This window comes from Cibotium barometz, chromosome 10, assembly GCF_041138505.1.
Source record: "Cibotium barometz isolate CiBa-2024 chromosome 10, ASM4113850v1, whole genome shotgun sequence".
Lineage (NCBI taxonomy): Eukaryota > Viridiplantae > Streptophyta > Polypodiopsida > Cyatheales > Cibotiaceae > Cibotium > Cibotium barometz.
The window spans coordinates 37,733,868-37,878,046 of NC_141055.1; the positions used below are offsets into that span (position 1 = coordinate 37,733,868).

At 44.2% G+C, this 144,179-nt stretch overlaps 2 protein-coding genes across 4 annotated transcripts in view; one reads left to right on the plus strand and one right to left on the minus strand.

The window, feature by feature from the left end:
* LOC147634866 (uncharacterized) overlaps positions 1 to 10,998 on the minus strand; it is a 49,032-nt gene extending 38,034 nt beyond the window's left edge. For all 3 annotated transcript variants that reach the window (XM_086804069.1, XM_086804068.1, XM_086804067.1), the window contains exon 1: positions 10,788 to 10,998. In XM_086804069.1, coding sequence (XP_086660195.1) covers positions 10,788 to 10,906 — 119 coding nt within the window. In that variant the 5' untranslated portion in view covers positions 10,907 to 10,998. The remainder of the gene's footprint in view (positions 1 to 10,787) is intronic.
* A 17,311-nt stretch (positions 10,999 to 28,309) lies between these two features.
* Positions 28,310 to 115,230, plus strand: MSH7 (MUTS homolog 7). The gene is made up of 17 exons (XM_086804071.1): positions 28,310 to 28,779; positions 30,084 to 30,444; positions 30,543 to 30,638; positions 95,359 to 95,414; positions 95,512 to 95,581; positions 95,758 to 95,853; positions 96,038 to 96,193; positions 98,860 to 98,893; positions 99,671 to 99,718; positions 99,910 to 100,139; positions 110,716 to 110,845; positions 110,964 to 111,241; positions 113,080 to 113,298; positions 113,442 to 113,834; positions 113,978 to 114,074; positions 114,155 to 114,282; positions 114,392 to 115,230. Exons 1-17 carry the CDS (start codon positions 28,418 to 28,420, stop codon positions 114,929 to 114,931), a joined length of 3,294 nt encoding a protein of 1,097 aa, XP_086660197.1. The 5' UTR covers positions 28,310 to 28,417; the 3' UTR covers positions 114,932 to 115,230.
* The last annotated feature ends 28,949 nt before the right edge of the window (positions 115,231 to 144,179 follow it).

Consider the following 144,179-nt stretch of genomic DNA (forward strand, 5'->3'; position numbering starts at 1 on the left):
TCGAGACAGGTTTTATTCTAATAGACATCGTTCACCCAGAGAGTTCTCTGAAGGAACGATGGTGTATTTGCGAGTTCCGAAAGATTCCGAGACTTTAAGGACAGGTAGATCTCCGAAATTATCCCCTAGATACTGTGGACCATTTCGTGTTACACGACGGATTGGTTCAGTTGCATATGAATTGGATTTGCCATCTCATGTGAAAGTTCATCCTGTATTTCATGTCAGTAGACTTAAGAAAGTACTGGGTGGAGCAGATCAGTTAGTTACTCCTCAAGAAATTATAGATGTCCAGGACATGACATTTGTTCCTCACGAACCTGAAAAGATTCTTGGCTTTCGTGAACGAAGATTGCGTCATACGCTTATCACGGAATACAAGATCAAGTGGAAGGATCGTGTTGAGGAGGACGCTACATGGGAGACATTGACTTCTCTTCAGAGAGATTACCCTGGCTTTTTAGTGAGCTCAGGAGTGAGCTCTTAGAGGAAGGGGAGTATGTCATGTGCACAGTGGGTATCTACCGTGTGCTATACGCATGCAAGACTAGTTTCGAGGCTTGGGGAAGCTTGGAACTAGGCAGGCTGATTGACGAGCTGAGTTAGGGATATACTAACGGGCGGGCACCCAAGTATGGACGGGCGGGCGGCCAAGTGTAGACGCCCGATGACCGGCCAAGAGCCTATAAAAGGGTGGCCAAGGTTAGTTATTGGAATATAGAGAGTCTCGCGAGTTTGTGAGAGCTCTATGGTCTTGGAGCCTGGATCTAGTGCAGACGTGCACCTGCTTTATGCAGCCAAGGCCGGCAGCAGTCTCGAGGCCCGCGAGGGCAGCTTCGTGGCGGTATGGGACGTCGCGAGGAGGAGATTGGTCGGTACGTCAACCTAGTTAGCTCAGCTCGTGGCTCGGTGGGGACAGCCAAGACTGTGGGCTTGCCCACGGCTGTCATGGTTGGGAGGTGAGTCAGGCCTGCACCCCCTTGCTTGTTTGTTGTTCGTTTGTTTGCAGGATTCGAGTTTCAAACCAAGATCGATCACGAGGGAAGATCCGTGTGGATTTGACATTGGCTTACTAGCCCCACAGCATAACTCAAATCCGGGCGTGTGATAGTCATCTAAATGAGACTAACAACCATCTTTATGTACATAGATGGATCATCCAACTCCTCACCAAAATCAGCCCGCAACTTCACATTCTGCTCCAAAGGTATACTCATTGGCTTACACCCTGTCATGCCATATTTTGCCAACATATCCAATGCATATTGGCGTTGCACTAACCATGTACCTGCATGCTCTTTGATCACTTCAATTCCAAGAAAGTATCTTAGTTCACCCAAGTCTTTCATGTCAAACTACCCACTCAATGCCTTCTTCACATGCATCACATCTATAGTATGATCTCCTGTGACGATCAAGTCATCCACATACATGACAAGTAAGACAATCCCATGATCTGTTTTCTTCACATAGAGTGAAGAATCTGCTGTAGAAACCTGAAATCCAAGGGAGATAAGATATCGGCTAATCTTATCACTCCAAGCACGAGGTGCTTGCTTCAAACATATAATGCTTTCTTTAATCTACATACATGAGTGGGATATCTTGGACATATCCTTCTGGCTGTGCCATATACACTTCTTCTTGTAGATCACCATTTAGAAATGCATTTTTCACATCCATTTGATGCATTTCCCAACCATTTGTTGCAGTCATAGCAATGACTGCTCTCACTGTTCCCATCTTTGCCACTGGACTAAATGTTTCATCATACTCCAAGCCTTGGGTTTGTGCATAACCCTTAGCTACCAATCTTGCTTTATGTCGTTCAATAGAACCATTTGACTTGCATTTCACCTTGTAAACACATTTACAACCAATGACATTTTTGTCCTGTGGTAATGCAACCAAATCCCATGTTTCATTATGAACCAATGCGTCCATCTCAACATCCATTGCCTTTTCCCATACATGCTTTCCAATAGCTTCTGTATAGCATGTAAGTTCCACATGCTTCACCAAAGAGGTCATATATACGTAATGCATAGCAAAATCACAATATGTCAACCTGTAGATACCTGACCCTTTGGAATCTCCGCAATTCATGCGGATCACTCTGAACACCTGTCACTCTAGCATGTGGAGATACATATCTATCTTGCCTTGCACCAGGTGTGCGTAAAACTGGTATGCCAAGTTCCTCATCCAAACTCTCTGAACTTGACCACTCATAACCTGTAACTCCAATTCCTTCAACTTTCTTTTTCCCTTTATCCACAGCACTACTCCCAGTGCTCACACTCTCATGGACGTACAGTGCTACTCTCAGACTCTACTGGCCCCCAAACATAGAAATAGAACTAGAACTTACTTGTCGCAAGTTCACATGCACATCAGCATCAAGTGAATCAATGACACCTTCATCCTTTGCTTTGTACCAACTAGCAAGCTCATCAAACACCACATCTCGTGAGATAACCACTTGCCTAGTTTGTGGATTGTAGCATTTATATGCCTTGCGATCCTATGCATATCCAACAAACACACACTTCTCTGTCTTAGGATCCAACTTCCTCCTCCTCTCGTCAGGCACATGTACATAAGCTATGCATCCAAACACTTTGAGGTGTCCAATGTCTGGCCTCAAACCTATAAGTCGCATCTCTGGCGTACTTCCATGTATGGAAGCTGTGGGTGTCTTATTAAGTATATACACTGCGGTGGCACATGCTTCTGCCCAATAATAGTCTGGCATGCTCTTTTCATTGAGCATCGCCCTGGCCACTTCACAAATGACTCTATTCTTCCTCTCAGCAATTCCATTTCGCTGAAGTGTATACCTGCAAGTTAACTGCCTTCTTATCCCATGCTTTCTCAAGAAATGCTCAAAAGCATGTGAGGTGTATTCACCACCTCCATCTGTCCTCAAACATTTTATCCAAGAGCCATATTGCTTCTCAAAAGCTTTGAAGTCCATAAACTTTGCCAACACTTCACTTTCCTCTCTGAGAAAGTAAATCTCAAGTCATTCTGCTGAAAACATCAATGAATGTCACATAATATAAGCTGCCTTTAATGAATGGGTTTTGTGCAGGACCCCATACATCGCTATGAACTATCTGAAGTGGCCTGCTACTCATGTTGCCTTCTCTAGGAAACCGCAACCTCGCCTGCTTTCCAAACTGACAGGCATCATAAACATGCATATTCCCATCATACTTGAATCTAGGCAGCCCACTAACAATGCCTCTTGCCTGCATGTTCTTTAACCTTTGTATATTCACATGTCCAATCCTCTTATGCCACATGTCAATGTCCTGTACCACATTTTGGCTTTTAGAGAACATGGCTGATTTCAACTCAGGAATCCCAGCATCCAGCTTAAACAACCTGCCTTCTTTCTTGCCTTTGGCAATGACTCTACAACCATTTTTGAAATCCTCAACGAAACAACCATACTCGTTGAAACGAACCTGTAATCCCGGTTTCACCATTTGACCAACTGAGGCCAAACTTTTTGTAATAGAAGGCACATACAAGACATCTGCCATAGATTTTGTTTCACCATTGTGCATAACCAATGGTACACTTCCAACATGTGTAATGGCATGTTTGGTAGCATCTCCTGTCTCCACATAGCCTTTCACATCCATAGGCTTCATATGCTCAAACCATTCACCATGACAAGTCATCGAGTTTGATGCTCCAAAATCCATATACCAAGTGTCATCATTTTCGGCATTTGTCATCATAGATCCCATAACATGTTTCATGGCAAACAAGTAATTTGCGCTGCCATCATTACTGCTTGATGCATAATTTTCACCATGTTGTGCATAATGTCCACCATGTTGTGCTCTACCCTCTCTCAAATCATTTTGTTTGCGGAAGCAATCACGTGCCATATGACCAAATTTCCCACAGTAATGGCATTCCACATTTTGCATAGATGTTTGTTGGCCTTGCCAACGTCCTCTACCACGAGGATTACCTCTGCCTCTCTGAGGTGTATATCCACGACCACCTCTAGCACCATATGTAGGCTGAAAATTCTGTTGTGGTGACCTGTCCTGCTATCCACGACCATTACCACGGCCACGTGATGCAAATCTCCCCCTGTCTCTAGATCCTCTTTGTGAATAGAAAAACTGATTTCTCCTATTATCATCATGGCTAGTAGATGCATCATGAAAGGAGTCACTGAGTTTGATTTCCTCAACAAGTAAGAGTGAAACCAACTCATCTAAGTCTCGTAAACCTGTACTCTGAACCGAGATGGATGTATCAAAAGACTTATACTCCTTGCCAAGACCACGCAAGGTAATGTCTACCAAATCATCATCAAGCATGGGAGCATTGATTGTTGCCAATGCATCTGCATACTTCTTTATCTCTTGTACATAATCATGGATGCTCCTTCTACTCCGTTTCACATTATGAATCTGTTGTCGCAACTGAGACTTGCGAGCACTAGTGTCTGTATCAAACAGCTTTACCAATGTATCCCATGCATCCTTAGGATTCTCAGCATCATGTATATGTATGAGTATAGCATCCGAAATACATATAGACAGATAATGCAAAACTTTATATGCTCTTTCTGACCATTGCTTATGAGCTATAATCTGTTGTTGTGTAGGTTGTCGGGGTAGTTCCGGCTTTGGCTCCGCACCTGTAATAAGATTCCAAAAACCTTTTCCCTTCAGAAAACTTTTAATCCTGTACTTCCATGCCTAGAAGTTCTTCCTATCCAACTTTCCACCCACAATTTGTACTGGATTATCCGACATATTTGCTCAATGTAAATGCACCTTCCGCACACGTCTAAATCTGTAAACGAGCCTTCCTCAGCTCAACCAAACTCCTATAAGTATTCCAGATACTCCAAAGTACACAATGAACTTCACTTTTGATGTAGAAAATCAAACTGATTGCATCCAAAATGAGCTGGCACACGCAGTCCAAGATACCTTGTTTTTGACGCGCTTTCCAAGGCTCCAAATTACAATGTAGTGGTTCAATCAAGTGTGGATAACTTGCATTGACACCTAAACAAGCTCAATGTTGCATATCAACACCAACCAAGGTGTGTACATACCAATTTTGTCAAACCCCCTTCTCTGTTTTGAGAAAAACCAGGAAAACCAGAAAAACCAATAGTAAAATGCCTCTTATTTCCTTAATGCTTGTCCAAATTGAGAGACCAGGCATTCATTAGCTTAGCAATGATGTCCACTAACTCCATGTAAAAGGAATTAGACCAATTGTTTAAGATGGGAGAGTAATTAGTCGATTAATCACACTTTGTTTCACTAAACACAGTAGACAACCTGGTTAATCAGCTCATTTCCAGCTCCATAGATCATAATTGCTCCAACCAATCATGTAGCCTCCTTCTCAAGTGTATGTACCAACCAATTGTTAAGGCAATTTTGGAATTTATCAAACACAAGAGTTGATTGGTGGCCTCCACTTAGCAAATAGATTAAAAAATGCTCTGTTTCTGCATACCAGGCTGCGTCGCCTGATGTAGAGGAAATTTGGAGAGATTATAATGATAATTGATGTTGCATTTAGATGCCCAACACTCCTAGGCATGTGTACATCCCATCAATTGTATGATTTTTGCCAAAAACTTGGTTTAATTTCATCAAAAGTTAACCTCTTTTTCTCTGTTTTGTGAGAGCTTCAAAACCAATGATTTTCAATCACTTAAATGCATCATATTTGCTCCAAAATCAGTGTAGGGCTTGCACATGAGTTGCCAATACATTCATCCTTGTCACACACATGTTTCTTTGTCAGATTTGCATCCTTTTTCACAATACATCACCGCTTCCAAGCTTCTCAAGAGGGGGGGAACACCTCCACTCCCTTGATACTACAGACAAGCTCAGATTACATCTAGAGGTCGCTTGGTGTAGCTTTTGTCTCACCCGAAGGTACTGATGGCTGACAGTACATCTGTTTATGAGACTTCTATGATATATGTGTACTAGTCACATTGGATGTTGTTGTGTATGGTTCACAGTGGTATACAACTTGGACTACTACTACGCCATTGGTTTGCAGTGAATGTTGTTACATATGCATAGCTTAGAGAGATTGGGACACTGATCTTGCCATATTGTACATTTCACTTTGGATCTTTTGCTATATCACCAGATTGCAATCGAGGACGCTTGCCATTTTTCAAGAGGGGGGTATGTCATGACCCTGTGAAAGTGGAACAGCACAAGTGTGGGCATGGTGGTTGGTGAGCAAAATAAATATTTAATGATTCACATTTGGGTCCCTGGACTAATAGAAATATGGTGGACATCTTCAAATGTGAAGGGAGACCAAGAACATTAATATTTTTAATGTTTTAACCTTGGGTGGCCCCTGGGCATAAGAGGCCCTAAGGAACTTTAATGAATATTAAAAAAAGGAGCCTAGGATATTATTGGAAGGGGGGTAACTCCACTTTTGGGAGTTACATGCCTCTCTCATCTCTCTCTCTCTCTCTTGCTTTTTGGAAATCGTACAAGCTACGTGCGTGGAGGAGAGGAGAAACTCTGTGGACTGGCTGCTGGATTTTCTGCGTACAGAACCTGGCCGTACAGAACCAGGTGGTTGCAGGCCGTACAACGCTGGTGGAGGCTGCCCGTACAAAGCTGTTGACAGCAGGTACAGTGGTACGGCTGCTGCAGGTTCAGGCGACGCTGACAGGGACGGACAGCAAGTACAATCCGTACTATTGGTATTGCTATACGACAGCAGGTACAGGCTGTGCAATCGGCTGGTTCAGGCGACACTGGCGACCAGAGTACAGACAGCAAGCGGCTGCAGGTTCAGGCGGCTGCTGTACGACAGCTGACATAGACAGCAGTTGCACGTACAGAACTGTACGGACATGTACAGCAGAGTACTACGGAACTGTACGGACTGGCACAGGCTACTACAGTACTGTTCAGTCCTGAACAGTTGCACGCGGCGTTTTATCAGAGTCCGGGTGGAGCATCAGGGTGGAAACAGAGATTGAACAGTGGATGTGTATTTGAGCTGAGTTGAAACCATGTTCATGGAACAGCCAGATGTACGCTCAAGGCTGCCCTGCTGAATTGTCTTGGTTGATTAGAGGGAAGCACAGTGTGTTACTTTTGTGGGACACAGATCTGTGTGTGAATCCTCTGTGCTAAGAGGTCTTGAGGGCTGCCAGATTAGACATGCAGGTTTACTCTCCTGGACTGGCTTTGTTGTACTCAGTTATACATTTCATTGAATTTGAATAAAGAAATACCGAAAGAGGCGCCAAGCTTTGGGGCCAACAAGTGTCGATTTCCTTTCAGTTCTGGAGCATTCTAGCTCCTGATAATTTTGTTATTTATTTGGACTACAAGTGAAAGGGTGACTGCTAGTCTACCGCACTTTGGTTTCTACCAGAGGCCGGTTTCACCAGCTGTGCTATGTGCTGGCATGTTAGGTAGCAGCATGTGTGAGACATAAATGACCGCGTCCAGCTGGTCATAGTGTGTGGACATTAGCTAGGGTTAGCTGAGTGTGGACACAACACAATAGTGTGTGTGTGTATTATGGATTATGGCTTTATGCATTGTGTGAGAAGGAAGATGGCTTCCCTCGTTGGCTTCCGCTCAAGGATGTTTAGTAGACCTTACCCGGTAGGCCAAGCTCTCAGATCTAATAGAAATCGGTGTGCTCCAAGCTTCACAGCATCAATGGCAAGCTTCACAGCTTTTCTTCACAGCTTCTTCTCCCTCTTCTCTCACTCACTCATAAACCCTAATAGAAAGAACCTGGCTCTGATACCATGATGAAAAACATGTAGAGGGAGAGGAGACACACACACAGGAGCAAACCCTAATGTATATTGCAAACCTTAACCAACGAGGGAAGCCATCTCCCTTCTCACACAATGCATAAAGCCATAATCCATAACACACACACTATCGTGTTCACACTCACCTGACCCTAGCTAATGTCCACACACTATGACCAACTTGACGCGGTCATTTATTGCTGCTACCTAACATGCCAGCACATAGCACAGCTGGCACACACTGACATCGAGCTTGAATCTCAACAACCTATAGGCGATGAACAGCAGCAGCCAAGGATCTTACAAAGACGTCTAATACTATGTTAAAATGCACAAGCGCGGAAGCAAAACACAAACGAACACACACAGCAGCAGAACGCAAAGATCACAGCATAGACGGGAAACGAAATGTGAGAGTACAACGATCAGAGGTGATACAACCGATGTGGCACAACCACGCTCTCCTCCTCCTCAGCCCACACGTGTGCCTCCACAACCAGTGCTCAAAAAAGTATGATAGATGATAAACCCCTTTGTATAGGCCAGGGGAGAGACATAAAGTACAAGTCGGCTGGAAATAAGAAGCACACCAATGAGATGACCAACACTAAATGCACTCCAAGTGGCTCAAGTGACACATACCGACACCTAAGGCTTCGGATATGACCTACGTAGCTCGCGCGTGACATGAGGGCTCACAATGGGGTCACGACATATGACAAATAAATCCTTAAATAGGTTCTTCTAATGTACAAATGTAGCATTGATGATGAGCCAATGTGTCACATATAGCACCTCAGTGTATGGGTGCATGTGACATGTTTCACCTATGCTAGTCGGCCACCTTTATTAAAGTCGGCTTATTGTAATCGCTCACAACTAGCAATAATATCCACAACTTGCAATATATGTGCCTGCATTATGTTTAATTGTTTTACTTGGCTGCCGCCTGTCCAAGCTATCCCAAAACTGCCCTGTTTCGTCTTGCTCGACATGTGCACCCCTGAATGGTGCTCGACCAGGCCTGTGTGCTACCAGTCCTGCAGGTCAGCCATGTGTGCAGCATATGGTGAGATGTGTCACAGTATACATCCACCCAATTGACCAAGATGCCATAAGGGCCATGCTTTCTTCAATGCGACACACCCCAACAACCTGCTGAAGAGCCGAAGCTGCCCACAAGCTTGCTTAAGAGTGTTCCGGTACATCCATGAAGTAAATGTATCATGTAAAAAGATAAACCATCTCGCTAAAGAAACAAAAAGCAGCCATGCGAATGGCAATGTTGCAAAGCAGCACTGTAATGGCTGAAGCATGTGATGAATGAGAGAGAGAGAGAGAGAGAGAGAGAGAGAGAGAGAGATGTAAAGTTGTGGTTTATTTTGTTTTAAACCTTTGCAAAAGGGAAATTTTACTATCCTTACTTTGGATGATTCGTTAAAAAAACACAAAAAGGGCATGAAGAGAAAAAAATCAGAGAAATCAGGGCATAAAAAGAAACAAATACAGAGATTTCCAAGACCAAAAAGGGGAGTTACTAGATAAGTAATCTTTAATTCTCATTTTACTTTGGTGATTCTATATGACAAAATTCAAATACATCACTATACCTATCAAAGCAACCAAACACACCTTCTAGGTACTTATTCACCCCACACCCATGTCAATTTGCTACCAGCCCTAGTGTTGCCTGGTCGGCAAACACACGAGTACCTGTTGTGCTACAAGCCGTCGCCCCACCTAGTTACAAGCCCTAGACAGTTGCAACCCTACAATGTGTGCAAGTCCGCAGCCTTGGCTTCTCCCAAACTCATCAAAGGATTCGTTTAATTTTTATTCACCTATTCTAGACCCACGGCCATATCCATTTCTGGAATCAAGCTGCAGAAGCCTAAAAATTTTCTTTAGAGCGACCATAATATGGGTAAGAGAAAAACGGATGTGTCTATTCATTTTCAATGGTGTCACATACATTATTGACCACAAGCAATGCTCGTGCTGGGTAGAGCACAACCCAGAGCAAAGAAGTTTGTAACCACCTGCGCCTTGCCACCACTTAATCACCTTCCGTCTTAACTAGCACATAGACTACCATTGAACAGTAGCATGCCCCTATGCAAAGGTGCTTCCCTTAGCTACCTCATCAATCTCCACAAAGGTATTGAGAATAGCATCTACTATTGCTGATCCCCTAAGCAGGCTGGCTACTCATAGGAGACCATTAACCATGACACTAAGGGAAATGTGAACAACTAGATACCATTGCCGTTGGAGAGGAGTTTGCCATTGTGCTGCCACCCCTTGCCATGCACCCTTATCCCCAAGCTGCACTCATGCAGCTCACCTCAGATTGTTGCACATGGCATTACACCCATTAGGTGCATCATGGGGTTCTTCAAAAACACATCCCATTTAAGGGCAAGTAGCATTGCCATGAATAGTTTGTCTGCACACAAGAAAATATGAGAACTGAGGAGCAACACTTAGCCAGATGGTTTTCAACTCCTAGGGCCTGGCCTCCAGCATTAGGTAGAACCGTTCATTAACAAAAACTGGTAGTTATTGTGTGTACAATCTGGATTCTCAAAAAAAAAATCTAGGCATCGTGATGACAGCAAAGCAAGTACGCATGTCACTATGATGATAGCTCAAAAAATTACAAAATCTGCAAGCCAAAATGAATGAACAATCATATTACCGTATCAAAGAAACTGTAAATTTATATGAGCCTAACTAAATTAAAATACAAATTGTTCAGTTTTTTTACTTTAATCTTTTTGGCCTTTCATGAGTAAGGTTTTTTTTTTTTTTTGGTTGCCTCTGCATATTGAAATGTGATTGGTTTTCCAATCACAAATATCCTTGCATCCTTGTTCAAAAAACAACGCTAAGGGTCTGCCCGTGGCAGGGAAATGAAAAGGAAAAAAGAAAGAAAAAAAATATATGATAATACAGCAAAGGCGCGGACCTGTAGTAGATCGTCCTCATGTTGTTCTGAATGTTCTCTGCGTTGAAGAGGGTCATCTCATCCGCATGGCTGCTGGATTTCTTCTCGGAAACCGGCTTGCCGCGGCCCTTAGTCGCCATTGTTTTGCTGCTCCTGAAAACAATCAGAGCCAAACTTTTTTTCCAGCCTGCTTTTTTATATCAAATTAATATTTCTATAATTACATACATTTGTGTGCAAGTCCATTGTATAATGAATGCTTATAATTTTTTATTTTTTATAATGTCCATTGTATAATGAATGCTTATAGTTTTTTGTTTTTTATTTTGTATTTGGGAGAGTTGGTATTGAAATGAATTTTACCATATTGGTGTTGCATCGGTCTGAAAGGCTAGTGATAATTGAAGCTAGGGATCTCTTCATATACAAAGCCCGTTTGCTTTGGTCCTTGAGATTTGAACAAAACAAGCTTTTCTTTCTTTGACAACTTGTCTCTTTTGAAATTTTCTCATTCTATTTTAAATTACCTCTTTCTATCAATCTCTTTTCTCCGTTTCTTTTGAATTATCTTTTTGTCAATGATATTTTTCGGAATCTAGTAGAATTATTAACCTAGTAGTAGCCTTGAGCTCAAATAGTATTATTACTCTCGTAGGCTAGCCTTGAGTTATTAATAGATCGATGATCTTTTAGGAATCTAGATAGCATTACCCTCGTAGTTAGCCTTAGTTGCTAGTAGATCCATGAGCACCCAACATTAATTACATTTGGCAAGTTGTAAAGAGTTATTACCCTCATAGAAGCCTTGAGTTGCTAGGAGACCCTTGAGCACCCAACATTAGTTACATTTGGCTAGTTATCAAGAGTTGGTGCACAATGGAAAGGATGGGTTGGATACTTTTCATGGTTGGCGATAAAGGAGTCTTGATGGTATAGGATTTGATGTTGTTTGCATGTTCTTTGGGTAAAATTTTGACTAGATGTGGATTAATTATCGATGACAAGGATTCTGTTTAAAAAGAAGTAAGTTGTGGTGGCTAATAAGGAATTTCTTCACAGTTGGAGGTTATTGTAGTTGAGAGGCTAAGACTTGAGATTGATTGGGTAGTTGTGTTGTTGATGAGGTTAACGGGGCATTTTGTTCTTCAGGACACCAATCCATTGTTAATTCCTTCTTACTCATTTGGAAAGTTGTTAGTGTCTTCCTCCCAATTTAAATATGGCATTAAGTGGTGTTAATCCACTCTTGTCCGAGCATGGTTATATATTGAACAACACTGGCATCAATCATAAAAGATCACTTTTTCACATCATGAGGTATAACATATGCTCAAAACATCCTACATATGGTATCCTACCTTCTTAATCAAACTCAACATAAGATTCACAAGCATGTAAGAGTGGTTCATCACCAAGGTCTATCCATGCTCCCTTAAACATAAGATAATATTCATGTTCAGGATGGATAATGTCTTGCTTTCTTACTTATGATTTATTGTTGGAAGTTCTAACCATACCCGTGGTGCAATGGACCTCATTCTTTCTTTTGCCTTGGCAAATTGTCTTCTTCCTTACTTTCGGAGTGTCTTATTAGAAGGAGGAGTATGTGGTCCAGTTTTTCTTCGCATAGCGAAATAGTTTAACACCTTTGTCGCACTTTGATCGTGCATTGTGTCTTGATCCATCCTTATCCAATTATCACCCATAATTTCTTAAAGAGTTCCTATAGGTGCTACAAAGAACTTCCTCACCAAGTATTCATTTCTAATGTGTATATTAAGTTTTATACAACTAGAAACCAGCATATTTTGTCCATAAATACCCTTAACTAAAGCATTATAAGTGGATAGTTTGGGTTTATTCAACAATTCTCACATTTCACGAGTAAGTATATTGTGACTAGCTCTTGTGTCAATGAAAGCATAATAATGCACTAGTTTATTTTGAGTAGGCAACCCTACCCAAAGTCTAGGTGGTACTATGGCTTCATTTTCACTATCTATTTTGGTCACGGTAGCCATGTAAGCAAGAGCTCGATTTCGGCTCATGCTCACTCAGAGCTTAGCTTGTTTAGATTTTGCTTCTTACTGAGCAACTATAATTCTCTTAGCTTCTTGTTGTTATGTCGTTTTTTATGGTGAATCTAACCAAGCATGTCACTTGTCAAAGACCTATACAATTTCTTGAGTTTACTTTCATGGAAACACATCTAAGGTCTCCACGTAAGTTTAGTATGGGATTGGGAGACCATTGCTCATACTCCCACCATGGAAAGCACCAAGGTGGTGAAGGGGATGACTCCTTAAGAAGCCTAACTCTAGTAAGAAGCCTTTAATGTCATATTTTAAAACCTAGGGATGTGATTTATGTATATTCTAGACTCACTAAGGACCAAGTGGGATGCTAAAAGCAAAAAGTGTATCTACCTAGGGTACAATCAAAGGTTTATAGACTATACAACCCTAAGGCAAGGAAGGTAATAGTTAGTCATGATATGGTATTCGTGGAACACCCCATCATATGGTAGAAGGCTATGTCAACTTTATCCACATTAACAAAGATGTAACTCAACAGTCCTGTAGCCTCCCGCTTTAGTGAAGGGGGGGATACACCCATTCCTCCCCACATCAACAAAGATGTCGCCCAATAGTATTGTAATCTCCCACTTCAATGGTGAATGGTAAAGAGAATACGAGGGAGAGAGAGAGAGCTTGAGTTCCTTGCAAGCAAACACACACACACACACACACACACACACACACACACACACACGAGAGAGCGAGAGAGAGAGAGAGAGAGAGAGAGAGAGAGAGCAAGGCCCAAGAGAGAGATGGATGGTGGAATTTTCTTCTATCTTTTTATCTTCTCTACAAACATATAACTAAAAAGATAAGAGTACATACTATAAGGGAAAGTACTCTCCTACAATAATATACAATGGTTTGTCCATACTGTGAACTCAACTATAACTATGCCATAACTCTAGTACTCCAAAGTGGTTGTCACACAGCCTATCATCCACCACCACTGGCAGCATATCAAGTATAATCTTACGAACCATGCTAGTGGCATAAGTGTGGAAGCTATCACCCAGGCAAGCCATCAATGTCCACAACACTAGTTGAGCTTGATATCTCAACACTGTCCCTCGAGCTTAACTCCACACACTGCACTCCAAGTAAGATCCTAAACATGTGGAGCTTCTCTATGCCCAATGCCTTCGTGAAGATGTCAGCCACACCACCTGATCCTTTATGCTAAGATATACCAAATCTACATCACCTACTAGAGCCTTCTCCCTCACAAAGTGATAATGCACCTCAATGTGCTTTATTCTAGCATGGTATACTGGGTTACTAGCCAACTGTATACTACTTATGTTGTCATAATAAATGATAATTGTCCTATCCACGGGCTCACCCATATCACCAAGTAGCTTATGAAACCAATCTACCTCACAAGCTGCCATGGTAGCACCCCTATACTCTGCCTTTGTACTCGCGACAAAGCAAATGTTGGTTGTTTCTTACTGCTCCGACTCACAGCAGCACTCCCAAATGAAAACATAAAGCCATTAGTAGATCTCTTGTCTACGACACTACCAACCCAATTAGCATCTTTGTACCCATGTAGATGTATCTCTATACCAACCTCATAGAAAAGTGCATAATTAACTATGGACTTTATGTACTTGAGAATCTGTCGAAGAAGTGTGGCTTCCTACAAGCCTACATAAACTCACTCACAAGTCCAACACCATAGCTCAAGTTTAGCCTAGTAATGGTCATGCAGATCAAGCTACCCCACTATATACATGTACGTAATGGGATCCTCCAAAAGCTCACCTGTATATGTGGAAAGCTTTGTGTTATGCTCCAATGGCATTAACATAGGCTTACAGCCTGTCATACCATACTTGGACAACGTATCTAAGCAATACTGCCTCTGTAATAACAGAATGCCATGAGGTGATCTCATCACCTCTATGCCCAGGAAATACCACAGCTCACCCAAATCCTTCATCTCAAATTTCTACTTCAAAAGCCTCCTGACATCATGTATGTCAGCATCACTATCACCACTGATAATCAAGTCATCCACATAAATGACTAATAACATCATCCCTCTATCTATCTTTTTCACATAAAGTGAAAAATTTACATTGGATATCTGAAATCCAATGGTAACAAGATACTCCCCAATCTTGTTTGACCATGCTCTCGGTGTCTGCTTCAAGCCATACAGGACTTTGTGTAACCTGTACACAAAATTTGGGTGTGCATCACTCATAACGTGATGGTTGCATCATGTATACTTCTTCTTGCAAATCACCATGCAAGAAGGCATTCTTTGTTGGATGAGGGAGAAGATGCTCTGCACACTCACACACACACACACACACACACACACACACACACACACACACACACACACACAAAGTCGAATCGAGCTCAAAGAAGGAGAGAGAGGCCAAAGCGAAGCTGGAAAGTACTCGATGATAATAATATGAAATGAGTGGAATACAATAGTAAAAATAGAAGCCCTAGCCCTAGGGCTGATGTGGCTAACACATAAGAGTATGCTCACATGGGGAAAAATAGTGCCTGTGTGTAGGGTTGTTCACACATGGGACTTCCAAGCTAACAAACCTCCCTGAAGTGAATGGTGTGAATGTGTGCGGCGCGGAAGACTTTGAAAAGGGAAGGGACTTATTAATTCCATCTCATACCCTAGCTTGTGTAGGCACATAGGTCAAGGCAATCTCTCCTGCGTGGAGCCTTTCTTGACATAATGATAATGCACCTGATTGTGCTGTGTCTGTGCAATAAAAATCAAACTCTATGCAACTACATATAGTAGAAGATAGCTGTCTAATACCAAGATCTATTAATTGACGGCGTAGCCATACATGTTCCTCAATAGCTGTGAATGCTACGTCGTACTCAGCTTCACAACCTGAAGTGGGTACTGTCAGAAATAGTTACCATTTTTTGACATCATAGTGTCATAAATTCACCTAATAGCTGTCAATGTAGGTTGATAAACATAAAGAAAACATTCTACTTCACTGCTTGCCAATGCCGAAGCTAGGGCAATGTAGAAATCTGCTCAACTGCGACACTACATACTAAATTTCAAGACAGGTACTACATATGTAATGAGGCATCCGACAATTTGCTGACAAGGGAAAGTATCAAAAGCTTCATTGGAGGTAGCAAGACGCCCCCCCCCCCTCTCGATGTCTATGAACTAGATATTTGGATATTTAAACAGTGTAAAAGCCCAATGTCTAAACATCAAATGCATGCTGTAACGTCATGAGCAAATCATTAAGGCCATTTTTTGCTAAATCTTTTGAATGTCAACAGTAGTAGCAGAAGGCTAAATGCATGATCGTAACCTAATGATCATCTTCCAATGCATAAAAAAGAGGTGGCTCCTCATGTAATGCGGAAGTAACGAGGGAGGAATCATTAAAATAAGATGCATGACCAAAGGCAACGCGTGTCCAACTGCTGTTAGAGAGAGATCACAATGGCTACGTCCTCATCAATTAATGCATCACCCATGGCATTAGAGCAATATGAGTAACACTGTCAACAAAACTGATTCAGAGCCAAAACAGGCTTAGCTGAGTCAACAATAAACAAAGAATGTGAGCACTATGAACAACAACAACAACAATGTATAAATTGTCAAGGTCCACTGAATACCAATACATTTTAAGAATTAATGTGTCAATGGACAAGTTGACAAGGTAGGAATGAGTTCATCAATATTGATCAGCTGCTCTCTCAACAGATCCTTAACACAAGTTAAAAATGCATCCATAGATTCACCCCCAGTCAAATGCTCCAAGTCAAGCTTTTCTCAAATTTGACATTAACTCATCTATGACTTAAACTTTTATTTTGATTCTTAAAAAGAGAGTTACAGTGAATAGTTAAATTCATGCTTTCATTTTATCAATCAAGGTTGTTATAATTGATACTATTCATTATATTCATGTTTATATTATGCTTAAATTTTGGATGTATTAAAAGTCAATCAGTATATTACTTATTTACAATCTAACATCCAATCAAAGAGCTCCCAAATGAGACCAAAAATAGTTGTAAGAGACTACACCAACAAAAAGTGAAGATCGTCATGGATTCTTTATTCTAAAAATTGGGAAGTTCTAACTGCCAAATTTCTTTTGCTTGTAGCATTATGACCCAAACATCTCCACATGACTCTTATCCACCTTCAAAACTCTTACGAGTCATGTCAGAGTGTAGTCGACTAGCCTATTTATCTAAATGGAATGGTGCTTTATTTTAGCAATCACTGCATATCTTGAATAATAAGCAAGACAATGAATGGTCGAAGATTTGGACACGTGACCACGAAGAATGTTTCGTCATGATACCCATCAAAACACCATAGTTTTTTCTTCGAATATGCATTTTTTCCAGATCATGGACACATAAATATAATTCAAGGACATAGCATAGAGAACGACTCAGTAATATCTGATGAGGAATTTCTTATTGAGCTTCATTACCTTGTTACCACTCGAGAAAGTAATTGTACATACCTTGTTATCTTTCTCTTTTCTTCAATATTTGATTTAAAAAGTTTATACTTTGTATGCATAGAAAGTATATAAAATCACATTTTCTTGGGGTGTTTAATGGTTTTTGCCAGATAATTTCAACCACACTACAACAATGAGATATGTATTCTCGAACATTCTTCTTATAAAAAATATTTATTATTTCTTAAGTTACAGCTATGGTAGATTTACCATAACTTTTGAAACGACTAAGCAAGAAAAGCTAACAAAATCAAGAAAACAGACAATTATAGATTCATTAATAATAAAAAGTATAATAAATCTATCTTTACTTGTTAGATGTCGTCGAAAAGGACATTATGCTATAGACTATCTAATGAAAAAGAAGAACAAGTTCTTATCTAATCTCACAACTAATGACAAAAATCTCAAGCAAGAGGGTATCATCAATACACTACAAACAATGGAGGAATGTGTTTTCATTTTGCAAATAGTTCACATTTGTTTTTGCATTTATTTTATCATTTCTACTATCTAAAGACCTAAACAGTAAATCGTAGCAAACCATACATTCAACATTAAGACTAGATCAAACAATGGAGGTATGTGTTCATTTTACAAACGGTTCACATTTGTTTTGCATTTATTTTATCATTTCTACTATCTAAATACCTAAACAATAAACCCTAGCAAACCATACATTCAACATTAAGATTAGATCAAATCGAAAAAGTTGAAGAACTATTTAGATTCCATATTAATGCTTCTACTTAGACATTCAGGAAAATAAATTAAATTTTCCTGAAGAACTATTTAGATTCCATATTAATGCTTCTACTTAGACATTCAGGAAAATAAAATAAATTTTCTTTAAGAACCATCTTTACTTTTGCAATAAGATTTCGAAAAGAGATTCATTAGCTTATCATTCATTTCTTAAGTAAGAATAAATTTTAGCATGCACACTTAAATATTATTCACACTATAGGTATTAATTATTAACATTTCAATTAAGAATTTAAATATAATTAATCAAATTTAAGATAAAGAAAATTGTGTCGAAATTTAAGTTTCAGAGGGAACTAACCACTCCGTCTCAAACTTATATTCTGAAGGAGTGATATATGGAATTAATCTGATAGTATGGGATATCAAATTCATTTCAATACTTACACTAGGCACATTTATGTCTTCTATCTTTTACTATCTTATGATTGTATGCAGAATTCGGCTTTGGGGTATGGCACTTAGACTCGTTTCACATATGTTGATTTGACCTTTAAAAATTATCCTGAGAGAGTGCTCGATGGATGCTCAAGCAGTTTTTTCGCACCTATCCCAACCTCATCTAATCTTACTTTGAAAAACACAGGCTAGTTGTTGATATGACGCAACTGAGGACAGTTGCTATCCCAAGCAAGAGGGATGTTACGATTTGTCCATCCGTCTATAGTTAATGGAGGGATGCCTAATTACCACTGTTTGTAGCATGGCACTTGGGTGATTCCAAATATTCCATGTGTGTATGACATATGAATTTAGGGATGGATGGAACTAAGTGTTAGATTTAATGCTTATGTGTTGTGTAATTTTAACATGCGTTGGTAATGTATAACGTGTTTGAATGGACAACTTACAGGTTGGTGAGATTGACGAGTTTTGTGCTCGTAAGTCAATATAGCTGGGACATTATGGCAATGATTTGGTGTGAGCAATTACCGGGAAGGTTTTCCTTTTAGTATTTTGGCATTAGCGGGATAGCCAATAATTTTGGTATTTTGGCCGTGGTATTTGCTATGAGATATTTTTGTATTTTGTTAGCCACCCATTTTTGTTATACATAGGCGTGGACCTATTAATTTGGTTACACGTGAAATAGCCCTTGGGGGTTTATATGCGTTTTTCCTTAGTGATTTGGATAGGAAGAATTTATTTAAGATTTTAATAAAAGTAACTCCTTTTTTTGTAAAGGGCAAGCCCATGCTAGAGCGTGCAACTATTTTTGGCATGTGGGCTATTTTTGTTAATAAAGACATAAATACCCAAGAAGTGGGAGTATGTCAACGCTTCTTGGGGAGGGGGGTGGGGGAGGATAGATTGCACCCGATAGTGTGTTGAAGGTGATGTCTACTCTATCTTATGTTTTTAATTTATGCTCAATCTTGTCAATTTGATTCAAGTCCATGGTTTATTCCTTAATGTATTGTGAGTTTGATTGTTTTCTTCAAGAAGTACATGAGGTCCCATGTCAAGTTCTAAGAGATAATTGATTAATAAATCATTGTATTAAGGGAGTTGGTGAAAAAGGAAGAGTCTCTTCATTTTATCTATAGATTCTTCATTATTAATAGCTCTCCACAATTTCAACCAATCACTTGCTTTCATTGTACAAGGTGGTCGACTAAGATTTCCATCCCATAATGGATGACATAATGGAAGATATCTTATGTGCTTTTGATATATCATCTTCTTAAGAGTTGGAGAATGATGTACATCCATTCGAGGTGCACAAATAGGACATGCATAGTAACCACTGGTACCAAGGCATACATAACATAACACCATTTAGTTATATTATGATTATGTCAAAATCTATCTTACTATTGTGGAAATTTGGATTTGCTAACCTAAACATTCGGCTAAACTCGGATAGTTGTACATAGTCCACAATAGTATTCTCTTTATACTTGTTGGTTGATCTATTTTGAGGACGTTTAGACATGTCATGAATATAGATGCCTGCCCATAAGGTTTATAGTTTTTCTACTTAGGGTGCCATGTATACATTCATGTTTTTAACTTTGTACTTTCCATGTAATAATAAACCAAGAAAGAGATGACCCTTTTTAATGGTCAACCATGGAGGGATATAAAAATTTCCTAATACCACCGGCAAGGTGCTCCATGTTGTAGAACACAAGAGAAATGGGTTAACGCCATCCATTGCCAAAAAGAAACATGTGTATCGAGGCTCTTCCTTAAAGTCAGGCTATGTCTCCTCCATGTTTCTTCAAGTAGCGCATATGTGGATCAGTTTTTAGCATGCTAAGTCGTTAGCTGTGTTATGAACTTGCTAAGTCGTTAGCTGTGTTATGAACTTGCACAACATATGTTGGATTCTTAGGATGATTAGAAAATGCCTTAGAGTTTTATAAGGAATGATTTCACCTTGTAAATCTTGTCTATACCATTGAGCTCCACATTTTAGACATATGGATAGTTCACTAAGATCTCCACACGGAAGAGGACACAATCATTTGGGCATGCATGTATACAATTGCAATCCATACCAATGCAACTTGGACATGTGGTCACAAAGCAAATGCAACATGAGTTGTACAAGGCTTATACATTGGTCATAAATGATAAAATGATTTCACTTCTTAAGCCAACTATCTATGTAAAGCTCCTCACACTCTTTTCACTCTTCTCAGAAAGAACTCAAGTGGAAAGACACTTGTAGCTTAGGGAGCTTGGGAGCATATCTCTTGTAATTATTTCTACAAATCAAGAATGGTGTAATACAATATGTACAAGAGAGAGATAAAAGGTTGCATAAAGCTCAAATATTACTGATTATTAAAGAAAAGTGAGGAAAAGGTTAGCTTCGTTATCCTAGTACCGTCACATAAATGGAATGTCCCATAAGCTGAGATTAAGCTTGCGTATTTAGAGCTTAATCCGTGGATCCACTCCTTGCACTTGATACAATGCGAGTTGTGAGTGACTTGAGATTCACCCAAAGTCTATTGCTCGTGGAGTTAAATCTATTATTCATTACGAGTGTCCATGGCCACAACCACCCCACTAGGATGATTAGCCATATAGTTGCAATCCCAACGTAGCCTTGAGAAGAGATCGGTTGTGCAAGATTGAGAAGGTGAAGAGCACAAGCGAGAAGAAAGACGACCAAGCCCCTTGCTTTAGTAGCTTCGAGTTTCATGGTCAACTAAAGCCCACGTATCACATGAAGGTGGCTTAGATAGGTGCTCAAGAAAAAGTTAACTCAACAAACTTACTCCTTTTTTGGTAATTTAAGAATATAAAATGTATTGCTTTCAATTTTACCCATAAATTATACCCACGCCTCTTTTACCACATGCCTTTGTTCAGGGGAGAAAAGCGTGTCTTTACTAGTTTCCACCATCTAGGGTCTTGCCATAGATGCATAAGGAATGCCCACCCATGTATAGGTAAGACACCATGAAAAGACTTGGCATAGCCAATACATGGAGGGGTCCCTCTAGATTGCCTGTGGAACCATGAGTACCGATCATCCATCCCTTCCATAGAGAATGCACACAATACTTAGCCAACACAAAAGACATTTCGTGGCCCTTATGTGCACAACATGTGCATACCTCACATGCATGCAACCTAAACTCTATAGAAGTCCCACAATTATGCGCATCTGTGGATGTGAAAAGCACCAACATAAATGCAACAAGTAAACATCAATAGTACCATATCGTACATAATTCCACTACATCTCCATGGGTATGGATAGACACTACTCCCCACGTATATCCAACCAACACCACCTTCTCCTTTTAAACCAATAGGCCTCTCACCACCCTCTATCCTTGTGTTCCATACCACCTCAAACATTGGAAGACCTAGAAAAGACCCTTATCTTGAACTTGAAAGATCTTGGTGATGGATTTTATCCTCTCCTTCATACAAAGTTCCATATGCTTCATACTAATAGGTCTAGCTTTGATACCAACATAAGACCCATGTCTTGCTGTTAAGCAAAACAAAGAAACATATAAACACTATCATCTAGCTCATTGCCCAACCATAAATCAAGCTCACTCTTGAGCTTGACTAGATCTAGCTCATTGCCCAACCATAGATTCAATCAAGCTCACTCTATGAGCATGGAGGTTAGAAGTATCAAATACATGGCTCCACATGCAAAGCCCTAGTGTCCCAGCCTACTTGTATGAAAGAGTGGTCATACCCTCTATGGTTGAGAGAGAGAGAGAGAGAGAGAGAGAGAGAGAGAGAGAGTTATATTAAAGTCTACAAAAGGCTAAAGGGTCCAGGACTAAGGAGACCAAAAGTGTTCCAGTACATCTAGGAAGTAAATGTATCATGTAAAAAGATAAACCATCTTGATAAAGAAACAAAAAGCAACCATGCAAATGGCAATGTTGTAAAGCAGCACTGTAATAGTTGAAGCATGTGATGAATGCGAGAGAGAGAGAGAGAGAGAGAGAGAGAGAGAGAGAGAGAGAGAGAAATTTGCTTGGTTGTATAGAGGCGCTCCTTCCCCTAGGTACGCCTATCGGCCTCAAAGAGGAGAGAAGTCTTAAAGAAGATCCTCTCATCAATGAGGCATGCACAAGTTCATCATGCCCAGTGGTTGTCTTCTCACTAGTTGGGACGTGTAGTAGAGGAACTGCGAGTGAGAAAAACACGTAGATCGATGATGTTGCTCATGCACCAAGCACCACGATCATTTAGTTGCACATTAACAAGCCTTATTTGCAAAGACAAAGAGAGGTGCCTTATAGCTTGCTCAACCCTATTCACAAAGAGAGGCATCCTAATCCCCTCCTTCTATGTGACACTCTGTACGAGCAAAGCAAAATCACGTAAAATCAATCATTTCTAAATTGGGTGCAAGAAACATTACGTCCTAATTTTGTATGTTAAAACATAACTAATGCTTAATTAAACCTTATATATGCACCTTTGATATACATAAAACAAGTTACAAATCCCCTTGCAAATGGTGCCCTAATAAATGTATAAACTTAATGATGTATTGGCATATGAATCACAACCGTGTCACTACAACTTAAATTAGTATGCATTGGTGACGACTTAAGGTATCTTATGCATTGCTAGCTATTGATAATGAGGAGTATATACAGAGTAAAGACCAAAAGGTGTAAAATAGAAAATTAGAGAAGACTCATTTGGATTTTTATTATAATGTAGAATGCCAAGGAGAACTACATCTACTTGTTTAACTATATCGTCAAGAGCACAATATAGTGTAGAAAGTTCAAACTTCCTTGTAGCATCCACAACAATAAAAAACTTAGAAGAGTCCACACATTCAGTTTCTTCCCTCTTATCCTTGCTTGCTTGCTTTGAAGTTGAAGATAGGCCACTAACCAGCCTTGGAAAAAATCAAGGGAATAGAATGATAGTCATTTGAACCTTAACCTAAATATAATCATAGCAAGGAATACCTAGGGTTTCTTGCCAAGGTATCCATCATTGATAAACTTGTATATCAAAATATCAAGAAGTCGATATTGGGCACTAGCCTAGCAACCGTGCTATTATGTTGCATGATTTGAGTGCCTAGAAATTAAGATGAAATTCCACTTTCATGATGAAAAACTCCACCTTCTTCTCTTGAAGGATACGCTTCATTGCATAAACAAGCTTTACCATTGGGAGATCACCAAGGCATATGGTTTTCGCATTGGCTTATGTAGGAAACCCAGAGTAGTCGGCACATGCACCACAACAACCCCAACACATGAGAGACCACCACAAATCCAATAGCACTCTCACGAAAGGGCATGGTAGGCAAGCTCCCATCTGTTACACCACCACCCCCTCCCCAAAACAATTGGCCCAAGAAGCTGACTATGACAAGGTGCCACTCTAGTTTATATATAACTCTTTTAACTTCCCATGTTTTAGCATGTGGGGGATAATCATAACACACCTTCTAGCTATGCATTAACCTGAGATTAACTGCTTGATTTACCACTTTAGCACCCCCTTTAATCATGCCATGAAGCTAACAAGAGAGGAAGTGGCCAATGGGTCCATCTCGCTGTAATACGATCATGTAGGAAACATATAACAGTCGATACATGCACCTAGGCTGCGAATGTCAGCACACATGAGACTGTACCCTCTCACGAGAGGGCACGGTGGCCACTCGATATCCTCCCTACCCCACCACCATTCCCCAATATAATGGGCATGGGGGATGACTATGACAAGGTGCGACTCTAGCACATATATGGCCCTTTGACTTCCCATGTTTTTACATATGGGATACTAGTCCCTCGTTAAAGTTATTTGTTGCGGCCTTCTTAGTGAGCTCCTTCAAGTGAAAGATATAGAAGGCTTTGGTTGGAAGAAGTACATACATCTCTCACTTGACTTAAATATGGAAAGTAAAGCACCTGTACGTGCTACAAAAGACTTACCAAAGACATATATAAGGTTGTGAAACACAAAAGACTTACCAAAGACATATATAAGGTTGTGAAACACAAAAGACTTATCTAAGGTTTGGAAACACAAGGGATTCCCTGCCATTATTAAAAGAAAAACAATACTCATCCCACTCAGTTGGAAAAACCATTTGGAAAATTGTATTCCAAATCTATTGGCCATCCTCGCTCAAAGTCTCAACACAAGATGCATGTCTTGCATTGGCAGGCTTAATTATCTCTCATAGCCATTAGCCTCCTACTCTACTTGATGATTTGTAGGGAAAAAAGTGTGCACAATAGGACTAGTGGTTTAAAAGAATCACCGGTATTCTCTCCAAGGCATGCAAAACAACTCACATCTCTAACACCAATAATAACATGCTACAACACTAGAAGGCCACATGCTTGTATACCCACCAATTGCATGAAACTAAGAAGCGTACTTGCCATTAGATAGATCCAAAATTTACACTTAAATCTTGCTAACACCACACTATGCCACCAGTGTACCCAAAAAAAACCGACAAGTCACACAATAGGCCACCAAAATCGTTTTTTGGGCTGCATTTATTAAAAGGCTGCTAATTTTTGTTTTTTCTTTTGAAGGTATTCAAAGTCTTTTTCGGGATTTGTTGAGGCGACACGTGGCCACGTCCATGCATAGTTCATTTTGGTCTTTCTTTTTTGGCTGGCAGCTCCGCATGTGTGGTGCCAATCGTGCTCTACAGCGGGGTGGCATCCGAAGAGTGAAACTAGCGATGGCTTCATTCTCTAGTGGCCGCTCTCCATGCGCCGTGCAAGTATTGGCCTGCAAGTATTGGCCTCTATAGTGTGGTGGCATGCAAAGAGCGTAACTAGTGATGGCGTCACTCTTTAGTGGCTTCCAGCGTTTGTCTTCTCATGGAGAGAGTGCGTGGAGGGATATGTTGCTTCGACTATGCGCTCCAATCAAGGTCAATTACAATCTTCTGGTCGTCTGGATTGTTTCTTTCTTGTGTTGTGCTTGCGCATCGCTTTTGTTTGTAGTTCTAATGGATTCCAGCTGGATTGAAAGGTTCCCTACTCGCATGAGGACCTTATTTCTTTTTTGGTTTTCGGTTCTACATGGTTTTGCCTTGCACTCCACGTGGATTGCAACTTCGTTAAGGTTTGTGGTTTGCATGAGGGCCTTCTTTCTTTTCTAGTTTCTGGCTGTGCATGGTTTGGGCTTGCACTGCACGTGCAGTGCAATTTTGTTGGAATTCGCTAGACTCGAACCTTCTCGTCATCTATCGAGTTGTCAGTCACACATCGAATCCACGCATGTATTTGTGTGTATTTAATTGAGTCTTGCAAACCTGTGTTGTCTGTGGTGTTTTCTTGTATTTGATATTTGATGGCTCCAAAGAGGAGACTCATGGTTGCTTCAGCGTACGTCCTTGTTGACATTTCCAATGCCCAATGACTTCAAGAGATGATGCTGGTTTGGCTTGCCAAAACGCAGCTTTCGTGTCATGACTCCTCTTGAGGGATCTGTGGTGGCGGCAGTCCACAATCTAGGTGCAATGAAGAAGTTAGCTCGTCCGATATATATTTTATGTGGACATTTCCAGTTGTTGCACTTGGCTATGCTCTTTTAGAAAGGGTCATGTGTTTTTTTTTTTTTTTGTAGGGTCGTCAAGGAATGATGGTAAATTTTCAAAGCGGACAGTACAAGGTTATACTGTTTCGATGCCTATATGTCCAAGACTGTCTGCTGAGAAGAGAGCAAAGATGCAAAATTTTTTTGTGACTGTGGGAGTTAGAAGTGGTGATATAGACCTGCCTTTTTAGGAGCCACTCGAAGAATTTGTCTGTGATGAATGCATGAAAGGTTTATTTTCTCTTGAAAAAGGCGACCCATTGAATCATTTGCATTTCCAAATGGTAGTGAGGCTCATGGCTCCTTCTCTTATATCGGTTGGCAAAATGATAAAGCAATATATGGGTTGGCATATCGAGAAACCTCCTGGCGGTTTGGTTATGTGTCGTGGTTTGAAACAAGTTCGTATGCACACTTTCTAAGGTATGTTAGGGTATTTCATGAAAGATTTGCATAAGCCCCATTTAGATTCTTCATGCATAATATCACAATTGAGGAGCTTACCGAGGGTCGTCAAGTTTATGCTTTGTATGGACAAACAGATTTCAAAAACAAGGTGTGCTTGACAGCGTTGAACCTTTTTGATCGATGTTATGTGTATATGGACAACTACATTGTCAATAAGTTGGGTGTAGATCTTGATTCTACTTTACTAAAGATGTTACAAATAGGAAAATATTATCTCGCTATTTCATGGGTCATTCCAAAAGTTGGATAGGGCATGAACATAAAGCATGCAAATGCGATTTGGGAAGTGATGAGAATGCCAGAGTTGATAGAGGCTTCTGACTTGGATGATGTTTTCTTCTCTGATGTTCCAGCACTTAGGTATTATTCACACTTTCATGGGGACACAGAGGGGTGCCGGACCCAAGACCGACATCACCATGCTTCTACTCTCTCGATTGTGGAAGACCTGGCTGTTCGGCAATTCCCATAGTCCATGTAGAGTGGCTCCCAAAGATATTAGCTTTTGTTAAGTTTTAAATAGTGAACTCTGGAATTTGTTCTTCTCGTATAGGTGTAAAGGTTAGGAAGCTTTACAAAGTGTTTATGTGACTTTTCTTGTGTATGGAACAGACGAGGAAGATGTTATGTGATGTATGGTTTGGTTTGCTAAATAGAACATGCAGTTTGTCCTCATCTTGTAATGTACAGTCTGCTTTCTTCAATGCAGTATACACTTTGTGGTTGGGGTTTTTAAAAACTGATCTTGTGTATATGGTGACCGATTGATGATATTTTAGTCTAATTTTTTTTGGTTCGTCTTGCATATTTCGGTGCTATTTACGCATTCAGACATTGAGGTGGTTGTGGAGGGTGCTTGCTCTAAGGTGAATTAATAAAATAAATTCACGTATGATGAAGTTTTTCGATATGGCACCAAAATGTTTTTTGCATTTCCATTAAATATATCATGTGAGGTTTTCAAGAATAAAAATGTTTTTCTAAGGTTTCATTTTAGTATGTAATGATTAGTGCTTGAAAAAGTAAATAAAATGATGACCCCATATCCTCTCAATAATAAAATATAGTTTGAAAAAATAAATAAAATGATGACCCCATATCCTCTCAATAAATAAAATGATGACTCCCCATATAGTGTCTATTTGCATACATTCACCCATATGCTTTCTATTTGCAATCCTATCTATTTAAGGTAATAAAATAATGACCCCCATATAGTTTCTATTTGCATGCATTCACCCATATCCTTTTTATTTTAGGTCCACAATTCCCTATAAAAAGCCTCAAAGGGCTCCCTTAACTAGTAGAGAGAGAGAGAGAGAGAGAGAGAGAGAGAGAGAGAGAGAGGGGTTAGGGATAACTCATCTTCTAAGGTTGTATTAATTAATACCACATCAGTTACATTTAATTAATACATATCAAACAATTTATCTTAATATACATATCAGTGATATTTAATTAATACATATCAAATAATTTGTCAAATATACACATCGAATAATTTGTGAATAGTAATAGATACGCATGATGATGAAGTTTTTCTGTATTTGTGTGAATAGAATAGATACGCAAAATTAGAGTTCCACATACACTCAAAATTATTATCAATGAAAACAAAACTCTTTATTGAAATAGTAACTTTCTAAAAAATATTGAAAATTAAGTATATCTAAAAAACTAGCCAAAATTGTGGCTATTTAACGATTAAAATGACATAGGTTCCCGCCACTTGCAGTCTGTGCATTTTCTGCGTCGTGTATATCTGGCACATGGTAGAGCCTGAAGTTTAGTTCTCCTGGCCCGAAACATGCAGCAACGGCAGCAGTCCCTCCTCTCCTTCTTCCAAAACGGCGCAAAAACTTCAAATTCAAAGCACAAGGATCTTCCTGGACATGGCGAAGAGGAGGTCCTGCACGCTCAGATGATGTCGCAGCGCAAGGAGAATTTCCGGAACAACTTTGAAGCGTTGAAAAGCAAGCTTTTGCGGCCACAGCAGGAACCCCCGTCAGAAAACAGCCACCTTTCTATCGGCAGACGAGCACCGTGGAAGAATGGAAATAGTAATGGCGTCACATTTCTCAATGTGGCTCCGCCTGACATCGAAGCCGCTAAGAAATCCATGCAAGAATCCATGGATGCAGCTGAAATGCTGGTCGATGGGGATGAAAGGTACAAGCTTTGAGGACCTTATGAAAGGAATGTATGTATTTTGTCTGCAAACCTTGTCAGTACAATCTTTAAAAAAGTAGTGGACCTTGACAGTATGGCCTTTGAACAGTATTGCACCTATGACAGTATGCACTTAGCATATTGGACCTCGACAGTATGGCCTTTAAAGAGTATTGCACCATAGCAGTATTGGACCTCGACAGTATGGCCTTTAAACAGTATGGCACCTATGACAGTATGACCTTAGCAGTATTGGACCTCGACGGTATGGCCTTCGAACAGTATTGCACCTTTGACAGTATGGCCTTACTATGGCTTTTGAACATTATTGGACCTTGACACAAGAAGGCATTTCCCTCTGCTTTTGGAGACCCTCCATAGCAAGCCTATAAATTCTCGACTTGGCTGGTGGGTCCTGGAACAACATTGGACCTTGACACTTGGAACGATATTAGATCTTGGCAGTATGCCCTTTGAACAGTATTAGATCATGGCAGTATGGCCTCTCAATAGTAATATACCTTGAGATGTCTTAGACCTTAATAGTGTGACCTTTGAACTGTATTTTGAGTTTACAATGAAAGCGTTATTGAGCTTTCACTCCTAAGCATTGACATTATGTTCCTTAGCATATGATAATTACAACGGCTTTCCTGTTAACGGGAGCTCTTATTCTCTCCAATGATAGCATAGCCTTATGATGAGAACTTTACTGAACAGGATCCTTAGCATTGACAGAATGTTCTTTGAGTATGTTTTTACCATGGAGGCATTGTTGTGAATAGGGTGCTCTAATCATATACCTTGATAGTATGGCCTTTTGAGCATGAATGATTCTTGAACAGTATGTGTCATTCCTAGATCTTGACATTTGGCTTTTGAGTTCATCATGAAAGCTTTATTGAACAGGAACCTTTATCCCTAAATCTTTACAAACAGCTTTTGAGTGAAAGTTTACTTAACAGGGAATTATGCTGTTTGAGTATGTTTATCATGAAAGTTCTCTTGAACAGTATGCTTCATTGCTCTATTTTAAAAGTGTGGACGTTTGACTTAAGTTCTAGCACTTAAATTCGTTCTATTAGTTTGATTTAAACATGAAAGCTCTGCTAAAGACTGTGCTTCAGGCATTAGCCCCATCTCTTTTTGGGCAGAGCACTTAAAACCCCTAAATGTTGCCACCATGGCCTTATACATGCCTTCCATGAAATTTTGTTTTTTTGGAACAGGGTGCCTGAGCCCTAACATTGTGTCTTCACACGTATGTTATTGTACCATAATTTTTGATAGTTTGGCTTTTACAGGATGTGTTCCTTCGTTCCATCACATCCACTTGATTCATCGATACCTGGTATCAAACGGATTCGGGAGGATCATGATAGCTACTTGACAGATGAGTCTCGCCTTCTCAAGCGCAAAAAACTTATGGAAGCTCTTGGAGAAGGAGAAGAACAGAAGGGCTTGTGGGAACAAGCAAAAGCAAAGTTTGAATGGCTGAGTCCTTCCAAAGTCCGAGACAGCAAGGGAAGGAAACCAGGGGATCCATTCTACGACAAGAGAACCTTGCAGATGCCATTGGATGTGCTGAACAAGATGTCAGCATCTCAAAAACAGTACTGGGGGACAAAATGCCAATATATGGACACCGTTCTCTTTTTCAAAGTGGTAAGAAGCTTTCCATGAACTGCTCCATTAAGCCTTGCTGAAGGAGCCTAATCTTCTAAGGTATTGAAGACATCTCCTGCTTCATCATACACTTGCAGGGGAAATTTTATGAGCTTTATGAGCTTGATGCTGAAGTAGGACATAAGGAGCTTAACTGGAAAATGACTGTTAGTGGTGTTGGCAAATGTAGACAGGTATTTTTTTTCTGTGCATGCCTCAATCTTTTGGCTGGATGTAGGACTGGAAAATGAAAAGGAACACAGAAAAGAGTACTAAATTTGAGATTACTTATGACCAAGTTTCCCTCTTGGTTTTGGTGTGAGAAAGATTGTACTCAGTGGAATTGTGGCACCTGTACTTTCTTTTCTCGGTATCTTTCAGCATGCAATACTGTTTTTTTTCCCATTTGTGAATAAGGACTGTTTAAGAAACTGAAATGCTAGGGAATTCAGTCCACATGGTTTGGTTTATGAGGAATCAATTTAGAGTTGCAGCTTGTTGAAAGGCCTTGCTCACATCCTTTTAATTTTTTTTTTTTGGTTTCGTTTTTGTTTTGCTTAAAGCTCACTGTATCACATGGGCATTGGTTAGGTATCTTAAACCGTCCAGGATTGTTGTGTGCAATTGCTCATTTCAATGTGATTGGGAGTCAACTTCTTCATCTTTTGAGTGCAATGGTTATTGTGGGCATCTGCATGCACTGTCTGCTAAAGAGATCAATTATATCCGGAAATGAGAGGTTTGTTTAAGCAAGAAGCATTGCTAAGTTTGATATAGGTAAGGAAGGAATACAGTTCACTCGAAGAATTGGGCATGTGGGAGGTTTATTACCTGTAGAAGATGTGAGGGCAAAAGGACGAAAGGACCAAATGTACGAGAGATCAGAGCAAAACAACAGAGCATGAAATATGTGAGTGAGTCTATATATAATGGTGAATGAACATATGTACAAGAGCCCTCTGATGTGCGGTAACTCTGAGTAGAAAGACCAGTATAGAAGCAGAGATGACGTCGGAGCTGAAGCACGGTTGATGACGAAGGCTCGCGTCGATGTGAGGCAAAGGCATCACGTGAGGTGGTTGGTGTCGAAGGCTCGCGTCGGTGGAAGTAGAGGCACCCCGAGGTGTTAGTGGCAGCGGAAGATGAGGTGATGCAGGCTTTGGTGACAAGGGTGCTGTTGTACCTGAGGCGGTAGATGAAGAGCAGAGAGGGCTGCTATCCCGAGTGGTGGTGGTGGTGGTGCAAGCTCTGATGACGAGGGTGCTGCAAGAGCTGAAGGGTGCAGGCTTTGGTGACAAGGGTGTTGCGTACCTGAATGGTGCAAGCTCTGGTGACAAGGGTGCTATGTACATGAGGGGTGGTGAGGAGCAGAGAGGGTTGCCATCCTGAGTGGTGCAAGCTATGGTGACATGGGTGCTGCGTACCTGAGATGGTAAGGAGCAGAGAGGGCTGCCGTCCCAAGTGGTGCAAGCTCTGGTGACACGGGTGTTGCGTACCTGAGATGGTAAGGAGCAGAGACGGCTGTCGTCCTGAGTGGTGCAAGCTCTGGTGACATGGGTGGTGCGTACCTGAATTGGCAAGGAGCAGAGAGGGCTGCCGTCCTGAGTGGTGCAAGCTCTAGTGACATGGGTGCTGCGTACCTGAAGTGGTAAGAGGAGTAGAGAGGGCTGCCGTCCCAAGTGGTGCAAGCTCTGGTGACATGGGTGCTGCGTACCTGAAGTGGTTAGAGGAGTAGAGAGGGCTGCCATCCGGAGTGGTGCAAGCTTTGGTGACACGGGTGCTGCATACCTGAAGTGATGTCGATGGTGAAGATAAGCAATGAGTGGGCTGCCGTCCCGATGGTGTGATGTAGCAGAGAGTGGGCTGCTGTCCCGATGGTGAGAGCTGAGGCAAAAACGCTGAAGTGTTGTATGTATAGCAGAGGAGGCTGCTGTCCCATGAGCCGTGATAAAACGCTGATATGCTGATGTAAGCGCTGATGTAAATGCTGATGATGTGCTGGTGTATGCTGATGTAAAACGCTGATAATGCGCTGATGTAAGCTGATGTAACACGCTTATGAATGCTGAAGTAAAACACTGATTAAGCTGATGTAAAACGCTGATGAATGCTGAAGTAAAACGCTGATGTATGCTGATGTAAAATGCTGATATGTAAGTAGAGAGGGCTGCTGTCCCACTGTGTGGCCTGTAGCAAAGAGTGGGCTGCTGTCCCATGATGTGGCCATAAGAGAAAACGCTGATGTGCTGTCCTGACTGGCGAGGGTGATGAAGCTTTGTGACGTAGAGCCCGCAACAGCAGGAGCAGCAACAGATGGTGTGGTACCGGATATGATCAATGATGTGGTACCTTGAGTGAAGTGATGAGGCAAGGCTATATATACCAAGGGGGAGTGCTGGTTGGTCAGCCTAAAGGTTGTAGGTCAGCAGCCAAGACAAAAAACCCCAAAAAAGACCAAAAATACCCAGAAAATTCCCCTTTTTAGGGCTGGAAAAATACTGTTTTCACACAGAAGAGGCTTTATTGTGTGGCACTAGGCTGGGTATTTATACCCCTTATACATGCTGGTCGGCTTGTTCATGATTTCCTCCACGACCTGGTCCAGCAAAAAAGTACTATTTTAATCATCGTTCACACTGCTAACATGCTGGCCACCTTGTGCATGTGCTGGGCAGCCCTGCGCAGTCTGTATGGGCAGCCTCCATACATGGCCGCCTGGCTGGGGCAAGGCCCTTGGGCTGGCCGATAGCCTGCCCAACCCATTCTAGGGCTGGTGGGCAAAGCTTGGGGCCCTCCTCGCCCCTTGGGGTGGCTCAAAAGCCTGGCCCAGGCCCATTGCAAGAGATGACTCTCTTTTCTAGGGTAGCCCTAAGGGCTAGCCCCTTTCTACATGCAACCTACATGCTTCTAGACGGATGCATGATATCTGGTTACAAACCAAATACAGAGGACACCTGACATCATTCCAGAGAGAGACTCACACTATGGAGTGGCATTGTTTCATGTGCAGGACAATGCACACCTGACCTCGGATGGGTAGAGTGGAACGTTGGCTGACTCGTCCTGGACTGGGCTCACGTGGGACCAATTTCCACTCCGGATCTTGCATCTTCTTGTTCAGATATGTCTATGTGGCATCCAAGTGTGGGATGCATGTAACATTTGCACATGGATCCCATAGCTTGTCACCCATCCTACCTCTGTCGGAATATGCAGCGGAGAGATGAAGACAAAATCTGAAAACTCAAGAGCAAGTGCACTGCAAAAAAACACAGTAATAGAGAAGGAGAGAGAGAGGCGTATGACTCTACTATATACACAAGAAAACCCGGAATACCCAATACAAAGTGTGGGGGGTGATGGGGCCATTTTATATGGCCCCATCAGCCAGTCAGCCTGCTCAAAAGACAGCCGACAGGACCATAAATGTCCACGACCTGCTCAGTCCTCTAGTCGGTCAGCTACTCAAAGTCGGTCAGCACTCGGGACAAGTCGGGGACCAGTAGAATCAGTCGGCCAGTGTCTGGACCAGCCAAGAGCTATAGGACAGCCTCCCACACGTGGTAAAAATAGGGAAAAATATGGAGAGTGGGGAAAAATGAGAAAACACCTAAATCGGGCGGGCACACCCACAACAGAGGCCCTGGTGTAAATATACAGATAGGAGATGACTGCTAACACCCCCTCTCAGCTCCTGGATGTGGAACAAACCCCAGGGAGATGGAGTGCCGCCGAAGCAATACCTGAGATAGAGACTTCGTGAAGAGGTCCACCGCACTGTCCTGTGTCGAACAGAACTCTAGCAAGATGTCATCAGCAAAACGATCTTTTTACGAACAAAATGCCTCTGGATGACTGTGGGTTCCACCAGTGGAAACCCAATCCTGCCAAGTAACCTCTGCAACCTCACCACCTCGAAAGCAGCACCACAAGCAGTCCGATACTTTGCCTTTGTCCACGACAAGGCTGAAACCGGCCTCTGGTAGAAACCAAAGTGCGGTAGACTAGCAGTCACCCTTCCACTTGTAGTCCAAATATAAAAACAAATTTAATTGGAGCTAGAGTGCCCCAAATCTGAAATGAAACCGACACCTGTTGGCCCCAAAGCTTGGCGTCCCTTTCGGTATTTCTTTATTCAAATTCAAAAAGATGTAAAGCTGAGTACAACAAAAGGAGCCAGGAGAATACACCTGTATGCCCAATCTGGCAGCCCACAAGACCTCTTAGCACAGAGGATTCACACACAGATCTGTGTCCCACAAAAGCAACACTCTGTGTTTCCCTCTGATCAGCCAAGACCATTCAGCAGGGCAGCCTTGAGCACACATCTGGCATATCCCATGTACATGGTTTCACAATTCAGCACAAACATACATCCACTGTCCAATCTCTGTTTCCACCCTTTCAATCTGCCATACCCCTCCTCTCACAAGGGGCCAGATAACACAACTCTGCAGCAGACATAAGCCAATGGAAAGAAAGAAAGATGGACAAGTTCAAAGCTTACCAAATCAGCACGTGGTTCTACACTCGTGAGGCCAATCGTACCAGTTTGTACTTGCAAGAAACTGTCTGTACTTGCCTCCCTGCAACCACTTGACTGATGCACCAACTAAACTCTGGTAAAGCACTGCCTGCAACTGCTACAGCAAGAGATGCACCACCTGCAGTCTGTTCAAGACTGAACAGACTGCAACTGCTACAGCAGGAGATGCACCACTTGCAGTCTGTTCAGGAATGAACAGACTGAACAGTATGGAAGGCCGGTACCTGTCCGTACTGTTCAGGACAGCACGGAAGGCCGGCACCTGTTCGTACAGGTCAGCGTACTGTACCTGTCCGTACTATCTTTGCGCCTCCAGCTGATTCCACCTGTACCTGCTGGACAGAACAGTACTTGACAGCCTGCACCTGTTCGTACAGGTCTGCGCTGTCTGTGTTAGCTTGTACATGTCCGTACAGGTGTCTGTGCTGTCCTGTCAGCTGCGCTTGTACCAGCAGCACAACTTGCAGCATGTACTGTACCCGCCTTCAGCTTCTGTCAGCGCCGCTTGAACTTGCAGCAGTCCGTACACATGTACTTGCTGTCGTACAGCTCTGTACGGCCTATCTAAACAGCTTGCTCTTCTCACACACAGCAGCAAAACAGTCGACAGTCTTCTTCTCTTCTCTACGCACGAAGCTTGCTTGCAGGTAATTTGCATGCCTCCCAAAAAGCAAGAGAGAGAGAGAGAGAGAGAGAGAGAGAGAGAGAGAGAGAGAGAGAGAGAGAGAGAGAGAGAGAGAGAGAGAGAGAGAGAGAGAGAGAGAGAGAGAGAGAGAGAGAGAGAGAGAGAGAGAGAGACGTGTAACTCCAAAAGTGGAGTTCTCTCTCTCCAAAAATATCCAAAGGCTCAAACTTTAATGTTTATTAAAGTTTCTAGGGACCACTTGGGCCTAGGGGCCACCCATGAATAAAACATTAAATTTCATTAATGTTCTGGTCCCCCTTCACACCTGAAGATGTCCACACATCATTTCCTTTGTCCGGGCACCCCAAATGTGAATCATTTAGTATTTATTTTGCTCTGCAACCACCATGCCCACACTTGTGCTGTTCCATTTTCACAGGGTCATGACATACCCCCCTCTTGAAAAATGGCAAGCGTCCTCGATTGCATTTTGGTGATACAGCAAAATATCTAAAGTGAAATATACAATATGGCAAGATCAGCGTCCCAATCTCTCTAAGCCATGCACATGTAACATCATTCACTGCAAACCAATGGCGTAGTAGTAGTCCAAGTTGTATACCACTGTGAACCATACACAACCACAACATCCAATGTGACTAGTACACATATATCATAGAAGTCCCATAAACAGATGTACTGTCAGCCATCAGTATCTTCGGGTGAGACAAAAACTGCACCAAGCGACCTCTAGATGTCATCTGAGCCTGTCTGTATCAAGGGAGTGGAGATGCTACCCCCCTCTTGAGCATCAGGCAATGCTCCAGACCCATGCTCTGTTGAACCTGAATGAGCCAAAACAAGAGTCGGCTCCAACTCAAAGGCATCGAGATAAAGCTGCAAGGTGAATATGTTAAGTCACCTTCCTCCATCCACTTCGCATCCATCGGTGAATAGTTCTTGAACTTCACAAGATAGCGACGGGAAACTTTACCTCGTACCGTTCTTTCCTTATGTGCCAGTATCTGCTCTGGAATAAGAACCTCATCAAGTTCCTCAACTTCCAGCTGAGCCTCATCTGATACATCCTCAGGCACATCCCCACGGAAAGGTCTAAGGAGACTCACGTGAAATGCATTGTGAATCCTCCAGTGATCTGGTAGCTTCAAACGATAGGCCACCTCACCAATCTTTTCTAATACCTGAAAAGGTCCATATTAACGCATGCTCAACTTAGGGAATAAGCGCTCTTTACCCTTCATCTTCTTGAGTCTAGCCTTTTCAAATCGCAAAAGAACCCAATCACCCAATGCAAACTCTAATGCACGTCTGTGACGGTCTGCTGCTTTCTTTTGCTTTTGCTGAGTTTTCTGGAGTGCCAACTTAACTCTCCGATAAGCTTCATCCATGGTTTCCACATACTGATCAGCCTCAAAGATCTTATCCTTTGTGTGCAAAATGGGTGGTACCTTCTTCCCTCCTTCCACAATCTCAAAAGGCGCCTTGCTCGTCGAGGTATGGACATGCAAACTCCACCAAAGGAAGATACTTTTCCCATTGTTGCTTGTGCTATGACACATAACACTTAAGAAGATCCAACACTGTAGAGTTAGCCTCTTCCGATTGACCATCTGTTTGTGGATGAAATGAAGATGAAAACTTGAGAGTTGTACCCATGTTGTCAAACAACCCTCTCCAGAACAAACTCGTCATCCGTGGATCACGGTCACTAATGATAGATGTAGGCAAGCCATGATACTTGAAGATGTTTGCCATGAACAACTTCACCATATGATCAACTTTGATCGTCTTACGCACGGGAATAAAATGAGCCTGCTTACTGAACTTGCATATGATAGTCCAAATGCCATCATTGCCCGTTTGTGTCCGTGGAAGATCAAATATAAAATCCATGGCAATGCTCTCCCAAGGTCTATCTGGAATAGGTAAAGGCTGTAGTAACCCTGGTGTCTTTTGACGGTCAAATTTTACCTTCTGACATACGATGCATTGCTTGACAAAGGCATCAACATCTCTTCTCAAGGTTGGCCAATAAAAGAAAGTCTCCATTGCTTTTACCGTGGCGTCAATACCTCTATGACCTGCATACGGTGGAGCATGACTTTCAATCGTAACCTTGAGTCGCAATGGCCTGGAAACACACAGTCTGCCATGCATCAATAAAAACCCATCTCTGAGAGTATAGTGCTCATGCCGCTGACCCTCAGATATCTGATCATACAACCTTTCAAAGTCCTCATCATGGGCATACTGCTCTTTCATTTCATCAAGCTCATGATGATAAGCAAGTGAAACTGCTGAGACCTGTGGCTTGCGTGACAAAGCATCTGCCACAACATTCTTTTTGTCTTCCACATGCACAATCTGGAAGTGAAACATAGACAAAAAGTTTGCCCATCGCATATGCTTTTCTGAAAGCTTAGTTTGCGTGAGGAAATAACGCAAGGTCTGATGATCTGTCTGCACAGTGAAATCAGCCCCAAGCAAATAGTGTTTCCATGTAGAAAGAGCATGAATTACAGCCAACATCTCTTTCTCATAAACCTGTAAATGCTTCTCGGCATCTTGCAATATTCTACTCTCATAGGCTATCACATGTCCTTCCTGCATGAGAACTGCCCCAATGCTACTTCCACATGCATCACATTGGACAACAAAAGCCTTTCGGAGGACCGGTAATACCAATACTGGATCCGAAGTAAGCTTTTCTTTAAGCTTTTTGAAGGCTGTAATTTTCTGATCAGCCCATCTAAACGGAGTTTCCTTCTTTGTCAAGGCATGAAGGGGCGAAGCAATTTTAGCAAAATACCGTATGTACCGCCTGTAGGAACACAATCCCAAAAAGCTGCGTACATCATGCACAGTCCTCAAATCTGGCCAATTAAGAATTGCTTCCACCTTCGATGGATCCATACGGACTCCATGCTTAGACACAATATGTCCCAAGAAATGTATCTCTTGCAAGAAAAACTCACTCTTCTTGCCATTAAATAACCAGCCTATGGTTCCTGAGTTCTGCAAATACAATGGCCAAATGCCTTCTATGCTCCTCCTCAGTGTGTGAATACACAATCATATCATCAAAGAATGTGCCCACAAACGCTCTATGAGGCCGGAAAATCCTGTCCATCATTCTGTTAAATGTGGCAGGTGCATTTGTCAAACCAAAGGGCATAACCAAAAACTCATACAACCCAAACGTGGTTCGAAATGCTGTCTTATGCACATCCTCGGGTCTAATACGTATCTGATGATACCCGCTTTTCAAGTCAATACGACTAAAGACTGTGGAGCCCTGTAAGCGGTCCAAAATGTCATCAATCCTCGGAATGGGGAATCGATTCTTGATGGTATGCTTGTTCAGCGCCGTGTAGTCAATACACATGCGCCAAGAACCATCCTTCTTTTGCACTAAGAATACAGGTGAGCAAAAGGGTGATGAGCTAGGCTGTATCAACCCTTTATTCAACAGCTCCTGTACCTGACTCATAATTTCTTCTTGTTGGGCTGCACTAACACGGTACGGCGGTCTATTTGGTGGAGTACTACTAGGAATTAGATCAATGGCATGATCTTCTGGCCTCTCCGGAGGAAGTTCCCCTGGCAATGACTCGGAAAAATAATCTTGGAACCCACATAAGAAATCAGTCCTGTCCTTATCTAACATAGACAAATTAGACTTAGACTTATCATCTTGTGCATCCTTTACATAAATCAAGTATGCGAAAAGATGCTTTTTCATTACTGATGAAATTGCCGAAGCTTATACAATAGGAACAGATTCCCCTTTAAGTTTTACATCCAAAACATGTTCTTTTCCTCTATGAGTCAAAGTGATCTTCCTATTGTATGTATCCACCACCGCATGTACTCTGTGGCACCATGGCATTCCCAACAAAACATCACATCCATCAAGTGGCATGATGAAAAACTCTTCGCTGTCCACATAACCCTGCAAATGAAGCCTGAGCTTCCCAATGATAGGAGTAACGGGTTCTGCATACCCTGGACAAGCCATGTTAGCCTCATATAACGGCCCCATCTCCTCTGCACGAATCCCCAATCGGCCAGTCAAATTTGGTGAAATGAAGTTGGCTCTAGCACCTGTATCAAAGAATATCAAGGCATTTTGATCTCTCACTTTGTCCCATGCCCTGCACAACTCAGACTCTTCACCACCCGGCTGTTCCCCAACAAGATCAGGAACTAACCCTGCAGAAGGTTTTGGTTTCTTTGACTTGGGCTCCCCTTTATTGTCAGAGTCCTTTTCGGACTTTCTCTTGGGACAATTAAAAGACATATGTCCCTCTTCTGTACAATAAAAACATTTCCGAGCATCCCTCAAAGCATGTCTCTCCTCAGAAGTTCTCTTGGGCATTGGCAACTTCTTATACCGCGTCTCTGTAGACCCTTTTGCATCACGCGAATCATGCCCAGACTTCAGATTTCTTGCTCGAGTTCTTACTGCCTTTAAATCCAGATGAGACTCCAGTGAGTAACGCATTAGCTGTCATAGCATTCTCTATCATCAGTGACATGTTTGTTACTCGAGTCTTGATGCAATAGTCACGCACTTCCTTGGGCAGCCCACAACAATACTTCTCCACCTGCTCAGACAAAGGCACCGCACGGTAAGAAGTAACTGGGAGTAAAGCTTCCCAAAACTTCTTGTTATAATCTTCCAGATTTTCACATTTTGATGCATCCAACTTGTGCCATGCTGTCATTACATCCACCTCAAAAGTAGATGCGAGCCATACGGAAGAGAACACTTGTTTAAATTACACCCAAGTAGTTGGTGCTATGCCCTGCAGAAGAAGAGTAGACCATCACTGCAATGCATTGCCTTTGAGAAAAGTCGCAGCTTTTCTCACCTTTGAGGACTCCGTGTAATTACCACCAGAAAAAGCAGCAGCAAACTGCTGTAAAAAGGTAAGTGCCTCTAACTTATCTTTGGCCCCACTGAATGTATCAAATTTCACAGCACCTCCCCCTTCCTTATAATCCTTCGCCTTACCCATAGGCGTTAGATTATCGTAAGGAAGTGGCTTCACAAGATTGCTACCCCCAGCATTCATGCCCATCATAGGGTCAGCATTACCAATTCCCACACCTGGCATGCCATACATTCCAGCCATGTTTCCAAACATACCATTATGCATACCGGGCTGCATGCCCCCATACATATTTGCTTGCATTCCGGGTTGCATGCCCCCAAACATGTTTCCTTGCATTCCGGACTGCATACCACCATACATATTCCCCTGCATACCAGGCTGAAAATTAGCTCCAAAAGTCCTTGGCATACCCATGCCTCCCTGAGGATAACCCCCAGTCATGGATTGGAACATAGAGCCACCACCAAAATAACCTGGATGCATAGTCTGCTGAGGAATAGATGGCTGTCCAAAGAAGGAACTCTGAGAGTTAGCACCAAAAGCATGTTGCATGTTCGGAAACTGTCCAAAAGATGGATCTTGTGGGAAGGCAGCACTATGACCCTGAGGAAGGTTCTTAGAACGCACCTTCTTCTTCTTCTTTTCAGGCTGTGTACGGGGTCTCATAAATTCAGCAAACTTCTCACTTTGTGTGAGCTGCATAAACACATCCATAACACCAGCCAAACGATTTTTAAACTGAGCATCATCTTCCTCTTTACTAGGCATATCTTCTGGCTGTGTTACATCCTCATATTGCTCATCATCTGCAGCCTGTTCTCCTGCAAGAATATCCTCAGATTCATTTCTTTCAGTTGAGGTCTCTTGCTCTTCCTCTTCATGATAAAAATATTCGTCTTCTGTATCAGACGTGCTGCTGAATTTTTCAGCGATGACTTTCCTCGAGTCAACCACGAGCTCACCCCCTTAAGAAAGTTGATGATGGGTCCCGGCGACGGAACCTTGAAACCGGCCTCTGGTAGAAACCAAAGTGCGGTAGACTAGCAGTCACCCTTCCACTTGTAGTCCAAATATAAAAACAAATTTAATTGGAGCTAGAGTGCCCCAAATCTGAAATGAAACCGACACCTGTTGGCCCCAAAGCTTTGCGCCCCTTTAGGTATTTCTTTATTCAAATTCAAAAAGATGTAAAGCTGAGTACAACAAAACCAGCTAGGAGAATACACCTGTATGTCCAATCTGGCAGCGCACAAGACCTCTTAGCACAGGATTCACACACAGATCTGTGTCCCACAAAAGCAACACTCTGTGTTTCCCTCTGATCAGTCAAGACCATTCAGCAGGGCAGCCTTGAGCACACATCTGGCATATCCCATGTACATGGTTTCACAATTCAGCACAAACATACATCCACTGTCCAATCTCTGTTTCCACCCTTTCAATCTGCCATACCCCTCCTCTCACAAGGGGCCAGATAAGACAACTCTGCAGCAGACATAAGCCAATGGAAAGAAAGAAAGATGGACAAGTTCAAAGCTTACCAAATCAGCACGTGGTTCTGCACTCGTGAGGCCAATCGTACCAGTTTGTACTTGCAAGAAACTGTTTGTACTTGCCTCCCTGCAACCACTTGACTGATGCACCAACTAAACTCTGGTAAAGCACTGCCTGCAACTGCTACAGCAAGAGATGCACCACCTGCAGTCTGTTCAAGAGTGAACAGACTGTAGTCTGTTCAGGACAGTACGGAAGCCGGTACCTATCCGTACAGGTCAGCGTACTGTACCTGTCCGTACTCTCTCTGCGCTTGCAGTTGATTCCACTTGTACCTGTTGGACAGCCTGCACCTGTTCGTACAGGTCTGCGATGTCTGTGTTAGCCTGTACCTGTCCGTACAGGTGTCTGTGCTGTCCTGTCAGCTGCGCCTGTACCAGCAGCACAACTTGCAGCAGGTATTGTACCCGCCTTCAGCTTTTGTCAGCGCCGCCTGAACCTGCAGCAGTTCGTACACCTGTACTTGATGTCGTACAGCTCTGTACGGCCTGTCTAAACAGCTTGCTCTTCTCACACACAGCAGCAAAACAGTCGACAATCTTCTTCTCTTCTCTACGCATGAAGCTTGCTTGCACGTAATTTGCACGCCTCCCAAAAAGCAAGAGAGAGAAAGAGAGAGAAACGTGTAACTCCAAAAGTGGAGTTCTCTCTCTCCAAAAATATCCAAAGGCCCAAACTTTAATGTTTATTAAAGTTTCTAGGGACCACTTGGGCCTAGGGGCCACCCATGAATAAAACATTAAATTTCATTAATGTTCTGGTCCCCCTTGACACTTGAAGATGTCCACACATCATTCCCTTTGTCCGGGCACCCCAAATGTGAATCATTTAATATTTATTTTGCTCAACAACCACCATGCCCACACTTGTGCTGTTCCATTTTCACAGGGTCATGACAAGGCAATAGATGGCTGCCTTTTACTGCTCCATAAAATTGCTCCTGAGCCAAGGGAAAAACTGTAGCCTGATGTTGTCAAGGTCCTCGTGTCTGGCTCTCCTCCCCAATCTGAGTCACTCCATCCGTGGAGTCAGACTCCATCCATCAATTCCCCTCCAGTTCAAAAGAGTCCAAGATCCTTCGCAGTTGCAGAAACCACAAGATACGCAATCGTGCCTCCCAAAGAGTCCTCTGCAAACATGAGCTCAACAGCCTCATCGGGAAGCTCCTGTCCAATCTAGTGTGCATCAACCAAATCAATGAACCATTTTGCTTTCGAGTCAAAGAGGCATCATACTGCTCACAAGGATCAACACCTATTACGGTGGGATGCCAAGTCCTGGAAACTTGTTGAAGACCACTCAAGGCCTTCGGAAACCTGTAACCAACCCCCTCTGACTCCGGAACCACAAAGCCTGGAGAATGTGCAACATCCATCTCCTTTTGCAAGTAATCAATTGTCACTTGCCTGGCCTTCCAATAGGTCCCCGTGGAAAGAGGTTCCTCAACTACATGAATTTCTTTGTCGCGAATGCTACGAGACATCAGAGCATTAGTTACTTGTAAAGTTTCCTCTGACTGACAAACACAAGAACTACCAACATCTGTACTGGAAAGTTCTTGCCAACTGCCGCCATCATTTGGCAAGCCATCCACCATCTGGTCCTGGAAAGCTTGCATCTGCAGCGTATCCACACTTAAGTGGCCATTACCAGAGTGCCACTCATCACAAAACTAAGGACCTAGGAGAGAGAGTGGTGAAAGTTTGTAAACTCCATTCTCCACTCCGCCTTCCCAAACTACTTGGCTTGTTGCCTTATTCCGGAGAGCAACAAAATGCTCATCAAAGTCCACCCGTACGCCAGTCTTGTAAACCTGATGCACTGACAACAGGTGATGAAAACCAAGTGATGGAACATACAACACCTGGGAGGAAGGCTTCCCTCCTTTTCCATCGGGAACTATCTCGAGCCTGCCCTCACTGTGAACTGGGATAGTGGATGTATCCCCAGTAAGAATGTGACCAGAATACCTGCAGAGATCCTGTAGATCTGAACGGGAAGGAGTCATGTGCCTGGAAGCACCACTGTCTAGAATTTATTCCTGAGTATCCGTAGCGGAGAGTCCTCCAACCTCCTCCCTGCACGAAGAAAATGAAACACCGGTGTCCATAACCTCCATGTGCACAAAAGCTGGAGTCTTCACGGTTGCTGCTGAGGATTCGGCACCCTTCTCGGTGCTCCGCTTGGGACCCGGCCTCCAATAGTGGCCTTTCTCGCCACAATCATTACAGGTCCTTTGTGCCTTGAGTTTATCGCGGTCTGAGTCGGACATCTTCTCAGAAGACTTCTCTGATGAAGCTTTCCCTTTGCCCTTGTTGGTACGGCCTTTCGACCGTTGGCCAGTTAAGGCCTCCGAACCTCCGCCCTGTGGAGGGTTCAAGAATCTTTCCTCTTGGTCCAAGACCATGGGCACAAGCTCCTCCCATGTGATGGTGCTGAGCCTGCCACTGGTAATCAAAGAAGAGTAAAATGTTGAGTACTGAGAGGGCAAATGCGACAGCAACGTGATGGCCATATCCTCCGATGATATCTCTTTCCTAGCCTGGAGAACTTCCTGCTAAAGAGCCTGCAGCTTATGTGCTCCCGCATCGTTGACGACTTTGCAGGATTCATCACCCGCATCTCTGTCATATGCTTGATATGATTGATTACCTTCGGTGTGTAGTTGAGGAAAATGAAAGAACGGACCTTGGCGTTGACACAATCCCACAACTGTGCCTTTGCCTCACGTTCCTTCTGAATCGAGGGTAACTCCCCTTCCTCTAACTCCGGCCGTGGAACCCCAACAACAATGAAATCAACAAGGTCGTAAGACTCCAACACAGATTCCATCATTACCTTCCATATGCCGTAGTTGTTCCCGTCCAACTGACGGTCCACTGGCAACATGGGGAGTGTCGGGATCTTCACGTGCCTCTCAGCCATCTCAAGTAAATCTGCCATTGCGGGGGTGTAATTGAAAAGGGTGGGTGGGTGGGAAAAAAGAACAACTTAAACCTGCAAGTGGCTGTCTAGCAAATCAGCCCGCCTTCCTCTTGCTTCTCCTCTTCCCGAACGGTCCAAAACAGTCCACCAATCAGCAACAAAACAGCCCCCCTCTTGCTCACACAGTTCCCAAGATTTATCAAGAGCCTAGAGCTTTGATACCATGTCAGAATATGCAGCGGAGATGAAGAAAAAATCTGAAAACTCAAGAGCAAGTGCACTGCAAAAAAACACAGCAATAGAGAAGGTGAGAGAGAGGCGTATAAGTCTACTATATACACAAGAAAACCCGGAATACCCAATACAAAGTGTGGGGGGCCATGGGGCCATTTTATATGGCCCCATCAGCCAGTCAGCCTGCTCAAAAGACAACCGACAGGACCATAAATGTCCACGACCTGCTCAGTCCTCCAGTCGGCCAGCTACTCAGAGTCGGCCAGCACGCAAGACACGGCCAACAGAATCAGTCGGCTAGTGTCTGGACCAGCCAAGAGCCACAGGACAACTTCCCACACCTGGTAAAAATAGGGAAAAATATGGAGAGTGGGAAAAAATGAGAAAACACCTAAATCGGGGGCACACCCACAATAGAGGCCCTGTTGTCAATATACAGACAGGAGATGACTGCTGACAACCTCATCTTCAAAAAGTCTTTGTTTGAAAGCTTTCCTCCTTCTTGGACCAATAACAACATTGTCTGTGTTCATAAAGCAAGAGATTCCATGGACCCCAATAACGACGAACTCTCATGATTGACAATTCCTTACCCAATATTTAGATTCGCCCTTCTAGGCAAGTGATTAATCACATCATCCGTGTGGACCTGGCTTGCCTTCACATGAGCCAAACATGGGTGTTGCCGCCCGAGCTTCCCACAAAGCTAGTTTTACAGAGAGCACTTCTTCACAGAGGATGGTTTTATAGTCTTTTGAAGACGTTAATATAACTCTCTCTCTCTCTCTCTCTCTCTCTCTCTCTCTCTCTCTCTTTATGATGAGATTCCATGGACACATTGTACACCTATTGTCTCATAGACCCCTTGGGTCTTTTGCAAGACGTTGATATAATATCTTCTCCTCCTCCTCCTCCTCCTCCTTCTCCGGAAAAGAGACTTCTATTAAGTATGAAAAAAATATAAAAGAGGGAGATTATTTCAAAGCAAACAAGGTGGAAATCTCAACCAATCCGGTTCCTCGCGTTGCCAACAAATTTTTTTTTTTCCATAGTTTAGTATTCATCATGGATATATTGTGCCACCTTTTTGTTCTAATATGACATAGATCTTTGGGTCTTTTGAAGGGTGCGAGTGGAGATTGTGCCAAGAAAAGTATACCTTGGAGTCGCATTTACAAGCTTGGTGTCCAATAGTATGACTATTGTTGCCAGTAAAACAGATTATCAGAGCATGCCTTTTTCACCCATTTGGAGAGAGTGCTTCCAAGCACATTTTAAAGAACCCTGCACTAAGTGTTGGCTCTTGACACCTTCGTGTACCCAACAGCTATGTATGGAGCAACCGTTTGGGGACCACAATTTAGGGAGGATGTGGAGTATTGAGAGGCTTCACGTGCTGATGTTGTCATGCATGATCAGGAGTAAGTCATCTGTGCCCCATGACATAATACGTGTACGGAGTTTGGGGTAGCCCCATTGGTCACAGATGCTCTCTTCCAAACCATTACTTACACTGAACATGTTTACTTCCTAGATAGAGACTGTCTCCCTCGGTTAGCACTAGTCTTCTATGCAACTGATTATGAGAGGGAAAGGGAGCGGGAGAGACAAGCCAAACCGCACTCCATCTCGCAGAGAGGACAACCACCACCCTATATTGAGAGGCTTCACGTGTTGATGTTGTCATGCATGATCAAGAGTAATTCGTCGGTGCTCCATGACATAATACCAGTGGAGTTTGGGATAGTTCCACTGGTCACACAGATGGGCTCTTCCAAACCATTACTTACATTCGGCATGTAAACTTCCCAGATAGAGACCGTTTTCCTCGGCTAGCACTCCAGTCTTCTATGCAGCTGTATCAGCAGAGAGAGTGGCATGTTGAGATATCGAGCTCATCTAGTGAGGCGGTGGACACTGATGACCCGCCTGGGGGATAGGCCCCACACTTACACCACTGGCATGGTTGGTGAGATCATGGGTGATATGCGGCCAGTGGGATGACAGGCTGTGTGACAGCCATTCTAGAGACTGGCGTAGTTATAGCGCCAGCTCATTTAGTTGGGTTCACACTATAGAGAACCCTAGTATGTATTTGGTTGAGTACCTTTTCATATGTGTGCTCTTAAATTCAACTACTCTTCCCTATTTGTGTTGGCGACTACATCCTTGTCGAGAGCTCTACGGGAGGCACCGGCAAACGATCTCTGATTGAGGAGCTTTCTTCGCGGGAGTAAAGCTATAGGGCAACTATTCTGTCCTATCAGACACAGAATTTCTCGGGCCGAAAACGCGTTTCGGACGCGTTACGACCTCCGTTTTTCAGAAAGCAGGCAATTTCGAGCACTGCGGGTAAGTCATCAATTCTCTGCAGAACTCTGTTTTAAGAACTGCAGGAAGATAGATTGGTTGTGCAGACACTGTGTGTGCTACAAGGAGGCCAACAGTTGCCATTGGGTGTATGTATGCACATTGAGGTCACTGGTTGTGACATTTGAGTGTACTACAGTACCGCTGCAGAAAATACAGCAGTTTGTGCATGACAAACCAGAGTGCTGTTTCTGGTAAATTTGTGTCTGGCAAGATGTCAAATGATGGCATAAACCAGATTGTCGCTGAGAAGCTTGATAAGAACAACTTCCATGCTTGGAGGTTCAGGTTGATAAATTTCCTGATGGGAAAGTATTATTGGGACTATATAGAAGGTGAGCATGAAGAGGCACCGGAGATACCGGACATCAATCCGACTGCTGCAGATGTGAAAGAGTTCAAGGATTGGAACCAAGGAGCCAGAAAAGTTATGTATTGGCTCTCTATCAGTATACAGAACACCATGATTGGGCACATTCAGGATGCCAAGTCTCCCAAGGAGGCGTGCGACACCTTGGTAAAACTCTATGAAACGAATAGCAAGGCACGAACGATACAGTTGAAGAATGAACTTCATACTGTGGAGAAAAAGAGTATGTCTGTGAATGACTATGCATTGAAGATAAAGGGTATTGTGGAATCCCTTGCATCTATTGGCGTTTCAGTAGATGATGATGATAAGGTGGAAGTCTATCTACGTGGTCTCGGGCCACAATACAAGGCGTTCAAGACGTCTATTCAGACTCGGAAAAACATTCCCAATTTCACAGATTTGGTGTCTATGTTGATTATAGACGAGAAGAGCTTGGGTGAAGATCAACAGTCTTCACAAAACAAAAACAATTCAGAGCAACAGGCCTTCTACACAAGTTCAGGAAGAGGACGCGGTCAAGGAGGTTGTGAACGCGGTCAAGGAGGTGGCCGAACAGGTAATCAGAATTATGGCCAGTAGTAGCAGCAGCAGCAGCAACAGTCCCAGAATTCACAACAACAACAACAACACGCAGGTGGAAGAGGCCAATTCAGAGGCAGGGGGAGTCAAAGAGGTCGTGGAAATTGACAAAGGCGTATAATGATACACGTGGATGCTTTTATTGTGGTAAGCCTGGACATATGCAGGCAGATTGTTATAAGAAGCAGGCTGACATGCTGTCGTTAATGCCATGTATGAAAATGTTGAAGCAGCACATAAAGATGATATAAGGTACGTTGATTCAGGTGCTTCGAACCACATGACAAGTCATGGGGAGTGGTTCAAGGAGATGAAAAACCTTGAAAGACCAAGTTTTGTGGAAACAGGGGATGACACTGCTCATCCAATTGCCCATGTTGGAGATGTGCCATTGTCTATGCAGGATGGCAAAGTGAAGTATCTTGCAGATGTACTTCATGTTCCGAACATAACAAAGAATCTGGTTTCAGTTAGCCAGATGATTGAGCAGGGTTTGCAGGTTCGGTTTAAGCCTGATGGTTGTTATTTTGAAGACTTTAAAGACAAGTGCAGGTTGGTTGCAAAAGGCAACAGAGTGGGCAGAATGTTTACGTTGAATGTAAACATGCCTGAAGTGAGTGCTGCGATGTTTGCAAATGGTTCAGGAATTGTTGCAGACACAGACATTTGGCATAAGAGAATTGGACATGTGAATGTGCAGAGAATGAAGTCTATGCAGACTAAAGGAATTGTGACAGGACTGCCAAAGTTTAAAGTTGAAGGTATGCAGAAAATATGTGAAGCATGCCAATTTGGAAAGCAAACAAAGCATGTATTTCCACGTAGCAGAAATGTGAGCAGAAATGCACTAGATGTTGTGCATTCAGATGTATGGGGTCCTACGAAGACCATGTCTATGGGAGGTTGCAGGTATTATGTGACATTTATTGATGACCACACAAGGAAAGTGTGGATATACTTCATGAAGGAGAAGGGTGAGGTGTTCACTCACTTTCAGAATTTCAGAGTTATGGTTGAAAAGCAAATAGGGAAATATGTAAAGTGCCTAAGGTCAGATAGAGGAGGAGAGTACTTCTTCAATGAGTTCTCTGAACTTTTGAAGAAGAATGGTATTCGGAGACAGTTTACATGCAGATACACTCCGCAGCAAAATGGAGTTGCTGAGCGGAAAAACAGGCACATTGTTGAGATTGCGCGAGCATCGATGGAAGAGAAGAATATGCCGCATAGCTATTGGACTGAGGCTGTTTCTACAGCAGTTTACATCATGAACAGGACTCCAACTGCAGCCATACATGATGTAACTCCAGAGGAGAGGTTTACTGGCAGAAAACCTGATTTGTCTCATCTGAAAGTCTTTGGATGCATTGCATAAGTGCATGTGCCAGATGAGCTGAGAACTAAGCTGGATCCAAAAGTTGAAAAATGTGTGTTTATTGGATATTCCCTTGAGCAAAAGGGATACAGGTGTTATAACCCTACTACACGTGAGTTGAGGGTAAGCAGGGATGTTGTCTTTGATGAGATGAGCAGTTGGTATGTCGCTGAAAAAGAAGCTATTGGGGCTGATGTGAGTGGAAATGTGGTTGCACAGAATGCAAGTCAGCAATCACAGTCTTTGAGTGGACCAGGAGAGTCCTCATCTAGTCGTTCAGTTGATAGACCATGGAGTGGCAGGCTGCGTCATAATACCAGTCCTGCAAATGTGATTAGTACATCACATAAATGCAAAGAGAAAGTGGTTGAGCCCCTTAGTATGCCTGACATTTCTGCGGGGCATTCTCATGTTGATAGAGAGTTTAGTGGCTTAGAGATGAGCCTTGATGAGGAACTTGGGATACCAGCTATGAGAACACCTGGTGTAAAGGAAGCCATGAATGCAAAGTTGCGAAGATCTGGGAGAGTGAAGAATCCTGTGCAAAGGTTTACCTATGATGGTTGTGTGGCACATCACTATGCATACATGGCAAAAGTTGTGCAGGTTGTAGAGCCCACATGCATTGATGAGGCTGTTGGAAATGTGTGTTGGGAGAAAGCTATGGATAAGGAGATGGATGCACAATATGGAAATGAGACTTGGGATTTAGTGCAATTGCCTTAAGGCAAGAAAGCCATTGGATGCAAGTGGGTGTGCAAAGTAAAACATAACAGTGATGGAAGCATAAGCAGGTACAAGGCTAGATTGGTAGCCAAAGGATATGTGCAGACATATGGCATTGATTATGAGGAAACTTTCAACCCAGTTGCCAAGATGGCAACAGTGAGAGTTGTGATAGCAGTGGCTGCGTCAAAGCAATGGTCTTTACATCAGATGGATGTAAAGAATGCATTCTTGCATGGGGATTTGCAGGAAGAGGTGTCTATGGTGCAGCCACCTGGTTATGAGGATGTGAGTCACCCCGAGCATGTTTGCAGGTTGAAGAAAGCCTTGTATGGCTTAAAACGAGCACCAAGAGCATGGTCTGACAAGATTTTTGAATCTTGTCACTAGTGGCTTTCATGTAGCCAATGCAGATTTATCGCTGTATGTGAGACACAATGATAGAGGGGTTGTGCTTGTTGTCATCTATGTAGATGACCTGATCATTACGGGGGACCATGATGCAGAGATCTTTGATGTAAAGATCTTGCTTAGACAGAAGTTTGAGATGAAGGATCTGGGGAGCTCAGATATTTGTTGGGCATTGAGGTGATTAGGTCACTACATAGTATTGGACTACTGCAGAGACAGTATGGCTTGGACATGTTGTCCAAGTATGGTATGACAGGCTGTAAGCCTATCTCAGTGCCATTGGATCAGAATGGCAAGTTGAGTGTAGATTCAGGAGAGATTTTGGAGGATTCTACTATGTATAGGCGCATAGTAGGAAGCTTGATCTACATGACGATCACCAGGCCAGATTTGAGCTATGCTGTTGGGTTGGTAAGTCAGTTTATGCAGGTTCCTCGGAAGCCGCATTTGGATGCCTTGAGACACATACTGAGGTATGTGAGGTCTACTTTGCATTGTGGACTATTTTATGAAACTGGGATAGAGATATGTGTACATGGGTACACAGATGCTGATTGGGCTGGTAGTATCTCAGATAGAAGATCTACTAGTGGCTTCATGTTTTCTTTGGAGAGTGCTACTGTGACTTGGAGCAGCAAGAAGCAGCCTACGGTTGCTCTATCCAGTACAGAGGCCGAGTACAGAGGTGCTGCTATGGCAGCATGTGAGGTAGCTTGGTTGAGGAAGCCTCTTGCAGATTTGGGTCTATCAGTGGATAGACAAGTTGTCATTTTCTGTGAGAACATTAGCCAGGAATCCAGTTTTTCATGCTCGCACGAAGCATATAGAGGTCCACTACCATTTTGTCAGAGAGAAGGTCTTGGCAGGAGACGTTGACCTTGTTTATGTCAGCACGTAGGATCAGGTAGCTGACATCTTCACCAAAGCATTGGGTATAGAGAAGCTCTGCAGATTCAGGGCTTCGCTTGGTGTACATGAGATGGAGTTGAGCTCGAGGGGGAGTGTTGAGATACCGAGCTCATCTAGTGAGGCGGTGGACACTGATGACCCGCCTAGGGGATAGGCCCCAGACTTACACCACTGGCATGGTTGGTGAGATCATGGGTGATATGCGGCCAGTGGGATGACAGGCTGTGTGACAGCCATTCTAGAGACTGGCATAGTTATAGCGCCATCTCATTTAGTTGGGTTCACACTATAGAGAACCCTAGTATGTATTTGGTTGAGTACCTTTTCATATGTGTGTACTCTTATCTTTGTATATGGTGTGTTGAGTGTTGAGTGAAGAAGAAGAAGATTTTCAGCCTCTCACCTCGTGTGTTCTCTTTTAGGGTTTTGTGAGGGTGTGTGCGCTTGCAAGAGCTCAAGCTCTCTTCTCCCCTGCATCTTTTCATGGCAGAGACAAGCCAGACCGTCTCCCTCGGCTAGCACTCCAGTCTTCTATGCAGCTGTATCAGAAGAGGGAGAGGGAGAAGGAGAGGGAGCGGCAGAGACAAGCCAGACTTCCCTCCATCTCGCAGAGAGAACGGGCACCACCCTTACACAGCAGTTATGGTAGTCAGGTATTTCATGCACATGATTGCAGATGCTCTCTTCCAAACCATTACTTACATTCGGCATGTAAACTCCCCAGATAGAGACCGTCTCCCTCGGCTAGTACTCGAGTCTTCTATGCAGCTGTATCAGCAGAGGGAGAGGGAGAAGGAGAAGGAGAGGGAGTGGCAGAGACAAGCCAGACTTCCCTCCATCTTGCAGAGAGAACGGCCACCACCCTTACACAGCAGTTATGGTAGTCAGGTATTTCATGCACATGATTACAGAGGGATTATCTCCCCCAATTTCAGTATAGCCTAGAGATCAACCGAATCATCCGGTTGGATCTACTCGGCCTACACATACGCCAAACTTGAGTGTCATGAGATTGCGACGAAACGTGAGTTCTAGATAAAGCATTTTTTGAGACTCACCGGGGATGGATTCTTTGAGATCCCGAGGTACATGCAAATCCACATGTCACGTGCTATGCGCATGCGGTGTCATCACATACTCTACGTTGAGAAGTGCTGAGAAGCCCAGAGCTGTGAATATGCACAGTAGGTGATATGCGTGACGTCAAGATTGAGGAGCATGCCATCCTTCAATGCCAAGCATGCTATGAAATTAGAGATCACTTTCACTGCCTTTTTAGAGTGGAATTTGGCCCTCTTCATCAGTTCAGAGGGTATGAAGACCAAAGTTGTGTAGCACTCTTTCTGCATGCAGCATGAGATACAGATATACACGATGATTGACTCATGAGGGGAGAGAGAAAGGCGAGAAGAGAACAGCCCATAGCAGGCACTCCTCACATCTTTCAAGAATTGTACAGTGCCAACATTGACAACCAGATGGCCATGAAGAAACGCAAGTGCTATGCACTGTCATGTGCAAGACATTTGCATGCTCAGTCCAGGAGCTAATCTCTGATAGGCGGCAGGACAAGACAGAGGTTTTGGGCATGAGCCAGGCTCAGTTGGGTGCAGGACTCAGGAGAACCCCGGAATGGAACAGAAGCCTGTCGGCTGCAGCTACAGTTCTGGCTAACACAGTGTTCAGGTCGGGTAGAGTACTCTGCTGGCCGACAGCAGGTCGGCCAGGTCTCTTGCACTAGAAGAGTCTATAAAAGGCTATGCCAAGTTAATTGTTGAGTCATTCAGTCCTTCAGGGGCTGAGTCAGTATGATAGGACTTCATGGAGTTAGATAACCTTTTGAGGGGCAGCCAAAGGCTTGCCAAGACATGTACACCTATAAAAGGCTATGCCAAGTTAATTGTTGAGTCATTCAATCCTGCAGGGGCTGAGTCAGTAGCATGGGACTTCATGGAGTTAGATAACCTTTTGAGGGGCAGCCAAAGGCTTGCCAAGACATGTACACCTTTTTGTAATATATGAATATAATGAAACTCAGGTCTCTCTCTCTCTCTCTCTCTTCTCTCCATCTCTCTTGCTTGGGTTTTGCATCAAGTTGTTCCAGGATGGTGTTTAGGGCTTAAAGAAGACTCCCAGAGCTATACTGAAACTCAGCTCTCTCTCTCTTCTCTCCATCTCTCTTGTTTGCGTTTTACATCAAGATGTTCCAGGATGGTGTTTAGGGCTGAAAGAAGACTCCCAGAGCTTTTGCATGTGACACAAATTGCACCAAAGCGTAGGTTTGGAAACGAATGAGATCTTGTGGCATCAAGGTCTGGATACCAATGAGATCTTGTGAGGTTTGGACAGCTTTTACTGAGTTCACAATCAAGAAGCGACAAGCAGCAGTTGATGGTGATCGGAGCTTCTATCACCTGAAGGTCATCATGCACATGCTACAAAAATTTAAAACCGAGTTGCTTTCAGACATACTTGGCTCACAGGTTTCTAAATTCAAAACTGTGTTCGCATCCTACCTGATTATCTTAGACTCGATTTTTTTTGCGTTCCACTTGGATTTCACCTACTCACTCGTGTTAAAACTAAGCATCTGTCACTTCAGTTCCTCCATCTCATTATTCACAAGTGTTGATGCGTTCCAAGGGCCAGGACAGCCGAAGGGAAGGTGCTCAACCATGGTGAAGAAGTGCAGGTCAAGAACCAGTCTATATTTCAGATTTACATCATTCTAATAAAGCGAATACACCATTCGTGGTGGGGGCCCTACAAAGGGTATTCGGGACCCAATATTCTGTCCTCTCCCTCCCTCCCTCCCTCTCCCTCTCTCTCTCTCTCGAGAAGACGTCCTACACTCAAGAAGACGGGAATATTTCTTGGAGATGACCTCACACTCTCTCAGCTTGCCCACATGAAAGAAGTTATGCCAGAGATAAGGGCAGCCCGAGAGAAAGGGAAAGTGGCCTTCTATAGAGATGGTAGAGTGGTGATTATGGAGAGGCGCTCTTCATGACGGCGCGAGACCTATGGGACTACACTCAAAGTTGCTACTTGGAATTGTAATGGATCTCTATGTCTTGATGTAGGGACTTTTGAGGATAGTTTCACTGGGAGGGACATCATCTTCTACTGTGAGACGCATCAGGCTCCTGGACAGTCCATGCCACATGTTAGTGGATACCGATGGGAGACAGCTTGTAGACAGGAGACTCGTTTCAGAGCATAGAGGACGGGGCTCAGGAGGAGTGGCAATATTTTTTAGAGAGGAGCTACAGCCACTGATACATATAGTCCGCAGAGATGAGCAGGCTAGGTACATGTGGGTTAGACTGAGGGCAGAGACGGGCAGATATCTCTACATTGCTATATGCTATTTTGCTCCTAGTACATCAGTGTATGCATCACCTAGCGGGCAGTCTCCCTTTTCTATTTTGGATGATGACATTTGGGAGTTCTCCAGGGATGGTGACATCATTCTCCTGGGGGACTTCAATGCCAGGACCGCCCATAACCAGACAGTATTTTATGATACCTCAGAGGAGATGTTGAAGGAGCTTGATGTTAGGGATATGGGCCTATCTAGACTCTCACAGGATGAGGAACATACAGTGTATGGGCGGTATTTGATAGACATGGGGACTGCACATGGATTGGCCATCCTGAATGGCCTACAGAGATTCCCGACATCGGGCGGTTTCACTTGCTTTCCACATAGGCATGGTGCTAGTACAGTGGACTATGTTATGGCTCAGCCCAGTCTCATTCCCTCTCTTCAGGATTTTATGGTAGGCACTAGGCTGGTTGGAATAGCAGTGGATCATGCTATCTTGTCCTTCACTCTTACATTTCAGTTCAGCACCGCTCCATTGGGACAAGTCTCCACACACACTCGTTATACCTTTACGAGGGAGACTGACACCGTGTACACGGATGAGATATACAGACGCTTATGTGCCAAGGAGCCAGGACGGCCATTAGTGATATGCTTGCAGAGCTTATTGCTATGATGTTTAACCGAGCCATGTGTGAGGGTTTTCGTGAGACTTGGAATATGTCCACGATTGTGCCTATCTTCAAGTCAGGGGATCCCATGCTTCTTGGGAATTATCGTACCATCATGATTGGTCACACATTGGCTAGATTATATGCATCTATTCTTGAGCAGGAGTTGAGTAGATGGGCAGAGAGAGAGGGCATACGTGCATCAGGGCAGGCAGGGTTCAGGAGAGGTTTCTCCACTCTTGACCATATCTTGACACTCAGAGCTATTATTGAGGAGGGCAGATTATATGGCAGGAGGATTTATTGTTGCTTTGTGGATTTCCGCAAAGCTTTTGACACAGTACCGAGAGCCAGACTGATGCGCAGACTACAGGAGATGGGAATGCCCACAGAGCTGATTTGGTGAATCATGGCTTTATACAGGACAATTGTGGGGCAGGTACGTACTACTCAGGGTATATCTGAGATGGTTCACTCCACTATTGGGGTGAAACAAGGCTGCCCCCTTTCTCCCACCTTATTTGGGATATACGTGGATGAGGTTTCAGACTATGTAGAGCGGGAGGGTGACAGAGGAGCACAGCTAGCAGGGACATGGATTCCGCTGTTATTGTATGCTGATGATATTGTGCTGATCTCAGATTCTCCAGAGGGGATGCAACATCATTTGGATGCATTGCACACATTTGCACAGGACAGTGGATTGTCTGTTAACCTTGGTAAAACCAAGGTGATGGTGTTTAACACCACAGCACAATGGGTTAGGAGGTCAGTACCCACCTTTACATATGGTCAGGAGACAGTGGAGTATACAGATGCATATACTTACCTTGGTGTGGTTTTCAGTGGCCTACTATTTTCCTCGAGGAGAGCAGCGGAGACCAGATTGACCAGAGCTTATGCAGCATTGGGGAGACTAGAGAGGATGTGTTCGCAGGTTCAGTTTCAGGAACCTCGAACAAAGCTCTGGCTCTTTGACACTTTGGTCACTTCAGCCATGTTGTATGGAGTGGAGATATGGGGACCCTCAGTAGATCACCACAGCCGAGCTGGTAGCACTGATGGATGGAGACATATGGAGAGGCCCTTGGTTTATATGATTTCCCGGATGATTAGGGCCAAGGCCTCCGTACCACATGATATTATCCGTGCAGAGATGGCTGCCCCCCCATTGGTAGTAGAGGCACTCACTCGATCAGTCTCCTTTATACATAGCACTTGGGCTCTCCCTAGAGACAGATATGCTTGCTTAGCCCTGGAGTCTTCACGACAGTTGGCATCACAGGGAGACGGATCATGTTGGTATGCACAGATGACAGCTTGGTTCCAGTTGCATGGCTTTAGTATGGAAAGGCTACCTCCATTTCAGTACTCCCTGGATGCACCCTCCCTCTCTCTCACGCGGGCAGAGATTACCAGACTTATCAGGTAGGACTTGATTCAGCTGGACACTAGGAGGACATGGATACAGCCGACACAGGAGCTTGGTACGAAGATGGCTTTCTATAGAGATCATCTTCTCCAGCTCACGCAGGATGGGTTTGTGATTAGTCCCAGCTACATGGATACTCATCTTTCTCATGGGGTACGGTGTGCTATTGGTCAGATGCGCACATTCTCACACTAGCTAGAGATTGAGACTGGCAGATTCAGAGGAGTACCAGCTGAGGCCAGGATTTGTCAGCTATGCCAGATGGAGCCAGAGATAGAGTTACATTACATATGTCACTGTCCAGTATATTATGAGATACGAGGCCGTTTTCACTGCCTGTTTAGAGAGGGTTTCGGACCACTTTCTAGAGTCATGAGATACCAGGATCAGAGATGCCTCGGATTATACTTGCTGGAGCTTCGTAGACATAGAGAGGGTCTCTTGAGAGGGAGGGGATCAGAGAGGGAGAGACACCTTTAGAGGCAGATTATTGACTTCTTTCGACCAGAGATTGAGCAGTCAGGCCAGCAAGCATTGCAGCTAGCCCCAGAGTATAGCCGCACTAGGGGTACACCGATTGATCGGGCTATAGAGCTGGGGCGGTCCAGGCGCCCCAAGATGAGAGGCCTATCTCGACACCGGCAGAGACTACAACAGAGGATCAGGACCATACTAGCACGGCATGGGAGACGTCCAGTCAGAGTACTCACCATGGAGGACATTGAGGATATCTGCCACCATCGACCGATGAGAGACTTCTTTGGATAGTGATGTGTATGATGCTTACCTTTGTTGCTGGAGTTTTCCTCCCAGATGTTATCCATTAGGAGCTCCTAGTACCGTACTTTTCCTCATAGTTATTTCAGTTTCAGTTAGTTGTTTTTAGCTTTTCTTACACAGACATTGTATCAGATCCACCAATTGTTGTAACCTTTTTGGTCTCATAGGTCATTTTGGCCTTCTGAAGACGTTAATATATCATTTCATTTCATTTCATTTCATTTCTCTCTCTCTCTCTCTCTCTCTCTCTCTCTCTCTCTCTCTCTTGTGACATAGCTGAGGGAGACCTCGGCCATACTCGTTGTGACCGTTCCCTACAGGAGGCCTACATATCGGAAGACAATATACACATATTTAGAACACTTAATTTAACCATTATTAAACAATGGAAACAACATCAACAACACAAATACTGGAAATACTGAAAATACAAATGACACCAGCACTGGTGCCGGCCCCCCCTCAATACTTTTTGTATTTCTTGGAGTATTTATATTTGTACGAGTGTCACGGGCCTGACAAGCCAGATTTCTCCACAAGGGAGTGAAAAACAACCAAATAAAACTGGTTCAAGTCGGAATAGCCCCAAATCACAGGCTCATTCCCACCTTCACTGGGTGGACACCTGCCTTTCATTCGTCTTTCGGGACCGTGCACCAACAGGCACGCCCGTACTAACGCAGGCCAAGGGGTACACCACGGAGGGAATGTAGCTTGGTTCTCCCCAATGAGCTTTGCTCCCAAGTTCCCTGGTGAGTCTAACCTTCACTGGCTCTCAGAAGCTCTGAGAGCGCAGTTAACAACACCGCACAGGGAAATATACTAGCCACACCAGGAAGAATTTTTTGAACATGGTCAGCATATACATGCCATGCTCCTGTACTACACAACTTAAAGCATTCTCTGAATTTAAATTTGCAAATTTCAGATTTATACAAATGAGAAAAATATGAGAGCACTTGGTACAATGAGTACAATTTCGGTACAATAGGTACAATTTGCAGCAGGTACAATCAAGATATCAAGTGCTTCACACGTGTGCAGGTACAACCAGTCAAGTACTATGCAGGTATTGTACTTGCAGTAGGTACATCAGGTACATCTAGTGCTTCACACGTGTGCAGGTACAGCCAACCAGGTGGTATTCAGGTTTTGTACTTGCAACAGGGTACAATCAGCCATGTATAGGGCAAGTACAATACTTGCAGCAGGGTACAGTCAGCCAGGTATAGTTTAGTTATGGTACTTGCAGTAGGGTACAATCAGCCAGGTACAACAGGCGTGGGCAGCTTCAGGCGGGTACAGTAGGTGTGGGCAGCTTCAGGCAAGTACAACAGGTGTGGGCAGCAGTCGGGTACAACAGCCATGTAGAGACGTGGGCAGCAGTCGGGTACAGCAGCCAGGTACAAGCATGGGCAGCAGTCGGGTAGAGCAGGCGTTGGAGAGAAGAGACTGCAGGCGATGGAGAGAGAAAACCCACCAACCCACCACACATGCGAAAATTTTCAAAAATGTTTCATGCAAAAGCCTTTATTAAAGGTTATAAAAACCATAATGTATAATTAACACTTATGGGCACCATCAAAAGAAAATGTCCAGTCCTTCTTTTAAATGTGTGTGAACACATTAGCTTATAAACATTAAAGTTATGCTGACTTGGTGGTAAGTATTGTCATTTTGCTCCTTTTAAAATGTAAAATCCATAAGCTATGGTAACAGCATTCCACGGTACACTGGGGGCGTTCCCGTCCAGTGTAATGGCACGACATAACAGGCAGACACATGCAAACAAGTCATGCAAAAATAAATTTATTCATGCAGGCATAAATGCACGTGCACAAATAATGGTCGAAATCTTCCTTTCATAAAACTTGTACAAGAGGTTCTTGTCGGGCACAAAACTGGCGCGACAAATATAAATAAATGTCCTGGTATTCCTATGGAGTGACAGTCCCATAGGTAAGACACCATCCTGGCCATACAAGGGTCGCACCAACAGGCTCCCGTCCATATAGCACGAAGCAAATCACACACGGGTGACACGAAACTAGTTCCCGTCCATGTGACGCAGCACTGGTCACACACAGGTGGCACTGATCTGGCTCCCGTCCATGTGACACCATAAAACTAGTTCTTTCACATGGGACACTCGCCTAGCTCCATGTGAACATGGCACAAATCTAGCCGCTCTATGGAGTGACAGTCCCATAGAAGTGGCTCTAGAAATGGAGATGGACCAAATGGTGACATCCTCCGAGCTTCTAAACAGTTGTCCTCAACTGAAAAGCCTCAAGATATGCCTGTAGAAGCTGAGGGTAGTCAGCAAATAATCCTCATCTACCCACTTTGCATCAATTGGTAAATAATTTTTAAATTTCACAAGGTATCTCCTGGAAAGCTTCCCATGTGGTAACTCTCTCTTTGTGAAATACAATCTGGTCTGGTTGAAGGATCTCCTCAAGCTCATCAACTTTTGGCGGATCTTCTCTGACAGGCTCCTCCGGATCTGGCCCCACATACTTCTCCAAAAGACTCACATGAAAAGCATTGTGAATCTTCCAATGGCTGGGTAAAGCAAGCCTGAAGGACACTTCATTGATCTTGTCAATCACTTGGAAGGGTCCATAATATCAAGTAGAAAGTTTTGGATATGATCCCTCTCGTCCTGGCCTCTTTCGAAGCCTAGCTTTCTCAAATTTCAGCAATACCTAATCACCTTGCTTGACTTGCATGTCTCTTCTATGCTTGTTAACAGTCCTTTTATGCTTATCTTGTGACCTTGCAATGGCTGTCCACACCTGAGCAAAGGCTACATCCAAGCACGCACATACTCATCAGTTGTAAAAATCTCATCCTTTGTACGAAGGATGGGTGGCAAGACCACTCTACCATAAATAATCTCAAATGGGGCCTTTTCCGTGGAGGCATGAACTATATTGTTGTAGGCAAACTCTACAAGTGGAAGATACTTTTCCCATGCAGTCTTTTGATCTGCCACATAACACTTCAATAAATCCAACACGGCTGAATTTGCAGCTTCACTTTGGCCATCCGTTTGGGGATGATAAGCTGATAAAAACTCAAGTTTAGTGTCCAAATTATCAAATAAAGCCCTCCAGGAGAGGCTCGTAGTCCTGGGATCTCTATCCCCAACAATGGACTTAGGCATACCATGATGCTTGAAGATGTTAGCAAGAAAAATATTCACCATATGATCAACTTTAATGGTTTTCTTGACGGGCAAGAAGTGAGCTTGCTTGCTAAACCTGTCCACAATGGTCCAAATAGCATCATTCCCATGCTGGGATCTAGGCAAGTCCATAGTAATACTTTCCATGGCTTCGAGGGAATAGGCAATGGCTGAAGCAAACCTGGAGGCTTTTGCCTGTCAAATTTCACCTTTTGGTAAGTAAGACATGCACGTACATATGCCTCAATGTCTTTATGCATGCTTGGGCAAAAGAAATATCTCTCAATCATGCGTGTAGTAGGTATAATACCTCTATGACCAAGTATAAGGTGGAGCGTGACATTCCTCCATAACCTTTGGACGCATATCCTTCACCACACATAAGCAATTATCCTTCATAAGATAACCCTCTTTGATCACATAAGAGGCATGTGAGTGACCAGCCATCAAATCAATCCATATATGGCAAAAATCAGCATCCAAATGATACAAATCTCGCATGGCAGATAAGTCTCCATGAGAGGCCACTGAAACTGCAGCCACATAAGGTCTCCTGGATAATGTGTCTGCCACCACATTTTTCTTTCCCGGAGTATGTACAATCTGAAAACGAAACATGGAAAGAAAGTTTGCCATTCTCATTTGCTTCTCCGAAAGCTTTGTTTGAGATAGAAAGTATCTCAAGCTTTGATGATCTGTCTTGACTACAAATTCAGCCCCAAGAAGATGATGTTTCCATATCTTTAAGGCATGAATTACAGCCAAGAGCTCTTTCTCATAGATATCCATATGAAGCTCGGCATCATGCAATCGACGGATCTCATAAGCACGTGCATGATCTTCTTGATTTAGGATAGCCCCTATACAATTGCCACAAGCATCACATTCCACTATGAATGACCTTTGCAAGTCGGGAACAATCAATACGGGTCCACCTGATAACATTCTTGAGTTGCAAGAAGGCATCCTGCTCCTTTGGAGTCCATTTAAAAGTGGCTTTCTTCTTCGTGAGATCATGTAGAGGGGTGGCAATCATAGCAAAATGCCTTATGAAGCGCCTGTAATATGAACATAACCCCAGAAAACTACGTACTTGATGTACATTTTGCAACTCTGGCCAATTCCGAATGGTTTCAATCTTGGCAGGATCCGTTCTTACACCATCCTTAGATACAATGTGACCCAAATAGTGTATCTCTGAAAGAAAGCACTCATTTTTCTTGGCATTAATGAAGAGTTTATGCTTCTGCAACTCTTCAAACACTGTGGCCAAATGAGTCCTATAATGCTGCACATTCTTGGAGAAAACCAAGATGTCATCAAAGAATACACATGTGAATTTTCAATGGGGTCGGAATATTCTATCCATCATACGATTGAATGTGGCTGGGGCATTGGTGAGACCAAAAGGCATCACCAAAAAATTCATACAATCCAAAAGCTGTTTTGAATGCAGTTTTGTGGACACCCTGTGTGGCACCACTCGTATCTGGTGATAATCGCTCTTCAAATCAATACGGCTGAAACAAGCCAAGCCATCAAGCTTATCCAAAATGTCATCAATACGTGGGATTGGAAATCTATTCTTGATGGTGAGCTTATTTAGAGCTCGATAATCCACACACATGCGGAATGACCTATCTTTCTTTTGAACAAGAAGCACGGGAGAGCAATAAGGTGAGGAACTTGGCTGAATCAAACCTTTCTCCAAAAGCTCATTAACTTGCTTCATGATCTCTTCTTGTTGTGCGGCACTCACACGATATGCAGGTTTGTTAGGTGGAGAACTACCTGGCACAAGATCTATGCTATGATCTTTGGGTCTTTGAGGAGGTAATGTTCTTGGCAATGCATCAGTAAAATAATCTTTGTATGCATGAAGAAAATTAAGCCTATTCTGAGTCAAAACATTCACATTTTGATGACTTGGTTCAATGCTATCACGAACAAAAACCAAGTACGCAGAAAGACTCTTTTTCATTCCTTTATTAATCTGGATGTGAGATACAAGTGGGATAGAATCCCCTTCCTTGCCAGCATCAATAACATGCATGCGGACTCTATGCATAAAGGAAATCCTGTTTGTCTTGTACTCTTTTCGGGGCTCAAGCCTATGATGCCATGGCTTGCAAAGTAATACATCACATCCATTAAGTGGTGCAACCAAGAAATGCTCATGATCAAGGTAACCCTGGATATGTATGCGCAACTTCCCAATAAGTGGGGTAACTTGCACCTCTTTACCAACAAAGGCAGCTTCTGCTTCAATTTGAGGCCTCATGTCCTCAACCTCAATACCCAAGGCGGTTGCCATTTGAATAGAGATGAAGTTATCTGTTGCACAATCATCAAACATAAATAGAGCGGGCTGATCCTTGATTTGATCCCATGCTTTGCATACCATCCTTTCTTTTCCATTATGCTTTGTGTTTCCCTGCACATTGGGAACTGCATGCACATTTGCCTTGGGTTGCTTGTTCTCATGCTTTGGTTTGCGGTTGGGGCATTGTCTAAACATATGCTCTTTGCTGCCACAAGAAAAGCATTTCCCCTCCTTTGCATATTTCTCCCTTTGCTCGGGGGTGAGGCCAAATTTGTTCTTCTTTGACCCATGATCCTTGGATGAGGTATTTTCAGCTTTACCTCCCTTCTGGACATCCCGGAAGCTCTTTTTAGGTGGCTGTCCACCTTTTTGCAGGTTTGGGACAGCCTTCTCTTTGCCCTTAGAACCCCCTTGATCTTGCTTAATTTTGAGCACCAATTGCTCCGTAGCACGAGCAGAGGCTATAAGTTGTTACAGAGTGTGTTTCGGGTGCAATTCAATGCCCGAACGATAAGCTGGTTGCAATCCGGAGCGAAACTTCCTCTTTCTTTCATCCTCAGAGAGTTGCATAAAGGGAGTTACCTCAAGCAACACTTTTCAAAACTTATTGACATACTGCTGCACACTTTCATTATCTTTTTGCTCAAGTCTATCCCACTTTTGGGTGAGAGTTTGCTCCGCGTTAGGAGGCAGGGATTGGGCATTAAATCTGTCCTTAAACTCTTTCCAAGTGCAAATGGGGTATTTGGTGGTCTTTTCAGTGATCGGTGAATGGGCAGCTATCCCCTTCAAGAACATGCTTGCATGACGAATTTTGGACTTCTCTGTGACGTCCTCATTACTAAAAGCAATATCAAACTGGGCCACAAAAGCTAGCACCTTAGAGGCATCATACTCTCCATGAAAGGCATCAAATTTCACGAACTTGTCCCCTGCCTTGAACTCCTTGAGCTTCTTGGGATGTGGTACATGTTCTTCTCTTTTTCTCTTCCCCTTATCCAATGTGGCAGCTTTCTGCATGAGCTTCATGGGTAATGATAGGTGTTTCACTAGCCAAAGTGACATGGGTCTTTGATTCTTGTGGCCCCATTGCATGTGACCTCGCTGAAAGATGCCTTGTCTCGCCATGAGACAACTCAATAGGCAAGGTCTTTTGGCTTGCATGCCGACCACTGTCCCCATGATGTACATACCTAGAATCCAAATGGCCTTGAGCATGCATAAATCTGTTTTCTCCTGTGCCCTGAGGAGTGGATGCATGGCGGGAGGTGACCGAAACTTCTTCTTTATGCAAGTATGATCTCAACCTTTGAGAGGTTGGGTCTCCATGCTGCAAACGGGGTGGATTCTTGAACATAAGCTGTCCATCCTCTGCCTCTTTAAGGTCACCCTTGCGGAAAAGATAAAAGAGTGCTAGCTCCCTTGGCTTCTTACCCACTTCTCAAGCCATAGTGTCACGTAGGCTGTAATGCCTGTGAGACCGACGGCAGACCGGATGGCCATATCCGGGGTTCAGTGGGAGAGGACGCCCATGCGGAGTCATGGGCGGCCAGGCTAGTGTGGACGGCAGGCCACACACTATATAGCCTGGGAGATGAGGGGCAATCCTCATTCTTCCTCTATGGTTGGGTGGTGAGCCAAAGGCCGTCCCCTCTTGTGGTAATGCCCGTAGCGGCGTTACGGGAATGTAACACTGGTATCAGAGCGTGGTTCGATGGGATTGTCAGAGCCCGTGCGTGACCGGGGGACCGTAGCCCACTCGATGGTTTTCGACCATTCGTCTCCTTATCCTTATCTCGAATGGAGGGTGTGGAGGGAGGCAGCCATGGAAGAATGGAGGGGAAGAACTCTATCTCTCTCTCTCCCCGTCACACACAGCAAGGAAAATCAAGTAAGCGATTTGAGTTTTGTTTTTTTTTTCTATGCGATTGAAATTGTCTGCAACTATGGAGCGGCCGAAGACAGTGAAGGTGGAAGTTGCGAGCGAGGACGAGTGGAAGGCGGCGAAGCTGTTCATGGCCAAGGGACCCTTGGCTACTCTGCAGTATCTCAAAGAGGATCCCAAGGCCATTCTGTACTCGCTCGATGCCCAGGCCATGGACGGCCCCCTCTCACACCAGGCAACGCCCGCCGCCTCCAGCACGCTCATGGACCCGGCCCTCGCCAGGAAGCAGGAAAAAGGAAGCCTGAGGCTGCACACGTGTCTCAGCCATGGCTCCTTTACCCGTGAGGAAAGGACGCTCCGAAGTGGTGGTCGTCGTCTGTGGTGGCGGGCGGGCGGAATTGAACGCCCTGCTGAGGCCCAGCCCGGCGGCCAGCCCAGCGGGCGGCCAGGCGGCCACCAACGAGCCGACCAGCGCACGAGCACAAAAAAAAAAATAAAATAAAAAAAAAATAATATATATATATATATATATATATATATATATATATATATATATATATATATATATATATATATATATATATATATATATAATAATAATAATAATAATAATAATAATAATAATAATAATAATAATTGTTCATTTTTTTAAATTAAAAATGAAACGGCCGGCCAGCCAACAGCGGCGGCCAGGCAGCCACAACACCGGCCAGCCAGGGGCGGCGGCGGCCAGCCGACCAGCCTAGAAAACGCCACGAGCAGAAAAAAAAAACATTTTTAATTGTTCATTTTTTTTAAAATTAAAAAATGAAGCGAACGGCCCTAAGGACGCTCCCCACGGGCGGGCGGTCGCGCCCGAAGCGGCAAGGGCCGACCGGCCCGTTATTTTTTTTATTTATTAAAAAAAAAGAAAACATAACACACAAAACAATGGTACACCCCACGAAACAAACCCAACTCGGCCGTCGTGCCGTGTGGCCGTAGGTGCCCGTTTTCCACGAAAGGGACCCACCGCACACGGCCGTAGCGCCGCGTGCTAAGAGAGAGACAAATCCCACGGCCGTAGTGCCGAGTTCTTCGAGAGAGAGCCGTTCTAAGGCCGTTGTGCCTAGTGAACACGTCTATGGCCGTAGCGCCTCGAGAATAACACGTGTCGTGATCACACATTTGGTTCGGAGAGACTAAATGAAAGCGGAGCATACACTTAGTATTGACCATCAAAGTCACGTAGTTTAGCTATAGTGTAAATCTGAAACCGCGGTGTGTTTTACTTGGGCTAAGACCGGCATGGCGTCAGTTGTGCCCAAATTAGACGAAGTGCTTATCACTAGAAATCAAGGTAAGCCTAATTGAGCCGTAGTGCTCATAACCCTTCACAATCTTTTAACAGATGCTAGAAGATTGTGATAAACTTTGGCAAATGAGAACCATGTACAAGCGTAGTCTTGATGTGGTTATGCCTCGTGTCCAAACAAGTTGCTTACTGTTTGTAGCAACAAAAGGCCTTGGCCCGTAGAGGCAAGCTGGCCCTTGTTGGTAGTAACAAAATAGTGTCACTACTTGGGCCTAGAGAGTAGTGACTAGTTTGATTTAGTCACGTACATTGCCTGGTAAAAGTAATCCCTAAGATGTGTATTACTTGGGATAAAGGGGCTAGCAGTGCTGCTAGCAGTACTCAATTGAATGGTTTATCTAGGAGTACTAATAATAATAGCAGATTTAGGATTGATTTGTAGAAATCAAAGATAAATCTGAAAGGGTATAGTCTTGAGATGTAATGCTCAATGTCCTTATAAAATTTGATCGAAGAGAACTATTCTTAAACTCACTAGCATGGTTTTCTCTTCTTTTTATTGCCATGCGTCGACATCCCACTGCTCGAGAGTTTGTGGTGATCTTTCGAGAGGGGAAAGAGCCTTTTTATATGTCACATCAATTGGTTTGGCGGTAATTTGATGGTATGGGACATCAAATTCTCACGGAATCGATTGTAGTCTTGGTGGAATGGGACGCCAAGGCTTGTGCATGTAACTTGACTCTTTGGCAGGTTGTACTGTAGTGATAAAGTGTGCAAGATAAAATTTGAACTTTGAAAATTACCAAATATAGCCATAAGTTGGGATAAAACCCAGTTACAGAGTTCGGAGAAGCTCTAGGTAGCAAGACCATGATGGTGTGCTAGTGCTAACAGAGTGATTTAGTTCCGGAGTGATCTAAATCTAGAGGTTAGCAGTAAGACTAGTTAGGTTGGACAGTTTCATGCATGGGGGACGCCCTATAGCATTTTGCAAGCGTAGTCTTGCCTATGTTCAACATAAGTGTGCAATTGTGAGCACATTTTAGTTGCTACCATATGAATTTGGAAAATATATTACTTTCCTACATAAGCAATTGTAATATTGCATGACAGGCTATGTTGCTTACAAAGTTCATGTGCGTGTAAACCCTATGAGTCGTATGACCCCTGGGAATGAGTGGAGCATTTCTAGGATTTAATAAGGTTTTACATGGCAATAGTGAGTAGTATCTCACTCCAGACGAGCCTGGTTGTTGTTAGTATCGGATCCGACATATGAGGTGTACATAAACTCGGGCTAAGTTAGGATAGAAGGCTAAGCCGGAGAGCTTAGTGGTAAATCCTACTGTATCTGGTGAGTTTTGACTTAACCGGAGTGTTAAGAAGTAAACTCAAAGTCTGGGGCTGAACCGGAGTGTTCGGAGGCAGACATATCTTTTGTTAAATCGGCGAATTTAGCAAAAGATGAGCTTGGGGTGAACCATTGTACCCAGGAAAAAAGCTCTTCACACTAAAATAGTGCACAATGATTTTAGGGTGATAAATATCCATCGCAGGAATGTTTTACAACTTTCCATAGATGATAGATGAAGACCATGTACTTTACGGAGTTAAAGTACATAGGTGGTGACTTCGGCGCCACATTTTTTGTAGGAAGTCACCAGTGGTGTGGTTAGGTCAGCCGAGACTCCACAAGACCTATGCACTAGTTTTTAAGTTGACCTCTATGATAAGGACGTCCAAAATTTCGTGTTGTAATACTAGAAATTGTACTGCAATGTGCAATGGAGGGGTCAATTTGTGTAGTCACTTTTTAGCAGCAAGTGACTTAATCATCTTGTTATAGATGGTTGTATATGGTACTCCCACTCGGGGGAGGTACACCATTGGGTACGGAGTTACTCACAAACTAGTATGGAGCTACTAGTGTGATGATAGTGGGTACGTAGTTACTCACTACTATACATAGCTGCTAATAACATTAAGATCCTTGAGTGAAAGATACTCTAGATCAACATTTTAAATTACCGAACCACAATCCATGAGTATCAAGGTACTCATAAATATGTTGACGTTGCTCAAATCGAGGGACCGATTTGTTCGATGGTATGGAATAAGCAAGGAGAGTGGAGTAACTTAAAAGTTACACATCACTAGTCCTAGTGAATTGTCAAGGTCATCCGTAGTTTGATGATCCCCTCTACCTATCATACAACATTCAATTTTGCAAGCCCTGGCATTTAATCCGTAGTGATTATGAGTTTGGTATGAGATATGGTAATGAAGTTCTTACAAGAGTACTCGTTTATTTGCTTGTCATTGGTTATAGCTTGGTAGAGATTGCCACCTGTGATGGGTAGGTAGCTTTGCCGCTATAATGAGGAGGCAGCAAATAATGTTCTCATAGTTATACTTCATACCAACACCAAACAGGGATAGGATGAAATTCCTAAGTTCATCATCACGAAGTACTGTGATGTTTGCATTTATATTGAATGTATGATGTAATGAGACATTGGGCTTGTGTAATTACCATCAATTATCTAGCAACCTATGGCTTCGCAGCAAGCTCAGTCATTATCTGTGGATTGATAATGTGGTTATTAGTAGTTTGGAATTTTTCTTGATAGATGGTACGACCCACCCAAATGATTCATAAGTGTGTAACCGCTTATGAAGGGTAATAATATGCAACAATGAAGCACTTTGTTACAAGTGTGAAACCACTGATCTGTTGCAAAGCAGTTTATCAATAGTACCACCATATGTGCGAGACACTATACCACATCTTCATTGCAAGATGTTTAAAAGTTTCTTGGAAGGACTCAAGAACATAACATATGATATTAAACACGGTCTAGATTTGTTCTTGGACCTATGACACTAGCGCGTAGTCCGCTTGAGAGTAGAGTTTTTGAGGACAAAAACCTTTCTTGAGGGAAAGGAGGGATATCCTCAAATATTACATAAACTCGAATAGTTGTGTGAGTCCAGACAATACTTGAAGGGATATGTCTGGTAATAGCAACAAAGAGTTGTAAGTGAATGGATGTAATTCCAGACACCCGTAGTGGTGCAAGAATCTTTATCAAACATCTCCACATACTATATGATCTGCCTCCGCAGATATAGTATGGCATAAGAGATAGGAAGTTTGATTGTTATATTTGAAAGAAAATTTTCAAAAGTTACATTTACTCTGAGTTAGAGTGGAGTTTAACCATCCGTAGATTGATGGTAGTTAGAAACTCAACAAGATTCTAGAGCATATGCTTGTGCAAAGATGTTACTCTAAGAGAGAAAGTATCTCTCAGCTTTGGAACTAATCCTTGTGATGCATGATTAGATTGACTCTAGTTTATTTCTCTTATGGCCGTAGAGCTTTCCAAGGAGAAGTTTTAACAAGTTGGTGAAGCAACATGGTAGCATAGTCTACAAATATCTAGTAGCATAGTCTAAGAACTTGCGATACTAGAGTGCTCTCTAGTACATTAGCTTCTGTGCTAATGACATGATGCAAAATCAACACATGAAATTTGCCTTGGGGTTTTGGTTGAAATACCAAATCATGGCTTGTGTGAGCATGATCCTGTCTTTACAGAGGTCTGGCGTGCTGTACGCGTACGCACTGTCACAGCCGCGCCCACCTTCCTCGCCGGCACGTAATGCTAGTCGGGAGAGACTGGCCCTAGGTGCGACGGGTAGCGAGGCGAGAGTTAGTCCGGAGAGGCTAGCCGAGTCTTCGGAATATAGTTTTGATAGTCCAAGTGCGGGTCATCCTGGGATTCAGAAAACCTATGCACTAGTAAAAAGATAGTTTTATTGGCCTAGTTTGTTTAAGGACATCCAGACTTACGTGCTGAAATGCAGTAAGTGCCAGGTCAATAAACATAATGTCTTAAGTTGGAGGACTACTCCATCCACTGGAGATTCCTCAAGGGAAATGGGAAAGCATTTCCATGGATTTCGTTACCGGTTTACCCAAGACGAGTCGAGGGAATGACTCAATGTGGGTAGTAGTGGACAACTAAACTGGCAAAGTTTATTACCACGAAGAAAACTGTAAAAACGCCAGAGTTGGCAAAACTCTTTATTGAACATCTCTACAAGCTATATGGCCTGCCCGCAGATATAGTGTCAGATAGAGATAGAAAGTTCAACAGTCATTTTTGGAGGGAAATCTTCAAAAAGTTGGATACTACTCTGAGTATGAGTACGGTAGATCATCCGGAGTCTGATGGTCAAACAGAAAGGGTTAACCAAATATTCGAGGATATGTTGCGTTCTTATGTCAGTAAGAAGCAATCTAATTGGAAAGAGTACTTGCCCTTATTGGAGTTTGCCTATAACAGCTCCAAACACTCAGCGACCGACTGGATTTACACCATTCATGTTAATGTATGGATTCCAGCCGAGATCTCCGATGGCTGTAGGCCTAGAAGAGGAGAAGATTCAATCTGTCAAGGATTCCCTTGAAGATATGAATGATATGCTCAAAGCTGCACGCGAGAGCATTCGTAGCGCCAGGATCGCGCTAAAACATTTGCCGATAAAGGACGCAGACAAGTGACCTTTGCAGAAGGTGACTTTGTATTTTTAAAAGGTTCCTGCGCAGTCAGCAACCATGAAAACGGGAAAGTGTGATAAACTTTCTCCTAGATATTGCGGTCCTTTCAAGGTCCTTAAGAAATTGGGGACGTAGCCTACAAACTTGAGTTACCGGAGAGTTCTCAAGTTCATCCTGTCTTCCATGTTAGTAAACTGAAGAAATCAGTTCACGCGTTAGAGAACGTAGTTTCTCTAGATATTTTGGTGGAATTGATCACTCCACCAAAGATACCACATGGACCAGAAAGGATTCTTGGGTATCGAGACAGACAAACCCGACATAGAGTGTACCAGGAGGTACTTGTTAAATGGACAGATAGGGATGAGGAAGTGGCAACCTGGGAACGCCGTAGTGCAATTTCCAAAAGGTTTCCCCAGTTTGTTTTCGAGGACGAAAACTCTTCTTAAGGGGGGGGGGTAATGTCACGTAGGCTGTAATGCCTGTGACACCGACGGTAGACCGGATGGCCATATCCGGGGTTCAGTGGGAGAGGACGCCCATGCGGAGTCATGGGCGGCCAGGCTAGTGTGGACGGCAGGCCACACACTATATAGCCTGGGGGATGAGGGGCAATCCTCATTCTTCCTCTATGGCTGGGTGGTGAGCCAGAGGCCGTCCCCTCTTGTGGTAATGCCCGTAGCGGCGTTACGGGAATGTAACACATAGACTCAAAAGTCATGTCCACCATAGCATCAGCTTTCTTGGCTTCTATGACACTTTGTACATGAGGGTCTTCATGCAAGAATTTTAGCTCTTGCTCTTTTGCCTGCAAAAGCCTCTTCATGTGCTCCAACTCAGCCCTCAATGCATTGGGCTCTTCCTCGTGCATGGGTTCTTTACCTCGTGATGGTTGTCCCATGTATGCACTGTCATAGACTCTCTCAAGAGGCTTATGTCTTCCATGCAATGCATCGGAATCCCGTGAAGCACTTGATTAGCCCCTCGAATTCGGCACTTCCAATGGGTTGCCCTGGCTGTCCATTGTGAATTAAGTGTTCGTGCTTGCTTCTGATCTCAAAACTCCGTGTCTCCTCTTGAGAAAGAGAGACGATCGGGCTCTGATACCAATGTGACCGCTCCCTACAGGAGGCCTACAGATCGGAAGACAATATACACATATTTAGAACACTTAATTTAACTGTTATTAAACAATGGAAACAACATCAGCAACACAAATATTGGAAATACTAAAAATACAAATGACACCAGCACTGGGGCCGGAAAGGGCCGGCCCCCCCCCCCCTCAATACTTTTTGTATTTCTTGGAGTATTTATATTTGTACAAGTGTCACGGGCCTGACAGGCCAGATTTCTCCACAAGGGAGTGAAAAACAACCAAATAAAACTGGTTCAAGTCGATGAAGAGGTGTTGGTCGGAATAGCCCCAAATCACAGGCTCATTTCCACCTTCACTGGGTGGACACCTGCCTTTCATTGGTCTTCCGGGACTGTGCACCAACAGGCACGCCCGTACTAACGCAGGCCAAGGGGTACACCGCGGAGGGAATGTAGCTTGGTTCTCCCCAATGAGCTTTGCTCCCAAGTTCCGTGATGAGTCTAACCTTCATTGGCTCTCAGAAGCTCTGAGAGCGCGGTTAACAACACCACACAGGGAAATATACTAGCCACACCAGGAAGAACTTCGTGAACATGGTTAGCATATACGTGCCATGCTCCTGCACTACACAACTTAAAGCATTCTCTGAATTTAAATTTGCAAATTTCAGATTTATACAATATGAGAAAAATATGAGAGCACTTGGTACAATGAGTACAGTTCCGGTACAACAGGTACAATTTGCAGCAGGTACAATCAGGATATCAAGTGCTTCACATGTGTGCAGGTACAATTAGTCAAGTACTACGGAGGTCTTGTACTTGCATTAGGTACAACAGGTACATCAAGTGCTTCACACGTGTGCAGGTATAGCCAGCCAGGAGGTATTCAGGTTCTCTACTTGTAGCAGGGTACAATCAGCCAGGTATAGGGCAGGTACAGTACTTGCAGCAGGGTACAATCAGCCAGGTACAGGGCAGGTACAATACTTGCAGCAGGGTATAATCAGCCAGGTACAGCAGGCGTGGGCAGCTTCAGGCGGGTACAACAGCCAGGTACAGGCGTGGGCAGCAGTCGGGTACAGCAACCAGGTAGAAGCGTGGGCAGCAGTCGGGTACAGCAGGTCGTTGGAGAGAAGAGACTGCAGGCGATGGAGAGAGAGAACCCACCAACCCACCACACTTGGGAAAATTTCCAAAAATTTTCCATGCAAAAGCCTTTATCAAAGGTTATAAAACCTTAATGATTAACACTTATGGGCACCATCAAAAGAAAATGTCCAGCCCTTCTTTTAAATGTCTGTGAACACATTAGCTTATAAACATAAAGTTAACCATAGCTTATGGATTTTACATTTTAAAAGGGGCAAAATGACAATACTTACCACCTGTTCACACACCACACCACCAAGTCAGCAAGGGGCAAAATGACAATACTTACCACTTGTTCACACACCACACCACCAAGTCAGCAAACAACGTTCCACGGTACACTGGGGGCGTCCCCGTCCAGTGTACTGGCACGACATAACAGGCAGACACATGCAAATAAGTCATGCAAAAACAAATTTATGCATGCAGGCATAAATGCATGTGCACAAATAATGGACGAAATCTCCCTTTCATGAAACTTGTACAAGAGGTTCCTGTCGGGCACAAAACTGGCGCGACAAATATAAATAAATATGTCATGGTATTTCTATGGAGTGACAGTCCCATAGGTAAGACACCATCCTGGCCATACACGGGTGGCACCAACAGGCTCCCGTCCATATAGCACGAAGCAAATCACACGGGTGACACGAAACTGGTTCCCGTCCATGTGACGCAGAACGGGTCGCACACGGGTGGCACTGATCTGGCTCCCGTCCATGTGACACCATAAAACTGGTCCTTTCACATGGGACACTGGCCTGGCTCCATGTGAACATGGCACAAATCTAGCTGCTCTATGGAGTGACAATCCCATAGAAATGGCTCCAGAAATGGAGATGGACCAAATGGTGAAACTACAGAAGTTTCCCACATGCATAGTGGATGGTTCAGATTGCGCTTCGGAAAGGAAGTGCATTTTCTTGCTATGGCGAGCTTCGACGAAGAGAGTGGACGACGAACTTCGGAACAAAGTGCACCAGGCAGTCCTTTGAGGGCGGCAAACATGAGTGTGTAGGATATGTTCCAGCATATAATGTGAGCACTCGTAGAACAGAGCACCAAATTGGAAGAATAGAAGGCGCAAATCTTGGCCTTGGAAGAGCGTACCTGTTTTCCAGTCCCTTTTTCTCAATCTCCTTCTCTCTCCTTCTCTATTCTAGATGTGGACAACAGATCCTATGCCGAATGACCCTTGTGAATAGTTACAACCGCAGCCGAGAGTTCGACGCATTGAACACGAAAGATACCTTGCGGGTTTAGATGCAAGAATGACACCAGCGGCTTTCTCTAGTTATTTTCTCGAGAAAATGAACTTCAATAGGTATAATGGTAAACTCGATCCCACAACTCTTTATTCTTGGTTGCATCAATTTGAAGCTTATTTTGTTGCAATTAGAAAGAATGATACTGATAGAGTGATCTTGGCTAATTGGTACTTGGAAGGTGAGGCCATTTCTTGGTGGACCCAGTGGACTCATGCCCACACCAAATTAGCTATGGCGGCTTATGTTTGGGACGAGATTGTTCTTGATCTTAAGCGGCAGTTTCTACCGCCCATTACCTTGAGCGACTCGAAGACGAGTGTAGGGGGATGCGTTCAAAGCGCAACCAGTCCTACAGTTTGCCAATAAGATTTCGAGCTTATGTTTGCAATTGGGCATATCTAACAAGGACAAGAAAGGGCAGTTTCTTTATGGCCTTGATACACAAATTCAATGGGAGGTGCATATGCTTAGGCTAGCCACCTTTGAGGACGCACTCTCGCTTGCGCAGGGTGTTGAAATGAAGCACAATGGTGGAAAGCCCAAGGCTTCCCAGCGTGCCACTTCCAAGGCAACCGCCTCGGGAGGAAAAGGCCAAAACCAGACGGGATCTTCCCTAGGACAGATCACGGGAGCCTCTGGCTCCACGAACTCGACTAATGCGCCCAAGCGTACTCTAGATTAGAAAGGCAAGACCAGTGGGAAATTGAGTGGTGAGAAGATAGCTCAGTACAAGGAGGAGGGTAGGTGTTTCCTTTATTACAAAAGGACACACTTCTAAGGATTGTCCAAAGAAGACTATCACTTCACAAACAACCACCCGAGCCTCCACAACTTCCGTGGTGAGCTCAGCTCCCACACAGATCCCAACGGCTGTCCCTGGTTCTTCAAATCCTAGTGCTTCCGTTGGTTTGATCGTTAGTTGGGAGCTTGAAGATAAGCAGAAGGGCGTCCAAGACCAATAGTATATCGCAACGAATTGCTCAAGACCTTTGGCTACATAGGTGGCCAAAGAGCCGTCGTCTTGTTTGACAGCGGCGGCAGTACAGAGGATGTGGGCACGGAGCAGGCTGCTCGGCGAGCCCGTTTTGTCTTGACTTCGATAGACAAGAAAGTTGAGGGATTTAGCACAGGAATGACGACGAGCATTGAGTTTGAAGCTCAAGGTGCTAAGTTAGTGATTCATGGTGTAGACTTTGTGCGAGATTTTATGGTTGCTCCTCTTGTAAGAGCAGACATAATTTTGCATGGTGTAGACTTTGTGCGAGATTTTATGGTTGCTCCTCTTGTAAGAGCAGACATAATTTTGGGAATTCAATGGTTTCACAAGTTTCAACCAGATATCGATTGGGACATGCACACTTTACGGATTATCTGGAATGTGTCCAAAGTCCTAGTGACCATTGAGTGTGAGCTAGGAATCCTGAACTTTCCTCTCATAAGCCACTTGCAGGCTAAAGGAGAAATCAAGAAAGGCGCACAATACGCGATGATAGACATCCAGATTGCCCAGACGGTGGCCAGTGCTTTAGAGAAGTTTTGGGCTCTCCATGAAAAGTTTCAGAAGATTTTTCTTCAGGATAGTCTCTCTTCCCAGCTTCCCTTGTCTAGATTGGAGGACCACGAGATAGACCTCCTCCCACCTGGATTCCCCGAGCAAGTTTCCTTACCGCCTGTCTAAGGCAATGGAATCGGAGTTGGACCGCCAACTCCAAGAACTGTTGCAATTTGGCTTCATATGTCCCAGTGTGTTGCCATTTGCAACACTGATCCTGTTCGTCAGGAAGAAGGACGGTTCTTCTCAGAGTAAGAGTTCCAGATGTCTTGAATAGATTATATTCTCGAGAGGTTGAATGGAGCGAAGGTGTTCTCGAAACTCGATTTGAAGAGTGGGTACCACTAATTGAGGATTGTTGAGGGAGACATCCCCAAGACAGCCTTCTGTACGGAACGGGCTCACTATGAATTTCTGGTCATGTCTTTTGGCTTGACTAACGCCCTTGCCACATTCAATCGCATGATGATGTGTGTTTTCAGGGACTTGATCGGACCGAGGGACTCAAGAAGCGGTATGCCTTGACAAAGAATTCTTTGAATATTATCTTGCTTTATTGACGGTCTATTTGGAGGCTATGCAGCTTGTGTCAAGTTAAGCAGAAGGGGATGTCACGTACATCCCGCACTTGGATGCCACGTAGACATATTTGAACAAGAAGGTGGAGGACTTGGAGTGGAAATTGGTCCCATGTTAGCCCAGTCTGGGACGAGTCAGCCAGCATTCCACTCTACGCAACCGAGGTCATGTGTGCATTGTCCTGCACATAAAGCAGTGCCAATTCGTACTTTGGAATGATGTCAGGTGTCGTGTGTATTTGGTTTGCAACCAGATGCTAGGCTTATGTCTAGAAGCATGTAGAAAAAGGCCAGCCCTTAGGGCTACCCGAGAAAAGAGAGTCATCTCTTATAGTGGGCATGGGGAAGGCTTTTGAACCACCCCAAGGGGCCAGGAGGGCCCTAGGCTTTGCCCACCAGCCCTAGAATGGGCTGGACAGGCTATCGGCCAGCCCATGGGGGCATGGCCAGGCAGCGGACAAGCTCTAGGGCCTTGCCCAGCTAGGCGCCCATGTATGGGGGCTGCCCATACAGACTGCGCAGGGCTGCCCAGCAGACCAGCACATGGGCAAGGTGGCCAGCCTGTTAGCAATGTGAATGATGATTAAAATAGCACTTTTTTGCTGGACTAGGTCGTGGAGGAAATCATCAACAGGCCGAACAGCATAGATAAGGGGTGTAAATACTCAGCCTAGAATTCAGTCCCTTCATCTCATTATTCACAAGTGTTGATGCATTCCAAGGGCCAGGACAGCCAAAGAGAAGGTGCTCAACTACGGTGAAGAAGTGCAGGTCAAGAACTGGTCTTTATTTCGGATTTACATCATTCTAATAAAGTAAGTACACCATTTGTGGTGGGGGCCCTACTGAGGGTATTAGGGACCCAATACTATGTCCTCGTCTGCCTCTCTCTCTCTTAGACCCTTGTCACACCGACCCTCCTGTACGGAGCTCCAATTTGGGGGCCTAGCATACATCACAGATCTCAGAGGGACGGATGAGGGATGGAGGCATATGGAGAGACCACTAATTATGATGATTGCCCACATGATTCGAAGCAAATCATCGGTACCACATGAGATTGTTTGGGCTGAGTTAGGTTCCGCACCAGTAGTGACCGAGGCCCTATTCTAGGCGGTTATCTTTTTATAGCGGCTATGGGAGCTCCCTCAATAGAGGTACTCCCGATTGGCGTTGACCTCATCCATACAGTTGGCAGAGGATGGAGATACTCATGCTGGCATGCTCTGATGAGATCATGGTTTGACCTACATGGTTTGCGGATAGAGGCACTCCCACCCTTTCAGTACAGCTTGGATTGTCCATTTTTGGATCTCACCCGTTGAGAGCAGAACTGCGCGATTAGGATGGATATCGTCAGAGTGGACACAGAGAGGACATGGACTAGTCCCATTGAGCCCTTACGCATGAAAATGGCTCATTACAAGTGCCATTTTTTGCACTTCTCACCAGATGGTTTTATCACCCGCCCAACGTACATGGATGTACACCTATTACATGGGATACGTTGTGCCATTGGACAGATCCGGACCTCATCATACCAGCTGCGGATTGAGACAGGGTGATATGTGCATCGAATCTCGGATGACTACATTTGTCAGCTATGCTACCAGGAGGCAGAGACAGAGGAGCACTACATTTGCCGATGTGCAGCCTATTATGAGATCCGAGGGAGATATCGCTGCCTCCTCTTTCGAGAGGGTTTTGGGTCGTTACATAGGGTCATGGAGTTTGAGGATCACAGATGCCTGGGATTGTTTCTACTTGAGCTCAGGAGACATAGAGAGACCCTCTTGGTAGACAGGAGACCGAGCCATGATGTACCTAGACAGAGGATCCTAATAGATTTCTTCAGCACCAGCAGCCTAGCCCACACCCCTCCTGATACCTTCTCCATTGAGCCATCAGGACACCAGCCACGCTCCTAGGGAGTCACCATTGATAGAGCAGTGGTCTTATGTCGTGCTCGTCGGCCTCGCCTACCAGGATCCCGACCACGACATCCTCACCATCGCTAGATCAGAGCCATTATTGCTCGGCATCGGAGGCGCCTACCTCGCTTTTATGACCTCTCCATTCTAGACAGCCCCATGGCGGAGATATTTGATCTGAGGAGAGGGTAGCACTTCAATTGATCAGCATACATGGATCTACTTGATATACATTTTCCGATATTTTCTACTCAATATCATCTAGGAGTCTTACTTACAATTCTTAGAACTGTAAGATAGTCAGTTTATTCTATGTTTCAGTTTCATTTGGTTGTTCTCTTTGATGAGACACCAACTTCATATGTACTCTCAGTTTTGGTCTCATAGGCCATCATGGCCTCTTAGAGACGTTAATACATCATTTCATTTCATTTCGTTGCAGATAGAACACAGGAAAACATGCATGCCGAGAGTCCTACAGGCCCAGAAAGAGGGCAAGAGAGCATTCTATCGTGATGGTCGTGTCATCATCGATGGCAAGGCCACTGATTAGCGTCAGGCGGCCTATGGGACATTGGTTATGGAGGATCCGGATTCACAGATACACAGAGCAGTTTGGAACTGCAATGGAGCACTTTGGACACATCCTGGGAGGATGGAGGAGGTCATGGAGGGACGGGACATCATACTACTTACAAAGACACACCAGAGCCCAGAGAGGGGGCTACCCAAAGTAGAGGGTTATCAGTGGGAGTCTACACACAGGGGGACCACACGGCAGAGCACATCGAGAGGATCTGGAGGTATAGCGGTACTCTTCAGGTGAGAGCTACATGGGCGCCTACGGGTGGTAGCACGTGACCAGGAGGCTAGATACATGTGGATCAGTTTGGAACTGCAATGGAGCACTTTGGACACATCCTGGGAGGATGGAGGAGGTCATGGAGGGACGGGACATCATACTACTTACAGAGACACACCAGAGCCCAGAGAGGGGGCTACCCAAAGTAGAGGGTTATCAGTGGGAGTCTACACACAGGGGGACCACACTGCAGAGCACATCGAGAGGATCTGGAGGTATAGCGGTTCTCTTCAAGCGAGAGCTACATGAGCGCCTACAGGTGGTAGCACGTGACTAGGAGGCTAGATACATGTGGATCAGCAGCAGCAGACTGCAGCTCTCGGCAGACAGGGTGTTATACATTGCTCTATCGAGATATGCCATGACAGCAAAGGAGGAGAGTAGAGAGGAGGAGGAGGACACAGGGCCATTGGGAGAGTCACCATATGCAGCCCTTTCAGATGAGATCATACACTACTCCAACCTGGGGGAAGTCCTCCTTATGGGGGACTTAAATGCACGGACACAGAGCCGATAGTGCGACATTTATGGTTTCGAGCACCCCGAGGTGATGCACACGCTAGAGGTGGAGGACACGGGAGCTTGCAGGGTGTCAGAGGACATGGGGCCGGATAACACGAGATATGGTCATCACTTACTTGAGTTGGGAGCCCGACACCATCTCGTTATTTATAACGGGATGAGACAGTGGCAAGATTCAGGAGCATTGACATGCTTTCCACGGTCAGGGGGAGGTAGCATAGTGGACTACATCATGGGGTCCATGGAGACCACACAGGCAGTGACATCTTCCACCATCCCCTCTTGTCCTATCGGCGCGGATCACATGTACCTCTTGCTGTCACTGGCGAGCTCCACACAAACACCCACATAGCCCATACAGGCATCGCATACCACTTTCTACTTCACTTGTGACTTGGCAGACATATATGAGCATCATGTATATGAGGGGTTACTCCAGATGGATCCCCTGTCACCTCTAGACACACTCACCACTTAGATGTCATCTCTACTACATACGGCCGCCACCTCCAGCTTCCCCCATCAGACACACATTGCACACATACATAGATCTGGGAGCATGTCCCAGAATCGGTGGTATGATGATGAGTGCAGAGAGCCATATAGACACCTCCGTGCCCAGAGAGCACTGGGGACCATTACACAGAGACAGGCGAGCCGACAGATACAGACCCTCACACGCCATAAGAGGCGTGCATATGAGGAGGCAGAGTACTGGGATATATACCACAGAGATACAGCCAGTGCATGGCGCAGGATGAGAGAGCCTCGCCCTCGTACCCCAATTGAGGATCCACACATGGCACACACATGCAAAGAGCCTCTACCATATCCCTCAGCAACAACCACCCATACCACAACCACAGGAGCCCCGCCCTACCACCAACTCTACTTTCTTTATCGCCTCGATGGTAGAGAGAGCTATCCGCCGCCGGTTACAACATGGGAGATCGGCTGACCACGCAGGTATACAGAGTGACCATCTTATTTATGCAGCTGACACACTGGCACCCTTTGTTGCTCACCTCTTTAATAGGGCACTAGTGGAGGGCCTACCAGTTGAGTGGACTATGCACACCATCGTGCCTCTCCACAAAGCGGGAGACATGCTAGACCCCAACAACTACAGGACTATCATGATTGGCCATACATTGGCCAAACTTTATGGCGCAGTGCTTGAGGCAGAGTTGAGCTCATATGTAGAGAAGGAGGGACTGCGAGCACCAGGGCAGGCTGGATTCTGACGAGCTTTCTCCACTATTGACCATATATTCACTGTGAGATGTTTGATTGATCAGGCTAGGGCGCGGGAGAGGAGATTATACTGTTGCTTTGTGGATTTCCGCAAAGCATTTGACACAGTGCCACGGGAGAGACTCCTCCAGCGCCTCCAGTCATTGGGGATCCCATCAGAGATGGTTTTGGGCATCTATGCTATGAGCATGTCCTCGGGCACATACAATGCCCCGGGGGGCTATCTGATGTTATTGCTAGCACCATAGGTGTGAAGCAAGGATGCCCACTCTCTCCTACACTATTTGGGCTATACATTGATGAGGTGGCTGACTTCATTGTTCACGGTGGTGGGGACGGGGTAGACATCTCAGGTACCACAGTCCACATTATGCTATATGCAGATGATATTATTTTGGTCTCTGAGTCGCGGATGGGACTACAGCATCATCTCCATGCACTCCATGACTTCTGCACACAGAGGGGGCTTACAGTGAACCTTGGGAAAACCAAGGTCATGATTTTCCACACCTGAGGCCCGTTTCGACGACAGGCCATCTTCACACTAGCAGGAGGACAGGTAGAGGTGGTAGACTCATGTGTACTTGGGGATTACATTTGCGACTCTTCCAGGAAGATTTACTATGGCACAGGCAGCCAGGGATAGAGTCACACGAGGGTATGGAGCTTTGACCATGCTAGAGAGACAATGTCACCAGGCACACTTCCAGGAGCCCTGCACGAAGGGGTGGTTGTTTGACACACTAGTCACCCCTACTTTGATGTATGTTGCAGCAGTATGGGCACTTGGGCTCGCCACTTCCACATGGTCTCAGATAGAGAGGCCTCAGATTCTCATGCTCTCACGGATGATCCGTAGCAAACCCTCCATCCCACATGACATTGTCCGAGCGGAGTTTGCCGCACCTCCTATGTTAGTAGAGGCCCTCTTCCAGACGATCCTCTTCATACAGAGGATCAGAGATGCCATCAGATCGACTCTCACATAGAGCTTTTGAGGCGTCCAGGCAGCTCACAGAGAGTGGAGATAGGAGATCATGGTATTCACAGATGATACAGTGGCTCACTTAGCATGGTCTCGACATAGATCACCTGCCACCTTTCCAGTACGATATACATGCACCACACATCCAGCTCTCACAATGAGAGGAACAGAGTCCTTCGGCAGGATTTATGGCAGCGATACACTCAGGAGACTTGGGTTACACCCAGTCAGCCTCTATTGCCGAAGATGCTATACTACAGAGATCAGTTTATGCGTATCTCAGCGGATGGATTCATTCAGCGACTTGGATATATGGATGTGTACATGCCTCACAGTGCCCGAGTGGCGATTGGTCACCTCAGAGTGTCATCACACCAGCTTGAGATTGAGGCAAGTAGGGCAGCATGGATCCCCAGAGCAGAGAGGATATGCAGACTATGCCAGGAGGAGGTTGAGAGTGAGGAGCATTATGTATGCAGATGCAAAGCATATAGTGACATTAGAGAGAGATACACCACCATCTTCAGTGGACATCCCTCGCTCCGCCAGATCATGGAATTTGCAGACCAGTGCAGATTTGGCTAGTTCTTGCTAGAGACACCGCGCCACGGAGAGGCATTGATACGGACTCATACCACAGGGAGAGGTGGGCGACAACTCCAGCTCACTGATTTCTTCCAAAGATCTATCCCAGTGCCTATCCTGACACATGAGGGGGTTACACTTCAGCGCGCTGCAGACGTCCGAGCCAGACGGAGAGCACTAGGCTACGAGACTCCCCAGACTACATCAGAGGGAGATCACAGAGATACGGGCTCGACATCAGCACCATATCCAGGAGCGGCTAGCTCACTTACACTCACACCCAGAGAACATGCTCCGAGGGATTTTTGCCTCGCCATCGCCTATGTATCACATATTACACCCCCATTATGGTACTGGTTGGAGCTAGACAGATCTGCATTGCATTCTTGTATACCCTACGCATATAGGTTGCATATTGAGCCTCTAGCAGTAGTGCTCCATCCATCACCCCCCCCCCCCCCCCCACTAGCTCAGTACTTTCATAGTTTATTTCATGTTCATTTTGTCCTTTTTTTTTTCTGGACACCCAGAGGGCATTGACAGTTGTACATTGATTTGTCTCATAGGTCGAGTTCGGCCTCTAGTAGACGTTAATACAGCTTTCTTTCTTTCTTTCTTTCTCTCTCTATTTTCTGCACATCTTCTCCTATGTTGTGCGTTGTATTTGTCGTGAATGATTGCTGAATTCTAAGCATTGAAGTTACCTATTCTTCCACCAAGCTTCTGCATGTTACAGCAAAGTGCTATGTGCAGAGGTTTTCATGATCCTTGGCTTTACCTTTGTGTAGATTTAATAGGGCTTTGGTAACGTTGGCTATTGTGAAGTGGGGTGAGGAGAATGTAGGTTTGGAGAGAGCTGGTTGGGGATAACGTGTAGTTGACGAGCATAAGTTTCCCATATGAGATGGTTGGGCAATGTCTTATCCTCAACGATACACTAAGCACACTCAAGCAGAGATGGTAATATTCTTTTTTGCTTTTAGGTACAAATGCTCGCTTCTTCTTATGGGGGTAAGGTGGTAGAAGAGGATCTTTATTTCGTGTGCAAAGATCTGTGTGCAAGACTTTTCCTATAAGAGGTGAAGTTGTGTGGTTTTGCACTCATCATCATACCATCGGTTTTCAGGCCTTGAACTTGAAGGACCAGGCCTAGGGTTAGGGTAGCACAATGCAGAGCTAAGGAGGTCCAAAGATAGCCATGGTGTTGGGGTTAAAAGATACGGTTCTAAACCTAGAAAAGCATGTACTTGATTTGAAGTAGTACATCACATCATTTTGAGTTGTGCAATATCATCTCTCCAGGGCATTGTTACTCTCTCTCTCTCTCTCTCTCTCTCTCTCTCTCTCTCTCTCCAATAGAGGAGTACTACCCTCCATAGTTGTTCTTGCGAAACCCCAACCCTGGGCTTGATCTTCAGTTTGGCATTAGAGCTGTGTCAAGCTAAATAGTTGCTGCCAATCAAATTCAAGGCCGTCTGCCGCCTTTTATGTCAAAGCTGTTGTGAACTTCACGCCGACTCCACCTCTCTGCTATTCGTGCAGTGCATCACCATGCCAGTCGCCTCCGCCCGATTGCGTTGCCCATACTGGCGGACCCCATTATAGGGTGTTGGCGGAGCTGAACTGAGCTGGTGGCTCAGCCGACCGGGTGGGCCAGGGGGACAAGTACTCTGGCTGAGCCACCCAGCTGCTGGCTGCTGGGTGGCGTTGGTTGCATGTGCTCGTTGTTGGGCCATTTTCATTTTTTACTGAGCTGCGCTCCTTTTTTTGCTTGCTCTCCTCCACGCCATTCTTGCTCGCCTGCGCCTTCTCTTGTGTAGTCATTGTCGCCTGCTTGCACCTTCCCTCACGAAGTCATTCTCCCCTGCTTACATCTTCCCTCGTGCTGTGTGCTCTTCTGCTTGTTGTCTTTCTGCTTTGTGCCCTCTCGCTCACAGCTCTTGCTCTCACAGCTCTTGCTCTTTGTAGCCGTGTCGCCTGCGTTGTTCTTGCCTTCTGCCGCTTGCACCGTCATCTGGAGGCAAGCATGCAGCAGAAGGCAAGAACGACACAGGTGAGCAGGCGACATCACCGGCATCAAGGGGGGATTTCACCTTGATTTTCTCGGAATTTGTAATTCTAGTTTATGTGGGTGAGGTAGGGTTCTCTAAAATCTGAAAAAATAATCTTGTGTGTGTGTGTGTTAGTTTTCTTGCCTAAGTGATTGTACCACCTTGTGTTATAAAAGGCTCCGTTTTCTATGCAATTTATCCTAGATAGGAACCAAGGGGGTGACTAAGTGCTGGCCTTGCTACCTCGGTTGTAGTATGTGATTTGAGGGCTATCATGACATGAGAGGTGTGCATGATGAGTCGGCTTCAACACAGCCTCCGATGGGGTTAGAAGGTAGCATTTTTATTTCGGGTTGGGTCTCACCACCTTTGCTCTGAAGGGGGCATTGTTGGGGTTTTTGGAGCTCGTGTGTGTATTCACCGTGTGTATAACCTCATCCATGTATATGTGTGAACACGTGCTAGGGTGTGAACACCCCTTATATCTAGATAAGATAAGTGTATGCCATGTGTCATATTCCTATATTCTATATGTGAGTGTGATTTGTAAGGGTTAAAAGATAAGGTTCTAAACATACAAAACCATGTACTTGATTTGAAGTAATACATCACATCATTTTGAGTTGTGCAATATCATCTCTCTAGAGCATTGTTACATTCTCTCTCTCTCTCTCTCTCTCTCTACTCGGAGCTGATGTTGCTCTCATGTTCCTATGTTCTTAGTATTCCATGATGAGTTTCCATGGATAGTTTTGTATCACCCCAGTGAGATAGCTATGTTTATGTTTTCTTTTTGTTTTATTTTCCATTCCATGATGAGATATGCCATGGACATTATTGTATCACTTTGGTCTCATAGGCCCATTGGGTCTTTAGTAGACGCTTAATATATCTTTCTTTCTTTCTTTCTCTTGCCCGCCATGGCCTAGCGTCGGTGCCAAGCCCAACTGTGTAGCTTTCTTGCCCGCCATGGCCTAGTGCTGCTGCCCAGCCCCTGCTGTGCGCTGCCGAGGCCTCGCTTCCCATTCCCCGACTATGGGCAGCCCCTCCCGCTCTCCACTGCCCTGCCCTGCCCTCCCCTCCTGCCCGACTGTGCGCAAGTGGTGGTTTCCGCCTCCCCTCCATCTTTGTTGTGAAGTTCTTTGTCTTCTTATTGTCGTTGCGTAGCTCGCCCATAGCCGTCGCCTCAGGCGTAGCCCTAGCACAACTTCCGTGTTTTGGACTGCTCAATTGGTGGCAGACACTCAGACTGAAAACATGTCTCAATCCCGGGAGGGAGAACAGGATGGTGAAACCATCTTTCACACCCCCACGAAGGCACCAAATGCCTACCGTAGAAGACTGAGGGAAGGGATTATGTCCCTTGGCTCACGAAGGCTTGCAAAGATGGCCCGATGAGATGAGGCCCTTTATGAGGAGATACAGCTGCACATAAGGATAGAGATGAGCACCATGCGATAGGAGCTTGAAAAGAAATGGATTGAGCAGATGCATGCCCAAAAGAAAGTGATATACAAAACGTTGCAGGAAGAAATATATGCCCAATTGAAGGGAGAAATGCAAGCCCAAGTACGGGTTGAGACAGAATTAGCCCAAGCTTTGATGCACACGGAAATGAAAAAAGAGATGCAGAAATGGAAGGATGACATGCTCCGGGAGATTGGCACAACGAAATGTATTCATGGGCTGAAATTGCGAGTGCCACAAAGAAATAAATTGAGAAAGTAAGCCCATGGATTGAAGTAGTAAAGAAGCAGAAGGATACACCAGTTAATGAAGTAGAGGTTATAAATGCTACATTGGAAGAGGAAGCCAAGAGACGGGCACGTGCCTTACATGTACGCGTAGTTCATGCAGCCTTGGGGGTACTTGAGAGTAAGTGTGCACACATACGGTTTCAGGAGCCGTGCACCAAATTGTGGCTCTTCGATACACTTGTCACACCGACCCTCTTGTACGGAGCTCCAATTTGGGGGCCCAACATACATCACAGATCTCAGAGCGACGGATGAGGGATGGAGACATATGGAGAGACCACTGATTATGATGATTGCCCACATGATTCGAAGCAAATCATCGGTACCACATGAGATTGTTTGGGCTGAGTTGGGTGCCGCACCAGGCCCTATTCCAGGTAGTTATCTTTTTACAGCGGCTATGGGAGCTCCCTCAACAGAGGTACTCCCGACTGGCATTAACCTCATCCATACAGTTGGCAGAGGATGGAGATACTCATTGCTGGTATGCGGATAGAGGCACTCCCACCCTTCCAGTACAGCTTGGATTGTCCATTTTTGGATTTCACCCCGCTCAGAGCAGAACCGCGTGATTAGGATGGATATCGTTAGAGTGGACATGGACTAGTCTCCTTGAGCCCTTAGGCACGAAAATGGCTCATTACAAGAGCCATTTTTTGCACTTCTCACCAGATGGTTTTATCACCCGTCCAACGTACATGGATGTACACCTATCACATGGGATACGTTGTGCCATTGGACAGATCCCGACCTCATCATACTAGCTGCGGATTGAAACAGGGCGATATGTGCATCAGATCGCGGATGATCGCATTTGTCAGCTATGCTACCAGGAGGCAGAGACAGAGGAGCACTACATTTGCTGATGTGCAGTCTATTATGAGACAGAGGAGCACTACATTTGCTGATGTGCAGTCTATTATGAGATCCGAGGGAGATATCACTCCCTCTTCAGAGAGGGTTTTGGGCCGTTACGCAGGGTCATGGAGTTTGAGGATCAGAGTTGCCTGGGATTGTTCCTACTTGAGCTCAGGAGACACAGAGAGACCCTCTTGGCAGACAGGAGACCGTGCCATGTTGTACCTAGACAGAGGATCCTGACAGATTTCTTGAGCACCAGCACACCTGCACCAGCAACCTAGCTCACACACCTCTTGATACCTCCTCCATCGGGCCATCGAGACACCAGCCATGCTCCCAGGGTGTCACCATTGATATAGCAGTTGTCTTATGTCGTGCTCGTCGGCCACGCCCACTAGGATCCCGACCACGACATCCTCACTATCGCCAGATTAGAGCCATTATTGCTCGGCATCGGAGGCGCCTACCTCGCTTTTACGATCTCTCCATTCTAGACAGTCCCATGGTAGAGATATTTGATATGAGGAGAGGGCAACACTTCAATTGATCAGCATACATGGATCTACTTGATATACATTTTCTAGTATTTTCTACTCAGTATCATCTAGGAGTCTTACTTACAGTTCTTATAACTGTAAGATAGTCAGTTTATTGTTCTTTTCAGTTTCATTTGGTTGTTCTCTTTGATGAGACACGAACTTCAGATGTACTCTCTGTTTTGGTCTCATAGGTCATCATGGCCTCTTAGAGACGCTAGTATATCATTTCATTTCTCCCTAGGCTTGGTCTTCAGTAGGTAACACATATAAGGGCATCATCCAGAATTAAACATGCACATAATGCTTTCGTATAAGCATGATCAAAGGCTCGAAGTCTAAGCATGGATGCACAGAAACTCAGCGGTCTAGAGGACCAAGGCACCAACATCTTGGAAATGCCCTTCCAAGCCAATCTGTGGGAGCTCCATCTCTAGCAACATACATCTGTTTATCCAAGGAACTGATAGAATGTGCAGCAGAAGAAGGAAAGTGGAAACACAGGAGAGAGAATGAGAGAGAGAGAGATGGAGAGGAAACACAGGTGAGAACCTGCTCTCAATATCATCACCAAAAGGAATACATGTCCCGAGCAAGAGGGGAGAACCTCTTCTGTGAGAGGGATTGCAACTAGGCAAGCAGTGAGATATGAGGGAGGCTTGCCGGCTATATATATGCTTACATGAAGGCAGCCGACTGGAGATAAAGTGCCTCCACGACTGGGAAAATACCCAGGACCATAAAATGGGGAATAAATATGGGTAAAATATATGTGAGGGGTGACCAGCCCCTCAAGCTAACATGGTCAGCCCTAGAGGCTAAAATAGGGCACCAAATAGGAAGCTAGCAAGTAGGGGATGATGTCTAACACCCCACTCAGCACTGGATGCTAAGTGAACTCCAAGAAGCCAGAGACGCTGTCCTCGATCAAACATGAAAGACTGCAAAAACAGGTACCAAGAAAGCTCCACAAGCAATGTCCTCAGCAACTTAGCTACAAAAGCAACAGAACAAGCTGCCAGGTACACCGCTCCTCTGGAAGAAAACAACCATGTAGGCTGCGACGTGCTGCTCCAAATAATGGTTCCAAACCCAAGTGTAAGAACACTCCTCGAAGTCGAATGTTGTGTATCCAGCCTGGAGAAGGTATGAAAAACCTCATAACCAACCAAGATCAGATCCTGTACATAATCAATCCTGGGAGAAGCAAACTGCTCCTCACTGGAACCCTCAAAAGAAAGAGAGTTAATGTGCTCCAACTCTGTATCAAGAGTAGCCAAATGCTGTACAAAAGCATCCTCTGAAAAGGTCGGCATCGCAAGATGTAAAGACTGTGTAGAAAAGATGGGGTCCATCTGCTCAAACTCCGTACCATGAGTTGCCCAATTTTGTACATAAGTACACACCACTGAGGTGGGCATTGCAAGATAAAAGGACTCCACATCCCCGTCTGAAAAAAGATATCGTCGGACTGATATAAGCCCAACCTGATTATGATCCAAATCCAAAAAACTCTGGAAGAACCACTGTGTCCCAGGCACGGTTAGCAACCACAGATCCAAAGCATCCCACTGGGTCCAAAAAACCATCCTCCAAAACAAGAAGCCTGTAGAACTAGTAGGGGGAGGGGCATCCTCAGAAGCATCACAAAGAGAGGCAGAGGTAGACTCCTCATAATGAGGAAGGGAAGCAGGAATATAAACTGCAGTGGTAACAAAGTCCTCAAAAGCATCACAGATAGCAGAAGACTGTTCCAGAAGTAGAACCAGATCCCAAGAATCAGCAACAAATAAATGATCCATGTGAAAGGATCACACCGCAAGGGCAAAACACCCACCTTGTTCTGCAAATACTGCAAAGAACACAAGCTCGGACAAAATAAACTCTGCTCAGGATCTCTGAAAAGATCACTGCTCTACTCCAAAATCTGTAAACTCCTGTCACAGAAGAAAGTCTCCACAAATACAAAACAGCTCTCTAAAATGATCCTCAAGTGAAGTAGTTGGAGATAGCCCCCTCTGAGTGTAGAAAACTCCTGTGGGAAGCAAAACACAGTCAAAACACTGCTATGCAGCAAAAAATAGCACTCCACCACCAACAGAAGGTAAGGAACATGTAGAAACCGGGAAACCGTGTAGGCCAGGAACAAAACACAGGTATCGATGCTCCAAAACCAGCAAAACGCTGACTGAAATCTGAAATTCAGAATCTTCCTCAAGTACACTGCCTCCAAAGCCACAATCCAAACAAGAAACCCACTTTGCAAGTGATCTATGTCCATTGGAGAAGAAAACGCAGCCAAACAAGGGGCTACAAACCTGAAAATTCAGGTCAACCAGTGTCCACACCTCCTATGAGGAAAAACGCTGGAGAGAAGGTACCTTCGGGTCCAACAGATGAAGCCCAGGTGAAGGTAGAGCTACTAGCAAGATCGGTTCAGAAAAATGCAGCAACCATGGCTGCAAATCTGAAAACGCAGAGGTAAAAGGGGCTGTAGAATAGGCCGAATATGGAAACGCTGAAGCCTCAGATGAGGAATTGCTCCAGAGAACAAGTACAATCGGGGGGGAGGGGGGGGGGATGGCACAAGATAACTAGAAGGGACAGGCAAAAGAGGAGCCCAGAGTGTCATGACCCTGTGTTTTTCTCTGGATAGTATGCAGGTGTGCATGGGGACATGGTGGACAGTGTGAATGGCATCGGTTTGGGAGTTAAAAAGGACTTAAGGTTTTAACAAGGTTCTTTTTATTTAACCCATGTGGAAAAGGGGTTTAAAACCTTTAAAAATAAAACAATACCCTTTATGGAGGGATCGTGGCCCATAAGCTATTTTTTGGGGACACTTTTTATGGAGAGAGAGTCGGGCTGCAACTTAAGTGTGTGTGCTTACTCTCTCTTGGAAGGGCCAACTGCAATACACACATGAGCTTTTGCTTGTGGGAAGACTGATGCGCTTCAATCTTGGGGGAAAGTTGGGCAGCTGTAGAGGAGCTCCTAGGATGATTACCACTCCAGCCATATACTGTTGTACTCACTGTCACTTTTGTACTCCCCCATATTCATGTATCCATGTACTCATGTACCCCATTTTGACTAGTAGCATTAGCTTCCCACTCTCCCTAGTTGCTGCTTCTGGATGCTCCCTACTACTGATGTATTGTAGGGCTAGATACTTACCTTCAGTCCTTTCTTTTCTTTTCCAGATAGTGTATCAGATGTCATATGGTTGTAACTTTGGTCTCATAGGTCACTTTGGCCTTTTGAAGACGTTAATATAACATTTCATTTCATTTCATTTCTCTCTCTCTCTCCTTGGAAGGCTAGCGGTTTGGGCTGCAGGAAACGCAGGGCTGTCCATGCCTTTGGGAAGGAGGTCGGGTTGCAGCACGTGTACTTTCCTCTCTTGGCTATTGGCGAGCTACAGACGGTTGTAGGAGGGGAGGCGCAGGACTGCACCTTCTCTCTCTCTCTTGTGGAAGGCTGCGCAGGACTACAAGTCGCTCTCTCCATCTCTCTTCGCGGGCAGCTGCAGCCAGGAAGAGGCGTTTTTCTCTCCTTTTGAGGACTATCAGGGTTGAACTGTGTTTTCTCTCTTTTTTGGAAGGAGGGTGGCTAGACTACAGGCAGTGCACAGAGATGAATAGGCTTCTCTCTCTCTCTCTCTCGTTTGGAAGAGGGGCGGGCAGAATCAGGAGGAGCAGAGGACTGTTTCGAGACAGTTAATGGGCTGTTTTTGGTTGGCAGCAAACTCAGCTATGTGCTTGGGTTTCTGGCTGCAAGTACAGGTCACTTGAATGTGTTTCTTGGCATGGGAGTGATGCAAGCTCGTATGGCTGCATGCTCATGGAGCAGATTGTTTTCTTCCTGCTGGAAAGGAACAGAGGGACCTACAATTATGGGCATCTCTATGTTTCCAGATGTTTCATGAGGGAACAGGTAACTAGATGTATGCCGTTGTTGGCACTGTTGTTGAATGGTGCTGTGAATGGTTTTGTATGGAAACAGGCCTAAGGGTTTCATGTGGAAACAGGTCGTAGGATTCTCGAGGAAACATGTTTATGGTTCTCCAAGAGATAGGTCACATGCAGGCAGAAGGTACAGGAATGGACACATGTTTGTACAGCCTTGCTACTGATTGGACAGGGGACAGGGAATCCATGACAGAGATGGATAGTACCCTTGGAAGGTAGAGAGGGTTGGTATAGGTGTGTCGACTGTATGGTTTGTTGTGCTGTGATGCGAGTTCTCTTTTGGGAGACGGTTTGGGAGTCTTTGTTGTGATGCAGAAGCACTAGATGTGTCAGGGTGTGATGCTGTTCATAGGGTGAGAGGCTATGGATGGTTGTGGCAGCCCTGATTATGTGAGAAAGCTTCTGTATGCAGACTCAATGTGTGAGAGTCTTTTGATGTGAACAATGGCTGGACTTATTTGTGGATGCCAAGTGGACAAGAAGCCATGATGCAGGGTCTTTGTAGGCTTTTGGAGTTCTATTGTGACGGCTGAGTTTCTAGCCTTAGTGTAATCAAAGCTCTCTTATAATCAATTAAAGAAATACCGCAAGCGCCATTGCGTTTTGGGGCCAATTGGTGTCCGTGTATTGTTTGCAGGAGCACTCCCTGTTTGTTTTCCTTTTCTAGATCCTCGATGGTGTTGAAGTAGTTTGTGTGCAAGTTTGTTTTTGCACCGCCCTTTGGTTTTTGTCTAAAGACCAAGGCCGGTTTACAAGAGAGCTCCAAGAACAGGGCGTGGGAAAGCAAGCCCAAACACGCCAGAAATGCAGCCTGTTGGGACAGCAATGTTGTTGCCCAGACCTGGAAAAAAAAGAGTCACATGAGAACCTTGGAAGGTGCCGCCAGAAGGGCAGGTATGCTGTCCTGAAAAAAAAGCCCCTGTCAGGGTGCCTAGAGGCTGCCAACTGACGCCCTGATGAAGAGGGACTGTAGCTCACTGAATTGGGGATGAATCAGCCCTTGAAGAACTGAAACGCAAGCTTCAACGCATGAAAAAAACGCAGATCTGTCCATAGGCAGAGAAACACATAAATCAGTAGGTAGAGGAGGGAGCATCCAACGCTGACAATCACCGGCGCTCTGATACCATGATAGAATGTGCAGCGGAAGAAGGGAAAGTGGAAACACAGGAGAGAGAGTGAGAGAGAGAGAGATGGAGAGGAAACACAGGTGAGAACCTGCTCTCAATATCATCACCAAAAGGAATACATGTCCCGAGCAAGAGGGGAGAACCTCGTATGGGCAACTAGGCAAGCAGTGAGATATGAGGGAGGCTTGCCGGCTATATATATGCCTACATGAAGGCAGCGGACTGGAGATAAACTGCCTCCACGACTGGGAAAATACCAGGACCATAAAATGGGGAATAAATATGGGTAAAATATATGTGAGGGGTGACCAACCCCTCAAGCTAACATGGTCAGCCCTAGAGGCTAAAATAGGACACCAAATAGGAAGCCAGCAAGTAGGGGATGATGTCTAACAGGAACAACCCCCCTCGCTCTAGGCAGGGTATGACAGAAACAACGAGCCTTTTATAACATTAAGATGGAAAAACACACACATAGATTATTACATCTCGTTTTGGGGGACATTTGTAGAGAACCCATGATGCACAAATAAATAGAAAATAATAAAGGCGGAAACACACGCGGGAAAGCATAACACATAAAACTACAATAGACATCCGGATGTGTGTCGAAGAAATGGGGTCACAGGTACAGGCATATAGGGCTGATGTCAGGTTTTGCTGCTGCTGTGAGACGTCTGATGAGCAGCAGTTGTGGGCCACAGCTAGTGGGCGAAGCAGAAGCGGGAAGCTTGTGAATCTGCAGATGCTGACTGGCATGTTGGGCTGCGGCTCTGAGGGCCCTGGCATGTAGATGTGGAAGTTCATCGAGCAGGCCGTGTGGTCGAGGCGCACACAGAGGCAGGACAGCACAACAGCATATAGGCCGAGTGGTAGTGAACAGTTGGCGGACGAGAGTTCGAACAATTTGAAGAAAGCGAACAGTTCGAAGAAGGCCAACTGGGCTAAGGTGGCTGAATAGCCTTGTGTTTGAGAAAGGCTTTATTTGTGACAATTGAGATAGCTCATTTGGATGACCTTATCTGGAGGTAGCTTATTCATGACGTCGTGTATGCTAAACACACAGTCAAACACATAATGGAACAAGCAAATCGGCACATTTTAATTGTTCCATTTTTTTGCAATTTACGTATGATTATTCCAGGCACATACCAATCTCACATGCACACTTGCCTTCAAAGTTGATGTATAGTTCCTTTTATTGATGTTCTTTATCATTTAGTGTGCATTAGCATTGTCCAGATCCTCGGTTCTTTGAGATGTTTTTTTGATTAAAAAATTAGGATCATCTTGTAGGTAGGATGCTCACCAACTTATTTAGGATGGAGTTAGGGTCACTACAGCAGATAGTTTAGGGGAATGGAGTTTTGATGCAGGTGGCAGCATTGCCTTATGCATTAGGGTTCTGTCCACATCCTCGGTTCTTTGAGATGATTAAAAAACTATGATCATCTCGTAGGTAGGATGCTCACCAACTTATTTAGGATGGAGTTAGGGTCACTACAGCAGATAGTTTAGGGGAATGGAGTCGTGATGCCGGTCGCAACATTGCCCTATGCATTAGGGTTCTGTGCTCTGAATCGGCCAAGGATTTGCAAACTGCAACTATCAGTTTTTTTATATTGGCTATTTTAGCAGATTGAATGCATTTTTCACATGACTCAGCAAAAGGGTCATGCCTGAGTGCACTTTTTTAATCCTTTTTGTATGACTCAGCAAAAGGCTCATGCCAAAAAAGCATGTTGCATAATGCATTTTTATTTTTTTGAAGTCCGTACTTCTGTGACCTGGCAACTTTGTAGGTTGGAGTTCCAGAGAGTGGGATAGAAGACGCAGTTAAAAAGCTATTAGTGCGTGGGTAAGCAAGGTCTTTTTTAAGACAGGGTAATGCAGCATGTTTAGTGCAGCGTGTTACCTTTGATTACTAATGGAGCAAGATGAACATATGGCTGCAGCTACAAGGTTGGAAGAATGGAGCAGATTGAGACTGCAGAGCAAGCGAAAGCAAAGAGGGGGCCTGGTGCAGTAAGTTTCTTAACTTGAGACTTTGACAGACTTGAAAAGAAATTCAATATTTCCTCTAATGCCAGCTTAAGAGAAATACAACTGAATCTTTTGCCAAGTCTGAACTGTCAAAGCCCGGTTTTTGTAGCGAAATTTTTAGGTGATTTGACTTGCCTTGTGTTTTATGGTTTGCATAGATGGTACAACGAAAGCTCACACAGGTGTCAACCCCTTCGACTGCAATGGGTGAAAACATGAAGCCTGAAGCTGTCCACCTTTTAGCATTACAAGAGGTGCAGTGCATCTTTACACCCTAAGCTTTACTGAATCATTTGAATTAATCGCACGATTGATATTTTCAGGGGGATCTGCTATCCCTGTACTCATTACCCGCTTCACATACTCTGCTGATTCCAGAAAAGCTTCAAACTTTTTTAAAAACTTTATTTTTCACTTTCGTTGTTCCTCTTTGCACAGGAAAAAGATTTTAGTATGCATAGCATCAATGTAGATTCAAGTGCCGAGAAGACTACTTTCGGGTTCGCATTTGTTGATGCTGCTGCAGGCCGGTTTTATGTCGGTTCCCTTCGTGATGATAGTGCCCGCTCAGCATTAGGAGCATTGCTCACACAGGTATTATAACTACACAGTTTTTTTTCTTCAGGTGAATGTAAACCAATATTGTGTCGTCTTTCCAAAATATAAATAAGAAATTACAGTAAGGAGACTGCCTCTTACTGGGGGGGAAATATTCTACACCCCTTAAGCAAGATAGAATTTTTCCTTGCAAGACTTTTCATGGATGCCTGAGGGCCTTGCCCCTGAGTTAACGAAGGACTCGGAGACCGTGTACAGCTCTGCCAGATCTTTATGTTGTGAAATGAGTTTTGGAATGTGGATTTGCTCTTAGATGCCCTCCAATGTAGGCAGGAGGTCTCTATATATACGATATGGGTAGCATCAGCATGTGGCGCCATATTGTAACCTGGTTGAGAGTTTAAGGCTGACCTGAGGCTGTCATAAAACGTTAGTCAGGTATAGGTCGGCTTGGCAGTGACTGGACATGATATGAGATTTATGTGGGATAGTAGCCATGTGAGCAATACTGTATGCATAGGCATAAGCAACTGTACTGGTTCTTTAACCAATCAAGTAATAACAGATTGCTATAGTCCCTCTAATGTTCCAGGAGATTCTTATTCAACAATTGAGTCCTTTTGGCAGTTTTCTTGGCTTCTGCTATTTGCGTGTGGATGTGCTTTTTCCTGAACATTTTGTGCCCTCTATTTCGACAAAGACCTGGTTAGCCACTCATGATTTATGGCCACAAGAATGGTCTTGATATTTGCTGTTGCTTGGTTGCTTAATTAAGTTAATAGTTAAGTGTTCCGAAATCTGCCTTCCCCGGTTACAAAGGAAAAGATTGCAATGTCCAAATTGGAGAAGGTGATAAAGGCACCAGAAGAGTGATGGCACACTTAGGACCGTCGGGACACTTTTTCCCTCACTAGGAGGTTTTTTCTGCCATGCATATGCACACCCTCTTATCTCCTCATTTTGGGGGGTGTACTTATCTTTTGTATCTGGCACACATTTGTTCATTCTAATCTAGTGAGTTTGTGTGTTTTCAAGCTTCTCTATCTTGTGTATCTGCATTGTTGCAACCCTAACCCTAATTCCAACAATTGGTATCAGAGCTAGCTTCCTTGACACTTGATCTAGTAGTCTGCCTTCCTCCTCATGACCTTGTTTTTTTGTCTTCGATTGAGATACCCTTTTAGGAGAAGAAGGTATATGCTGTAGTGTGTTGTATACGAAGTATACAAGTTTACAAAGTATACAGAGTTTTCGGGGTCCGCGACGTGATTTGGGCACCGCAAGGTTTTTGCAGACGTTCCGGAGAGGCGTCATTTTGGATTGATTCTGCTCAATTTTGGATGTTTGGGTTGTGTAGCGGCAAAGATTTGGTGTGCAACAACATCTAGAGTGTCTTCAATAACATCGACTGTCATAATTTCTCCAGTAATACTATCTCTACTCTGTGTTATTTTTCATACACTTTGCAAGTGATTTAGTCAGTTGGCAGCCATCCGGGGTTGCATTCAGTGAATACTGAGTACTTGTGTGTTTGATGGAGGGCAGCCATGTGTAGAGCAATTGAATGCTCAACCAAGTGCTAAAATTTAGCCTTTTGCAAGTGCAAAATCAGCCTGCAAATCAGTCTTTTTTGATGAGACAATTATTGAGGATGTAGTGGATGAGAAGAGAGCAACCATAGAAGAATCTAGGCGTATGCCAAAATGGCTTGTACAGACATTGAGGGATAGCAAGTTGGCAGCTCCTTTACCTATTAGAACTCTTGCAGGTTCTCATCAAGCAGATTATTCTTATGTGGATCATGTTCTCATTTCTACTTTAGGTGCGCAATGAAGCACGTGTTGCATGTCTGTGCAAACAGTTAGAGTATGAGCACATGAATGAGGGAGACTCAATGGACAGCTTCTTGACCAAGATCAAAAGATTTTAAGAAGCAGCTTGCTAGTGTGGATGAGATATATCCTGATAGTATATTGGTTTCCACAGTTCTCAATGCATTGTTGGATTCTTATTAGAGTTTTGCCTCTATCCTTAGACTCATGATGAAGGGAAATCCAAATGCCCTTACTTTTGATGAGCAACCCTAACCCTAATTCCAACATAATTTACTCTCTTTTTCTCTTACGCTCCTTATTTGCTTCTTCCTCATGTTACCTTCTTCTCCCAATCTCCTCCTCCTCCTCCTCCCTCCCTCCCTCCCTCCCTCAGTCCCTCTATGTTAAAATTTCCTGAAAAATAAAAACCCTCAAATTTCAGCCAAAGTCTACCCAAAAAATTTCAACGATATGTTTAGAAGTGCATGGATGATGATGCACAGGCCGACAACAATTGGACATGATGGATTTCACGCTTTGCTACATAAATGGTTTCACTTATCAAGAAATCTGCTCTTAGTGATTGAGATGATTTTGAAGGGAACCAGATCCTCATGGAATTGGTTAGCTTTATATCCCTCATGGTTCTCGTTTGGAAGGAAGCTGATTACAGTCTTGGTTGCATGACAAGCTATTAACATGCCTTTTTATTTGAAAAAACCAGTCAAAATTTTTCATCTTATGAATTATGGAACTGATTATCAACTATTTTGGATTTGTGCTTTTTATTGCTAAATAGTCAGCTTCATTTGCAAGTTATGTTTCAGTGTTAGAGAGCAAGGATGCAATAGAAGTTTCTCACTCAAGTTTCATTGCTGGTTGGTGCAGGTGGCACCTCAAGAATTGCTCTATGAGTTGGGAGGTATTGGGCTCCTACTCTTACATCAAATTATTAAATTTATTTTTTTCAGGTAAAAATTGAATTTGTACTTTTTGGTGAAGAGGGAATTCTGATTAAGAGTAAATAAAAATTTAGGGTTGTCCTGTCTGGTCCAAAACTCATTGATTTTACCTCCATCAGAAAGATCTACAGCACTTATCTTGACATGGCAAAACACACAAATTTGGGTTGCTTCCGTGCTGTTTCAACTGCACATCAAATCTGTCCTTGGATGAAGTCCTTGCTAAGGCCAGCACCATCTCACTAAACCATGTTGGAACTGCACTTACTTTCTTTGCTTGCTCCTTGTTTTCAAGCACATCACCACACTGCTTTGACAAAAGCTTTCTAAGGCCCGTTATTGTCCTGCTTAACTATGTTCAATTGGCATTGCTTATGAAAAATTTCAATCCTGATCTTCTGGCTTATGTGACATAGAAGGTGCATTTGCAGGAAAAGGTATGTTTGAAAAAAGATTTGTGTAATTGAAACATGTTCCTAAGCATGCAGCTACCTTTGCCCAAGTATATATCAAGCACATAAATTTCATCCCCTCCCCTCTCCCTCGCATGCCTTCTCAAACACACTTTCTGTTCTCATATGTATTCTTTTTTCTCTGTATTTGTCATCTCTTGGGCATTTCTAATGCATTATGTGTGAATCTTTTGAACTTTATAATGGTATATGCTTTAGTCTCCTATTGAAGCATTTAAGGAATTTATAATGCTGTTGTAACCTTTGCAAGGCTCAAACTTTCAGGACTGTCAGGTGAAACAATGAAAGCATTGAGGCGTTACTCTTCTCAAGGTCAGGAGACATTTTGTAGTATCTTTCTGTATTCACTCCAACCGATCTATTTCCATTGATCCTGTTAAACCAATGTGTTTATAAATTGTGGGGGACTCAGGGTTTGTGCCCTTGGAAATCACTCCTCTTCAACCGATCTATTTTCATTGATCCTGTTAAACCAATGTGTTTATATATTGTGGGGGATTCAGGGTTTGTGCCCTTGGAACTCACTCCTCTTCAACCCAATGTGGAATATATGGAGGCATCTGCTGCAGTAAACATGATTGAGTCTCGTGGCTACTTCAGTGAAAGCATTGATAATGACAGCAGTCACAGTTCTCGAATAAGCAAATGGTTACAGGTTCTCAAGACAGTCAATGATTTCCAGCCTGCTGCAATTGCTTTGGGAGCACTTGCCCTACATTTAATCCGATTAAAGGTACTTGTGAACATGCTGTTTTCTTGATATAAAAGTAGAACAATTTGAGCTGGTTGGTGATGGAGCAAAATGTCTCTGACTGGCCTAATTCAGTGCACCTACACCAAATAATAGCGTGGATATATTTTAATTCAAAAATGTTACTTGGAAGGATTCAGTAGCTATGCTTATATAATTAGTATATATGTGACATTCCAAACATGGAGTGATGCCTCTTCTAACAGTTTGGTCCATTGCTCATGAGAGTGTCAGAGAGATTATTGGCATACACCAGGATCTGCTCATCTCTGATCTCTTAATTGCAGGTTTGACTTATTGAAACTTGAGCAATGAGGCACTCCTTACCGGGGTACGAGAAGATATCATCCTTTAACGGCCACCTAAGTTGCAAGCTGTAGACATGTAACAACTCTTCTACAGCTTGTCTCTTGCACGGCTGCTGTAATGTAGTGTTTTGGTGGAGTGTTGTGCTCTCAGGTGTCAAAGCTACACTAAGAGTCACATGTACTGTACATAACAAGTTCCTATTGGGGGTTGGTTTCTGCTCCATAACTGGTTAAGGCTGAGATGCAGAATAAATGAAGGAGGGGGGCAGGGGCCCCTGGGGGGTATCAATAGCATTTCCCTCTCGTCCTCCACCTGGTCTAGGAGTTGTAGGACGATTGAAGGGTCCAAAGGCCCTTGTCACACTGTCCTGGCCAGGCTGCCTATGGGACGTTACAAGGCAGTCCACTGGCCCTAAAAGGTCCTTTTATTTTTTGCTACAAGGATTTTATGGAAATCATATCTTTCTTACTAGCTTCAACATCAGTAATTGTACTCTTCTGGAGGGATTCTTGTATGTTCTGGTACACTTATAAAGTCTTCCCAGTGTAAAACAGATTTACCTGTGCTTGTTTTGCTGCATTTTATGGTTAAAAAGGAAGGTTTTACCATGTAAAGGTATTCCCTAAATTTTTATCTGTAGGAGACCATGCAGCTGGCAATTGCCAGCCAAGTGCCCAGTGTGAGGCCCTTGTGGGTTACCAACCTAAGGAAGAGAGTGATCTTCCTCGACTGGAAGCTTTCCCAGGGCTTCCTCCTGAAGTCATGGAGGAAAAGAGGAGAGTGTCCTTGAGAGGGGAGGAATCAATGTGCCATCGATGATCATAGAAGCCAACTATCCGCACTTGTTGTTTAGGGACCTCGTAAATCATATATGGGAGGACTGCAGATGGTCGTGGTTACTCACCACAAAGGCAGAGGCACCTTCCTTGATGCCAAAGATTGCCAAGGGGACATCATGCCAAGAAAAGACTGCCACCCAGTTTTTTTTTTTTTTTTTGGGGGGGGGGGGTTTGTTTGCAGTCTGAAGGAATTGCTAGGTTGATGTCAAGCCTAATGCTCCTCCTGCCCAGGATACCTAAAAGTCTCTTTGCTACATGGGAGCCCGGAGCAGGTAGTTTCCTGAAGAGGATCCATTAGCCCACCCTGCCTGGGGGTGACCAGATGGGAGGGAGTTCAGGACCAAAGGTGGACAGCTAATCACAAATGCTAAGCTATGTTTTGATTCAATGCAACAAAATCAAAGCCTTGTGGGCTTTAAAATCATGCAAATCAGGGTTTTCGCCTTCCAAGGATGAAACTAGAATGACCCAGTGCAAACAAGCTTTAAAACAAAATAAATGTTGGTGTGTGAACACCCTCTTATTAAGAGAACGCAAGATAGGGCCTTGGTGCCTATATAAAGCATTGTACATGGTGGAAGTATTATTATAATACAATCATTGTTGTGCTGTGCAACAACTCTCTCTCTCTCTCTCTCTCTCTCTCTCTCTCTCTCTTCCACCCATCCATGTCTATGTGCCAAGTCACCATGGCTTGTTCTCTCCTTACTCTCTCTCTCTCTCTCTCTCTCTCTCTCTCTCTCTCTCACGGCTGGAACCATGTTCATGTACATGGTATCAGAGCCTTGATCCATGATTACTACCATTAATCACTTTTGTTGTACCTCTTTGCTTAAACATTCCATGTCAAGGTTTTTCTTTGTTCTCCCTCTTCAAAGCATCATTCTTTGAGATGTTTGGTGCGTTTTGAAGCTAACATAGAGCTCTATCATCATCTCAAGGTGAACAGTCCAACTCAAAGTGGAGGTGGCGAAATACGTATCGCAAACCAATGCAAAACACAGCCCAAAAAAGCAAAAACTGAAAACCCCATGCAAAACACAGCCCAAAAATGCAAAAACTGAAAGCCCCCCTTCATTTGATGCTTCAATTGCTTCCTCCAAACTACACTACATTTCTGCCTATGCGTTAGGGGGGAGCATTGCATAATCATCAAACCAGAGGCATTGCCTTGGCGAAAATTTGGGCCTTTTTCTACATATGGGAAAAATCAACAAATTGAAGCTCTTAGAGCTACAAGAAATTGGAGCTTTTAAAAAATTAGGGCAAAGTTGGTCCAGTTACAGCTTCTACCCCATCGAGAATTTGGGGCTTTTCTCAAATGTTGAGAAAATCAAAGACCCTATAGTATTGACAAATTTTTGATGCTTTTTCACAAGAAAGCCTTCTGTATCAAATTGAGCATGTGGGGATTCTTCATTACAGATTCCAAATCGAGCATCAATGGGTGCTTTGCCTTGGCCCCTGAACCTAAAATGATGGCCCACATGTCAACCGCTTGGCAATGGCGTCGCCAAAAGATCTTCATTGACATTGCTCTAGCTTTGGGAGTTTTCAAGCCTCCAAAATCATCTTCTAATTATGTATGAGTCTGAAGTCAAGGGTTGTTAGCTTGGGATGTCCCCTAAAATATGAATATTTTGACATCCAAAATATTCTAATTTTGGGAGACAGAGAACCCATGACTATAAAATATTCGTATTTTTTTTTTCATACTTAATAGAAGTCAAAATTAAGCAAGATCAAGGGGGTTCTAAGGGCAAAGAGAAGGCTGTCCCAAACCTGCAAAAAGGTGGACAGCCACCTAAAAAGAGCTTCCGGGATGTCTAGAAGGGAGGTTAAGCTGAAAATACCTCATCCAAGGATCATGGGCCAAAGAATTGGGAAGTTGCGCATACATATCCAGGGTTACCTTGATCATGAGCGTTTCTTGGTTCCACCACTTAATGGATGTAATGTATTGCTTGGCAAGCCATGGCATCATAGACTTGAGCCTCGCAAAGAGTACAAGACAAACAGGATTTCCTTTATGCATAGAGGTCGCATGCATGTTATTGATGCTGGCAAGGAAGGGGATTCTATCCCACTTGTATCTCACATCTAGATTAATAAAGCAATGAAAAGGGTCTTTCTGGGTACTTGGTTTTTGTTCATGATAGCATTGAACCAAGTCATAAAAATGTGGATGTTTTGACTCGGAATAGGCTGAATTTTCTTCATCCATACAAAGATTGTTTTTGCATTGCGTGGTGAACTACCTCCTCAAAGGTCCGAGGATGATCGCATAGATCTTATGCCAGGTAGTTCTCCACCTAACAAGCCTGCATATCGTGTGAGTGCCACACAACAAGAAGAGATCATGAAGCAGGTAAATGAGCTTTTGGAGAAAGGTTTGGTTCAGCCAAGTTCCTCACCTTATTGCTCTCCCGTGCTTCTTGTTCAAAAGAAAGATGGGTCATTCTGCATGTGTGTGGATTATCGAGCTCTAAATAAGCTCACCATCAAGAATAGATTTCCAATCCTGCGTCTTGATGACATTCTGGATAAGCTTGATGGCTCGGCTTGTTTCAGCCGTATTGATTTGAAGAGTGGTTATCACCAGATACGAGTGGTGCCACAGAATGTCCACAAAACTGCATTCAGGACAGCTTTTGGATTGTATGAATTTTTGGTGATGCCTTTTGGTCTCACCAATGCCCCAGCCACATTCAATCGTATGATGGATAGGATATTCCGATCCCATCGAAAATTCACAGGTGCATTCTTTGATGACATCTTGGTTTTCTCCAAGAATGAGGAGGAACATAGGACTCATTTGGCCACAGTGTTTAAAGAGTTGCGGAAACATAATCTCCTCATTAATGCCAAGAAAAGTGAGTTCTTTCTTTCAGAGATACACTATAAGGATGGTGTAAGAATGGATCCTGCCAAGATTGAAACCATTCGGAATTGGCCAGAGTTGCAAAATGTACATCAAGTACGTAGTTTTCTGGGTTTTGTTCATATTATAGGCGCTTCATAAGACATTTTGCCATGATTGCCACGCCTCTACATGACCTCACGAAGAATAAACCCAGTTTTATATGGACCCCAAAGGAGCAAGATGCCTTCTTGCAACTCAAGAATGCTATCATATGTGGACCCGTATTGATTGTTCCCGACTTGCAAAGGTCATTCATAGTGGAATGTGATGCTTGTGCTGATTGTATAAGGGCTGTCCTAAATCAAGAAGGTCATGCAGTTGCATATGAGAGCCGTCGATTGTATGATACCAAGCTTCATATGGATATCTATGAGAAAGAACTCTTGGCTGTAATTCATGCCTTAAAGATATGAAAACATTATCTTCTTGGGACTGAATTTGTAGTCAAGACAGATGATCAAAGCTTCAAATACTTTCTATCTCAAACAAAGCTTTCGAAGAAGCAGATGAGAATGGCAAACTTTCTTTCCATGTTTCATTTTCAGATTGTACATACTCCGGGAAAGAAAAGAATGTAGTGGCAGATGCATTGTGAGGGAGGCCTTATGTGGTTGCAGTTTCAGTGGCCTCTCATGGGGACTTATCTGCCATGCGAGATTTGTATCATTTGGATGCTGATTTTTGCCATATATGGACTGATTTGATGGCTGGTCACTCACATGCCTCTTATGTGACCAAAGAGGGTTATCTTATGAAGGATAACTGCTTAGTGCGGATGCCTCCGGGGTTCGCTACTTGGTGGTTCGCATAGTGGCAGACCTAGCACGCGACCCTGGATATGTATGTATACACGAGGTTGCTCTCTCTGAGCGGGAGGCCGTCGCCATGGGACACAGCCACCACTAGCGCGCCTGATCCGAGATTCTTGCAACACACCGGGCAGATTCGTAGCCGCTCGGATGGGGATTATTCTCCATCCAAGCCGCTTGCGAAGGCCCGCCATATGGCTGAGACAGCCTCCACCTCAGCAGGTCATCCACGAGGATCATCTCATGGAACGTACAGGGCCTTGGCGGCGCACACTATGTACGCTATCGTGGATGCTTGAGGCAGGAGCTTCAGAGATGCCTGGTTGGGGGCAGTATTGATATTCTGATGATGCAGGAGCACCACTTGAGTGAGAGCAGGATTCGGAGATATGGTTCCGTGATGCCTGGCAGATGGGACACATTTTGGTCTGCAGGGTTTGGCCCCTTGGGTGGGTAGGGAGGAGTATGTATGGTCATTGCAGATGCATGGCGGCAGGCCATTGTGGATCGCGGGGTCATTGTGCCTGGGAGAGCACAATATGTTATTTTGAGGATGCATGATGAGCTCTTTGGCGTGCTCAATGTCTATGCGCCTAACCATGCTAGTGCCAGAGCAGAGTTTTGGACCCTTGTTACAGATGCATTGCCCGAGACCGCACATTAGTGTGTCGGAGGAGACTTCAACATGCTTGAGGACCCGGCCGACAGGGTGGGAGGCAGTCATGTTATAGTGCACGGCACGGAGCTTGCTGCTTGGGAGCGATTTTGCATGACACTGCGGATCACTGATGCATGGCAGCATGAGGCCTTCTCCCGCTCTCAGGACAGTCTTAGTTTTTCTCGGTCGGATCGCCGGCAGGGAGGGACTAATCTATCACGGATTGATCGCTTCTATGTGGGCGACAGGTTCGGGGAGCGTGGGGGCTCCGTTGGCATTCTCGCTGGCACTTCTTTTTCAGACCATGCGCCAGTTATTTTGACACTTGAGGAGGGGACACGAGAGACCAGCTTGCAGTTGAGGATCCCAGAGAGGATACTTACAGATTCCAGTCTTTCTGAGGACATTGAGAGGATATGGCATGATAGCCAGAGCTCTGACTAGGATGCAGCAGGCCAGTGTGCCCAGGGACTCATCGAGCTCAGCTCTTTTTTACACGCTGTAGCCTTGACACGGCTGGGAGAGACACGAGAGCGGGAGCGCCGCTTGAGACGTAGCCTTGCTTCGCTCCAGCGCCTTCAGGAGCAGCAGCCTACATGTGAGTGGGTGGCGTCGAACAATCCTAAATTCACATCGGAGTATTCTGATAATCGTGGATTCTATAGAAAGCAAAAAAAATAGACATGTGCCGTCAAAGAATGAGGAAGGAAAGTAAGATATCATTTTTAAAAAAAGGAGCATGCCTACATTTTCTGCGGGCAATGAGAGAACTAAGTGTAGCAGCGTTGAGCCTTGTGTCACAAGAATGACTAGGCTCTGTCACTTCTGTGATTTTAACTTTTTTCGTCAAAGGAGGGATTTCCGAAATTCCTTTCATTCTTTTGTCACTAAGTAGGACGGGCTCCGGCGTACTATAGCTGAGCCAGGCACGCCAGGAGGTTAGAGAGGCAGAGGAGCAGAGACATGAGTTCTACTATCATCGCCAAGCCTCACAGTGGACGCAGCTTGGTGATAGAGTGACTGGGGAGTTCTTTGAGATTACCGAACCCCGCCATGCTCGAGCAGGTGTACGCCAGCTCAGGAGACAGGACGGCTCGTTAGCGACTGAGTCCGGGGAGATTAGAGCCATTGCCACTGAGTTCTATAGAGACCTTCTCTCAGCGGAGCCAGCCACGGAGGCACATGATGCTTGCAGACAGACTGTGTGGGCCCATGTACAGAGGAGGGTCACAGATCGTATGCGCACAGTTCTGGGTGAGCCTCTTTCAGAGGATGAGCTTGTTGAGGCTTTGAGGGTCCTTCCACGCCATAGTTGCCCTGGGGAGGACGGATTGACGCCTGCCTTTTTTATGCGCTATTGGGACATTTTGGGGCCAGGCCTCCGCAGGGGCTTTCAGTATGTTTCGACACTGGGGTGATGCCACAGAGCTTTTCAGAGGGCTTGATCTTTCTTATCCCCAAGGGGGAGGGAGTGTCTGATGATATTCGGCAGTGGAGACCTATTACGATCCTCAATACTGTTTACAAGGTCCTGGCCAAGGCCTTGAGTTTGAGGATCCAGCCCTTCCTTGGGGAGTTGATTCATGCTACCCAGATAGGATTCGTCAAGGAGCGTAGTATCTTTGACAACATTTTCACCTTCTGGGAGGCGACGGCCCGAGCTAGATTTCTCGGTGAGGACTTGGTCGTTATGCTTCTCGATTTTGAGAAGGCATACGATAGAGTCGATTGGGGTTTCCTAGAGGGCACTATGCTTCGCCTGGGTTTTGAGCCAGTCTGGATTCGAGGGGTGGCGGCTCTATATTCCATAGCTCCCAGCCAGGTGCTGATGGCAAGAGGACGGGGGCCGAGTTTTGAGTTGACCAGATCAGCCCGTCAGGGGTGCCTTCTCGCCCCGTTTCTTTTTCTCTTCTTTGCTGAGGCTATGAGCATGTATCTGACAGCAGAGAAGGTTGGTTTGAGAGGACTCCAGCTCCCAGTCTAGGGAGAGGATCTGCTCGATTCTGAGTTTGCTGATGACACGGGATTATTTTTGCATGGCCAGGAGGCCAATCTTCAGAGGGCAGAGCAGTCACTATAGGTTTTTGGTGCAGCTTCGGGAGCATTGATCAATTGGCGCAAGACAGTGGCCTTTTGGATCAGTAGCGCTCCCACCCCGGCATGGAGCCCAGACCCGGGTTTTAGATGGATTCCTCCTGGCACAGCAGTGCGGTATTTGGGATGGCAGATTGGACTTGATTTGTCACCTGAGCAGTAGATCACCCCGCTTCTTCTGAGCATTCGGAAGAAGCTTTTGTATTGGAGTACCGCTCGGCTATCCTTGGCTGGGAGGGTGGTGGTGACAAATCAGGTGCTTTTAGCGACCATGTGGTACATCACGTCTTGCTGGATCTTCTCAAGCTCTTGCATCAGCCAGGTACAGAGGCTGATCAGGAACTTTCTTTGGTCTGGGGGATGGTCAGCCAGCCCGGGCTAAGGTTGCTTGGGAAGTATTACTCTTCCGCTGGCCCAGGGGGGCTTGGGCATTATAGATCTAGTTGATTAGAGTAGAGTCTTATTGGGGAAGCTTATTGTTCGGGGGCTGCTTCCAGGCGCTGAGCCTTGGAAGGAGCTTCTTTTTTAGCGACTGTAGGCTAGGGCTCCTCCAGCAAGGGGGCACTTGGGCACCAGAGATACGATGGATCTTCACAAAGATGAGGAGGACAGGCCTCAGTAGAGGATGGGAGGACAGATTTGCCTTGAGCATCCTGCAAGCTTGGGAGCTTCTGAGACCGGGGCTTTCTCAGAGACCACCTACTTGCGATGAGGAGCGGGCCAGACAGTCGCTCATCTAGAGCCCCGCGGTACGCACTGAGCAGGGTCATGCTGGGTTCTCGGCCTCGTCTAGCCTCGTCTAGCCTGGGGACCATTGGCGGCAGGCCCAGCACACAATTTTGGAGACTGGTAGGCCTTCTGCAGTCTCCCAGAGGAGGTCCAGGTGGAGAGGCTGAGTCACTTCAGAGGGGGGTTGATTATGAGGGATGACATTCAGGAGGCGCTCACTGAGGAGTGGTTCACGCCTTTCGAGCCAGCGGCCCCACGGTGGATGGGAGCCTTTACACAGATGGAGATCCTGATTGCTGTCAGAGCTTGCACTGAGGATGGTAGATGCCTCTACTATGAGATCCAGGATGAGGGATATTGATCCAAACCCTGCAGATGTGGACTCTGATTGGCGCATTTGGGCATATGCTGCGCGCCCCTTGGCCCGGCTCCAGTGGGACCCTGGTGAGTACGAGTGGCATGATCCTTTTGCGTCCCCCGAGGCCACAGAGATTACCTTTTTCCAATACACTGTTCGGTTGAGGAGGCATATTTTGACTGCGAGGAGGATGGCCTCTCCAGCTGCAGCGGAGCATTAGAGGCTACAAGGACTCTCACAGGAGTTCCTGGAGGATTTCTGGGCCAGGCTCTGGGCTAGTCGACACGCACGCAGGATCTCGACTTTTCAGTGGGGCTGGTTGCCCGCAGGGGCTCTGCAGTTGGCACCTGGCTTATCTACGGTGGTCTTCCGGCGGCTTGTGTCCGATGCGGCCACCCTTTGGAGACACAGAGACACTGCCTATGGGACTCTCCACAGGCGCAACAGATTTGGCTGAGGATGCTGCGCATTTTGGCCCCCCTCTCTCCAGAGGGCATGTATACGTGGGGGGCCGCTGCTTGGTCGACATCGTCAGGGCCTCCTCTGGGATACGAGACGGAGCAGGACAGCCAGGCCATCAGATTCATTAGGAACCAGCCTCGCTTGTTCCTTCACCGGATTTCTCGTCCGCCGTCTGGACACAGGAGAGGGATTTACGATGGGAGCTCCTCAGCAGCCTCACCATCTGGTTCACCTGGAGAGCCTGGTGTTTCAGGGCCTTTGAGGGGAGACTGGAGCCACCAGCAGAGTCTGTTTGGGGGATTTGGCAGGAGCTGATCCACACCCTGCGCGGACAGTATGACCGCATCCGGGGCGACTCGGATGCGGTGATCTTGCGGCGCCAGGCCTTCCACACCACTTGGCGCAGCGGCCCCTTCTATACGCTACACGCTGGAACCCCCCGCTGCCACCTGTTTGGCTTTTCCCCCCTCCTATTGTATGATATAGCTCTCAGTTATTTGTACTGATCTTTGTACCTTTTTGCACCTAGGGAGAGTCTCCCTAGCTGCCTTGATTGGATCTCTGCTATGCTTTCTTATAAGCGGGAGAGTTTTTTGTAGCCCAGTGGGCGTTTTTTTAAAACTAATGAAAGGATCTTTTCTCAGAAAGAAAAAACATGAAGGAATAAGAGGCAAAATTCTCTTCTCAAGCATCACAGCAAATAGCTTGCCATAAGCAACATCTAAACCATTGTCATTTTTGTTGTTATTAGTGTCCATATCATTTAGTTTTTTCACTTCTTCATTGCTTGCTGAGGTGCTTAGCCTTTAGACATGTATCAACACTTTGGGACCTTGAAAGAACCAGATGAAACTGATAAGTTGGAAATTTATGTATGTTCTTAGCCACGATAGAAGCAAAAGGCAGACCGGCCGCAATACTGTAGAACAGAAGGAATACAAGAAGCAAGCATTCAGTTCAATTGCAAATCGTGCATGCATGAAAGTCTGGTTTAAGCTGTGATTTTTTAAACCTTGGTAGCCCCTTCTCTTGAATGGCTTGTCTTGATTTGATGTAGACCCACAGGGTGGCGATAAGAAAGCGATAAGAAATAATTTGACTGCTTGGATGTAGATGGAAAGAGGTGATAAGTGGCATTTCCAGACAAAGCATTCCTAGTTTTATGCATCATCTGGTGAATTGTCCAGAGTGCACACACATACACGATTCCTGTCATACATGGTAGATTCAGGTTTAATGAGCTAAAGAGGGTTGCAGCTATGACTGTATAGAACCATGGATTGTTTTTGCCTTCATTTTCCACTAATGGTATCAGCAAAGCTTTTAGAGGATGACTACTAGTTGGGCATTTTTAAGCTGGATGTGTTGTTTTGACAGTTGGATGAGGCTCTACTGGAAAAGGGTCTTCTAGCTTCTTATGAGGTGTACAAAGGATCATTACGCTTGGATGGTCAGACTCTATCGAATCTTGAAATATTCCATAACAACGCAGATGGAGGCAAAACAGGTCAATATCTTAAAATAGTATTGAAGCATGTAAGAAAGGTTGTGCTTAAGTTACTGCAGTGGACTTCCAACTTCTAAAGCTAGATATGGCTGACATTTCTCAAACCCCATTATGACAGGAACTCTTTTTTCTTTTCTGGATAATTGTTCAACTCCATTTGGCAAGCGTCTATTGCGCAGATGGATGTGCCATCCTCTCCAAAGAGTTGCAGAAATAAATGAAAGGCTAGATGCTGTAGAAGAATTTAGGTGTCATCCAGACCTTGTTGGAGTGCTCCGTTCAGGCCTAAGGAAATTACCAGACCTTGAACGGCTTGTTTCTCAGATACGCAGCTTTTCTTGTTCTTCGGATGCAGCAACCATACCGCTACTTTCAAATCGAGTCCAGAGACAAAAGGTGTGCCATGTTTGTTGAATATGGTGCTCTGGCTGTGTATTAAAATGCGTTTTCCTGTGGTTTGATTTTGAAGTGTACAAAACTGTGCTGCTCTTTTCTTGCTGCAACTTGATGTGGAGTTTTATTGGGCATGACATTGCCCTTAAAGTATGTACTTACAACAAACTTATTTTCATGGAGGGATCAAACAAGTCATGACTTTAACGTCACCCCTCAGTTCTTTTCAACCAGGTGATGGCTTTCTTTTGTCTTCATTTTCCCCCTTGAGCTAGCAATAGCAGAATATGTATGCTTGATCTTTCGATCTCACAGAACACTCTGCTTGCTGAGTGGCTTTTCTTAAATGTTAGGCTTCAAACCATCTGTGAAGTCCTCATAAAAGCCATGGGGCCAGACCTTTTCTTCTATTCTTTGGATTCCACATAATATCCATTCTGGTTAGCCCCCTTGTAAATATCCGCAAAGGATCCAGTAATATACAAGCCATGTAAATTTTTGCTTCTTGGATTTTTGATGCCTTCAAAAACCTTCTCTTTGATTCGAAATCCTGATGTCCTAGAACTTAAAATTCTCTTGCCCAAACTTCTTACCTTATTTTAAGCCGAACTTTCTTGAGGTCCTGATATCCAAAACTCTCTTTGCTTCTAGTGAAAGTCCAGTTGGTGCTGATATCCAAAACTCTCTTTGCTTCTAGTGAAAGTCCAGTTGGTGCTGAAAATTCAACAAGAGTGTCTTATCCGCTAGGTCATCCTCGTCATCCAGTTTTATTTCATACTTCACATGAAAAATTGGGTGTAATTGTACATTCTCATAGAAACTTTAATATGTAAGCTAATTCACCTCCCTTTCTCAGCACTATGAAAGATCCACTATATCTAGGTGATAGCTTTGGGCATCCTGCAAACTTATGGTTTGAGAAGAAGCAGTGGTTTATCTCAAGAAGAGCTTCTCATCCTTAGTTAATATCATCTTCTATGGTGTGTGTTCATTGAAGTTTTTGCTTTATCTTGAGATTTCCTCATGCTGTCATGAGCTAGCTTATCCATTTGATTTTTATCCTCAAGAAAGTCTTTAGCTGCTCTCACTCTTTTCCACTCTTACTTTATTGCAACTGTTTTGTGTTTGGAATTCATACCTAATCAGGATTCCAAAATGGACTAAAGCCCCTAGATGAACTTCTGACACTGCTATAGGCAAACTTGTATGTTGGTAGATACTCTTTGCAATCAGTCTGTCACGTATCTATGTTTGCACACAGGATATCCTCAACGATTTGAATGACAGTTGTAATCTGGCATGATGTTAATTATGCTGGTCATGCAAACCTTGTGAGTAGTGAATGTCTTGATTGAAGTGACGTATTTAAATATGCTACCTTATGCACAAATAGATAAACTAAGACGATAAGAGGTTTATTTGGGTAATTTAGAAAGTGAAGAAAGAGTAGAGAGGAAAAGGAAGATAAAGAAAGCTCTTACATAAGGAGCAAGACGCACAGTAGGAAGCAACAGGTGAAATCCTGAACACATTGACCTTTTTGTTACACCTACTGGATGGTGTACTTCACGTAGTGTATGCATCATGGGGGTTACCTTTGAATTACAGCCTAAGGTCTACACAAACAGATCTGACTGCAATTATTGATTGAGAGTTCAAACTTCACTTGACGATTGCGTTCTTCATGTGCACCATAGTCTCTAGATGATTACAAAGTTGAGTAATGCACATATTCAAAGGTCTGCTCTTCTTGTTGTGAAAGTGGCATGTTATGCATTCATAAATCCAATTTATGGCATTATATCCACATCCCTATGATACATTTGGAAATTTTTTTGCAGGTCCAAGCATTTTCTGCTGTGGTGAAAGGGTTAGTTTGCGGGTGTGCTATATTAAGATCCATTCGCAACAAAGGAGGTCATGAAGGCACAATAAAGAGTCATCTCTTGCTGGCAGTTTCAGATTTGGAAGGGATGAATGAAGCTAATGAATCACTGGTCTCCATGGCCTCGCACGTAGATAAAAAATTTTCAAGTCCTAAAAACCAGCTATTAAAGCAGGCATGGTCTTAATCCCATCATACGACCCTCTTATTTGAAGGAATGTTAATATTTGTAAAGGTTTTTACAATGGTTTGAAGATAGTTGATTATTTATTGTATATGCCATTTTTTAAAATAAAATGTGATGCAATCTTCTGGCAGGACTGCATTCTGGATGACAAGGATACTCAACTCTTGAATCATCTATTGTTGGAGTTCAACCAACATAATGGATGCTGGCTACTGGTCATTGAAAATCTTAGCCAAATAGATGTACTTCTTTCTTTTACTTTGAGTACTGATGGGGCAAATGGCCCAACTTGTCGGCCTACATTTGTTGCAAGTTCTGGCAGTGCTAAAGGAGGTGCAGTTTTGAAAGTCCAAGAACTTTGGCATCCCTTTGCCACTAGCAGTCAGTGTAGTGTTTTTGTACGAAACAATGTTGAGCTTGGCAGTAACACCAGTTCCTGTCGGGCAATGCTTCTAACTGGACCAAACATGGGCGGCAAATCAACACTTCTGCGAGCCTCATGCATAGTAATCATCTTGGCTCAGGTACCCAGCTCATTGCCTCATATGCACAAATCCTGTGCAATGCCAAGAAATGGGAGTTACGTGAAGCTTAGGATTGCTGTCAGTTGTATTCTGTATTTAAAACTGCCATGAAAATAGTTCTAATTTTGCATTCGAATACACAGATGGGATGCTATGTGCCTGCAGAGTCGTGTATTCTATCGCCTGTGGATATCATCTTCACGCGCCTCAGTGCAAGTGATCGAATTATGTCAGGGGAAAGTGAGTGACTTGTCTAAATTCAGTAGGATGCCTACTCAAAGCTTGGCTCCTTACACAGTGGAGGAACTTATGCTTTTCAGGCACTTTTATGGTGGAGTGTATGGAGGCCTCTTCTGTGTTACGGTATGCTAGCCCAAATTCATTGGTCATTCTGGATGAGCTCGGGCGAGGGACTTCGACATTTGATGGCTATGCTATTGCATATGCTGTGAGTCACTCTAATACTTTCTGTCATCATTACACTCCCATTTTAATCTTGAATTTTCCATGCCAAGGTTCCTTGCACAGTGACAGAGGTTCATTTATCTGCCTTGTAGGTTTTTCGCCATCTGGTGGACACAATAGACTGCCGGTTGCTCTTTGCAACACATTACCATCCACTCACCAAGGAATTTGCAGCTCACCCTTCTGTAAGTCTTCAACATATGGCTTGTGCTTTTCAAGACACCAGGAGCACCAAAAGTTTGGACAGAGAATCTCTCTTTTCAGGAGAACCCTCCAAATCTTCTGCGTATGAAAAACGCCTCATATTTCTCTACAAGCTATCTCAAGGTGCCTCTCCTGACAGCTATGGTCTACATGTAGCATCACTGGCAGGTCTACCAAAAACAGTCATCAAACAAGCAGAAAATGCTCGTAGCATTATCCACTCTAGGTTATCATCAACATTTCAATCTAATGCCCATAGAGTGCATTTTTCTCATGTACATGATCAGTGGCTGAGGACAATTCTTGCTGCTCCAAGCCTGAATGGATCTAACTGGAGCACAATTGACATGGAGGATGCATATGACACCTTACTGTGTGTATGGCATGAGCTACAGAGCTGCATGAGCAAGGGGAAAAGTATTCCGTGACTTGATGCAATCATGGTTTTTACAAAAGAGCTTGGGGCTACAGGAGCCACCAAAACGTTTAGATTCCAAGCCTTCTTGGAGGATTGAATCAGGGGTAACTACTAGAAGGGTTGGAAAAGAAAGTGCTGCACTAAATGCCATTGCAAAATAGTGTAATGGCATAAGAAATTTTTGAATTCAAAGGTGACATGGACTAGATGTGAATGCTTGGAAACTACAAAATCTTGTTTTGTAAATGAAGTCTAGTTCAGAAGCTCTTAACAAAGAAACTAGCTGTATGGGCTTGAAGATTATCTAGCATTCCAGCCCCTCACTTCTGCTTGGCTGTGTGATAGTATCAACATGTGTAGAATCTTGCAATTTTTGTTTGGTCCACAGCAGCAGCTATCACTGACTTAAATATGAAATCTCTTCTCATTGCAGAGACGAAATCAGAGCAAATAATGTAAGGCGACTTGTTTGTTTGTTTTGCATGTCAGGTTCAGGTGCTTAGGAAGTCCTCGATTGGCCACCTCACCCCTATGATTGGAGCTCCCTTGCCAACACGGTCATGTATGGATAGCCTAGTCTTTACCTTGATCACACCATTTGAAGATGGTAGATATCTGAAATGCTTATCCATTTAGCTAGTCACCGTTGCAAAGCCACATACTTGTTTGACATTGTGGTATATCTAAAAGTGGACATGTGTTAAGGGTGTGCATAACCATGTGGTAGGTCTCTTCTTTCATCTTTGATAGACCAAGCTTGAAGCTTTGTTAGATTGTTTATTGCCTCTTGCCTCTTATAATTGAGTCAACTTTGAAGTTTATCAGAGACAAGTCTCTCTGGTAAACAGATACACACGAATGTTTAGATAGATCGTTTTCAACCTGGATTTCTTCTGATACATAGCTGTCCATTCTTTTGTGAAATGTTTTTTCTTGTGTCTCCGTTAATACGGGTGGCTTTGATAAATTCACACAATTTTCTTGTTTTGATCTTGCTGCTTTCAGTAGCTCATTACTGGTTGTAAAGTTGGAAATGTATATTCTGCTTTCAACACTATTATTGGTGTTCATCTTTACTAGAAAAACCTTTCATTGCGTGGACTCATAGCTTCTTTTTTTTTTCTTTTTTCTTTTTTTTTTTGAGATGAAGTATGTTTGTATTAGTATCACATCAACTCTTGTACATTACATTGGAGCATGTTAAATGCTCTAAGAAAGAGTTTATTACAAATCAATTTCTTTATGAGGGCAAGCTAAGATATCCTGTCGGATTTTCTGCGTGGAAGGCTCCCACCAAAGCTCTCTATTCTATGCTGATGTGGATGTATAGCCACTGGACCGTTCGGTCTCATGTGGAGGATGACCTCTTCCTCTTGGTAACAGGCACATGACTAATGGTCTTTCTATTGGCTTTGCTTGCAAGCGAAAAGGGTTGAAATATGCAAAGCGTGCTCTCCAGTGCGTCGTTCTTTGAGTACATGAACAAGCACATGGTATTATCTTTTTTGAACACCAGAGTTTTACGCCCGCTTATCAGCACATCATTATGCCGTTTTTAAGTTGATTATAACTTGTTATTTGTAGATTTTAATATTAACTTGTGAACGCCTTTTTGGCGGGTGGCAGGTAAAACCGCGTTTCAAGTGTTGTCTCGAGATTTGGCATGGCCTTTCCAAGTCCCATTTTAAATCTTTTGTCGCAAGGACTTTCACAGAATTTTCATACGTGATTTTAAAAATCACTTTTTCAATATTCAACCGTACCTCAATTTCTATGCACTCCTACGTTTCTATCAGTGCGTATTCTTAATTAATTCAATACATAAAGGGCTACGAGGGCTTAAACCACAAATGTAGACACTTACCTACCTCTAAATTGAAGTAGAACCAAAATAGAATACCGAAAAACTATAAAGCCACACTTGAAAGCAAGCTCAGTCAAGGGTGAAGAACCCTCAGTACTATATCCCACGGGGCCTTCAAGAGGCCCCTCAGGTGGGATCAATTGACACGGAGGGCTGGCCATCAAATCGGGCGATCGATGTTGTTGGATTGGGCAGGAGGGTGGCTGGGCCGACAGGCGGTGGGATGCGGGCGGGACAAATTTTGGCACCACGTGGCCAGTATAAAAAGTAAAGTAGGACTTAAAGTAAACTAGGAAAAAAAGTTGTGCTCGACGGTTGGGTGGTGGGATAATAGATTTCCCTAAATTCTCTTTTTCAAAAGTGAGTTGTTCTTTCCTACCCTCATAGACAGCAAGTAACCAAGATCCATTGAAGGGAGGTTGGTGGGCTCTACTAGTATCCTTTCTCCTTTCACACATGGCAACCATTGAAGGCAATGAGGGCATTGAAACCAAGATAAGTTGAAGATTCATTGAAAACGAGTGAGATTTTTGAAATATTTTATTATCTAATTTTTGTAAAAAGAAAGCTTATAGAGCAAGGTTGGACTAAAATACCATGTAATCTATTTTTGATGGAATAAAAATACTCAAGTGGGGATGCTTTTGGGCACACTTGGGGGAGGGGGGCAGTTGGGACCCAATGTGGTTCTTTTTGCGTTTTCACGTTTCAGTGGTATCAGAGCTGGCGCACGCTTTGTCGAAAGGTGTGTTTGGGGGACACTCAGACGGCCTTGGAAGACCTGTTGGTCTCTCACACAGAGCAGCACGCGAATGAAGATCGAGGACCCGTGGGCACACATTTCGACGAGAGACGGCACGATGATGGACCAAGCGAGAGCGGATCTCTTGAAGAGACAAATGCAAAGGTCACCCTTTTCTCCTTGTTATACTCGTTTTGTGGGATTTCAAAAACTCTATATAGGATTATACAGTAGTTGTGTGGCAACGAGAAGAGAAGGAAAAAGAAGAAAAAGAGGAGAGAAGAAAGAGAAAAGGAAGAAGAAAAGAGAGAAGGAGAAAAAGAAGAGGAGGAGGAGAGAGAAGGAAGAAGAGAAGAAGAAGAGGAGAGAGAAGGAGAAGAGGAGAGAGAAGAAGTGGAAGAGAAAAAGAAGAAAAAGAGGAGAGAGAAAAAGAAGAAGGAGAATAAGAAGAGAAAGAAGAAGCGATTATCATCACCGTCGATTACGTACGCTGGTCTGAGATTGATCCGAGCGTTATTCTCATTGTTTAAACGTTGGATGTAATGACTTTAGATGTGCTAATAGCTATCCGTGGGTTTGTGACAAGTAAAATTTCAGATTAAGGCCAACGTTATTCTAGGCTGTGATTATTTCTTGAGCAGTTTATGTCGTATAATCATAGTCTTCAGTTTGTGCATGAGGGTAGGCATGTTGTTATGTGTGGTGTAAGCATGATGTGCACAGGTTATACCAATGATCTCTACCATAGATCCATGTTGAGTTTTCAACAATTATCATCTCGACTTACATACAATAAGTCTTCTAAGTCTTCATCTTTATCCAATAGTTACGTTTTCAGTTATTTATAAATTATTTTAAATTCTCTATTTCTCTTAACTTTTTCAGTTTGTAGTCAACAATACATGAAGGTAAGATTCTCTTACTTTTGGATTTTATTTTATGTCATCAAGTTTTGTTTAATATTTTATGTCATCAAGTTTTATTTTATGTCATCAAGTTTTATTTAATATTTGTTATTTTACTTGGATTCGATGATGATGAAGAAACAAGAAACCATTCTCTCCTATTAAAGTTATGATTGTTTTCAATCTTTATATGTGTTTAAATACTACAGGAAAAACATGTATCCTTACATGTCGTATATAAATAATTATTTTAGTTGAAAATTAAATTTAACTTTTAATGGTTTAATAATTTTATATTAACATGTTAAAAAATGTACATGTATTGTCTTGTAGAAACTTGTATCCTTTCAAGTATATGTGTCTATTCAATTGTGCCAGCTCAACTCTAATGTTTTTTGATCTTGAATTCATAAACCACACGTGAAAAACCTTTGGGACTAATGTTTAAGCATCTGGCAAAAATTTTATTATTTTATGATAACCTTAATTTTGAATGCTTTGTATCGTGAGTGATTTTGTGCGAAATACAATTTGCATTCAAGCTTCTTGCGATAGTCATCACACTTTGTGTGTGTCACAACTGTGTGCGTCACCTAAGGGTGAGTGACTATAGTGGGTAGTACGTCGAGGCTTTGTGCGCCACACCTATGCGGTGTGAGACTTTACTATAGCCTAGTGCGCCACTTCTTTCTCTTTTGTGGGTACTTAGATCACGGCTTTGTGCGCAACACTTGTATGGTGTGTGACTGAACTACACCGAAGTGCGCCACATATGAACTAGAATTACTTATGCAAAGCTACTGATCTGTGATCTTCTATGCAACTGAGGTTAGTTTCTCTTCAAACGGGAGGACTATCACACAGGAGTGAGATTTTTGAAATATTTTATTATCTAATTTTTGTAAAAAGAAACCTTGTAGAGCAAGCTTGGGCTAAAATAGTCATGTAATCTATTTTTGATGGAATAAAAATACTATAAAATACTCAAGCGGGGATGCTTTTGGGCACACGCTTAGGGGGGCAGCTGGGACCCAATTTGGTGTTCTTTTTGCGTTTTCACGTTTCATTCTCTCTCTATATACATAATGTATTTCTATTGTCTCTTCTCTCTTATGTTGAGATTGTTAAGTATATTATAGTATTTTTTAAATGTGGTCTTGTTTGTGTATGAGAGAGAGAGAGAGAGAGAGAGAGAGAGAGAGAGAGAGAGAGAGAGAGCGAGCGAGTGTGTGTGTGTGTGTGTGTGTGTGTGTGTTGCTATATATTTGTATTGCAAGCAAACCATTGATATACTTATTATTTATGTAGTCTTGTTTCTCTACAATGCAAAATGGATTGGCTTAAAGATGACTTTAGTTATGTTGAGTTTGAAGAGTGCTCGGATCATGATACAAGCTATTGCACGACAAGTGACGATCTTGATATGGAAGAGCTCTTTCGAGACACCTTTGAAGCATGGAAACAAAAGGCAACTCGAGTACCATTGTCCCGCTCAATCCTTTTCTTTATGTGTCTGTATTTCTCTTTTGATAGGAAAAGCTATGACTTGATGACACATTCAATTCAAGAGGATGTCTCAATGACATTAGAGACTCTGAAAGCTTGTGACACGAGAGGGATGCTTGATTTGAAGAAGTGGAGGAGAATGAAAGACAACCTTTGGATTTGAAGAAGTGGAGGAGAATGAAAGACAACCTTTGCTTGGGAGAGAATGAGGACAATACTCTTTGCCTTTGCTTGAAGTCCATGCCAAAGCTGAGAATCTCATGCATAGAGGAGAGGGTAAGCATTGTTAAGAAATGTCATAATGAAGCGGACATTGGATATCACTAGGGGGTAAATGATACCCTTGATACAATCAGGTCTAGATGGTGTATAAACATTAGAAAGCATGGCGTCCCCATTCTGTACATAAAAGATTTCGTCAAGGCTTGTGGTTGTGGGAGATCTAACCTTGCTTCTTTTTCTTTTTTGCTTCACAAGAATGATCGAAAGAAGCTTCCCAAAAATATCATAAGTATAGACAAGGGTAATGTGGAGATACATTTGATGTAGATAATAAGCACAAAGTGAGGCTAGTAAAGGTTCGTTCTACCAAAAACCATGGCCCATCCAAGGTGATTGTTGATTATATGTGCCATAGAGGTGGAAGACCTTGCCAAAAGGGAAAAATCAAGAGATTGAGAAGCTCGAAGAAATGTGGTTGTCCATTCAGGGTACAAGTGGAGTATTTGGATGGCACAAATAAAGCTTCAAGGACATGTACTTGACACACACAATGATTTGTATCAATTGCCTGTCCATCCAAAAGTCATCGAGTGCTACATGGAGGACTTGTTTGATGTGGGTACCTCTCGTCGACATGTAGCAAAGATGCCCATTTTAAAAGAGAGATTGCATATGGAACAATATTCTCTTCTTGATTGTCCACTTTATAGGTTCTTTATGATCTCGAAGGAAATATCCATGATGTCATACCAAATACGCAATCAAGGTAACATGATTAAGCACAATATTAATTCATCTCAAAAGTTACGTGCATTCTTAAATGGGTAGAAGAGATTGATATTCGTTATCTTTGCCGGCAAACTTTCAAATGATGATTGGACTGCAATGTACATGGAGTGTTTAATTTTGAGGACAAAATAAGGTATATTCTTGTGCTTTAAAATCTTGTTGATAATGCAACTATACTTACGTGATCCATTGATTCAATGTAGGTGTTGTATTGTCAACCTTACAATCCTCATGCAAAGGATGACAAAGATGTGCCATTCATCCTTATCATTCAAGATGATTGGATTTTACAAATGTCATTACGTTTTTGTCAAAATAATTCATGGGCCATAGATAAACCTTTCAAGACAAATATCTTTGGACTTGTATGCTGCTGTCCTACCAAACCAACATGGAATGGGTATACTTGTGGTTCATGATGTGCACTAACAGTCCAGGCTCCAACCAAGAAAGCATTACCTTAGAGTTAACATTGAAGTCTTCTCCATTAAGCTATGCATAATGCATAATACATTAAGCTTATCTACATGTATAATGCATAAGCTTATGTATTATGCATTATACATAAGTTTTATGGTTCAAGGGTTTAGGGCATACACATGCATGCTCTATATGAGCATATAGAGTATGCAGAGCATATACATGCTCTATGTACGTTCTATGTGAGCTATGTATGAATATGTTTATGCATAAAGCATGCATCACTTACATAGAGCATGCTTAAGGCTTCACGTAATGTTTTTATGCATAAAGCTTTTTCTATGTGGAGTGCTATGCATGGATGGAGAATATAAGATTTTTGAATATTTTTACTCTCTTGTGCGTATAGCATATATTGCTTATGCTCTCTTTTTTCTATGCATAAAGTATACTCTCTATTCATAGAGTTTACATGTGTATAGACATAGTCATCATCACAATGCTTTTCTGACCTCCTTATGTTAGAGTTTAGTGGGAAGTGACATTGCATGCTAATGCAAGGAGGTATGGCAAGTATTGTGAAGTAAGATTCTCTCACAAATCAGAGCATACATAGGCTCTATGCATGTATGCATTTAGATTAAAGCTTAATGCATTATTATTAGTACATTAAGCTTAATACTAATGATATTATTTTTTATAGATGTGGTCACATCATGGGATCACCAACGGATCAAGATATGATATATGGATGTGTATCCTCTAGTATACCTCCCATACTCATAGATGAACCTGATTTACGTAGTGTTTTTGAGGCACATGATGCTGCAATCGCTTGAACTCTAAGTACGGGGAGGAGAAATTGAGTCGCTTGGGCTTATCCCCTGCCTTCTATGTGCCAAACCCTCCAGCTATCTTGCAATCACCCGTTTCCATGCGTCCCACTATCTTTCGTACCCCTATCACTTCTACTTTGCGTACCCCTCGCTCTTCCACTTTCCCTATTCCTTGTTCTTCAGCTCTTCCTAGTGCTCAGTGCACCCCGCTCACATATGCAGTTCCATCTCCCCAGTATTCAACATCCTCATGACATTACTTAGGTGGTGATAGCTCGAGGGCTTCTCAGAGCCGTCTCAGTGATCTAGTAGTGGGGAAGGTGGTTGCAAAACCGGGATGCTTTGGAAGAGGTACACGGATATCTTCACCAATAGCAACACACCACGTGCCTAGGGAGGGTGGTATGCTTTACTATATCCTTGATGAGGAGGGTGGGTCTTTTATGGACAACACTGGACAGAGGATTTAGTATACCTTCCATTAATTAGTCAGCAACCCTATAAAGATGCCTTCAAACCATGGGGAGAGAAGAAGGATAGAGATTTCATGTATGTGATGCAGTGCATGCATGAGCGATTCTTTTTAAACCCACCACACAAGCGTTTTTTGAGACGAGTGGGCGAGGAATCACATAATAAAGATCCCGATAATAATGGGTCTTGCACAAGGAGGTGCATGAAAGATGTTTCACAAATGCCCTCCATTGCACAATTAAGGATTCGAAGAAGGCAAAGAAAGAAGCCATGTAGGGTACTCAACATCCTCAACAAAAGGTGGCACATGCAAGTTAGCTACGGAAGTACGGTGCGATAAAGTATAGATCTAGAGGAAAGGCATCTTGGCTTGCACGATTTGTAATTTTTTTCTTTGGAATGCATCACTAAGTTTAGTTCATTTGTCCTTTGAATTTCATATCTCATGCATATTGTAATTAATTGTAGGAAAGGGTAGTTGGTCGCCCCCCAATGGCTCGAGAGAATAGGTACTGTAAGCATCACAATGAAGCCGGGACTTGGGAGTGGCTCAAACGCGAGGGAGTGGTCATTGATGCAGATATCCAACGAGCTTAGTAAGGAAACTTTGTGAGTAGTTAAACTTGAATTTTAATTATCACACCCAAGAGTCTCAATTCTTATATTGTTTTGTATGTGGCTAACTTTTTTGCATTGTTTCACTATTTAACACAGGAAGACAATGTTGGAAGTGGTAGTGAGAATGAAGAAAACCTTGATGAAGATGAAGATGAAGATGATTCATTAATCTAATTATTTTTCTTAGTCATCTTCATCTTTTGTAATTTGCAATATAACCCACAACATTGTCTTGCAATTATTTTTTTATGTATGTCTGTTTTAAGTGATTAAGTGTTTAAAAAAATGTGATTAAGTTGTGTTTGAATAATATGATAATAAAAACCAAGAACCGAATGGGGAAGAGATGTGGGGATACGTTGTTTTTTTAGACACTTTGCGGCTATGGCCGCACGCGGCTATACATGCTGGCTATATGCACGGTTATATGTGTGGCTCTAGCTGCACGGCCCTAGCCATATGTATAGCCATGTGAGCCACGTGAAGTTTTTTTTCCATAAATGGATTCTTTTAATTTGTGCACCTCTGAATGCGGCTGTGATCTTCATGTGTTGTAGTGCAGGGTGGTCCATTAGCTATGACTGCACTCGTTGCGCTCCAATGAAGGATCCTAGGGCAAGCATACATTTTACGGATTCGCATCCTAGTGACCACTACCAAAGGATGTGATAAATCATAAAACCTCACAAGTTGTTATCATGAGTTTGGACTTTTTTCAAAACTCAAATAAAAGCAAGCCTTCGAATTTTGAAGGCTTTTTACAAATGTAAGCCTTTATTTAAAAACAAAAAATACATCCTAGACTTCCAGGCAAACCAGAAGGCCAAAAATATCCTTTGGGTTTTATTTGTAGACTCTATTCTTAATGGCTTTTCTTGTGAAATTTTAAAGGGCAATAATGCCCATACTGAAGGCAGAAAATTTCCAACACTGAGGCTACAAGTGCTTATCGTACTTTTGTTAAAAGAAACCTGATGATGAAAATTGAGAAAGATGTATATTGGGATACTGTTTGAGAAGCTATAGAAGCATGTAAAGTTTGCTCATTTTAGAGCTTAGCTATCAATTTAAAAAATCTTATTATTGTGAGCCGATTTTTATTGGGATACTGTTTGAGAAGCTATAAAAGCATGTAAAGTTTGCTCATTTTAGAGCTTAGCTATCAATTTAAAAAATCTTATTATTGTGAGCCGATTTTTAATCAAATAGGTGTCTATGCTTTGAGTATAATCTTGTTTATCAAGTTTTCTCATTAGTGTGACAAAATGTTAATCACCTCAACTAGCAATGGTATGGTCCTCCTTAGAGAGCACTCACCATCAAGAGCAAAGAAGCAAGCAAGCTATCACCACAAGGGCATTAAACTAGATTCTTTTGTGATAATGAGATTATGTATATTCTCATTAGTCCAAAATGACTTATATACGATCCTCTTATGTACTATGCCCAGCCCCTTAAGGAATCGTGATAATAGATTATATGTATTCTCATTAGTCCAAATTATATATAAGCCTCTTATGAACAATGATCCGCTCCCTAAGGAATTGTGATAATAGATTATGTGTATTCTCATTAGTCCAAATGACTCATATGCAAGCCTCTTATGTATAATGCCCAGCAACTTCTAAGGAATGTCTGGGAGCCCAAAAGCTAAAATAAGCTAACTTTCTAGGCTATGTGTAAGCCACCGACATTACACATATCGTAAGCTCGGTAATTACACTAGGTCATAAGCTTGATGATATTCCAAAATTAGTACATGAAGCACCTTGTGCAGATACAAAAGATGTGACAAAGGTGTTGCTAATAATCACCAATGTAGTTAACAATGTCAATGAGCTCGCAAGTAGTAGCCCCAAAACTCATCCCCATAACTTTCACCCACATGTGCAAGAGCATCAACTATCCAAAGAGGACATAGTCACAAGTGGCCTTGCAATAAGAAAGTAATGAAGTGTTGCTAGATATTAAGTCCAAACTCTGGAGTTGGATCCAAACCCTAATAGGCTTGGTGATCTAACTAACTCACAAGTGGCCTCACAATTAGAAAGTAATGAAGTGTAGATATTAAGTCCAAACTCTTGCGTTGGGTCCAAACCCTAACAGGCTTGGTGATCTAAGTAACTCACATCACAAAGGCAAGCATGTACGATTAGAAGTTGTGATCTTAGTGGTGATGGGAATAATAAGGAAAATGTGACCACAATCAATCGAGTATGGGGATCAAATCACTCTAAAAGCGGCATAAAATGGTTGACAAAGAAAATGTTAGCAAGTTATACAAGCAACTCAATGATCAATGGATGGAGATGTTGTAATGATAGTTTAGTCACATGGAGCACCATGACAAACAAAATAAAGCATTTTCCCCTTCACTGGAGCTGTTTCACATGCCCATCCGGGGCTGCTTTGGGCCACCAATGCCTGTCTTAAGTGGCTACCCAGTGGAGCTCATTGCTGCGCATATTTTGTGAAGGAGAGTCATCCCTGACACTACCTAGATATGGATCCTCTTTTGCAATTTGCCATATTTTGGGTTTTGAATAAGTACATTGGTTCCTCTTCCTGAGCACAATGGGCTCAAACTCCTCAACCAAAGCAAGAGCTTCATCAAAAATCGAAAGCCAAGTCACATGCATCAGTCCTCAGACATCTGAGGACAAGGGACCAGGCTTAGTTCACCAGAATTTGAGCAATGTCAAATTCTAAGGTGTATGTAAGTTAAAGAGAGTCTCTTAGCTCTTCATAAAATTCTAAAAGAGACTCTAGTCCACTTACGGTTCTGCTACTTTGTCCTCATAATTGTCATGCCGGGTGCCCCTGCTAAAGAGTACCAGCCTCAGTAGAATCCAAATCTGGAACACTTGTCACTCAGAATGCTGACTCTATCCGATTGAGACGGTTAGACATGGCCTCCATCCTTGCTTTGAGACCCTGAAGTAAAACTACAAGCTCTGCGAGATCCATATCAAGTCGCCTAAAACCAACAATAAAGAATGATGGTGAAGGATGAAAGCCTTTAACATTGAGAAAGGGTGGGTGGGATAAGGGGGGTCACCTACACCACAAATACCAAAAAGAACCCAAATAATGACTTTTTCCAAAACCGGACTTGTGCCACTTATGGAACCTAGGGAGTATACCCTATCCAAGCATTCAATGCACATGGATGCCAGAAAAGAAAAGAAAATTGCAGGAAGTTCACTAGGCTCTGATACCAACTGTAGAACACTTGTAGTCTCAAGCCACCCTTCCGCTTTGCCTCCCTCCTTAGCCTCAGCCCCCGCCTCCTCTTCATTGCCAGATCCCCTTCGCCCCCCTGTGTAGCTCCCCAGCTTGTGTGCCACCCATCCTTTGCGCCTCCTCTCCTTTTCATTTTTTTCCCTTCTCTTTCCTTGCACGGCCCGTCAGTGCCTCTTGCGTGCTTTTCTTCTTGCCAACCCTCCCTCTTCTATCGGCTCTTTTTCGCCTTTGGTCTTTGCCTTCCAAGAGGACTCCATGGCAGCTCCGTCATCCTCGACCGAGGCCATTGTCCCTTGCCTATTTTCAGAGGCGGACCTCCAACTCTTAGCTTCAATAGTATTCTCCCTCGCGGCCTCTTCTTTTGTTTGCAAGATCGTAGGGAGCCATCCCGTGCACAGACATTTCCGGGATTTTCTCCATGCAGCCCTCATCGGTGAGCCCATAAAAATCATCGGCATTCATTTTCTTGGGTTTGGCTACTCTCAGATGGAGTTTGATTCACCCACAACAACTGATCATTTGATGCAGCAAAGTCTCATCCCGATACGCAATGCTCATGCATTCTTCACCATATAACACCATGGCTTGAACCCTGCATCCGTGTATCCAGCTTCCTCTCATGACAGTCCACTTCCCTGGCCTCCAAAAGGAGTATCACCCTCTCATTCGATTGATTGGACAATCAATAGGGCAGGTTTTGGAGTCCCTGTAGACGGCCGCTTTCGTGGTGGCTAGGACAACGGGCATCCCATCCATCAGAGTTTGCATTGCTTCCCCGGAGGATCACCTGCAAGTCATCACGCTCCCCAGCCTGCAGGGTTACTCGAATCTTCAGCGGGTAGAGTACGTTGGTCTCCTCGGCAGTGTTTCATTTGCAAGTAGATGGGCCACCTTGCTCGGTCTTGCCCTCGGCACTAGGCCTACAGAGGGAACACCTCCCCTCGTGACCCCACCCGAGGCCTCAGCGCAGGAACTTGGTGAGAGCAAGAGATGCAAGGCTTGAGCCCACAATGGAGGTTCCTGACGAGCAACCAATCCTAGTGTCCAGCCTCCCTCCTAGGCTCAACAGGAGGAGAGCATTAGCCATTAGCACACAGTTCATTGAAAAGATTGGGGGAGGAGGGAGAGCTTGAGCTCTTGCACTCACACACACACTCACATAACAATGGATAAGACACACACAAAGATGGAAGGCTGAAATCTTGTTCTCCATGTTGCTCTCAAGAGAGGTCTATAAAAGATAATTGAAAACCAACATAAGTACTAGAGTACTATGTACAAGCGGTCCATAATGTGAACGCGCTAAATATGTGAGCTGGCAAGATAAGTATGCCATAACTCGGTTGAACTACCAGTTGTAGAATCATTGGCGAAGATCTGTTGTGTCATCTACTAAATGAGCCAGTCGTATAAAGATGGAACGGTCACCCAAGCATGTCACGACTCATGAGTGTGAGTTCGTGTTGAGCTTGACATCTCAACACTCCCCCTTAAGCTCTACTTCATCTCTAAGGCTCCAAGCATAGTGCGGAATCTCTGAAGCTTCTTAGCTCCCAAGGCTTTGGTAAAGATGTCAGTTACCTGCTCCTCTGTTGGGGCTGACGTAGACGAGATCAACAGTTCCTACCAACATCACCTCTCTAATGAAGTGATAATGGACCTCTACGTGTTTGGTCCATATATGAAACACTGGGTTCCTAGCCAACTGTATGCTACTAAGGTTATTGCAATAGATGACAACCTTTCTGTCCAAATGCAGCCCCAAGTCTCCAAGTAGCTTACATAACCAAACTACCTTACATGCTGCCATTGCAGCACCGCTGTACTCTACCTCTGTACTCGTCGACAAGACAACTGTTAGTTGCTTCTTACAGCTCCATGTAAAAGCACCACTCCTAAAGAAAAACATAAACCCGCTAGTAGATCTTCTGTCCAAGATGCTACCAGCCCAATTTGCATCAATGTATCCATACACCTGACTGTATACCAGCCTTATAGAAGAGGCCATAATCCACTATGGACCTTAGTGTGCATCTCACACTATCCAAATACAGCTTTTGAGAAGCCTGCATAAACTAGCTCTCTAACCCAACTATGTAGTTTATATTTGGCCTGGTGATTGTCGTATAGATCAAGATGCCCACTATCTTCTTGTACATAGTTGCATTCTCTAAAATCTCACCTGTGTTTGCACTTACCCTGCCATTCTGATCCAACGGTACAAAAATGGGCTTACAGCCATCCATACCATACTTGGATAACATGTCCAATACATACTATCTTTGTGACAGCCATATGCCCTCAGGTGTCGTGATGACTTCAATGCCAAGAAAGTAACTCAGCTCACCCAAATCCTTCATGTCAAACTTCTTCTTAAGGAGACCCTTTGCATTCTCAACTTCCTCTTTATTGTCACCCCCAACAATAAAGCCATCCATATAGATCCATATAGATGGTGATGACCAAAATCCCCTTATCACTCTTTTGCACATAGAGTGAATGATCGGCATCTACCATGTGGTGATAAGATATTGTGCAATCTTATGATGCCATGCTCTCGATGCATGCTTTGGCACTCCATCAAACCAGGATAGTATCTAGGAGCATAGGGGTCACTCTCCCACGAGCCATAGTGCTTTGAGCTGCGAGAAGACCTCGGCTCCCTAGACCACGATCACCACCAGTCCATCAGGCCCAAATCAATGTGATCCTTACACGTCACCGATGCACAATGAAGGCCTCTTATTCTCAGCCTCTCTTCACTATTTCAGATCTCGTGGTGGGTGCCCTCTCCTGCTGCTTGATAATGGATCTCCTCCATCGACCCCTCCCCTCCATAGATTTGGGATAGAGTGCATTATGATCATTCTTGTATACTTTATAGCATGCTCCCCTATCTGTTCTATTTATTTACCTTGCATATAGCTTCAGTTGATAGGTTTCCAATTTCAGTTTCAGTTTTGTTTCAATTTTCCATGACGATGATATTCCATGGATACTTGTAATCATCTGGTCTTTTGTAAGATGTAAATGTAACTTTCTTTCTTTCTCACTAACACCATTTTGCTGCGGAGTGTACCTCCATGTGAATTGCCTCTGAATTTCATACTTTCTCAAGTACCCACTGAACTCATTGGAGAAGTACTCTCCTCCTCCATCTGACCTTAGACACTTAACTTGCAAACCAACATTCTGAAATTCTGAAAGTGAGTAAACACTTCACTTTTCTCTTTTATGAAATATATCCACACCTTCCTTGTGTGGTTATCAATGAAGGAAACGTAGTAACGACATCCTCCCAGTGATGTCGTCTTTGTCAACCCCCATATATCTGAGTGCACCACATCAAGTGCTCTCTTGCTTACATTCCTGTCATGGAAATACATTCTTTTTCTGCTTTCCAAACTAACATGCTTCACATACTTTATGCATTCCATCCACCTTAAACTTAGGTAAACCTGTAACAATTTCTGAACTCTGCATAGACTTCAATCACTGCTCATTCACATGACCAATACGTTTGTGCCACATATTTATATCGGCCACAACACCTGTACCGTGTGCAAACATCGTGTGCAAACATAGCAGCTCTCACCTCAGGCATGCTTACATCCAAAGTAAACATTCTGTCCTTTGTAACCAAACAACATTTGTTTTTGAAGTCCTCAACATAGCATCCCTCGAGGTTAAAGTGTACCTGTTGCAAACCCTGCTCAACCATCTGTCCAACGAAAATCAAATTCTTTGTTATGTTAGGCACATGAAGTACATTGGCCAAGTACCTCGTCTTATCTCCTGCATAGCCAATGGTACATTCCCAATGTGAGCAATAGGATGAGCCGTGTCATCCCCGGTCTCTACATAACCTGGCTTTTCTAGATTTTTGACATCTCTAAACCACTCACCATGACTAGTCATGTGGTTAGAGCCTCCCGAATCCATATACAATACATCATCATCATTTGTGGATACATCTATAGTCACTGAACTTAACATGTACTACATAACAAACAACTGCTCACATCTATCTTCAATCTACTTGCTTGAAGATGCATAATTGTTTTGTTACAACTTGTCGCTTCTTACGTCGCTCTACTTCTTGCGACATTCTGCTGCAAAGTGACATGGCTTGCCACAATAAAAGCAATCCTTTGAACTTGATCCAGATTGTTGTCTTTGCCAATTGCCTCGGCCTCTGTGACTCCCCCCACCTTGAGACTAGCCTCTTCCACCTGTATGTGTTTACTGTTGCGACTCATTGGACTGTTGGTGTCCATAATTTTGATTTCCAAAACGGCCACCAACTCAACCACGGCCTTGACCTCAGCCTCGGCCTCTACCTCTACTTAAATTTGAGTAAAAGGTTTGTTTTGATGTGTTCTTGCTTTGAGAGGGAGAGTCTTCACCCACCAAAGACTTCTCTTCTATGATTAACATAGAATCCAAATCCCGAAAGTTGGAAACATTCTCTCTTATAGCAATATAGGTTTTGAATGACTTGTATTCTTTGCCAAGCCCATTCAAACAAACGCTCACCAACTCATCATCTTCCACTGAGACATTAATAGATTCAAGGGATTCAACAATACCCTTGATCTTTAACGTATACTTATTCATGGACATGTTTTTCTTCTCCACTGTATGCAACTCTTGTTTTAGCTGTAACTTCCTTGGCTTTGTGTTTGTGTGGAACATCTTCACTAGGTTTTGCCATGCAACTATTGGAGTGTTGGCATCTTGCATCAGAAAGAAGCATGTAGAGATTGCTGTCAGCATATGCCCTCTCAAAGCCAAGAGATAACAAGAAGGCATCAATCTTCTGATATACCAGACATGGGGTGCATGTTTGAGACCATAAATCCTTGGGCCCGCTGCTACCCAAGTAAAGGGGCTGCCCTTGAGCACTTTTGAGGCTGCCTGCCTACTCTGCATCAAAGTCTAGAATCCTCTCCCACAAGTAGCCTCACATCTTTAAAGTAGAATGTAGAGTCGGAAGGTAACGCCACTAGTACCCAATCACGGGTCTTGATACAGGAGGAGTGACAGCCAAAGATTTTTCTAATGAGTGCGTCTTGGAGTCTTTCTCAATTTCAGCAAAGGAACTCAAGCTTGTCTTGTGAAAAATGGATGGTTCACCCAGCCAGAGGAGGTTGATTAACCATGATGCCAATTATAATGAAAGGCTGACTTGAAACCTATTAAAGAAAATTTCGTACTTGAGCACGGCGGAAGAAGGGAAGCGAAGAGAAGAGGGGCGGAGGGGAGGGCAAGAAGGGCAAAAGATGGCAGCAAACAGTAGCAATGGCAGGTAGTAGAGAGGCGGGCGAAACAATGGCGGGCAGTAGGGCAGGAGCAAGGCAGTGAAGGAAAGGCTGGATGGGGGGTAGTATGATGGTAAAGAGCAGGGCGAGGTGAAGGCAGGAAGGAGGAGGGGTGTGTCAAAATAGGTAACAGAAATGAGACAAAGTAATGAGAGCAGAAGTGCAGAATTGAAAGAGAGGAGAGGGTGGTATAAACTCTACTATATACACCAGAATCCAGTACAAACTGAGTGGGGGGCCAAGGCATGCTATATATACAAGAAGGGCAACTAGTCGGCTAGTAGCAACTGGGCTGACAGCCCCCCGATGGGCCCACGACTGGAATATGTATAGTCGACTAGCATAAAATAGTCGACCATCATAGTATGAGTCGGCCAGCATAAAATAGTCGACCATCATAGTATGAGTTAGCCAACAAAAAAACATCAGTCGACCAAGGGATACACGTCTGCCCCAGCGGTACACCAATCGGCCAGCTCCCTCATGTACAGCCCCCCCACTCCTAGTAGCAAAATTGAGAAAAACATGGACAGTGAGGAAAAATGGAGAAAGCTCCTAATCGGGCGGGCACACCCACAACAGAGGCCCTCACTCCCTACTGAGTAATATGGTACAGACTGCTAACACTCCCTCTCAGCTCCAACCCCAATGAGCTCTAGAGTGCTGACGGAGCATCTGCTCAGGTAGAGACTTTCTGAAAAGGTCCGCCGCATCGACCTCCAATGAGCTCTAGAGTGCTGATGGAGCATCTGCTCAGGTAGAGGCTTTCTGAAAAGGTCCGCCGCATCGACCTCCTATCAAAATATGCAGCGAAGATGAAGACAAGATCTGAAAACACTAGAGCAAGTGCACAGCAGAAAAACGCAGAAATGAAGAGAGAGAGAGAGAGAGAGAGAGAGAGAGAGAGAGAGAGAGAGAGAAGCGTATAACTCTGTTATATACACAAGAGAAAATCCCAGATACAAGATGAGAAGTGTGCGGGGGCAAGGGGCCATTTTATATGGCCCCAAGATGACCAGTCGGCCTACTGAAAAATAGCCGACAGTAGGACATGAAAAGATGCAGGGGGAAGAGAGCTTGAGCTCTTGCAAGCACACACACACACTCACAAACCCTAATAGAGAACACACAAGGTGAGAGGCTGAAAAGCTTCTTCTTCTTCACTCAACACTCAACACACCATATACAAGATAAGAGTACACACTATATGAAAGGTACTCATCCAAATACATACACGGGTTCTCTATAGTGTGAACCCGACTAAATGAGCTGGCGCTATAACTATGCCAGTCTCTAGAATGGCTGTCACACAGCCTGTCATCCCACTGGCCGCATATCACCCAAGATCTCACCAACCATGCCAGTGGTGTAAGTGTGGGGCCTATCCCCCAGGCGGGTCATCAGTGGCCACCGCCTCACTAGACGAGCTCGATATCTCAACACTCCCCCTCGAGCTCAACTCCATCTCATGTACACCAAGCGAAGCCCTGAATCTGCGGAGCTTCTCTGTACCCAATGCTTTGGTGAAGATGTCAGCTACCTGATCCTCTGTGCTGACATAAACAAGGTTAAGATCTCCTACCAAGACCTTCTCTCTGACGAAGTGGTAGTGGACCTCTATGTGCTTCGTACGAGCATGAAAGACTGGGTTCCTGGCCAACTGTATACTGCTAATGTTGTCACAGAAAATGACAACTTGTCTATCCACTGATAGGCCCAAATCTGCAAGTAGCTTTCTCAACCAAGCTACATCACATGCTACCATAGCAGCTCCTCTGTACTCGGCCTCTGTACTGGATAGAGCAACCGTAGGCTGCTTCTTGCTGCTCCAAGTCACAGCAGCACTCCCCAAAGAAAACATGAATCCACTGGTAGATCTTCTATCTGAGATACTACCAGCCCAATCAGTATCTGTGTACCCATGTACACATATCTCTGTCCCAGTCTCATAGAATAGCCCACAATGCAAAGTAGACCTCACATACCTCAGTATGCGTCTCACTGCATCCAAATGCGGTTTCCGTGGAACCTGCATAAACTGACTCACCAACCCAACAGCATAGCTCAAATCTGGTCTGGTGATCATGTAGATCAAACTTCCTACTATGCGCCTATACATAGTAGGATCCTCCAAGATCTCTCCTGAATCTACACTCAACTTGCCATTCTGATCCAATGGCACAGAAATAGGCTTACAGCCTGTCATACCATACTTGGACAATATGTCCAAGCCATACTGTCTCTGTAGTAATCCAATACCATGTGGTGACCTAATCACCTCAATGCCCAAGAAATATCTGAGCTCCCCCAGATCCTTCATCTCGAACTTCTGTCTAAGCAAGATCTTTACATCAAAGATCTCTGCATCATGGTCCCCCGTAATGATCAAGTCATCTACATAGATGATAACAAGCACAACCCCTCTTTCACCATGTCTCACATACAGCGACAAATCTGCATTGGCTACATGAAAGCCAATAGTGACAAGATATTCAGAAATCTTGTCAGACCATGCTCTTGGTGCTTGCTTTAAGCCATACAAGGCTTTCTTCAACCTGCAAACATGCTCAGGGTGACCCACATCCTCATAACTAGGTGGCTGCAACATATACACCTCTTCTTGCAAATCCCCATGCAAGAATGCATTCTTTACATCCATCTGATGTAAAGACCATTGCTTTGACGCAGCCACTGCTATCACAACTCTCACTGTTGCCATCTTGGCAACTGGGCTGAAAGTTTCCTCATAATCAATGCCATATGTCTGTGCATACCCTTTGGCTACCAATCTAGCCTTGTACCTGTTTATGCTTCCATCACTATTATGTTTAACTTTGTACACCCACTTGCATCCAATGGCTTTCTTGCCTTCAGGCAATTGCACTAAATCCCAAGTTTCATTTCCATATAGTGCATCCATCTCCTCATCCATAGCTTTCTCCCAACACACATTTCCAACAGCCTCATCAATGCATGTGGGCTCTACAACCTGCACAACCTTTGCCATATATGCATAGTGATGTGCCACATAACCATCATATGTAAATCTCTGCACAGGGTTCTTCACTCTCCCTGATCTTCGTAGCTTTTCATTCATGGCTTCCATAGCCTTCTTTACACCAGGTGTTCTCATAGCTGGGATCCCAAGCTCCTCATCAAGGCTCATATCTGAGCCACTAGACTCTCCATCAACATGACAATGCCCTGCAGAAATGTCAGGCATACCAAGGGGCTCAACCACTTTCTCTTTTCCTTTACGTGATGTACTAATCACATTTGCAGGACTGGTATTATGACGCAGCCTGCCACTCCATGGTCTATCAATAGACCCACTAGATGAGGACTCTCCTGGTCCACTCAAAGACTGTGATTGCTCCCTGCATTCTGTGCAACCACACTTCCACTCACATCAGCCCCAACAGCTTCTTTTTCAGCAGCATACTAGCTGCTCATCTCATCAAAGACAACATCCCTGCTTACCCTCAACTCACGTGTAGCAGGGTTATAACACCTGTATCCCTTTTGCTCAAGGGAGTATCCAATAAACACACATTTTTCAGCTTTTGGATCCAGCTTAGTTCTCAGCGTATCTGGCACATGCACATGCAATGCATCCAAAGACTTTCAGATGAGACAAATCTGGTTTTCTGCCAGTAAACCTCTCCTCTGGAGTTACATCATGTATGGCTGCAGTTGGAGTCCTGTTCATGATGTATACTGCTGTAGAAACAGCCTCAGCCCAATAGCTATGCGGCATATTCTTCTCTTCCATCAATGCTCGCGCAATCTCAGCAATGTGCCTGTTTTTTCGCTCAGCAACTCCATTTTGCTGCGGAGTGTATCTGCATGTAAACTGTCTCCGAATACCATTCTTCTTCAAGAATTCAGAGAACTCATTGGAGAAGTACTCTCCCCCTCCATCTGACCTTAGGCACTTTACATATTTCCCTATTTGCTTTTCAACCAAAACTCTGAAATTTTGAAAGTGAGTGAACACCTCACTCTTCTCCTTCATGAAATATACCCACACTTTCCTTGTGTGGTCATCAATGAAAGTCACATAATACCTGCAGCCTCCCATAGATATGGTCTTCGTAGGACCCCATACATATGAATGCACAACATCTAGTGCATTTCTGCTCACATATCTGTTACGTGGAAACACATGCTTTGTTTGCTTCCCAAATTGGCATGCTTCACATATTTTCTGCACACCTTCCACTTTAAATTTTGGCAGCCCTTTAAATTCCTTTTGTCTGCATAGACTTCAATCTCTACACATTTACATGTCCAATCCTTTTATGCCAAATGTCTGTGTCTGCAACAATTCCTGAACCATTTGCAAACATCACAGCACTCATTTCAGGCATGTCTACATTCAATGTAAACATTCTGCCCACTTTGTTGCCTTTTGCAACCAACCTGCACTTGTCTTTAAAATCTTCAACATAACACCCATCAGGGTTAAACCGAACCTGTAAACCCTGCTCAATCATCTGGCCAACTGAAACCAGATTCTTTGTTATGTTCGGAACGTGAAGTACATCTGCAAGATACTTCACTTTGCCATCCTGCATAGACAATGGCACATCTCCAACATGGGCAATTGGATGAGCAGTGTCATCCCCTGTTTCCACAAAACCTGGTCTTTCCGGGTTTTTCATCTCCTTGAACCACTCCCCATGACTCGTCATGTGGTTCGAAGCGCCTGAATCCACATACCATACATTATCTTTTTGTGCTGCATCAACATTTTCAGACATGGCATTCACGACATGCTGCTGCATAACAAACAACCTTTCATTATCCTCATTATTTCTGCTTGAGGATGCATAGTTGTTTTGCTGCACTTTTCCATTTTGCATGTCAGCCTGCTTCTTATAACATTCTGCCTGCACATGTCCAGGCTTACCACAATAATAGCATTCACGTGCATCATTGTATTGCCTTTGCCAGTTTCCACGGCCTCTTTGACTCCCCCTGCCTCTGAATTTGCCTCTTCCACCTGCGTGTTGTTGTTGTTGTTGTTGATTCTGGGACTGTTGTTGTTGCTGCTGCTGTTGGCCATAATTCTGATTACCTGTTCGGCCACCTCCTTGACCGCATCCACGGCCTCCTCTACCTCGTCCTCTTCCTGAACTCGTGTAGAAGGCCTGTTGCTCTGAAGACTGTTGGTCTTCACCCAAGCTCTTCTCTTCGATAATCAGCATAGACACCAAATCTGTAAAGTTGGGAATGTTTTCCCGAGTTTGAATAGACGTCTTGAACGCCTTGTATTGTGGCCCGAGACCACGTAGACAGACTTCCACCTTGTCATCATCATCTACTGACACACCAATAGATGCAAGGGATTCCACAATACCCTTTATCTTCAGCGCATAGTCATTCACAGACATGCTCTTTTTCTCCACAGTATGAAGTTCATTCTTCAACTGTATCTTACGTGCCTTGGTATTTGTTTCATAGAGCTTTACCAAGGTGTCCCATGCCTCCTTGGGGGACTTGGCATCCTGAATGTGCCCAATCATGGTGTCCTGTATACTAATGGAGAGCCAATACATAACCTTCCTGGCTCCTTGGTTCCAGTCTTTAAACTCTTTCACATCTGCAGCAGTCGGATTTATATCCGGTATCTCCGGTGCCTCTTCATGCTCACCTTCTATGTAGTCCCAATAGCCTTTTCCCATTAGGAAATTCGTCAACCTGAACCTCCAAGCATGGAAGTTATTCTTGTCAAGCTTCTCAGCCACAATCTGAGTTATCCCATCATTTGACATCTTGCCAAACACACAATTTTACCAGAAACTGCACTCTGGTTTTTCTGCACAAACTGCTGTATTTTCTGCACAGCGGTACTGTAGTACTCTCAAATGTCACAACCAGTGACTTCAATGTGCATACAAACACCAAATGGCAACTGTAGACCTCTTTGCAGCACCCACGGTGTCTGCACAGTCAATCTGTCTTCCTGCAGTTCTTAAAACAGAGTTCTGCAGAGAATCGATGACTTACCCGCAGTGCTCGAAATCGCCTGCTTTCTGAAAAACGGAGGTCCAAACGCGCCCGAAACGCGTTTTCGGTTCGAAAAACGTAGTCCGTACGACTGTATAGTTGCCCAATAGCTTTACTCCCGCGAAGAAAGCTCCTCAATCAGAGATCGTGGTTGGTGCCTCCCGTAGAGATCCCGACAAGGGTGTAGTCACCAACACAAATAGGGAAGAGTAGTTGAAGCTCTTACCCTCGTACCGCTTCCTGTGGTTCTCTTGCTTGCAGCTCAGCCCTTAGCACGAACCAGGCTCTGATACCATGAAAAGATGCAGGGGGGAAGAGAGCTTGAGCTCTTGCAAGCACACACACACACTCACAAACCCTAATAAAGAACACACAAGGTGAGAGGCTGAAAAGCTTCTTCTTCTTCACTCAACACTCAACACACCATATACAAGATAAGAGTACACACTATATGAAAGGTACTCATCCAAATACATACACGGGTTCTCTATAGTGTGAACCCGACTAAATGAGCTGGCGCTATAACTATGCCAGTCTCTAGAATGGCTGTTACACAGCCTGTCATCCCACTGGCCGCATATCACCCAAGATCTCACCAACCATGCCAGTGGTGTAAGTGTGGGGCCTATCCCCCAGGCCACCGCCTCACTAGACGAGCTCGATATCTCAACAGGACAAAGAAGCTCACGACCAACTCAGGTGCAGTTGGCCAGCAGAAAATCAGTCGGCCAGATCAGCACCCCAGGTCGGGTCCCCAATGTCCAGTCGGCCAACATCTAGAATAGCTTGACTGGCACAAGACAGCCTCCCACACCAAAAGAATAGGGAAAAAATATGGAGAGTGGGGAAAAATGAGAAAACACCTAAATCGGGTGGGCACACCCACAACAGAGGCCTCTGTTGTGGGCACACCCACAACAGAGGCCCTGGTGGTGTAAATATACACGAGATGACTACTAACACTCCCTCTCAGCTCTTGGATGTGGAACCAACCCCAAGGAGCTGGAGTGCCGCCGAAGCATAGCCTGAGGTAGAGACTTCGTGAAGAGGTCCGTCGCACTGTCCTCCGTCGAACAATAAAGAAGCAAGATGTCACCATCACGAACAAAGTGCTCTTGTATCTCTATGTGCTTGGTCCGGGCATGGAAGACCGGGTTCTGAGCAATAGCTATACAGCTCTGGTTATCGCACTGGATGACTGTGGGCTCCTTCTATGGAAACCCAATCTCGCCAAGCAACCTCTGCACAACCTCGCAAGCAGCACCACAAGCAGCCTGGTACTCTACCTCTGTCGATGACAAGGCAATAGTTGGCTGCCTCTTACTGCTCCATGAAATCACTCCTGAGCCAAGGAAAAAACTGTAGCGTGATGTGGATCTCCTTGTGTCTGGATCTCCTCCCCAATCTGAGCCACTCCAATCGTGGAGTCTGACTCCATCCCATCAATCCCCCTCCTGTGTCAAAGAGTCCAAGATCCTTCGTAGCCTATCCTTCGTAGCCTGCAGATACTGCAAGATCCGCAATCCTGTGTCCCAATGAGACTTCAATGGCGTCTGCATGAATGAGCTCAACAGCCCCACAGAAAAGCTCAAGTCCAATCTAGTGTTTAGCAACTAGATCAATGAACCAACCAGCTTTCGGTATAGAGAGGCATCAACTGCTTCGTGTTCGGGTCCATCGGCAACATAATAGGCTTGCATTTCTCCATCCCAAAGGCCTCAAGCTACTCATGAACATACCGCTTTGCTGAGAGACAAAAAACCCCCTCTGGGTTTGCCAAATCTCCAATCCCAAGAAGAAGTGGAGTAAGCCTAAGTCGGTCATCTCAAACTCCTTTGACAAGGCAGCCTTCATCACTCTAATGTGCTCCACATGACCATCGGTGAGAATGAGATCATCCACATAAAGGATCATTAACGTGACCATGCCGCGTTCCCGAAAGAGATATAGGTTGGGATCTGCAAAACCGATCTTTGAAATCCTGTCCGGAGAAAGAAGGAATCAATCTTCTGATTCCAAGCCCTGGGAGCCTGTTTAAGACCATACAAGGCCTTCCTTAACCTGTAAACCATCCCTTCTAATCCTGGAATCGTGAAGCCTGGAGGCTTCTCAACATACACCTCCTCCTGCAGGTCACCATTAAGGAACACAGATTTGACATCCATCTGATCTACGAGCCACCGTTGTGAGAAGAAGCAAGGGCAAGAACGGTCCGAATCGTGGTCATCCTTGCTACTATTGGTGCAAAGGTATCCTCATAGTCGACCGTTGAGCATAACCCTTAGCCCCACAAGTCTAGCTTTGTGTTCGTCCACTAACCCATCTGACGCATACTTGGTCTTAAAGCCCCACAAGTCTAGCTTTGTGTTCGTCCACTAACCCATCTGACGCATACTTGGTCTTAAAGACCCACTTGACACCAATGACTAACCATTTCGACGGCCTCGGTACCAACTCCCAAGTGTTGTTCTTCTCAATGGCATCCAGTTCCACCTGTATGGCTTTCCTCCAAGTATCTTGTGCAAGGGCTTCCTTGACGGAAGTGGACTCTTTGTCCCGCATGATACGAGACATCAAAGCATAGTTTACCTGTAAAAGCTTCGTTGAATGACTTTTATCATGAACTCTGTGTGATCTTCGAGGTCCGTCCCTCTATGGTCCATTCGAAGGGAAGCTCCGTGACACCCAACTCCCGAAGGGTCCCCACTAACCACTTAGGTACTCGAACAGAATGCGGAGCCTCCTGCTATTGTGGGCTCAACCTCCTGAACTAATTGAGGGTGTCCAGCTTGAACAATAGATTGGGAATCATCATTAGAATCCTCTGGGTCTCCAAGAAGTGGTGTCTCATCAACAGTGGAAACCGGAACACACTCATCAAAAGCCACATCCCTGCTGACAACAATCACGTTCCTCTCTAGATCAAATAACTTGTATCCCTTGGAAAGAGAGTTATATCCCACAAAGATAAGCTTTTAGGACTTTGAGTCGAGCTTCCCCCTCTGCTTCTTTGGAATGTGAACATACACATCGCTCCCAAATACACAGAAATGGGAGACATCAGATTTCCTGCCAAAATATGCCTCAAAGGGAGTCATGTTTGGTGTACTGAAGTCGTCGGAGACCGGTTGAGGATATGGACAGCCATAGCCACAGCCTCTCCCCAAAGTGGACGAGGAAGATCACGATGCTCCAGCATCGTCCTTGCCATCTCCACCACAATCCTATTCTTTCATTCTACTATTCCATTCTCTGATGGCGAACCTGTATTGGCCAACTCCCTCTTGATGCCATGTTTCACACAAAATCTCATGAAAGCATTAGAAGAAAATTCACCTCCTTTGTCAGCCCGAAGAGTCTTCACCTGCAAGCCAGACTCTTTCACCAACCATCACATGCCACTCCTTGAACAAAGCAAAAGCTTGGTCCTTCTCTGAGAAAGGAAAAAAGCCCATGTGAATCTGGAACAATCATCAACAAGCAGCATGAAGTACAAAGAACCTCCCAAGGATACTGTCTGCATAGGTCCACACAAGTCAGTGTGTACCAACTCCAATGGTTTTGAAGCCCGCCTAAAAGCCTGCTTTGGAAAAGATTCCATGTGCTGCTTACCACACGAATGCAAGAATTGCAGCATCCTTGCCTGCTGCTGCCAACATCTGGCAAACCAACCACCATCTGGTCCTGGAAAGCTCACCGTAGCGCATCCACATTTAAGTGGCCAAACCGAAAGTGCCACAAGTCACCAACCTGAGAACCTGTCAAAGAGGAGAGTGCAAAGAGTTTGTATATACCATTCTCCATGCTGCCTTCCCAAACAACCTGGCCAGTGTCTCGCGGTCCCATAGAGCAACAGAATGCTCCTCAAACTCCACCCGGAAGCCAGTCTTGCATACCTCATGTACTGGACAATAGATGAAAACCAAGTGCTGGGATGTAAAGAACACGAAAGGAATGCGTACCCCCTCTGCCATCGGGAATGATCATCCGGCCCTCACTGTGTATCAGAATTGTGGAATTGTTGCCAATGAAAATGCGACCTGACTGTCGTTTCAGATCTAGAAAAAAGTCACGGGAAGGAGTCATGTGCCTAGAAGCACCACTATCGAGAATCCATTCCTGAGTATCCTTTGCGATGAAGCTAACTACCTCCTCGCTCGAAGAAGATGAAGCATCCTTGTCCATCATCTCTAAGTGCACAAAGGCTGGAGTCTTGGTAGCTGAAGCTGAAGAATTAGCACTCTTCCCAGTCCACTTGGGACACTTCCTCCAATAGTGGCCTTTCTCGCCACAATCATTACAAGTCCTCTCGACCTTCAGTTTCTCTCGATCTGAGTCGGCGGGCTTCTTCTCAGAAGACTTCTCCGATGAAGCCTTCCCTTTGCCCTTGTTGTTGTTATTCTGGCCTTTCGACCGTTGGCCAGTTAAGGCCTCAGAACCTCTGCCCTATGGAGGGTTTGTGAACCTTTCCTCCTGGTCCAAGACCATGGGCACAAGCTCCTCCCATGTGATGGTGTTGAGCCTGCCACTGGTAATCAATGAAGAGTAAAAAGCTGAGTACTGAGAGGAAAAATGTGACAACAATGTTATGGCCATATCCTCTGATGGTATCTCTTTCCTAGCCTGGAGAACTTCTTGCCTGCTGAAGAGCCTGCAGCTTGTTGATGTGCTCCCGCATCGTCGACGACTTTGCACGATTCATCACCCAACTGTGCCCGTGCCTCTCGTTCCTTCCGAGTAGAGGCTTCCGAGTAGAGGGTAACTCCCCTTCCTCTAACTCCGGCCGTGGAACCCCAACAACAATGAAATCAGCAAGGTCGTAAGACTCCAAAACATATTCCATCATTACCTTCCATATGCCGTAGTTGTTCTTGTCCAACTAACGGTCCACTGGGAACGTGGGGAGTGTCGGGATCTTAATGTGCTTCTCAGCCATCTCAAGTAAATTTGCCATTGTGGGGTGTAACTGAAAAGGGAGTGGGTGGGAAAAAATGAACAACTAAACCTGCACAAGTGGTTGTCCAGCAAAAGGCTTGCCTTTCGCTTGCTTCTTCTCTTCCCGTATGGCCCAAAACAGTCCTCCAAATCAGCAACACAAACAGCCCCCCTCTTGCTCACACAGTTCCCAAGATCTTCTAAGAGCCTAGAGCTCTGATACCATGTCAGAATATGCAGCGCGGAGATGAAGACAAGATCTGAAAACACTAGAGCAAGTGCACAACAGAAAAACGCAGAAATGAAGAGAGAGAGAGAGAGAGAGAGAGAGAGAGAGAGAGAGAGAGAGAGAGAGAGAGAGAGAGAGAGAGAGAGAGAGAAGCGTATAACTCTGCTATATAGAGAAAATCCCGGATACAAGATGAGAAGTGTGGGGGGGCAAGAGGCCATATAAAATGGCCCCACATGACTAGTCGGCTTGTTGAAAAACAGCCGATAGCATGCAAAAAAGCTCACGAGCAGCTTAGGTGCAGTCGGCCCCAGCAAAAAATCTATCAGCCAGATTAGCACCCCAAGTCGGGTCCCCAATGTCCAGTCAACCAGCATCTGGAACAGCCTGACTGGCACAAGACAGCCTCCCACACCATAAAAATAGGAAAAAAAATATGGAGAGTGGGAAAAATGAGAAAACACCTAAATCGGGCAGGCACACCCACAACAACAGAGGCCCTGGTGTAAATATATAAACAGGAGATGACTGCTAACACCTTCGTCGAACAATAGATAAGCAAGATGTCACCAGCCAAATCTTCTCACGAACAAATTGAGATTGTATCTCTATGTGCTTGGTCCGAGCATGGAAGACCGAGTTCCGAGCAATAGCTATACAGCTCTGGTTGTCACACTAGATGCTCGTGGGTTCCTTCTATGGAAACCCAATCTCGCCAAGTAACCTCCGCAACCACACCACCTCGCAAGCAGCATTACAAGCAGCCCGATACTCTACCTCAATAGAAGACAAGGCAATAGTTGGTTGCCTCTTGCTGCTCCAAGAAATAGCTCCTAAGCCAAGGGTAAAGCCGTAGCCTGAAGTAGATCTCCTCGTGTATGGATCTCCTCCCCAATCAGAGTCACTCCAACCTCGGAGACTGACTCGGTCCTTCGTTCACCCTCTAGTGTTATAAAAGAGACCAAGATCCTTTGTACCCTACAGATACCACCCTATAGATACCGCAAGATCCGCAATCTTGCGTCCCAATGAGTCTTCAAAGGTGTCTGCATAAATGAGCTCAACTGCCCCACTGGAAAACTCAAGTCCAATCTGGTGTTCAACAACCAAATCAATGAACCAACAAGCTTCCAATACAAGGA

Coding starts and splice junctions, on each gene's coding strand:
- MSH7 (XM_086804071.1), top strand. CDS start 28,418: ATGCAGCAACGGCAGCAGTCCCTCCTCTCCTTCTTCCAAAACGGCGCA. Junction 95,582..95,757: donor CAAAGAGGGGGCCTGGTGCA/GTAAGTTTCTTA, acceptor TGGTTTGCATAG/ATGGTACAACGAAAGCTCAC. Junction 110,846..110,963: donor CGCAGATGGAGGCAAAACAG/GTCAATATCTTA, acceptor CCATTATGACAG/GAACTCTTTTTTCTTTTCTG.